Source organism: Musca autumnalis, unplaced genomic scaffold, assembly GCF_047663935.1.
Source record: "Musca autumnalis isolate F117 unplaced genomic scaffold, ASM4766393v1 scaffold_5, whole genome shotgun sequence".
In the NCBI taxonomy this organism is placed as follows: Eukaryota; Metazoa; Arthropoda; class Insecta; order Diptera; family Muscidae; genus Musca; species Musca autumnalis.
The window spans coordinates 81,903,348-82,047,526 of NW_027412088.1; the positions used below are offsets into that span (position 1 = coordinate 81,903,348).

A 144,179-nucleotide genomic window follows, 5' to 3' on the forward strand; every position below is an offset into this window, starting at 1 on the left:
GTAAGATCTGTTCAGCGGTTTTCGAGTCTATAAGGCACAAACAAACAAACAGACAAACAAATTTCAATTTTATATATGAGGAAAAGTCAAAATTTTTTAGTTTCCATGAAGCCAAGGTTTGCACTATTATAATACGCGAACTATTGTAGTTTACCAGTAACTATGACTATTGCTGGATTAATTTAGATGTTTTTGTACAAAGCTCAAAAATTTAGCAAAAAAATTTAATTTACGTGGTAGTTACGACCGCGTAAAGGAAAAAACATAGGTAAAAACACGTTGACGCTAAACAGGTTTTTTACATTGCTATTCGATTTCTGATTAAACCATTCAAATGACGGACATCTGTCCAAAGTAAAAGTAGGAGAATACAAAATGAAGATTACACTTCTAATGTATTACTTTCCAAAATTTCCACTGCATCCACCTTTTATGGATGCTGACATTTTGAAGCCGGATTTCAGGTGTTTTATGTATTTTTTGTGTAACTGGGACGCGCATTCGGATATTTCAAAAAACCAATTATATGATTAAAGAACTCGCGATTTCGCACAATCTGATATGTATATTGAGTATGTAGCCCACACAGCAGCAGAGTAATCTACTGCCAAAGGCCAAAATTTAGTGCGATATTTTTTCAAAAAAACCTATTTTTTGGGTACAGTATTTACAATATCGTTTTGAGTGTGCTGGTACCCCGCGATATTTTAGTTTTTCGACGATCCGGATCATATGAATCACAGATCGTAAAAATCCATCTACTAGAACGGCGGAAATGGCTACTGCAAAAATTGAAAAATTTGCGAAAAATGTTTTTCAAAATATCGCTGACTAATTCGCGCTTTATATGAAGAAAGTGAATCATCACTCGTGTTTGTGCGAAAACAGCGGTTTGAAAAATTTAGTGGCATGGGAGCTGTATCCGATTTATCAAAAAAATACTGTGTGATGCTACATCCACGGTTCTTGATGGATTTTATTGAAATGTGTTTAGATCGATGTATTTGTTCACGGTTGATAGTGAAATCGGATGCGCATAAAAAATATAAGCGTTATACAATTCGTTGCACACTGAACTGCAGACGATGCTACATCTTAGCGGCCAAAGTAAATCCTGGCAAATGTGTACAAATTAAAAGAGAAGAATTCGCTGTATTGGTAAATCGCATGCGCATCAAGTGATTTTGAGGATTTTGCGATTTACACGCATTTCAAAATGAACATTACCCGATACAATTTTATTTCAAGATTATACCCCATTTAAAGGAACCCAACATTTATTTGAAAGATATCCATATCTTCCGCTAGATGTTAGCGTGTTTTCGAGAAGTGATTAGAATAAAAAATGTGATTTATTGCGTGAAATTTAACTAAAATAGAAGAAAAACTCCGAACTATTTTTCTTACATTTTGTTCAAATAACTCACAAAATAAATTTTAATAAATATTTTCTCTTATAAAAATTTTATAAATTTCCTCAATATATTTTTTTGTTTTTTGCTATAATATGCAAACCGCTAAACGGATTTGAATAGTTTTGGTGTTCATTTGAATCTTCGCAATGTTTAGATTACGTACATATTTTTTATATATTTTTCAGATGCATAAACAGCTTGAATTTTATTAGAAAAAGTTGTAAACTACCAATTGTTTTGAATGCTTTCCTAATTTCCGCGAAAATCTACAACTTTTTCACTAAAGTTATGGGACCTCAGTAAACATATAGTATGTAGGGAGCCCCTAATTAAGAGAGTTTCTCAATATAATGATTAGAATCTTTTAAAGATTTTTTCTTTTTATCAGAATTGAAACCGCCATAACTTTTGCGCGCAACAACCAAAATTAGTATCTCGAACAGATTTAAGAATGGGATTTTTTTTCCCAATCTATGTACCAAAAATCTTTCATGTAGCTTAAAAAAATTTTGTTAATTTTTTTTTATGGAAAAATAAAAAATTTTGTCTTTTCTTCATATATAGATAAGGAAACAATTTTAAATACATATTAGCATTTAACTTAAAAACTTACGAAAGCGATCGAGCAAAAGTCAAAAACGGTATATTTTATAAGAAATCACGCGCGCGATTTTTTATAAAATATACCGTTTCCGACTTTTGCTCGATCGCTTTCGTAAGTTGTTAAGTTAAATGCTAATATGTATTTAAAATGCTACCAATTTAAAATTTTTAAATTTTTTTTCTTTTTAAATTTGACAGAAATTTCAAAAATAATAGACTATTGTAGGTTTTGGAACACAGCAATTAAAACCGGCGCTGGATTACAAATATTAATTTTAAATCATTAAAATATGGAAAACAAAACATAAAATAATATTTGGGCGTTATGTCCGCGTTGTAAGTGGAAATTTTTTTGGCATTGTGTCCGATTTTTTTTTCTTGCCATATGTCCGGAGTTATGGCGGACATAACACCCAATTTTTTTTTTGTCGTTAGGTCCGGGTCTGACCGGACATAACGCCCTTGGGCTTAAGTCAGGTCGCCGGTAAGTCCATGCTTCCTGACATAACGGTTCAAAAGCTTTAAATCTTACCATGACCAACTAAAATGACGGCTTGACACCATAACAATCAAAAGGAATGACTTCCAAAATTATGTCCACTTCCAAAATGGACCATTCTTTCAGGTATCTTCTCCACAAAAGTGCAAAACTTTTGCGCTCTTATTGAAGTCAAATTTATGAGCTCAACATAAGCATTTATTCGCTACGCTCACAATCGTGAAATTTTAAACCCAAATGTTTCGATATTTTGTCGGAAAGTTTATACGTCCAAAAAAGGCCATGAAATTCTGAAACTCGCTGACTACACAATTTTTAGGACAAAACTGTTGGTTATAAAGCCTTTATTCGATCTGTCCATACATTAAAGTCTCAACTCACACAGGTTGAGGGTATATCTATGCCGGCAAACCCGACTGATACTTTTAAATTGTTTTCGAGAAAACAAAAGTTATGAATTTTCCTAAGTTTGCCTCCGCTGTGCCGACAGACGTCATGGTCCTTGGAAAGTTTTAAATGTCATCAAGTTCATAAACATCTAATCGAACAATTAACATACACATTTTTACTATTAAAAATGTGTCGATTCTTGCAGTACTGGAACAGACCATAAATGCAATTTTCTGAATTCTTTAGTTGTCATAGATGGACTCATTTGATAACTTAATAAGGCAAATATAAGACAAAACTTTTTTAATGGGACTGAAGTTAATGTCTGATATACTCGTACTTGTACTTTAAAGAAGAAGATCTACTGAAAATCTTTGAAATAGAATCGAAAATGCCAAATAAGAGCTACTGTGGTTAAAAATTCTGGGATACATTAAAACGTAAACCTACATGGGTAATACTCATTTGAAAGATTTTTTAGTTATTGCGTCAAATCTGTTGGAGAATTTGGTTAAAAACTTCAAAATACCAGGCGGAATTTTTGTATAGGGACTATACTGAACGTGTTCTGATATGGTTCATTTGAAGTCTAAACATCCAAAAACTAATTTATTATACTCAGTTCCAAATTTCAAAGTTATATCTAAAATATTGTAAACTCTCTCTATTGAAATTATATACTTTGTGTCAATATTTCATATAAAATCAACTAAAAACCCTTTAAAATAGCTTTATGTAACGCTACGCAATATTTTTTAATTTCATAATTTTTGGTCAAGGTGGTTGAGTTTGAAAAATAAGTTTCCTTTTAGTTTCCGGCCTTCAATCGGCATTTAGGACTTTCACCCCTGAACAGATATACAAAGTTGACAAACGGATTTTCGGCCTTCGGCTGAGATTAATGACTTTCACACCTTTTACAGACTTAAAGCGTGCTACGTAGTCAAACTTCTCCTTAACTTAGTAAAATTTTTGTAAACACGGACATAGCGCCCAATACTTAATTTGACCTTATGGTAAAGATCATTTTGGATTTAATGTCCTTTGGTATAAGTCAGATCTCCCAGACTTATACTCTACTACCTGATAATTTGTAGATTTAAGACCATCTCTCAATCATTCCATCCCAATATACTTTGCTTATTTCCTGTACACATATACATATAATATTTATACCCTATACCACAATGTGGAAAAGGGTATAATAAGTTTGTTTTCCCAAAAATTCATGTAACGCCGCGAAATATTCGTCGTAGACCCCTCATGTGGTATACCAAACTTCATATCTCGACGAGATAAAGCGATTTAGCGATGTGTGTCCGTCCGTCCATTAAAAATTGTAATCAAGCTAGAGGCCGCAATTATGGACCGATTGTCACGAAATTTAGTATGGAGGTCGGGTTTGGACCAGAATAGAACTGATTAGTTTTTGGCGATGATCGTGAAATGTTAAAGGGATGAAATGGACCAAAAACAAAATTTTTGCTCGATTTTGTAGCCGCTCTGTAGGTCGCAATAATAGTCCGATCGGCGCGAAATTTTAAACGTAGTTTTGGTTTGAGATGAAGAAGTAGCGTGCAAGTCAACGGTATGATCGGATAATATTTAGCGGGTTAAATTGATCAAAACTTTTGTGTATACATTTAAATAAAAGTTATCATTTATCAAAAGCTAGCCCGGAAAGCTAGTGCACAGGGATAGTGGTATAGGGTATCACATGGTCGGCCCCGTCCGACTATAGTCTGTTCTTACTTGTTATTATTATGTTTGTGTAAATATGTATGTACTAAATATCACTAAAGTCTCTGGTGTATAATGTGGGTCCCTTAACATATCATGGATTACATTTTAATGCTTTCGTTCCTTTGTTTCTCTATTCAAAATGCAATGCATTCAGCATTTGCATCAGTGATGTCTCTTTGGTAAAACCAGAAAAAGAGGAGGATAGAAAATGCAAACAAAATTCACTATTCATGTAAATGAACAGAAAAAATAGTAAATAAGCTATTCACATAATCATGCAACTAAAATATGTGTAAATTTCTCTTTCATTCCGTTTATTATTTGTTTCCCTCTTCTTTGTCATTTGCATTCACTAAGAATTATGTCATAGAATAGTTGTAATGAAGAAAAAAACACTAAATTTCCATATGGTAATGTTGTAACAATCACTCATTATGAGATTTATTATGTAATAGTTTCAAATGATATAAAAGTGAAATTTTAATAATTGAGGTGTTAAATTCTTAATTAATATTGAGTTACTTTCAATTGAGGATAATTATACTGTGCTACATGAAAATTATGCAAGGGTTTCGGTGTCGTAATTCGGTTTTGTTAATGGTCATAACTTCTTTTTTAAACAGGGAGATTACTTACTTACTTCTTAGCTGGCGCATTACAGAACATTTTTAACATACGCCGAACTAAGAAAAGATCTCCAATTCTCTTTGTTTACTCCTTCGCTTTCTAGAATACCGCGCCTTTTCATCTCTTCACTTGTTTTCTCCATCTAAGTATAGGCCTACTAGTTATGAGTGCACCGCCATGTGGCACGTATTTATACGCCTTTTTAGCGGGTTCATCATCGCTCATTCTTATGATATGGCCTAGCGAACTCAATCGTTGCATCTCGATACGTCGTCGTTGTATGGCAGATACAGCTCGTGGTTCATACGACGTTGATATTCACCGTCAACGCAGATTGGTCCATAGAACTTTCGTAGAATTTTTCCCTCAAACACGCCAAGCACGGCCTTGTCTGCTTGCGCCAGTAAACAGGCTTCGGAACCATACATCAGCACGGATAGTATTAGTGTCCACTTTAGCAGATTCCCTTTCGACTTTTTCAAAGGTATCAGTTACTCCCTTTACCGATGGACCTATGATGTCAATGTTATCGGCATAAGCAAGTAACATATGGCTGTTTGTATATATTGTGCTAATTCTTTCCACCTTCGCATCTCGTATGACCTTTTCCAGCAGAATGTTGAAAAGATCACACGAGAGGCCATCACCTTGTCTGGAACCTCTTTTGGTACCAAACTCTTCGGAGAGGTTCTTTCCTATTTTAACTGTGGATCGAGTATCAGTTAATGTAATTCTACAAAGCCCGATGAGCTTTACAGGGATACCAAATTCAGACATGGCTTTGAATACCTTTGAACTTAGGGGGCTGTCGAAGGCTGCTTTGTAATCAACAAAAAGGTGGTAAGTGTCGATCTGCATCTCTTGGGTCTTCTCCAGCATTTGCCGCAGGGTAATTATCTGGTCAATGGTGTATTTGCCAGGTCTAAAGCAGCATTGGTATGGCCCAATTATTTCATTGACCATAGGCTTTAGTCGTTCGCACATTATCCCGGACACTATCTTGTAGGCAATAGGGAGTAGACTTATGCCCCCTATAGTTAGAGCATACAGTGTTATCTCACTTCTTGTGGACGGGGCACAGGATACTCAGGTTCCAATCGTCGGGTACTCGTTCTTCCTGCCAGATGGTGCTAACTAGCTGATGAGTACACCTTATCAGTGTGTCGCCTCCGGTTTTGAACAGCTCCTGGCTGGGCTGTATACATTCAATACCATCTTCTGGGATTGGATCTGTGGTATCTTAGACGTCGTCCCTACTATCGGATACCAACAGCTTGGAAAAATGTTCTTTCATAACCTGAGCACACTATTTGTATAAGTTACACCAATTACCTAGCTGTTCTCTACAGGAGAATGTGCCTGTACAAAAGCCATCCGTTTGATGTTTTACTCTTTGGTAGAACTTTCGCACTTCATTCTGGCTCCTGTACATCTCTATTTTTTCACACTCCTGCCTTTCCATTTCTTTCTTTTTCCTGCAGAAAAGACGTTTCTCCTCTCTCCTTTTCTCCCGATACCTCTCTTGTGCGCTACGCACAGAGTAGAGTAGCCCTATATGCCTCATTTTTCTCTTCGGTAGCAGCACGACACTCCTCTTCATACCATGGATTCCTTGGTGGAGGTCTCTGGAATCCAAGTATGGATTTTGCGGATGTTTGCATGGAGTTATCGGGCTAGTTGAGTGGAATATGCCTTGGCTATCTGTTGTGATTGCAGCTTACCGATACCCTTATTTGCTACGTTTAATCTGGTAGGCACCTTTGCTGCAAAAAGGTGGTGGTCCGAGTCTACGTTGGCTCCTCGGAACGATCGTACATCCAACACGCTCGATGAATGTCTTCCATCTATCACAACGTGATCAATTTCATTTCTTGTCCTTTGATCTGGAGACAGCCAGGTGCCCTTATGAATATCGATATGCTTAAATCTGGTACTGCTAAATACCATGATTTTGCCGCTGCGAAGTGTATCACCCTCATTCCATTGTTCGATGTTTCACTATGGAGACTGAACAGTCGGGAAGTTCGGCCAAAGATATTCTCCTTTCCAATTGTGGCATTAAAATCGGCTAGAATAATGTCATGGGCAGGACAACGGTCATATGTATCTTCTAAGCGCTCGCAGAATATATCTTTGGTCTGTTCATCCTTGTCTTCGGTTGGAGCATGAGCTCAGATAAAGCTAATGTTGAAGAATTTTGTTTTTATCCGTGTTGTAGCAAGTCTTTCATTCACTGGGGTGAATCTGTAGACCATATGTTTTAAACTCCGACTAACTACAAATCCGCAACCATACTCATGCTTTATGTCATGGCAGGTATAATACAGTGCGTCACCTTTAAATGTTGTTGGGACGCCCTTCCCAATCCATCTTATTTCCTGTATGGCAGTAATGTCGGCCTTGTACTTATCAAGTACATCTGCCAATGCGTAAACTGCACCTTCTCTGTAAAGAGTGGGAACATTCCAGGTGCAGATTCGCAGATCATGGTCCTTAAAACGTTTGCGTTTGTTTTTCTTTTCTTTCTTTTTTTCATAGTCCGCTGCTTTTTGTAGGGGAGGGTTGCCAACCCGACGCCCAAACCCAAGTTGTTAACGTTCTTATGGGTGAACGCGCTGCACATGTTAGCTCACTACCTTTAACGGGTGTTAAAGGCAGCTCTACAGGTGACACCACAGGGAGGTCAGTGTCCACTTGAGATGAAAAAGGGACCACGATAAATCCTGGGCTTTGCCATGTTAAAGCCGGTCAGGACGGTTCCTTGGTGTCTTCCATCCCCTACGTATAAATAAATAACGTTGTTCATGCGAGGACGTTACGTTTACATCATATTAGTAACGTCACACTATCTGTGAACATCTCGCATGAACGTCGGTCTTCCATTCTCCTTTCTAGTAGTTTGTCTACTTTTGTTTACCTTTTGTTCTCTCTTTGTTCCTTTTTTTCTACCGGCTGGTAAAACCAGTATTTTCGACAAACCAAAGTAAAAATTGTCATTGCATTTCTCATTCCAAAAAAAACCTGCCTTGAGAGAAAGACGTCCACATCAAAACATATATAAAATCACTCGCATAAGAAACTTTGTTTTGTGTCAAATTTATTAAAGTCATTTGAATTGAAAGTGAATTGTATTTCTTTTAAAAACCCATTGAATAAGACTTATAATAAAAGAAAAAGCAAAGAAATCTAATTGTGTCTCAATTCGTTTAATGGTGTGTGCTGTTCCATCCCGAAACAGTATTAATATTATCTTTACCCGGAGGGGAAACTATCCAAACTTGCTCACTGTTGAACTACGCAGCGGTACCAGCAACAAAAGGCGGTAGAAAGAAGGTTTTCGTCTTGCCCAAGAACAGCCGAGGAATCATCTGGATATTCAGTGTGCAGGTAATCGACGTTGACCAGGGGCAACTCATTCCTTGGTGGTCAATTAGAATCGTTGGCAGGTGCGTCAACATATGGTCCTTCAAAACCGGCAAAAGGAACCACAGCTCGGAGGCAACTATCCTCTTGGGAGATATTGCTGTTCCGAATAAATTACTTTCTCGTACAAGTTATTGTCAATCGGATAATTTCTCTTGCACATAGTTTTGTGCTTTACTGAATCTTGTTTCTTGCTCTAAACCCTTTCTCTTACTCGTATATTTTCCTCGGGGAAATGGCGAACATAGAGGATTTTTTGATACAATGTGAGGAACTTGCTTCGTTTGAAGAAAATCTTAAGGAAACTGATTCTTCAAGATTCAATGAAGCAACCATCGAAGCGGAGCGTTCAGATATCCAAAGTTTATGGGTCGAATGGAAGGAGGCTTACAAAAAATGTATAGCTGATCCTGAGTGCAATAAGAAAAATAAAGAGCTCCTCAAAACCAAAAAGAAGCTTGCTCATGATAGCTATTTGCAATGTATCACCATACTGGGGGATCTAAAAGATAAATTGAAAGTTGTGACGACAACGTCTACCACAAAATCTTCTTCCTCAATTAATGTCCCTCCGTGTGACATGGAAATTTTTCAAGGGGACTATGTATCATGGCCAAGTTTCCGTGACTTATTCACGGCCATATACATTCAAAATAAGAAGCTTAGTTCAGTTGAAAAACTTTATCATCTTCTCCAAAAGACGAGTGGTGAGGCAAGGGAAATTAATCGTCATATTCCCCTCACAGCTGATGGTTTCACGATTGCTTGGGACAATCTTAGAAACCAATACGAAAATAAGAGAATTTTAATAAACAATCAATTAAGAATATTGTTTAATCTGACTCATTGTGGGCAAGAATCGGCAAGTGGCCTCAAAAAATTACAAAGAGATGTCACTAATTGCATATCGGTTCTTGAGTTGTACAAGATCGATGTCAATTCATGGGATCCGATCTTTGTTTATCAATGTTCGACAAAAATGCCAAAACTCACTCTTTCTCTTTGGGAGCAATCGTTGTCAAACAAAACTGAAATTCCTCGTTGGGAGGATTTGAACAAATTTCTCACTGAGAGATATCAGGCCTTGGAAAGTGTCACGGATATTACTTCCTCGAATGTGTCACAACAAAACCAAGGAACTCGGCAAAAATTCAATAATTTTGATAAATCGAGGCAGTTTAAAGTTCACCACACAAAAGTAAATGAGAATAAATGTAAATTGTGCAAAGGCACTCATGCCTTAAAATCTTGCCCAAAGTTTCTGAGCATGGAGTTCAGAGGTAGGCTAAACGTGGTGAAACGGGAAAACAGGTGTATGAATTGTTTAGCACAGGGTCACAGAGCGGCGGACTGTAGGTCTCAAAATTGTCCGAGATGCAAAGCAAGGCATCATAATCTCCTTCATAAAGAAATAATTGCTCAAAATAGTGGTACTAATGTGAGCGAATCGTCAAATCGTACTCTACTGCCGACGCCAATTGAAAATATGCCCGCTGGCCCAACAACTTCCTCAAATGGCAGAAACTTTCATACATCTGTCTCGAACGGCACGATGCTTGCCACGGCTTGGGTACACGTTTGGAAAAATGGTGTTTCATATGAAACTCGTGCACTAATTGACCCTTGCTCGGATGATACATTCATTTCCTCCAGGATTCAAAGGATGTTGAAGTTGCCCACCAGTTCTGTCTCAGCGGATATTTCGGGCTTAGGAGGTGAACATATAACCAAATGTTCTAAAATAGCGTCCGTCACAATTGGCTCAATAAAAAATCATTCTTTCTCCTTGGACTTAGAGGCCTTTGTTGTACCAGAAATAACTGGCAATATTCCAACGCAACCTCTGGACCGAAGTTGTATTGATAATCTTCCGGATCTTGATTTTGCGGATCCCAATTTTATCAAAGCGGTCCAGTCGATATCTTACTCGGTGGAAACGTTTATCCGATTATCTTACTCAATGGGGTAAGGAAAAACATACTCGGCTCCCTCTTAGCGCAAGAAACCGTGTTTGGTTGGGTATTAACAGGCCCAGCTTCGAACATAGTTAAGTCAAATTCGTTGAGGGTTTCACACTGCACAAGGGTGTCAGTGCAAGACGAATTGGCGAGATTTTGGGAGATTGAGGAGGTTCCCAAAATACCGATTTTTTCAGAAGAGGATAAAATATGTGAAGAAATCTTCCGATCATCGACTACTAGAGGATCTGATGGGAAATATACAGTTGACTTGCCCTTTAGAAAGGACTTATCTTTCTCCTTTGCCTCGAAATCCAGTCGTTTCATAGCTCTTTCTCAATTTCTGCGGAATGAATCGTCACTGTTGCGAAAGCCCGACAGAAAATCGGATTACGACAAAGTAATTCTAGAATATTTGTCCATGGGCCATATGGAAAAATTAGAAGGGTTCACTGAATACCAAAACTGTTTTTACTTGCCCCATCATGGAATCTTTAAACCAGAGAGGGCTACAACAAAATTAAGGGTTGTTTTTAACGCCTCATGTCCCTCAATTGAAGGAAAAAGCTTAAATGACGCGTTATATGTTGGCCCAACTCTTCAAAAAGACATTGTTTCTTTGATTTTGAATTGGCGTCTATATAAATATGTGTTCAATTCTGATATTTGTAAGATGTATCGCCAGATTTGGATAAATCCACAACATGCAAAATATCAGCGCATCTTATTCAGGACTTGCCCAGATGAGGAAGTATCGGATTTCCAGTCAAAAACTGTAACCTTTGGCGTTAATTGCGCGCCATATTTAGCACTGAGGACCCTGTTAAAATTGGCTGAGGATGAGGAACACCGCTTCCCGATTGGCTCAAAAATACTAAGAAATAGTATGTATGTGGATGATGCGTTGGTAGGAGTTCACACTATCGCGGAAGGTTTAAGAGCGAGATGTGAACTAGTCAATATACTCAAATCCGCAGGGTTTGAACTCAGAAAGTGGACATCGAACTCTAAAAACCTTTTGACTGATCTTCCTCGTGAGCATCTGTTGAACGAAGATTTCTTGGACTTCGGCGACAAAAGTTCAGCGAAGACATTAGGTATTCGCTGGAATGCTTGCTCTGACAGCTTCTACTTTGTAATAGAAAAAGTAGAGGGGCGGAATTCTTACACAAAAAGGCAAGTGCTTTCAAGCATTGCGAAAATATTTGACCCCCTAGGATGGCTGTCGCCAGTTGTTGTAACTGCAAAAATCTTAATGCAGCAGTTGTGGCTAGACAATATTGGGTGGGATGATCCCTTAAAACCTCTAACTCTTGCTCTTTGGAAAAATTTTTTATCGAATTCTGAGGATATTGAAAAGATTAGTATTCCCCGTTGGTTAAACTTTTCGCCAAAATGTAAGACAGAAGTCCACGGATTTTGTGACTCTTCAGAGTCAGCATATTCAGCTGCTTTATATATGCGAGTTGAAGCTGATGGCTATATTTTCTCGAATTTGCTTTGTGCCAAGTCGAAAGTTGCTCCTTTAAAGAAAATATCGTTGCCCAGGTTGGAATTAAGTGGTGCTCTTCTTCTAGCAGAGCTAATGGATTCGGTTATACCTCAATTGGACATACCAAAGGCTCATTTGTTCGCTTGGTCGGACTCAACGATCGTCTTGTCTTGGATCAAAAAGCCATCTTACTCATGGACGACCTTTGTTGCTAACAGGGTTGCCATTATTCAAGAAAAAGTTGGGAATAATTGGCGACATGTTCCTACAGACCAAAACCCGGCAGACCTAGCAACCCGGGGGCGAACACCTTTAGAACTAAAGGATTGTGAGCTTTGGTGGCACGGACCAAGCTGGCTCAAACTAACAGAAACTGACTGGCCCTCTGGTGCAGTGATACCGGAGACAACGCTCGAAGCCAAGCCTACTAAAGTTCACCTTGCTCGGTCTACCTTGGACGAAGATGTTCTAAAAAGGTTCTCTCGTCTCTCTACCGCTGTCCGGGCTATTGCCTATGCTTTTCGCTTCTTCAGCATGACGCATCCGGACAAGAAGAAGAGTGTCTGTTTTAAGAGTGCTAGTCTTTCTCCCGAAGAGATAACTTTTGCTCGGTACCGCTTGATGTCTCTATCTCAGAGATTATACTTCCCTGCGGAATATGACTGTCTTACGATGAATCGCAGACTAGAATCTAGTAGTCCATTGTTGTCATTGAATCCTTTTTTGGATAAGGATAATTTAATTCGCGCCAATGGGCGCCTCAGTTCTAACCTTGCTCTACCATACAGTGAAAGGCATCCCATTATTTTGGCTTATCGGAGCCATTTTGCCGCACTATACGTTGATGATGCTCACAAACGGACGAATCACGGAGGTATTCAGCTTACTCTTGCAACCACTCGACTGGAGTGTTGGATTGTGAAGGGCAGGAATCTGGTTAAGGCTCATTATCGACAGTGCACCAAATGGGTTCTTGCCCAAAAGAGGCGACAAACCCAGTTGATGGCTGCTCTTCCTCCAGAGAGGACGACCTTCGGAAGGCCCTTTTCCACATCGGGGGTGGATTTTGCCGGCCCCTTTGATATTAAGAATTTTAATGGTCGTGGCTGCCGTGTCTCAAAAGGGTACATCTGCCTCTTTGTTTGCTTTGTTACCAAAGCTATCCACCTGGAACCTGTGAGTGACCTCTCCACTTCTGCGTTCCTAGCCGCTTTGTCCCGTTTCGTTGCTCGGCGGGGTTGCCCACTCCACCTTTACTCTGACAACGGCAAGAACTTTGTGGGCGCAGACAGGGAGATCAGATCCAATTTTATGAAGACTGTCTCAAATCTGAAGGACGAAGCCGTTACCCGCTACGGATTTCAGAAATTACAATGGCATTTCATACCAGCCTCAGCTCCGCATATGGGTGGGCTTTGGGAGGCTGGTGTGAAGAGCTGCAAAACCCACCTAAAGAAGATGTCTGGACAAATCAGACATACATTCGAGGAGTTCGCTACTATTCTGGCAACCATAGAAGCATGTTTAAACTCTAGACCTCTTACTCCACTGTCCAATAGTATTGATGACTTGGGGGCCTTAACCCCGGGGCACTTCCTGACTGGCGGGGCCATGCTTTCTCCAGCCGAGCCAGAGGACTATAGGACAAAAATATCTCTTCGAAACCGATGGAGTCGATTGAGGGCGATTGCACAAGAATTTTGTCAGCGTTGGAAATCTGAATATGTCAGGGAGTTGCACAAACGCACCAAATGGAAGAGTGCGCAAGATGATGTACAACTGAATGACGTAGTCGTTATCCACAGCGATTCACTTGCTCCAAACGAGTGGCGTCTTGGGCGAATAGTAACCTTGCACAAAGGTCAGGACGGTCGCGTCCGGGTAGTGGAATTGAAAACCAAAGGTGGTATAATTTCGCGCCCTATCCACAAACTGGTTCTTCTTCCCCGTAAGGAATAAAACCCACCATGCACACTAGCCAATGATGTCTTACTCGATATTTTACACATGCGAAATATTGCTCTAATTTCTATTTGTCCTCTCTTACAGATGAACTATAACAGTAATTTTAAATGCCCTATGTGCAATACTCGGCACTCCCTACGTCATTGTCGAGTATTTTTACAAATGTCCCCAGAGAAGAAGCGAACGTTTATTCGGCAATCATTGTTTTGTTTAAATTGCTTGGGGATGGGCCATGTCATCAGATTCTGCCCTGCTCAAGATGGTTGCCACGTTTGTCGTCTTGCTCACCATACATTAATTCACCCTTTGGATTCAACTCGCCACTACTGGCTTAAAATGACGGCCGAAGTCCTTTTGTATAGCCCAGGCGTAATTGATCCCGCTTTGAAGGTTCGCGTACTCATAAATCCTCGAGCTATAGATAGCACTATACACCTTGGAGATCCCTTGCCCGAGAAAAGCCAAAAATTCTTACCCCTAATCAAAGTCGTGATGACGTCCACCACAAATAACGTGCGCACGTTCACGACCGTACTGCGCCTTAGTTCGAGACGGCCTCGCACTGAGCCTACACAGGCTCTAGATCTTCGTTGCATCCGCCGCAACTATCCTAAGAAGGCTGTGGCAGATACCAAGCTGGAAACACCGGGCGTTATTAGTGTAATACTTGGCCAGGACGCATCAGACGGTATCTTTCTCGGGCTGCCAATCTTGGAGCAAAATATGCCATACGCACAAAACACCATTTTTGGGTGGACCTTCTTCGGCGAAGGTCCTTTAAAACGTTAACCTATCTACCAAGTCATTAATCTTACCCAAATACCTCATGAGGGATACTCTGGCGACGAACTGGTTGCTGTTTATCTACATAAAAAAAAAAACCAAAAAATATACTTATATAGTTTGAATTATTCTTATTTATGAACACTGAATTCTTATATTTATTTTATTCATATGGGACATAGTCCCATGGGGGAGAGGATGTTCATGCGAGGACGTTACGTTTACATCATATTAGTAACGTCACACTATCTGTGAACATCTCGCATGAACGTCGGTCTTCCATTCTCCTTTCTAGTAGTTTGTCTACTTTTGTTTACCTTTTGTTCTCTCTTTGTTCCTTTTTTTCTACCGGCTGGTAAAACCAGTATTTTCGACAAACCAAAGTAAAAATTGTCATTGCATTTCTCATTCCAAAAAAAACCTGCCTTGAGAGAAAGACGTCCACATCAAAACATATATAAAATCACTCGCATAAGAAACTTTGTTTTGTGTCAAATTTATTAAAGTCATTTGAATTGAAAGTGAATTGTATTTCTTTTAAAAACCCATTGAATAAGACTTATAATAAAAGAAAAAGCAAAGAAATCTAATTGTGTCTCAATTCGTTTAATGGTGTGTGCTGTTCCATCCCGAAACAGTATTAATATTATCTTTACCCGGAGGGGAAACTATCCAAACTTGCTCACTGTTGAACTACGCAGCGGTACCAGCAACAAAAGGCGGTAGAAAGAAGGTTTTCGTCTTGCCCAAGAACAGCCGAGGAATCATCTGGATATTCAGTGTGCAGGTAATCGACGTTGACCAGGGGCAACTCATTCCTTGGTGGTCAATTAGAATCGTTGGCAGGTGCGTCAACAAACGTATAAAATCATATGTCGCGCATTTGTTTAACTACAGTCCTAACAAATTTATACAGTACCCCTAAATACGACGCTGGGCTTCAGTGAATCTATCGTATGTGTTCCATAACAACAAAATAAATAAATATGTATACATAAAATAAAAACCAAGGCGTGCTCACACGAACTTCACAATAAAGTCAACTTAAAATCTCATATAAAATAATTAAAAATCATCTTAATTGCATTCGCAAAAGAAACAAGCACTTCGTAGATAATTAACAACCACATGGACCGGAAATGACAAACATATAGACTGACGAAGGATACTCAATATATGTATGTATAATTTTTTATAACATGTCTCTCATATCTCTGTTTTTAATGCAAATGAAAAGAAACAACACATGTTGGCACGATGTTAAGCAATATTGTGGAATTGATGTTGATGGTTGTTGCTGATGATGACGCTTGTCATCCTTATTTAATGAAAACATCATTGCTGACAATATCAACAACATACAGTCACTACCATGGGAATAAAAGTGATATCTGCGGTCAAATATGGACAACGACAACAACAAAGAAATTGATATACTCCTATGTACATACATATGTACAATTTGAAATAATTAAAATTCTCTTGTTGTTCTTGCTCGTTAGTTCGTCCTTTGATGATTATCATCAACACGTTTATTATTTCGTGGTTCATCTTATAGTGTTTTTAAAATCGTTGATGTATACTATGGCGGCCCAAAAAATTACAAAATTGTTTTTTTTTTTTTTTTTTTTTTGAAACGCCTACCCGCTAATTTTTTTCAATTGATCCAAAAACCTATATATGAAATTTCATGGCGATCGGTTAACGTTAATCCGTGACACCAGAGGTATCTTTGTTTCCATAGTAATTTGTATGGAACCAAGAGTCAATTTTCACGAAAATGCCCTAAAGGCCGTATTTATGGCTCAGTCCATGAAAAAACTTTACCAATTCATTGTTGTGGTAAGAACTTCGTTAAGTTAGTCCTGGTCGAACTTGTTATACCCTCTACCACGAGTTGTATTGAAGTAAAATGGAACAATAAGTTTACTTTCGTTTATGAAGAAGTATAATAGGGCGGCCCAAAAAATTACGATTTTTTTTTTTTTTTGAAACGCCTACCCGCTAATTTTTTTCAATGGATCCAAAAACCTTATATATGAAATTTTGTGACTATAAGTTAACGTTTCCCGTGCCACCAGAAGAATCTTTGTTTCCATAGTAATTTGTATGGGACCAAGAGTAAATTTTCACGAAAATGCCCTAAAGGCCGTATCCGTGAAAAAACTTTACCAACTCATTGTTGTGGTAAGACTTCGTCAAATTCGGCCGGGTCGAATTTGTTATACCCTCCACCACGAGTTTCAGCAACTTTGGTAAAACAATGTGGGTAACCTTCAAAATACCGAAATTCGGGTGGTAGCGTTCTATGGGGGCTTAATAAAAACGTCGATATAAATATACCTAGAAATTTCTGGCGAAACGTTTTCAGACTCAAAGAAGACTAAATACAAAATTTCCGATATTTTCGCAAGATAATGTGGCTAAAACCTCCAAAATTCCGCAAATAAAGAGGTACGCTTTTATGGGGGATGTAGGTAGACGTTGACCTATACTGATAACACTGTGACACAAAATGGAACTCAAAGTCTGGGGGGTGGAAAATTTCTTTTGTAGATGAAAGCCCTTGATGAGTATGCTAAGAACCCAAAAGGAAATTTTCGCCATACGTCAAGTTTCTGAGATATCGCGCGATGAAATTTTTAACTTTTTCCCTATAATACCTTGGAAAATAGCTCCATATATCTGTTTGGCGTTGTTATAGCTTCGTTTTGGGGTGACATGTTGGCAGTGAAATCGATTGGCGAATCTTTTTGTAGAACATTTCATTCTTCTAACTCAATGCCTTTCATGTCCTTTTCGTCCTTTATTTCTTGAACCGTAGTGAAAGTACCACAAGATGAGATTTTTCAGCATCCAAATATTCTACAAATATGTTGCTCAGAAGATTTTAGGCACGGTTCTCTTTGACAACTAAACGATTTTGTCCCGTTTTCATTGTCATTTTTGACATTTATTCGGACTTGGTTCAGAATTAAACTATGTTTTGTTTTTCTGTATATTCGTTATTTGGTATCTATAGGTATGTAGACATAACAATTGGTTATTGCTTATGTAGACATCTGGGGTGCTTCTGAAATATTTACGACAAATAGCTCCTGTAATGACGAACTTATCTTTTGAAAAAACAACGTAAGAAAAACTCCATCTTGGCCATCAAAATCTATAAAATATAGAAAATTTATCATAAATGCTGAAATTCTGGTCAGTATCGGCTAAACTATTGGAAGTTGAACCAAGTAACCTTTTGCAAAAATCTTCTAAATAAAGTTCTCAACAATTCCTTAGAACATTCTGAAACTCTAAAATGCTTACTTCATGTTGTTTCAGCGGTATTTTGCATCATATCTTTTACAACACGTATTTCAAACACAGTTCACACCAACAGTTTATTCTCGCATCTCGGATTTCACCACATTATTGACATATTTATTAAATCGTCGTTGAAAATTATACTGAAAACAATGGCATTGAGGCATTTTACAACAATGACATGTTCTGAACAAGTTGTGTATTTCATTCCGGGGAATATTTTTCCAAAAGAATATATTCAGAAAAAATTAACGGTTTTGGAGATACAGTGCGAAATGTATAAAAATTGTGGAATTTTTGCATATATTTTGAAATTTGAGTCAATAAATGTAGTTTTTCTAGTTCATTATTTCTCCAAATATTTTATTCTTGTTCTTATCTACAAATTTGCTTCAGAGGTCAGAAGAAGTTTCGCAATGATTTCAGAGATATAGCCCCGAATTTCTTTAAAAACTCAATATTTAACCATGTTTAGATGGGGCCATAAAATCCGAGCTGGATCTGACACAACAAAACCCAAGTAGGGTTTCTTGTCGTTTGGGTCTGTACTTGCAAAAAATCCTCAGTTCGAATTGTTTGCACAACATCACCTTAAAAATGTTGCACAGTGTAATCAACCACAATAATGTTGCAAAGATATCAACAAAGAACTTTCTGGAACAGGCAAAATGTCTACGAACGGTTCTTAAATGCGAAAATAGCCAAACACTTCTGAAAATATTAGATTTTTATACTTTTTTTCCTATTCTGGACCACATAACTATAAAAATGTACCTAAGATTTCAATAAACAACTTTCTAGAACATAAAAAGAAATAAGAAATAACTTTGTGAATTCAAGCGCCGTATCACACCAAGCTTAAATAATAATATAATAGTTGTTTCACAAACATCCCAGAAGGAGCAATGAGTGAGTGTACCCCTATTCATATTCGCCCAATGATATGGGACCCACAGCTTATCTCCAAATCAGAACGGCTTGTCCTAAGTAGGGTTTTTGGTAGGGAAATCCAGCACCGGGAGTTCCCGGGAATTCTCGGTTTTTTGATTACGGGATTTTCCCGGGAAACAAAATCATATTTCCCGGGAAATATCTTTTTACATTTATCACAACTATAGAATATACCATAGAATCAGAATTCTATTAGATTTTAGAGAATCAATAAATTACAAAATATTTGGAAATATCTTTAATCTACAAAAGTGTTTTCAGGGAAAAAGATATAAGAGCCGCATCAAAAACATGGACTATAATGACGGATTTTTATTCTGTTTTATTTAAGTGCGAAAGAATATTTTCTATTTTAAAGTCCCTCAGCCATTGGGCTAAAGAGGGTCCGGCTTGCTGGCTGATGCGCACGATAACTTTCAAACGAAGCCACCGATCAGGTCAAAAATTTGGCAAACGAGATTTTTTTAAACTTAGTTTAAGTTTGAAGATGAACCATATCGGTGGTCCACTACTTTCGGTGCCTTCCCCACAAAAGTTCAACAATTATCGCTAAAATGGTGCGCACAATAACTGTCGAAAGGAATAACGGAATCAATCATAATTTTGCATATGGTAATGTTAGTTCCAGGCATAGAACGGGTTCCACACAAAATTCGGGAATAGTGAAGTTTTAGGCTCCTCTCGGATCGATTTGACAGTACATATTCTGTCGGGGGCAAGTCCATACTTCCTAAGATAATGTCTTAAAAGCTCCAAGGAACCTTGAGGGCAACAACTAAAATGGAAAATTGGCAAGATAACTCTCGCAGGAAGTTTCTGATTGGTCCTAACTTTGCATATCTATTATTTCATCTAGTCATGTATCAGGTTGGAATATGGAATATATCGGTCCAGCCCTTCGGGTACCTCCAAGACAAAAGTTAGGAAAAGTGCAATTTAACAGCTCATCTCGAATAGTTTTGAAATTCTTTCCAACAAGTTTTACTTGAAGGCCCTGTTAATTTTTTTGGGAGGGCATGTCTTTTATATGTTTGGCAACATGTTTTGTGCCCTAGTTAAAACGGTAAATTTTTTTCGGGTCAAATCTACACTTCCTTAGGATGTGGCTCGAAAACTCAAAAAGTCCCTAGAAACGTCAGAAGTATTGTGTTTGCTTCTTTTCTCTAGCTCATTCGGCACAGCTGACTGATACTTTCTTACTTGTTTCAAGCAATCTTAAGCATAAGAATAAAACATACTATTTTCGAGGTCCATAAAATTGGAATTTCTAGGCAATAACTTAATTGTTTGAGCCAAATCACTTTCCATAGAGCGATTTCATTATCTTTGAATAATGGAAATGTTCAATGTAGGCAAAATCGTTTTTAATCGATAGAGCGAAAACGTGTCATCCATTTTTGAGCACGCAACTCTTTGAAACTATTATATTTCATATAAGTTACTATGGGAAGATAAAAAATAACGGAAATATTGATCCACTCTTGTATTTTAAAATTTCCGGGAAATCCCGGATTCCCAGGAATGACGATTTTTTGATTCCCGTTTCCCGGGAATGATAAAAACCGCGAAAACCCAAAACCCTAGCCCTAAGACACCACTTGTAGAGAAGTTTTACATGGCTGAAATACTCAGAAAATGTCGCCGCCATTGAAAATTTGATGTTGCCTGGCTGGAGAATCGTTTTAAAAAAAGGTGGCACAGCCACCCATGCTGCAATGTATATATAAAAATCCAATTGGACAATTAATACACCAGGGCACCATCATTTGCGATAATGCAAAAACTGGGAATGGGAAAATGTGGTTCTCTACACAAACCCCATTGAATATTTGGCAATATGCCCGTTATCTAGCAGATAGGTTATGGCAATTTGCATCAGGGGAAAAGGCTAGTAGTTTTTTTTCATATGTAGGCTACTTTGCAGGCCACCAGGAAATAAAATATAGACAAAAAAAATATTTTTTTATTTTTCATGCAAAAGTAATGGTCCATTTCAAACGCTAAATAACATAAGATCATCATACAAAATTGTAGACATCTTATTCTACCTAAACTCTTACCTCGTGCAAAATTTTGTGATTATTGAGCTCTAATTGCGACCTCTAGCGTGTTTATGATTACACTACAAACAAATAACAGGGTATATTAGGCTGTAGCTCTGTCATCTTATCATGTACACCAACACAATTAACTTCAATAGAAAGGTCAAGCGTTCCTCTACCAAGTAAAACTTACTTGCCCAGAATGTCGCTTCCACGAATAAAGACATAACCTGTATATTAAACTTTTTCACAATTTTCACACAAAAGTTGTGGTCCTTTTAACCCTCTAATTATTATCTGATCGCCATCTCAAATTGCAAGCTTCTTCTTTGTCATATACTCTTACCATATATAAAATTTCGTTGATCGGACTATTTTGCGACCTATAGAGCCGCTACAAACTTGGATAAATATTATGTTTTTGGTCCATTTCACCCGCTAAATATTTCACGATCACCACCAATAAAAATAAGGATCTATTTTGGTCTGAACCCGACCTCCATATAAAATTTCGGGATGATCGGTCCATAATTGCGGCCTGGAGTTTGATTACAATTTATAATGAACAGACGGACGGACGGACACACATCTCAAAATAGTTTTATCTCGTCGAGATATGAAGATTGGTATACCACATTTTGCGGTGTTACATGAATTTTTACCAAAACAAACTTATAATACCCTTTCCACATAGTAGTGTAGGGTATAATAAAACACTGAAACTATTTTTTTTTACTTATTTATTTTTTATTTTATTTGCGTAAAATTCATGTAAAACAGCGAAATATTCGTCGTAAACCCCAATGTTATACACAATTTTTCATATCTCGACGAGGTAAAGCGATATAGCGATGTGTGTCCGTCCGTGTGTCCGTCTGTCCATTATAAGTTGTAATCAAACTCCAGGCCGCAATTATGGACCGATCTTCACGAAATTTGTTATGGTGGTCGGCTTCACATCAGAATATATCGATATTGTTATTGGTGATGATCGTGAAATATGTAGGGGGTGAAATGAACCAAAAACAAAATTTTTATCCGAGTTTGTATCTGTAGGTCGCAAGCCTAGTCTGATCAGCGCGAAATTTTAAATAAGGTGTGAGTTTATGACGGAAAAGAAGCTTGTAATTTTACACGATGATCAGATATCGCGGGTAAAATGGACTGAAACGTTTGTGTGAAAATTGGAAAAATTTTTGATATATATCTTATATCTTTATTCCTGGTAGACACATTCCTCCCACGTGAGTTATTGTTGAAAGACGATCTCTCGACCTTTCCATAGATGACAATTATGTTGATGTACGTACTCAGATAACAGAGTTACAGCCTAGTATATACAGAAATTCCACAGGTTTAATTGTGTTTATAGTAAATATAATCACGCTAGAGTTCGCAGTTACAGTTTAATACTGACAAATTTTTACACGAGGTAAAAATTTTGGTCAAGGAAGAAGGCAACAAATTTTAGATAATGAGCGGATGGGTTTTAGCGGATGAACCTTTGTGGGAAAATATCTAAATTCAATTTTTGGTCTATATTTTATTTTTAGGCAATCTACGAAAATAAACTTGAAACCCAACATGAATATAGCGGTTCGATAACTGAACTACTGCCTAACATATAAGTGGCTTTTTTATTGTTGTGATTTTCTTGCATAGAACTGCATTAAACATTCCTAGTTACAAAATGTCGCAATCATGATAGAAAAGTTTTCAAATCATGAAGGAAGGAGTCCCAGGTTGTTAAATTGTTACAAATTACAATGCCGTACCGGGTCTTGAAGTTTTTGTGATACCTCAAAATATTGGTATTTTTTCATTAATCGATTCCATAAAAATCACCGAAAACTATTTCTAAAATTCTTTTAATATTTGTTTATACCCTCAACCACGAGATTATCGAAATACTGACTTTAGACCCCAAGAATGATTGGACGAAATCCATTATAGACAATTTGGAGCCGATTTACCCATGTCCGTCTGTCTGGCTGGCTGGTGCGCACGATAACTCTGGAAGAATCAACCTAGTTGGTTAAAATTTTAGGTCTCGTAAATTTTGTCCAAACTAAGTTTAAGTTAGAAGATGGACCATATCGGTCTACCCCTTCCGTTAATTACCCCCACAAAAGTTCAAAATATTTCGCTTATTCGCACGATATTTCCAGAAGGGACTAACAGAATTGTTCTAAACAAGGGATGTGGAAATATTACTTCCATGCATATATCAGCTTCGAATATGGACTATATGGGCCCACTCCTTTGGGAAAAGTATAGCTTAACAGCTTTTCTCGAACTGTTTTTAATTTGTTTGAAACATGTTGGCCTTGCGGTCCCATTCACAACGGTTTTTTTGGGGCAAGTCCATACTTGCTGAGACGACGCCAACTAAACTGAATAGTGCCTAAGATAACCCTCTATATCTCTAAGATAACCCTCTATATCAACTTATATATGTATGACTGGACGGCTAAAATATGTCGCAATCATAAAAAAAAATCCTTGGAAAATACCCAGTGGGAAAATGGAAGCAATGGTAAACGAGGAGGTAATGCATAAACACTATGATTTATTGATTCCAGAATACATTATTGTTAACACGGTGCATGTCCTAGGAAAATAATGCATTCCTTTTATTTGCCTCAGTGATTCATAATATAATGCATTCAATATATTACATTTTTGGACACTATTTCAAGAATACATTATATAATTGATTATTTATTTAATTTATTCCCCCATAATAGATTAAAAATATGTATTTTTTAAAAATATATACATATATTAATTCAATTTTTTATTATTTGATATTTTATTATTTTTTATTAGTAATAAACATAGTTTTATAAATATACTAGCAAAGTGCCCGCAACTTCGTATGCGGAAAGGATATAAAAAATATAAACAATATATAATATGGAAATTGCAAACACTGAAAATGTTGGTCCACTAATACCAATTTTAATCAATATTAATTTTAGTACTGTACGTACCCCTTTAGTTCGATTCTCAAAAAGGTCAACCGTATCTCACCCTTACACATTAACAGCGAGATCAACGTTGCACACCAATACTCACTTTTACTCCAAAAAATACAGATTCCAGCACTGTCCCTACACCCAAAAACAAACTAAGTACCATTAAGTACTTTAAGTATAAAATAATTACAGTAATCGTAATTCTAAATATCAAGATTCCAGCTGTATCCGTTAGTCCAATTCCTAATTTTACCAAATATATTATTATTTGGCACTCTTCGTATCCACAAGTAAGATTTTCCAAAACTACCTCAATCCTTCACTTTAACAGTAATCTTAATTCCAAATTTCAGGATTCCAGCTCTATCCGTTAAACCAAATCCAAATTTTACCAAATTTGGAACAATTTAGAACTTTCGTAGCCATAAGTTCAATGGAACAGGGATGCAATAATTATAATTTCAAATTGCAGGATTCCACCGCTATCCGTTCACCTAAATCCAAATAGTACCAAATTTAGTGCTTTTCGTACCCATAAGTACGATTTTTCAAAACTACCTGAATCCTACTCTTCGACTGTAATCGAAATACCAATTTTCAAGATTTCAGCTCTATTAATTCACCCAAATCCAAGTTGTACCAAATTTAGTACCATTTAGTACTTTCATATCCATAAGTACGAATTTCCAAAACTACCTTAATCCTACACTCCAACAGCAATCTCATTCCCAAATTTCGGAATTCCAGATCTATCCGTTCACCCAAATCCCCATTGTACAAAATTTAGTACCATTTATAACATTTCGTTCCCATAAGTACGATATTTCAAAACTACTTCAATCCTACACTCCAACAGAAATCTCAATTCCACATTTCAGGATTCCAGCTTTATCCGTTCACCCAAATCCCCATTGTACCAAATTGAGTATCATTTAGTACCTTTCGTACACTCATAGTTTCCAAAAACCCTTTAGTACATCTCTCTTACTCTATCCATTCACCCAAATCCAAACTGTACTAAATTTAGTACTATTTAGTACTTTTCGTACCAATAAGTACGAATTTCCAAAACTTCCACAATCCTAAACTCCACCACTAATCTCAATTCCAAATTTCGAGATTCCAGCTCTATCCGTTTACCCAAATCCCCATTGCAACAAATTTAGTACCATTTAGTACTTTTTATATACATAAGTAAGAATTTTCCAAACTTCCGCAATCGTACACTCCAACAGTAATCTCAACTCCAAATGTCAGGATTTCAGCTCTATCCGTTCACCCAAATCAATATTGTACCAAATGTAGTACCATTTAGTAAATAAGAGCAAATTTTCAAAACTACCTCAATCCTACACTCCACCAGTTATCCAAATTTCGAGATTCCATCTCTTTCCGTTCACCCAAATCCCCCTTGTACCAAATTTAGTACCATTTAGTACTTTTCGTACACATAAGTATGAGTTTTCCCAACCATCTCCTTTCAGAAGCACCACTTTCCAACCTTGATTTCTATACCAAATTCTATGATTCTAGCTATATCCGTTCAAAATATTCAATTGGTACTAAATTTTGTAAATTTTAGTACTTTTCGTACACTTAGTACACCCTACACCCTTACAGTAATCTTAATTCAAAACTTCATGTTTCAAGCTCTATTCGTTCGCCCAAATCCAAGTTGTACCAAATTTAGTACCAATTAGTCCTTTCCGTACCTATAAGTACGAATTTCTAACACTACCTCGATCATACACTTCAAAAGTAATCTTAATTCCAAATTTCAGTATTCCAGCTCTATCCGTTCACACAAATCCCCATTGTACCAAATTAAGTACCATTTATAACTTTTCGTTCCCATAAGTACGATTTTCCAAAACTACTTCAATCCTACACTCCAACAGAAATCTCAATTCCACATTTCAGGATTCCAGCTTTATCCGTTCACCCAAATCCCCATTATACCAAATTGAGTACCATTTTTTACTTTTCGTACACTAATAATTTCCAAAAACCCTTTAGTATATCTCTCTCTATCCATTCACCCAAATCCAAACTGTTCTAAATTTAGTACCATTTAGTACTTTTCGTACCCATGAGTATGAATTTCCAAAACTTCCACAATCCTAAACTGCACCAGTAATCTCAATTCCAAATTTGGAGATTCCAGCTCTATCCGTTCACCCAAATCCCCATTGTGCCAAATTTAGTACCATTTAGTACTTTTCGTACACTCACAGTTTCCAAAAACCCTTTAGTACATGTCTCTTACTCTTCATCAGTGACCCTCAGTCCAAATTTGAGGAATCGAGCTCTATCCGTTCACCCAAATCCAAACTGTACTAAATTTAGTACCATTTAGTACTTTTCGAACCCATAAGTACGAATTTCCAAAACTTCCACAATCCTAAACTCCACCAGTAATCTCAATTCCAAGTTTCGAGATTCTAGCTCTATCCGTTCACCGAAATCCCCATTGTACAAAATTTAGTACCATTTAGTACTTTTCATACACATAAGTACGAATTTTTAAACTTCCCCAATCATACACTCCAACAGTAATCTCAATTCCAAATTTCAGGATTCCAGCTTTATCCGTTCACCCAAATCCCTATTGTACCAAATTTAGTACCATTTAGTACTTTTCTTACACATAAGTACGAATTTACAAAACTACCCTCATATCTCAATTCTACACTTTAATAGTAATCTCAATTCCAAATTTCAGGTTTCCAGCTCTATCCGTTCACCCAAATCCAAATTGTACCAAATTTAGTACCATTTAGTACTTTTCGTACACATTAGTATGAATTTTCCAAACCATCTCCTTTTTGAAGCACCACTTCTTAACCTTGATTTCCATACCAAATTCCATGGTTCTAGCTATATGCGTTCAAAATATACAATTTGTACTAAATTTTTGTAAATTGTAGTACTTTTCGTACACTCATAGGTCGAATTTCCAAAAACCCTTTGGCACATCTTTCTAACTCTCAATCAATTACCTTCATTCCAAATTACAGAATTCTATCTCTTCCTGTTTGCCTAATTCAAAGGGTACCATATTTAGTACCTTTTAGTACTTTTCGTACCCTTCTAGGTTGAGTTTCCAAAAACCCAGCCTTATCTCACGCCTACACACCAAAAGCAACACACACCCAAAATTTCAAGATTCTAGCTTCAGCGGTTTCGTCTGGGCGATGATATGTCAGTCACTCAGTCACTCACTCACTCACTGACCTCTTTAATTCTTTTATATATATATATAGATTATTTATTATTTATTATTTACTATTTATTATAATTTCCGGATTCCAGCGCTATCTCTCCATACAAATGTAATTTATACCAAATTTAGTATTTTCCGTACTTATAAGTCCGAATTTCAGAATTACCTCAATCCTACACTTCAAAAGTAGTTTTAATTCCAAATTTCAGTATTCCATCTCTATGCGTTCACTCACATCCAAATTGTACCAAATTTAGTACTTTTCGTACCCATAAGTACGAATTTCCAAAACTTCCTCAATCCTACACTCCAACAGTAACCTTAATTCGAAATTTCAGGATTCCAACTCTATCCGTTCACCCAAATATATATTGTACCAAATTTAGTACTATCCGCTCCCATAAGTATGAATTTCCAAAACTACCTCAATCCTACACTCCATCAGTAACCCTAATTCGAAATTATAGGATTCCAACTCTATCCGTTGAACTAAATTTAAATTGTACCAAATTTAGTACTATTTAGTACTTTCCGTACCCATAAGTATAAGTTTCCAAGACTAACTCAATCCTACACTCCAAAAGTAATTTAATTCCAAATTTCTGGATTCCAGCTCTATTCGTTCACCCAAATATAAATTGTACCAAATTTAGTACATTTAGTACTTTCCGTTCCCATAACTATGAATTTCCAAAACTACCTCAATCGTACACTCCATCAGTAACCTTAATTCGAAATTTCAGGTTTCCATGTCTATCTAAATTCAAATTGTACCAAATTTGGTACCATTTAGTAATTTTCGTACACATAAGTATGAATTTTCCAAAACTACCTCAATACTACACTCCATAAGTAATCTTATTTCCAAATTTCAGGCTTCCAACTCTATCCGTCCACCCAAATATAAATTGTACCAAATTTAGTACATTTAGTACTTTCCGTTCCCTTAAGTATGAATTTCCAAAACTACCTCAATCCTACACCCCATCAGTAACCTTAATTCGAAATTTCAGGATTCCAACTCTAGCCGTTCAACTAAATTTAAATTGTACCAAATTTAGTACCATTTAGTATTTTCCGTACCCATAAGTATAAATTTCCAAGACTAACTCAATCATACACTACAAAAGTAATTAAATTCCAAATTTCAGGATTCCAGCTCTATCCGTTCACCCAAATTCAATTTGTACCAAATTTAGTACCGTTTACTACTTTTCGTACCCATAAGTAAGAATTTCCAAAACTACCTCAATCCTTCACTCCATCAGTAATCTTAATTCCAAATTTCAGGTTTCCATGTCTATATAAATCCGAATTGTACCAAATTAGGTACCATTTAGTACTTTTCGTACACATAAGTATGAATTTCCAAAAGTACACCCATATCTCAATCGTACGCTTCAACGGTAATCTAAATTCCAAATTTCAGGTTTTCAGCTCTATCCGTTCAACCAAATTCAAATTGTACCAAATTTAGTACCATTTAGTACTACTCGTACACATAAGTACGAACTTCAAAAATAATTTCCTTATATCAACACCACTTCCCAACCTTGATTTCCATACCAAATATGAACATTGTAGCTATATCCGCTCAAAATATACAATTGGTACCAAATTTAGTAACTTTTCGTACACTTATAGGTCGAATTTCCAAAAACCCCTTGGTACATCTTTCTAAATCTCCATCAGTTAGCCTCATTCCAAATTTCAGAATTCTAGCTCTTCCTGTTTGCGTAATACAAAGGGTACCATATTTAGTACCTTTTAGTACTTTTCGTACCCTTCTAGGTCGAATTTCCAAAAACCCAGCCTTATCTCACCCCTACACACCGACACCAACCCACAGTCAAAATTTCAGCTTTCTAGCTTCAGCGGTTTCGTCTGGGCGATGATCTGTCACTCACTCACTCACTCACTCACTTATCACTAAGCTCTTTTATATAATAAGATGCACGTATTCCCAGAATACAAAAACAAAATCGAGTGTATTTCAACTGTCAATTCCTTTGCGTATACGTCAAATGAAAACTCATCCGAAATCCATTGGCTTTCATTTTACGTTTGAGCAATGGAATTGACAATTGAAATCGAGCGGATTTTTTAAATGTAAACCAACTATTAAACTGTCCTAATTCAGTCAGATGGAATGCCTTTTTAATATCTTTTTATATTCTTTCTCGTCATATCCTTCGCACGTAGACACTTCTGTAATAAATAATTTACATTAATATTTATGTTATAAAAGTATTTAATTTGCAAATGTTGAACAATTTTACTTACTTGTTTTCATTTGATGTATGCACTTGCACAGCGTTTCTTTTTATTTGATATTAAACGCCTCCAATGTCGGTTTGAATACATTTAAAAAATGTACATCTTCACCGTCACACGAATGAAGCAAAACTAAACAAATTTACAAACTCAAACAATGACGCGACATGAAGTCGTCCGAAAATAACGGGACACAGAATCAGGAAATTAACAAACTATGAAACTACACATTCCATCATATACAGATTCTGGAATATAGACGGTAATAAATTTGTAAATTTCGTCAAAAGAAATTACCATTTCGCTTCAATTGGGATGAATAATATAATGCATCCTATAACAACAGTGCTATAATTAATTTTTGCACAAATTGCATTCTTTTATCGATTATTTTTGATAAATTCTATAATGTAAATCATATAATGCTATAAGTTATTTATTCTCAATGTAATATATTCTCCATTTTCGCACTGGGTAGTGCCCAGGTGTAGTGGAGTAGGGTATCATTCTTCTTTGTGTTTCGATAGTTGAGTTACACCCAGCGTGACCGCTGGGAATTTTGAAAAAGTATCACAAAAAGTATCATTTCTTGAAAAAAGTGGCACAAGTTTTTTGAAAAGTAGCACAAAAAGTGGCACAGTTTTTTATATTGTTAAGGCCCAGTTGTTCAACAAATAGCAATTGTCTACTTTGACATAGGCATGTAACTAGTTACTCATTGATCCTAGTTACTTTACCCCCCAAAAATGGCACACAAAATAGCCTGCTTTTGTCACTGGAAATAGGCTCCCCTACCTATCATGCCAATTCACTAGTTACAGGTAGTGCGGCGTGTAATATATTGACTATTTTATAGACTACCGATGGATAGTGTAATCGACAATGTATCTCTCTTGTAATCTCTTTTCAACATTTTTTCAAAGACGTATAGCAATAAAGACCCGAACAAATGCATTTTCCAAAAACATATGCTAATAGTTTCACATTTTGGTTACAGATGGCTACACAACTCACTGGAATTGATAACAGCAATGCCAATCGTTTTTGATTCCCATTTCTCGCGGCAGAAAACATTAACGTCGTGTTTTGTGGCTGAAATTTATTTCTTCGCTATTTCTTATTTTTTATTTAATAAAAAAACAAAAGTCAACGCCGTAAAATTTGAGTTTTAATGTTTTTCTTGTCAATATTCCAATGAGTAACAGTTTTCGTTTAACAGAATGTTGCTATGACATCATAGCAACAGAGGTTAACTCCCTCTACAGTTAATTTTTCACAATTGACTTTTCCTATCTTATAATATTGACATCTTTGATTTTTTTTTTCTTTTTAACAAAATAGAAAAAAAAATATTCTGTCATTTTGTTTGTTTATTCATATTTAAAAAACTTATTGGTGCGTTTGTTGTGAAACAATTGAAGATGCAAAAAGAACGTGGGAATTTAAGAGGAATATTTATAATATACATATATGTGGTCGCGTCATTTCATTAACCTTCTATACATTTTATTTTGAATGTTCTGAAGGACCCACGAGAAAAACATTCCAAGGACCAATAAACATAAGTCGCTGCATCAAGTGGTCATACACTAGTTCCAGTACCAAGGATCAAGATCTATGTGTATACAAGATTATATTGTCCTTTGTAAAATATTTGCACTCCATGTATTAAAATAAAGTGTGGCAAATGCATAAATGTACTGAGGAGACAATTGCCTTTCACACGACTATCGAATTGGGTGGTTACTGGTAATGCAGTGAGGGGACAATAGACCCCTTCTTGTTGTTTTCATACAATATATGTCAAATAAATCGGGATAATGGATAATGTATCGTCGTATATGTGTGTAGCCTAAAAGACGTTGAACAACAACAATTAGAGACCACCTACCTAAGAACCCATCAATGAATGCGATTGTCGAAATCTTATCCAAAATGATCAAGCCCACTGTGCCACTCATATGATTGTGGCACAGTTCTTCCCGTGCATTCATCGATGCTTGCCGGGAAGTTTACATTACAATGTATGTAGTTAAAAAAAGGTGGCACAAGGTACGAAAAAGTGTCACTAAATATAAAAAAGTGGCACATTTGGTATCAATATAAAAAAGTGGCACAGAAGTATCAGTGCCGAAAAAAAGTATCAAAATTGATACTTTAGTGGCACAACGGTCACGCTGGTTACACCACAATCTGAAAAGTGTTTGTGGTTGTAATTTGTGTTTTTTGTTCATATTTATTGTGATTTTATGGTATTCCTTATGTTGGGGTAGGTGCTGGAGGATGAGCGCAATGAAGTAGTTATGTTTCGTCATTCAATTTGTTGACCTGGCAAAACCTGGCCATGTGTAGTGTTTGTCAATGCTCATCTATACTTATAAAAGAGTTGAGTAATGATGACTCACTGACTGACTGATAATTAACGCCCAGACTAAACGGCTGATGCTAGAATCTTTGGGTGAGGGTCACTCTTGGTGCGAAGGTGTCAGATAAGGCTGTGTTTTTGGAAATTCGTCCTAGAAGGTAAGGAAAGTACTAAAAGGTACTAAATAGGGTACCCTTTGTAATAGGTAAACGGGAAGAGCTAGAATTCTGAAATTTGGAACGAGGGTCACTGATGGAGATTTAGAAAGATGTACAAAAGGGTTTTTGGAAATTCGAACTAGAAGTGTACGAAAAGTAGTAAAAGTTACTAAATTTAGTACCAATGGTATTTCTTGAAGGAATATAGCTAGAACTTTGAAATTTGGTAAGGAAATCAAGGTTGGGAAGTGGTGTTGATATGAGGAAATGGCTGTGGAAATTTGTACTAATGCGTACGCAAGGTACTAAATGGTACTAAATTTAGTACAACTTGAATTTGGGTAAACGGATAGAGTTAAAATCCCGAAATTTGGAATTAAGATACTTTTAGAATATAGGAATTACATATGGAGGTAGTTTTGGAAATTCGTACTTATGTGTACGAAAAGTACTAAATGGTACTAAATTTGGTGCAACTTGGATTTGGGTTTATGGATAGAGATGAAATCCTGAAATTTGGATGTTTCGGAAATTAGTACTTATGTATCCGAAAAGTACAAAATGGTACAAAATTTTGTACAATTTGGATTTGGGTGAACGGTTAGAGATGGAAACTTTAAATTTAGAACTAAGATTACCGTTGGAGTGTAGGATTTAGAAATTCATTCTTATGTGTACGAAAAGTACTAAATGGTACGAAATTTGGTACCATTTTGATTTGGGTGAAAGGATAAAGATGGAATCTTGAAATTTGTAATTAAGATTATTGGCGGAGTGTAAGGTTTAGGTAGTTTTGGAAATTACTACTCATGTGTTGAGTTCATTTTTGAAAGTCGTACTTATGTGTACGAAGTTTGGTACAATTTGGATTTGTGTGAACGGATAGATCTGGAATCCTGACACTTGGAATTAGGATTATTGTTGGAATGCAGGATTGAGATACTTTTGGAAGTTCATCTATATATATAAAAGAGCTTAGTGATGACTGAGTGAGTGACATGTATATCATCGCCCAGACGAAACCGCCGAAGCTAGGATGTTGAAATTTTGACTGTGGGTTGCTGTAGGAGTGTAGGGGTGAGATAGGGCTGGGTTTTTGGAACTTCGAACTAGAAGGGTACGAAATGTACTTAAAGGTAGTAAATATGGTACCCTTTGTATTAGGCAAACGGGAAGAGCTAGAAATTTGGAATGAGGCTAAATGATGTAGAGTTAGAAAGATGTACCAAAGGGCTTTTGGAAATTCGACCTCTAAGTGTACGAAAAGTACTAAATTAAGTACTAATTGTACATTTAGTACTAATTGTACATTTTGAACAGATTTATTTTGAAAACTTGGAATTTGGTATGGAAATGAAGATTGGGAAGTGGTGTTTATAAAAGGAAATGGTTTGTGAAATTCTTACTCATGCGTACTAAAAGTACTAAATGGTACTAAATTTAGTAAAATTTGGATTTAGGTAAAAGGATAAAGCTGGAAACCTGAAATTTGGAATTAAGATTACTGACGGAGTATAGGATTGAGATATGGGGGTAGTTTTATAAAAATTGGTACTTATTTGTACGAAAAGTACAAAATCGTACTAAATTTAGTACAACTTGAATTTGGGTGAACGGATAGAGCTAGAAACATGACATTTGGGATTAAGATTACTGTCGAAGTGTAGGATCCAGGTAGTTTAAAAAAAAAACAACTTATGGGTACGGAAAGTACTAAATGGTACTAAATTTGGTACAATTTAAATTTAGGTGGACGGATAGAGCTGGAATCCTGATATTTAAAATTAAGATTGCTGTTGGAGTATAGGTTTGAGATGGTTTTGGAAATTCGTACTTATGTGTACGAAAGTACTAAATGGTACTAAATTTGGTTCAATTTGGTTTTGGGTGAACGGAGAGTGTTGGAATCCTGAATTTTAGATTACTGTTCGAGTGTATGAGTGAGATAGTTTTGGAAGTTCGTACTTATGGTTACAAAAAGTACTAAATTGTTCTAAATGTGGTACAATTTAGATTTCTTTGGACGGAAAGAGTCGTACTTTCATAAGAAAAGTATTAATGGTATTATGAATAGAGGTTGACTTCGGAAATTTTGCTGTTGGTGTGTAGGGTTGAGATATGGATGTGGTAGTGGATATACGTACAATAAGTGTACAAAAATTACTAAATGGCAAGAATTTGGTTCAAATTGTTATTGGGTGAAGGGGTAGAGCTGATATTGCGACATTCGGTATTAGTATAACAGTTGACGTTTAGAGTTGACTTATGTATACGAAAAATACTAAATTGCGGTTGGGATATAGTTTTGGATAAAAGGAAGTAATTTTTGAAACTTATACATATTTTAAGTACTAAATTTGGTACCATGAAGGTTTGTGTTGGTGTTTAGATAAGGACTTTTTTTAAATGCATACAAATTCTGAAATAAGGCTGAGGGGTGGCTGATTTATTGAGAAATACGAGATGTACTAAATGGTATTACATTTGACGTTGTATGAAGCTAGAATTATATAATCAGTGTGTGAAAAGTACAAAATTGCAATAAATTGGGCTAAGGAATAGAAGTGGAGAGGTGGTCGTACAATAAGTGTACTAGAAGTATTAAATAATACTAAATATTGAAGCACTGGTATTGAGTGAATCGATAAATGAAATTTGTTATGAGGATCACTGTTGAAATTGCATCAGAATTTTTATTAAAATCCGCCTTTAAATGTATGAAAGGTTTCTACATGTAATACCATTGGCATTGGCTGAACAAGTATAGCTAAAACTGTAACATTTGAGCTAAAGTCTTGAATTTTAAAAATTGTACTGAATAATGTACTATTGTTTCTATGTTAACACGAATTCGGTTTCTAAATAATGTACTGAAATCAAAAAGTCAAACGTACCTTTTCAACAAAATTGTTTTTATTTTTGTAGTCTATTCTGAACGTTATAGTAAGTTCATTTGAAAAGGTAGATCTAGGTTTTTCAAAAAGGTTTTTACACGCTGAGAATAAAAAGGCCTAATATAAAGTGTCTCAAGAATTAACTGTTATCTTTTGAATAAAGGTTTTCTACACTTTGATATCACAAATTCCAAAAATAGGTTAGAAAATGTGGATAAAATTTTTAAAATACCCATACCGTTCTAATAAAATATGGACTGGAATTTAAAATGTAGGCCGATGTTGAAGTGTAGAGGTCTTTTTTTGAAATTCGAACAAACATGTACGAACAGTACTTGAAAGAAATTAAATATCAATTCAAATAAGTATTAATACATCAACATTTTCAGTGTTCGCCTTATTAAATAATGTTTATTTGTATATTATTCCTTTTCCGCATACGAAGTAGCGGGCATTTTGCTAGTAATATTATACGTGACATTTATAACAAAGTTATGTGGAAAGTCTAGATGAGAATTATATACGATCAAATCAAAAATTTCAGTAACAGGTTTTCTGGGCTGACAATATAATAATATAACTGTTCCACAAATATCCCATAAGGGACAAGGGAGACTTCTCTCATATCAATGAGTGCACCCCGATTCATATTAGCTCAATGATATGGGACCTACAGTTTATCGCCGAGTCCAAACGGCGTGTCTAAGACACCACTTTTGTAGAGAAGTTTTAAATGGCTGAAATACTCAGGAAATGTCGCCAACATTACTGAGGGGTATTTTGCCACCGTTGAAAAGTGTTTTGGTGTTGCCTGGCCGGGAAATCGAACCCACGACCTTATGTGTGCAAGGCGGGTGTGCATACCATTGCACCACGGTGGCACCCAATAGTTTTCTGGGCTGACAATAGTTTTTGTAAAAATTCTAGATTATGATAGTTCCTACCATAGGTATTGTGAATGATATTTACAATATTGAGGAATTTCGCAAGTTGTTTTTGTTTTGTATGTTTGGAGCAATTGCAATTGCAATGCTTCAAAAAAATTTAGAACGCACATACATAGATATTGGTATTCACTTGCTAAAAATTTCGATCATCAAGCTTAACTCTAAACGAGAATTTTAATAAAAAGCGAAATGTATTTTTTCTCTATGTAGGAATACCACTCAATTTAAAAGTACGGTTACACAAGAGAGTTTTTTGCAGGGTTAACCCATTTCGAGATGATTTATTTGACGTTTGCGCTATGGAATTGACATTTAAAATCCAAAGCCACAGGGTTAATCCGGTTAAGTGTAACCGGGGTATACGATTTTTTTGAAAATTTTCCTATCGAATTGGTTGTTAATTGGAATTTTGTGTTCCCAGAAGATAGATAACTTACTCCATAAACTATCCGTACACAAACATGTAGGTCTAATCTAACATTCATGAACCGGTAGTTGGCCCTGCCGAACTTAACGCCGTAAATACTTGTTTTCATAAAATAGTTTTCGTGCGTCAGTGTGCGTGTTCGTGTCTTTTCGAAAAACGCAGTGTTTGTGAGCGAAAGTGCATACAAATTTTTGTTCGTGTCTTATGTTTTAGGGAAGCGACCATCTCTAAATGGTACTGCAGGGGTTTCGCTATTTTAAAAGTTTTAGCCACACTATCCTACCGAAATGACTGAAAGTTTGTATTTTAAAATTCTTCAGTGCTAATTGTAGTCTGCAAAATTAAGGATATTTTACCGTAAACCCACGAAACCACAATGTCGATATTTGGTTTACTGCTTAATTAACCCTTTACTTCCAAGAAAACACAACCTCTAACGTGTTGATATACGGCACGTGCGATACCATTCATACAAAATACAATCCAACATGGCTACATGAGAACCAACTCTTCTCACGCTATTTTTACATTCCACAAAACTGTGGAAATTGTTGAGAGCAAATCACCAATTGGAAAATGTCTTCTCATGGGCAACATAGCTCAATTGCAACATGACTTCGTGCTTATTAAGTTGGGAGTTGTGTCTTTGCTAACCACCCAGTCAGCCTTCCTAGGTACATATGTGTGTTTCGTGTGCGTCAAGTAGAAAAATACTGGTTTTTTACATCGCTGGCTTCCATGTTGGCCAATTGCAAAAATTCAGTTTGTTTATGCTCTTCGTGCGGTTCAGACGTTTAAAGCGGTACTTTGGTATTGAGACGTTGATACCATAACGCGAGACAGGCAACACGTTAGGCCTATTTAAAGTGCTAGAGATATTATTAACACGTTGAGATTTAAGGAAGCTGTGGATTAAGGCAAAAACAAAAAAAGAAAAAACGTTTGTGTTCAAGAAAACACATAAAGTGCGGGTACTGTACGGTTTATTGTATTTCTTGGTTTTCGAATAATGTCGTAAATGAAAAAAATCGCAATAAAAAACCAGTATTTTTTCTAATTGGAGTTTGTTTGGAAAGCTGGATATTAGTTTTTGGCCTTTGTGTGAAGATTGGATTTGTTTGGCCTTTTAAGTGTCAACGTTTGTCTGTGTGTGAGTGTACAAATGTGATACAAATGCACAATGTTTGTGGTTAAAGGAAAATAAAGTAATAACAAAACAAAGAAGCTAGAAAAAATAAACAAAACAAAAAAGAGAAGAAGCAGAAAATCATATAGAAAAGAGAATTGCAAAAATGTGAGTGTTTGTTGTTGGTTAAAGGTGAAGTGTTAAAAGAAGTAATACCGGCTGGCTGGCTGGCTGACTGGCTGTTGCTGTGGTAAGAAAGAGCAGTAAAGTGGTTAAACAACTCAAATGCGGCGTATTCTCACAGCCAAACACAAATATACAACATATATACATACTTTTCAAACAACTCTTGTGAACTTTTGTATGTTGCATATAAGCCAACCATGTAGACGTTTTGCGATATCTTCGTCAATATCTCCATTGAGCCTTATGTTTCTTGAAATTGTTGCTGTTGTTGCTGTCAGTATGGCAAAGGACTACCATAACAAGAAGTTTGCCAAGAAATAAACACCATTCCAATGAATGGCGAAAGAGGAAGTAGAAGGAAGAGAGAGGAAAGCTAAAATAGTGGCAAATTCAGTTACCGGTTTTTGGCCACACTTACTTTGGCTTATGAATATTTTTTTCTTCTTTGTTTGTCTTTCATTGAGTTTTGCCTAATTCAATTTATGGCGGTTGTCTGTGAACTTTGCAAGATTGTGTCTCAAAATGGTAATAAAACAGAAAGCAATTGAAGTATGGAATTGAAGTTTGTTTGTTGATTTTTTTCCAACATTTTGCAATATTTTCTGTTAATAGACGGTGGATAACCTTTGACATTGCAAACCCTGGTATTAATTTCCAGTTTACTTACTTACTTTTTATTTATTTTTTTTTTATTTTACTTCACAGAAACCTTATTAAATTCATAAAGTTAAAAAAAAAAATACATAAACTCTTCCCAAGCAGAATAAAGTGGCAAATACACAGGAATTTTAATAAAAATCATATTTCCCTGTTGATGTATTATAAAGCATTAATAAGTCTTGCCGAGATAGACCTTCTCACAGCCTGTGAAACAAAAAGCGGGGCAAACTATATTTATAATGGTTTTCCTAGCATTCTTACCCCTATCTATAAAAACGTTTATTTATTAATATTTGCCATCATTATATGTCTTTATACCCTCCACCATAGTATGGAGGGTATATTAAAATTGTTTTTCCATTTTTAACGCATTGAAGTAATAACTTGTTTCTTTTTCCATAGACTGGTGAACTTCGAAGATGGTCTACATCGGCCCACGTTTTGGTATAGCCCCCATTTAACGTTACCGGTTTTTCGGTATTTTGAGGATTTTAGCTACAATTTTTAACCAAACATCTAAGGCTGTTAGAGGTGTCGAAACTTCTTTACTAAAACTTGTCAGCATATACCGATGTTTTGGTATAGCCCCCATATGAGGATTTTAGCTAAAATTTTTAATCGAACTATCTGTAATTTGATATTTGAATTTCTGTGGTCACGAAACTTCTCCACTATAAATCGTCAACATAGGTCCATGTTTTAATAGTCACCATATAACAGTACCTTCCGATTTTCGGTATTTTGAGGATTTTAGCTAACATTTTAACAGAACTAGCTGAAATTTTGACACTTGAGGGCATCAGTGGTCACGAAACTTCTTCACTAAAAATCGTCAACATAATTCCATGTCTTGGTATAGCCCCCTCATAACCGTACCTCCCGATTTTCAATATTTTGAGGATTTTAGCTAAAATTTTTAATCGAACTATCTGTAATTTGATATTTGAATTTCTGTGGTCACGAAACTTCTCCACTAAAAATCGTCAACATAGGTCCTTGTTTTGATATAGTCCCCATATAACAGTACCTCCCGATTTTCAATATTTTGAGGATTTTAGCCGACATTTTTAACAGAACTAGCTGTAATTTTATTTTTGAGGTTCTCAGTGGTGGCGAAACTTCTTCATCAAAAATCTTCAACATAGGTCCATGTTTTGGTATAGCGCCCGCATAACTGTACTTCCCGATTTTCGGTATTTCGAGGATTTTAGCTACAATTTTTAACCGAACTATCTTTAATTTCATATATTTTAATTTTTCAGTGGTCACGAAACTTCTTCATCAAAAATAGTCAACATAGGTTCATGTTTTGATATAGCCCCAATATAACGGTACCTCCCGATTTTCGGTATGTTGAGGATTTTAGCTAAAATTTTTAACCGAACTATCTGTGATTTTTTTTGAGGTTCTCAGTGGTGTCGAAACTTCTTCAATAAAAATCTTAAACATAGGTCCATGTTTTGGTGTATCCCCCGCATAATGGAACTTCCCAATTTTCGGATTTTTGAGGGTTTTGGCTACAATTTATAACCGAAGTAGCTTTAATTTGACATTTGAGGTTCCCTGCAGTTACATAACTTTCCACCAAAATTTGTTATATAGCCCCCATATAAATGTACCACCTGTATTGGGATTCTGTAGCTTTTTTGTCGTTATCTACAAAAATCGGTAAAATTAAAACGAACATTTATGAATAATAGCTGAAATAAAAGTAGACAACACTTGCGAAATCGGTAGGGGTTAGCGACTACTTTATGTTGGTCGGTGACTTACCGACAAATTTCGTTAATTATCGAAATTATAAGCAAATAAACATTTCCGGTTATCGATAATTGTCGGTAATTCGGTCGTTAACTAGTTATAGAATGGCACTACTGTTTGAATACATGTCTTAGATTAGATAATTTAGGCGTTCGAAAAATGTTTGCACCTAAAATTGTGTACAGGAATGAAAGCTCATTATTCCATTTTAGTTAAGGATATTTTATTTTGGGATTAATTTTAACCGGAACCCTAAAATCTGTTTGAAAATTCCAATCAATAAAAATTAAGGCTTATAATAATGACGGCAGGGCTTTTTGGGTATTTCGGGATCCGGAAACAATCGAAGAACAGGTTCTTTTGTTTGTGGCAAAGATAAAGTTCGACCGCAAAGAACTTTTTATACTTACACTATGCAACACTAAAAATGCAAACAACTTCTAGTATGCATTTGTTGAAAGTACAGAAACGAATAAGAATTTGGCCTTGCTGTCTTTAGCAATATTGTAGTCCTAAACTAGTAGAACTTATCTTTTGAAAAAAAAAAAACACATAAGAAAAACTCCATCTAGGGCATCAAAATCTATAAAATATAGAAAATTTTACATAATTGCTGAAATTCCGGTCAATATCGACTAAACTACTGGGAGTTGAGCCAAGTAACCTTTTGCACAAATCTTCCAAATAAAGTTCTCAACAATTCTTTAGAAAATTCTGAAACTCTAAAATGCTTACTTTATGTTGTTTCAACGGTATTTTTGAGCATATTAGTCCGGTCAAAATAGACATTGAAATAGCAAAAATTCCCACAAAGCTGAATTTTGGTGGAGAGCTAGGGTTTGCCATTAGAAGCAACGTCCTAAAAGTCCCCATCGATCCCATGTGTGCAAAAAAAAATATTCGGGGTCAAAGGTCAAAATTTAACGGTTTATAGGTTTTCGGATTTATTTTTTGAAAACGGTTGATCTAATCAAAAAGTGACTAAAGTAAATATTGTAGACAGAAAAATTATCTACAAGTTTGCCCCTATAACTTTTTTCTTAGATGGAACCATTCTTGAGATATAGCTGTTCTAAAAAACACATGATTTTTATGCACTTATAAGGGAAATATGCACATATTCAGACGAACCGGCTAAAATAAGCGAAGCAATCGAGCCTGTCCCCCAAAAAAATATATTTTCTTGAAGAGCGAAATTATAGCTATCTTCTTAAAAAATGCCAACAAAATCGGAGTGTGTTTAGTAGAGTTATTCAATGTTAGAGTCATTTTATGCAAAAATATCCCATTTAACCCACATGTATAATCGAAAGCCCAACGGGAACGACCACAACGAAAACTCTCCGATTTTTTTCAAGTTTTGTCCGAAGGTAGAGTTTGTTGCGCTGATTACGGAAATGTATAATTTTCAACGGTTGCGGATCCGGTTCGCCGGTTATTAGACCCGAAAGGCCAAATTTAAAAACAGGGTTAGACCCGGTTCTACTGAACCGATTACTGTAAAGGATATCATTTGAAAGCTTACGGAAGTATCTAACACATAGTGTCGTTACTTTAACCGGTTCGCCTCATAATGTACCTACGCGGCTAATTTTTTATTTGACCTTTAGATCGAGATATCTCGAAAATGGTACGTCTTTTTTAAGAATCATAAAGCCCAATCTTGTAGACAATTATTGAATCTACAACTTTTACTTTAGCGGGCTTTTGCTGTTTTTGAGAAAAATTAAAAAACTGAATAATGCCTCCAAAAATGACCTTTGACCCCGAATAACTTGTTTTGCACACATGGGATCGATGGGGACTTTTAGGACGTTGCTTCTAATGGCCAACCCTAGCTCTCCACCAAAATTCAGCTTTGTGGGAATTTTTGCTATTTCACCCTTATACGCATGTCTATTTTGACCGGACTATATCTTTTACAACACGTATTTCAAACACAGTTCACATCAACAGTTTATTCTCGCATTTCGTATTTCACTACATTATTGTGAAAACAACGACATAGAGGCATTTCACAACAATGACATGTTCTAAAGAGTTGTGTATTACATTCCAGGGAATATTTTTCCAAAGGAAAATATTTAGAAAAATTAACGGTTTTGGAGATACGGTGCGAAATGTATAAAAATTGTGGAATTTTTGCATATATTTTGAAATTTGAATCAATAAATGTAGTTTTTCGAGTTCAGCATTTCTCCAGATATTTCATTCTTGTCCTTGTCTACAAATTTGCTTCAGAGGTCAGAATAAGATTCGCATTGGTTTCAGAGATATAGCCCCGAATTTCTTTAAAAAGTCAATATTTAACCATGTTTAGATGGCGCCATAAAATCCGAGCTGGATCTGACACAACAAAACCCAATTAGGGTTTCTTGTCACTTGGATCTGTACTTTCAAAAAATCCTCAGTTCGAATTGTTTGCACAAGACCACCTTAAAAATGTTGCACAGTGTTTTTTATTGACCATAGGTTTTAGAAGTTCACCCAATAGACTCCAATGTACTTACTTATGCCTCTGTAATTGGCCCAATCCGCCTAGTCTCATTTCTTTTGTAGGAGACATAGTAAGCTGAGGTTCCAATCGTTGGGTATGCTTTCTTCCTGTCAAATTTGGCTAGTTAACTTATGTATACTCATATCAAAATTTTGCCACCGGTCTTGGACAGTTCGGCGGCTGTTTTATTGCTTTTCAATCGCTTAATTGCTGTCATGATCTCGCTTTGGCTAGTTTCTGTACGCTATCTGGATATGTTACCTGATTCCCTTCATCATGTAGGGGAACGTTCCGGCACCGTAACTTTCAGTCTGGTGTTTTACACTCTGGTAAGATTTTCGGACTTTATTCTGACTACCGAACATCTCGAGTTTTTCACGCTCATGTTTTTCTTGCTCTTTATTTCTTCTCCTAAAATTTGGTTGAAACCGTTCTATAGGTTCTATACCAAAACGTGGACCTATGCCTGCAATTCTGTGCAGAATTATTTTACAACTCCAAAGGAGACTAAATATCTATAGGAATGTTCTAATCTACAAACGTAGATTTAATATCAGACTTCGGTTGGATAATGTGGTTAAAAGCTTAAAATTACCAAAATCGGGAGGTACCGTTCTATGGGGGCTATATCAAAACATTAATCTAAACCTTCAATTCTCTGCAGAATTTTTTTAACAAAAACTTGGACCACATACCACATTTCAGTTATATGTATATTTCGCTTGGACAACGCAGCTAAATCTTTGAAAAATACCGGGCAGTACCGTAATCCTATGGTGGACATATCAAAACTTTGACCTAAATCGACCATTCTCCGTTGGAATATTTAAATCACAAACGACAAATTTTCAGCTATCTCTGTTGAATACTTTAGCTAAAACTTTAAAAAATGTCCAAAAAAGGATAAGCGCCGTTCTCTGGGGGCTAAATCAAAACGTTGATCTGCACCGACAAATTTCTAGAGAAAAGTGGTGTAGCACAACGAAGTCTAAATACCAAATGTCACTTACATCGGGACGTATCGTTATAACAGGGCTAGAACACAACGTGGACATACGGTCAAATATCATTTGACTAAAATTGTATCCACCTACTTCATTCCCTTGGATGATAGAATAATTTCCAAAGACGGACGAAGATTATTATATCGATGTAGAATTGCACTCTAATAAAGAATATGTACCTTGATGGTTTGATAGTTTGTTGGTCGCTAGGAACCCTAAATGTCAAATTATAGCTAACTCGGTTTGAAATTTGACTAAAACGTCAAAATATCTGAAATCGGGAGGTACCATTATATGGGGGCTGTACCAACTCGTTGACCGAAGTAACCCGCCTTCGAACTTGATCTATGTTCAGACAAAAAACACATGTGTGTAGCCGTGTAGCTTGACTCATTCGGAAGATTGCGTGATTACAACAGACGGACAGACTTACTGACGGACATGGTTGTATCGATATAGAATTACACGCTGCTCGAGGAGTTACAAACGGAATGAAAAACTTAATATACCCTCAATTGTATCTTGGAGGGTATACAATCTCACTTGTGATATCTTATCAAAATAATTATGCCTACTTAGATCTCTCTGTAATTTACGCCAAATATACATTTTCGGCGATGGTACGCTGCAAAATTTTCCCTCGATGAAAAGGGTAGGAAAAGGTTGGATCGGACTGACAAAATACCTTTTAAATATTTTCTATTTAGGTATTATACTTCTCACTTTAAATATAAGAAACTAACATTATTAATTATAATATCCTGAACTACATTGTGACATAGGAAAAAACTTGTTTAACACTTGCCACAGGCTCACAGAATGTTGCAATACCGCTTAAAAGAAACAAACACAAAATGCCATTGGGTTTTTTTCTTAGTTTCAAAGAAATACTTGTGGCCAACAGCACAGAGATCTCTTTATCTGCAACCATCGTTGTTGCAGTTCTCACATCTCTGAAATTTTTGTGAAAAAACATAGCAGCCACCAACAACTCAACAACCAGCCACATTATGCGACTAGATTCGAAAGATAATCCGCATTTTGTGGCATTTTTAACACAGCTCAGCAGTTTAGTTTAGCAGTCAGTCAGCCAGTCTTTTTTCTCTTCATGTCTTCTCATTTTTGGTCAAAAAGTTAGATTTCCACATAAATGTGACAGTAAAGGAAAAATAAACGAAAATGAAAAACCTTCAACGAGTTTTTTACAAAAAATATATTTTATTATTTCTTCTTGGTTTATTTTACAGTTCAATTTTCGGTGAAAGGAAATTGTGCAGAAAAATTGCATTTTCAAAGGAACAAATACAACAAGCAGCTATGGTTACAACGAATATAATAGAAAAAGTTCACAAGTCTTGCAGCAAAGATTGACCCAAACGAGGAATAAAATAAAAATAAAGAAAAGAATAATGATATCTGATGTTTCCCTTTCAACAAGATATACAGCTTCAAAAGAATAAATCAATGGAAAATATGAAATCATGTTAAAGTGTTTACATTGAAAATGACAAAAAAATAAATTCAAATTCGCAAGAATAATAAATAAAATAAAAAAAATATTTTCAGTTGTAATAGCAAAACAAAAAAGGAAAATATTTTAAATTCCATGTAAAAATACATTAAAAAAGAAATAACATAATATTTAAATAAAGTTTAGAGTAAAAAAATAATTGAAAATAAAACAAACATAAAATCCATTCAACAATCTATTTGTTCAACGTAAAGTTATTTGCGGTTGTAATTTATGGAAATAAATTTAAATGAAATTAAAGAAATATAGAAAGCAACTAATTTGAAAAAGTAACAACAACTAAGTGAAAAGTAAAGAAGCAAAATAATATCATGTTAAAAATAAGAATGAAAAAGATTATGTGAAAATATACATATTGATTTAAATGTGTTAAACAAGTATTTTTTAAAAGAAACTGTGAATAATTTTCAATAATAATAGTAAAAGGAAATAAAAAGTGGAAATTTTAAACTACACTAAACCTTATTGACTTTTTATGGATTAGCAGATACTTTGACTTTGCAGGTAAGTCAAAATAAAGAATGAAGTATGTTAGAAATATGTTAATTTTCTGTAACCCATTTTCCCAAAAACCCTTAACATTTCTTTAGACTAACGGGGGAATATACGCTTTCATACGTTTTCATAATATTTTTGTCCAAATTTAGTTTATGATCGAAGATGGGCCATATCGATCCAATCCTTTTGGGACCTCTAGCACTAAAGTTCAATACTTTTCGTTAAAACTGTGCGTACGATAACTCTCGAAGGCGGTAACCCATTTGGTCCATGCTGTGCACTACGTAATATTTCTACAAGACATAGATCAGGTTCGCATATGGATTATATCGGTAGACTTCTTAGGGTCCTTAGTTTAAAGTATGTTCTCAAACATCTATGATGTTTTTGCAACAACTTGTTTTCGCTGCCCCCAATACGATGGTACAAATGTTTTCAGTGACAAGTCCATACTTCGCGAAATAATTGAGCAAAAGCTGTAAAATCCCCGGCCAACACCAAAAAGAACAAGTAAGAAAAGCGTTAAGTTCGGCCGGGCCGAACTTTTTATACCCTCCACCACGAACTGTATTGAAGTGAATAGGAGCAATTAGTTTTATTTCGTTTATGAAAGTACTAAACTCTTCCTTTTATTGCAGGAGTAGTACATATATCTGAACTGATAATACTCCCTTCAAAACAGCTAATATGGCCGACATTTTTGTTGTTTCCAAAACATGGGCCAACATTTACAATTTTCGGAATTGAGCGAAATACATAAAATTGGGCAAAACCCACTAGACCTAAACCTGGATATTCTGGATTTGGATAGTTAACAACATTGGGAGCGCCGTTCTATGGAGGCTGTATAAAACGTTAACCTGTACCGATAAATTTCTGGAGGAAAATTTCGTAACTCCAACGAAGACTAGATACCAAATTTCAGTTATTCCCATTGAATATTGTGGCTAAAACTTTCATAATACCGAAAATTGGGAGGGATCTTTCTATGGGGGCTATATAAACACGGAACAATACCGGAAATTTTCAGGTGGGAAGTTTTATACCTCTAATGGAGATTAAATATTATATTTCATCCGTTTCGATGGGATATTAATGACACAACCTTAAAATACCGAAAATCGGAAAGTACGCTTCTATGGGGTTATTTGAAGAAAAGGCCTTATACTGATACTTCTCTTCTGCAATATTTTATACATCCATGGTAATTTAAATACTAAATTTCAGTCATATCGGTGGTATATTGAGGCCACAACAATGAGGGTATTTGAGGACGTCGACCTATACCGGCATATTTCGGCTGGAATGTTTCATACCTCTAGTTTTATACCCTCAACGTAGACTAAGTACCATCTTGCAGCCATTTCCGTGTTATAATGAGGCTAAAACCGATTAATTTCATATGGAATGTTTTATACCCCCAGTGAAGACTAACCACCAAATATCAGCCATTTCGGTGGAATATTAAGGCCACAACCTTCAAAATGCCGAAAATCCGGAGATACCGTTCTATGGGTGCTATATGAAGGCGTGGACCTATACCTACAAATTTCCGGGGGAAGGTTGTACATACCCAACGAAGACTAAATACCAAATTTCAGTCATTTCGCTGCGATAATGAGGCTAACAACTTAAAAATACCGAAAATCGGGAGAAATATTTCTAAGCCTGTGGAAACACAAAATACAAACTTACAATCGATTCTGTGGTCAAATGGGACTAATACATTAATGGGGCGTTATATGGGGGCTCTAGCAAAACGTGGACCTATATAAACAACTTTGGTAGAAATGTTTTTTAGCCTCTGGAGACACAAAATACCGATTTACAGCCAATTCGGTGCTCAAATGGGGGACTAATACATTCAAAATATCTTAAAATGACGCGTACTATATATAGGGCCTTATATGGGGGCTATACAAAAACGTGGACCTATATAAACAAAATTTGGTAGAAATATTTTTTAGCCTCTGAAGACACAAAATGCCAAATTGCAACCAATTCGGTGGTCAAATGGGACAAATATCCTAAAATTTCCTTAAAACGACGACGCGTCACGCGTCACGCGTCACTTTGTATGGGGGCTATACGAAAACGTGGACCTACATAGCACGCTTTCAATACCAAAAGTCCTTCATACATATTATAGATTTTACCAAATTTTCATCCACCTACTTCAACCCGTTCGGAAGCCAGAGTGATTTCCACAGACGGACGGGCATGGCTATATCGATGTAGAATTGCACGCTGATCAAGAATATATATAGTTTGTGGGGTCTACAATGATTTTTTCGAGTAGTTACAAACGGAGTGACAAACTTAATATACCCCCCATCCTATGGTGGAGGGTATAAAAATTACTGATGAGCAAGATCATTTACGAAAAAAGTATCCAATTTGACCGAAACTTTGTACATAATAAAATTTCTTCTAAATCTACGTCAAACTCCCAGAAAGTCTACATCGGACAACATCTTCGGATGCTTTCGTCACAAACTTATACCGAAGTTATTGTAATATTGTTACTGAGAATATTGTAATTAAGAAACCAAGATTACCATCGGACTTTGATTATATCCTTCACCATAATATGGAGGGTATAATCAAATTTGTCGACATATTGATCGGAGACGCTATAAAGTATATACATTCTTGATCAGGGTAAAATTCTAAGTCGATATAACCATGTCCGTCCGTCTGTCCGTCCGTCTGTTGAAATCAAGATACAGCTCACATTTTTTAAGATAGAGCTTTGTAATTTGGTATAGAAGTTTCTATTACTCCTAGGATGTTTGGTATTTTGAATGTTTACGAGGGCGGTTCGGAAACTTCTTAGTCTATCAATGAAAGAGAATAGTTAGTTTTTCAAAAAAAATTACTTTTCAATATAATCTCCTGAAACTTCAATACACTTAGTTCAACGCTTTTCTAGCAATTCTATCCCTTGATTAAAATAGTTTTCCTCAAGGTCTTCAAAATAGTGGTTTACAACTGTAATTGCATCTTCATTTGAGGTAAAACGCTTGCCAGCAAGGAATTTTTTTAGATTTGGGAACAAGTAAAAGTCACTGGGAGCTAAATCAGGAGAATAAGGTGGGTGGTCAAGCAACTCGTACTTTAATTCGTTGATTTTAACCATTGTTCAAACACTCTTGTGCGCTGGTGCGTTGTCATGATGAAAAATTATTTTTTTGTGTTGTAAGCCAGGACGTTTTTCTCGAATTTGTACATTTAATTGATCCAAAAGGTTGCAATAGTACTCTGAATTTATTGTTTTACCCTTTTGCAGATAGTCAATCAATAAAATACCTTTGAAGTCCCAAAAAACCGTTGTCATAACCTTATTAGCCGATTGAATTGTTTTTGCCTTCTTTGGGGCACTTCGCACTTCCTCCAGCTTTAGTCCATTGTTTGGATTGTTCTTTTGTCTCTGGAGTATAGTGGTGGATCCATGTCTCATCAACAGTTATGAAACGGCGCTTAAAATCCATTTTATTTCGCTTAAAACGATCCAAACAAGCTTGATCGACTGTTAACAAATGCGGCACTCATCTTGCAGAAAGCTTTTTCATCTGTAGTTCTTCATGCAAAATTAAATGGACTCGATCATTTGAGATGCCCATGATATTAGCAATTTCACGCACTTTTATTCGTCGATCATTTAATACCATATCATGCACTTTGGCAACAATTTCTGTTGTTGTTGCTGTTTTTGGACGTCCACTACGTGGTTCATCTTCAATGCTTGTACGACAACGCTTAAATTCAGCAACCCAATTTTTTACTGTTGCATATGAAGGAGCACTTTCACCTAACACATTCACCATATCATTATGAATTTCTTGTCCCGACAAACCTTTTTTATGTAAATATTTAATGACAGCACGCATTTCTAATTTTTCCATTGTAAAAAAATTGCGGATGCGTCTTTTTTGAACACCTGTTTCTATATGAAGGAGTTGCCAGATCGAAACAAAATTTAACATGTGTTCATAACAGAGATGGAAGTTTCCAAAACACTTAACTTTATCAATATCCCACCGAATGGCTGAAATTTGTTATAAAATATTCCAGCAGAGAATTATTAAAATAAGTCCGCGAAAGGAAACTAATTTTTCCATTTTACTTCAATACAACTCGTGGTGGAGGGTATAACAATTCCGGCTTGGCCGTTCCAACTTGTTTAGTTCAAATCTGCTAACTCATTTTTAACGCAGTTGCAGTTGACCAATCGAACCGAAACTTTACACACTTTTCAGATTTGGATGACAATACATGAATATAAAACCAATACCAATATGGGTCCTTTTTCCTATAGCCCCCATATAGCGGTACCGCTCGATTAAGTTCAAATCTAGTAACTCATTTTTAACGCAGTTGCAGTTGACCAATCGAACTGAAACTTTGTACACTTTTCAGATTTGGATGACAATACATGTATATGGGCCCATTTTTTCTACAGCGGTACCACCCGATTTCAGGTATTTTGAGGATTTTATCTTCATTTTTGCCCGAATTAGCTGTCATTTGGCATTTGGGTTTTCCAGTGATACATACATTTCCCCACCAAAAATTGTGAACATATATCCAGGTTTTTGTATAGCCCCTTATAGCGGTACCACCCGATTTCAAGTATTATGAGGATTTTATCTTCATTTTAGGCCGAATTGGCTGTAACTTGGCAATGGGCCCCCAATGGTGCAGAAACTTCCTCACTAAAAATGATGGACATAGGTCCAGGTTTTGGTATAGCTCCCATATAGTGATACCACCCGATTTCAAGTGTTTTAAGGATTTTAACTTAATTTTTATCCAGAATTGACTGTAACTTAGCATTTGGAGTCCCCAATGGTACAGAAACTTCCCCTCCAAAAATTATGGACATAAGTCCAGGTTTTGGTATAGCCTTTATATAACGGTACTACACGATTTCAGGCATTTTAAAGTTTTTATCTAAATTGACTATAATTTTGACTAAATTGACTATAATTTTGTTCTCAGTGGTCAAAAAAATGCAATTACTAAAAAATTAAAAAAGAAATAATAATTTGCCGCTTAGCCTCAATAAATATATTCTTTCTCACGATAGAATCCCTCAAATAAAACGCTTAGATTTAAATTATAAATGGTGGCAAAATTAAACGGCAAGCGGTTTATATGAGAGATTCCATCATGAGAAAGAATATATTTATTGAGGCTAAGCGACAAATTATTAAGTGCATTTCTAAATGAAACACTGAAACTTATTTTTTTTAAATTATTTTTTATTAAGATATTTTGATTAATTCTTAAATAAATTAATAAATTAAATAAAACAACAATACAAATTTTGAAAAATGTAATTTTTTAATTATTTATTTATTTTATTTTTTTTTTTTTTTTTGTAAAATGTGTCCATATTTACATTCGGCGAATTTCCTTGCGGCAATTGTCAGTTTGTCGGTGAGAGAGGGTGTTGAGAGGCAAAGGCTTACCCCTCTCTTCAGCAAACTGACAATTGCGGCAAGGAAAATAGCCTAATATAAATATGGACTGACAAATGTTGCATACTGGTATAAAGGAAAAATTGTGTTGACAAATTTTAAAAAATCAAGAAAAAACAGTAGTCATTCCAATCCCAATACCAAATAGAACTTGAAATTTTTGTAATTAATCGTAGTTAAATAACAAAAAAAAAAAAAAAAAAAAATCAAGATCGAAGAGTACAATCATTGTTAAAAATTGAGTTAAAATATTTAATCGCGAAAATTGCACCCAAGCCCACTGTGCAAATTTTGTCTATTTTTTATTAGATAGCTGCTCAAAAATCGGTAAAATCAAAACGCAAAATTATGAATGAAAATTTCAAATAAAAGTTGACAACACTCTTGCTATCGGTAGAACTTTACGACTGCTTTTTATTTGTCGCTAACTTACCGAAAAACATCTGTAATTACAGAAATTAAAAGCATTTCAATTTTACCGAAAATTGTCGGTAACTCAAAAAATAAGTTAGAGAATCCCACGGAAATTCGGGAGGTCCATGGGGGCTATATCAAAAAGTCGACCTATACCTACGAATTCCCTGCGAAAGTTTTTAGACTAAAACCTTCATATTTACGAAAATAGGGAGGTACCGTTCTATGAGGGCTATATCCGAACGTGGACCTATTCCGTTGAATTTCAGTCAGAAAGGTTTTTAACTCCAACAAAGACTAAAAGCCATATTCCAGCCATTTCGGTGTGTTGCTGTGGCCACAACCTTCAAAATACCGAAAATCGGGAGGTAACGTTCTATGGGGGCTATATAAATGCGTGGACCTATACCGACAAATTTCTGGGAGAAAGTTGTATAACTCCAACGAAGACTAAGTACCAATTCAGCCATTTCGGTGTGATAACGAGGCCAAAACCTTTAAAATACCGGAAATCGGGAGGTACCGTTCTATGGGGGCTATGTGAAGGCCCTATGCCGACAACTTTAAGGGGGAACATTTTGTACCCACAACGAAGACTAACTACGAAATTTCAGCCATTTCGGTGTGATGATGAGGCTAAAACCTTCAAAAACCGGATTTGCCGATTCGGTCAAAAATTTGGCCTTCGTAATATTTTGTTCAAATTTAGCTTAAATTCGAAGATAAGCCATATAGGTCCACACCTTCAAGTACCTCCCCCACAAAAATTCAAACATTTTCGGAAAAAAATGTGACCACGATAACTCTTGAAGGGAGAGACCGATTTAGTTCATACTTTATACATCCTAATATATTTACCAGATATAGATCAGGTTTGAATATGGACCATATTTGTCCACTCCTTCGGGTACTTCACACAGAAAATTTCGGATAAGTTCACTTTAACACCTGCTCTCGAATCATTTCGGTTTTTGATGAAGCTACTTGAATTCGCTGCCTCAATTATGACGGTACAAGTTTTTTCAGAGGCAAGTCCATACTTCTTAAGAAAACAGCCCAAAAGTTGTAAAAACCCCCTATGGCATCATATGTAGTGGCTGTAGAACACGATAACTCCCGAATTGATCAACCAATTTGATCCTAACTTTGAATCTCCTTATTTTTGTCAAAATTTAGTTTAACTGCTAAAATGACCCATATAGGTCCTCTTCTTGGGGTACAGCTCCTATAATAGTTCAACATTTGTGCCCAAGTGCAGTTGAGGCTCTGTTCGAAGATCGTTTGTAAATGTATACCGATGGAGTTTGTTGTGGTCATGTCTATAACGATATTATGTTTTCCGTGGACAAGTCCATGCTTCCTGGCATACTGTTCCAACATTTCTACGATGACCCACTGAAATAACTAGTGAGCGCGATGTCTGTCGAAAAGATATGACTTCCTAAATAAGATCCACTTCCATAATGGTCCTTTCCTTCAAGTACCTCCTCCGCAACACTTTTTGACTTTAATCCTAATCATCATTTTTGTCGGCAAGTTTAAATGTCCAAAAACGGCCACAAAATTCTGAAAAGACCCCAGACATAGGCTGAGGGTATATCTCTGTCGGCAAAGTCGACTGATACGTTTTTACTTGTTGAGATATAGAAGTTCAAATTAGGACAATGCGCCTCCTTATAATTATAGTTATAGTTTCTGAATCCTCAAAAACTTCCCAGGTGTAAGCTTCTTTCATTTAAAATTGTTTCAAGAGCACCGTCAAAACTTTCACATTTTTCAAACGTTAAAAGACCGGCATAAAATCTTTAATACGACTTCTCCAGTAGTCAAATACCCTTTTGATTTCGCATTTTTGATTGACAATTTTGTCTATTGTCTGTATTCAAATCAAGAGGCGAAAAAGAAGTAAAGTCAACGATGGTGTAATTAAGACGAATTGATATTCGTCATCTATTGTTGGACCCAACAAAACTCAATACGAAACTATGAAGAAAGAGAGATGAAAAAAGTCAATATATGTATTTGTTTTGAATATTTCTCATGAGTTGCGTAGGTTTATTATTTACATTATTAAACAACAACAACAAAACATAAACTTAAGTACTGTAAAGAAATTAGATACAGTCATTGAAGGCCGGTCTTTTGTACGTAATTTTATATAGACGGACAAAGAGGCAGATTTTAATGTGATACAAAGCATTCACCTTTTGAGCTGTTCACTATGTGGTTTGTTTGTGGGCTTTGAAAAATGCTACCGCAATCTTGTGTTTAAAGTACTAAGAAATGGGAAATATTTGAAAGAAAAGCAATCGGATGTTTTTGTTGCAATTAAGAAAGAAAATGTAAAAAATTTAAACAATTATTTAATTTAAATTAAAATAATTATTTGTTTTTCCAAGTTTAGATATACTCGTACTCTGTCTTCCACAGCGTTCGTCCTTGGATTGATATTTGGTCAAGCTACAGTGGGAGGCCTAGCCTCGAGTACATAGATTAACCAAATATCTATCCAAGGACGAACGCTTTTCTTCTCGACTATTGCTTTCTTGGTTCTCAAGAAATATATTCAGAATTGTCAAATCACCCAACCAACTGGATCTCTGTTAATTAGTTGTATTGAACTAAAATTAAAAAAAAAAACTGTTTCCTATCATTTATAAAAGTACTAAGCTCTTCTGCTGCGCCAAGGATTATTCCTAAGGGAAGTGGAATATGTTAACTGAAGAATATCAATTCCGTTTGAACATTGAGAATCCGAAATACCAATTTTATAGCTACTACAGTAGCAAAGTCCTTTAAAAGTCTTTAGATTGGGCAGAACCGTTTTCCTTCCAATCTGAGAAGTCGGTATCAAAAACTAAACTGTAGGATAATGCGGCTAAAACCCTGAAAATACCGAAAATCGGGAGTTATAGGGGGTTATATATATTGACAAAATTCTGGGGGTATAAAGAAGTGGATCTATACCGACAAATTTTTGGTGGAAATTTTTGTATCCCCAACGATGTCTAAATACCAAATTTCAGATATTTCGGTGTGATATTGAGGCTTAAACCTGCAAAATACAAAAAATCTGGAGGTACCGTTCTATGGGAGCTATGTCGAAACCTGGAACGATATAACCCATTTTCAATATCAAACGTCCTAGGAGTAATAGATATTTCTATACAAATTGCAAAGCTCTTAAAAACTGCGAGCTGTATCTTGATTTCAACAGCCGGACGGACGGACAGACGGATATGTTGATATCGACTTAGAATTTTATACTGATTAAGAATATATATATATATATATATATATATATATATATATATATATATATATATATATATATGAGAACTGATTAAAAAAAATGTGATTTTTTGTGTGAAATTCAACTGAAATAGAAGAATAACTATGACCTAATTTCTTCAACTAACTCATAAAATAAATTTGAAAAAAATATTTTCTCTTATAAAAATTTTATAAATTCCTTCAATATATTTTTTTATTTTGGCTATAGTATGGAAACCGCTAAACAGATTTGTATATATTTGGTTTCATTTGAATCTTCGCGATGTTTAGATTACGTAAGTATTTTTAAATATTTTTCCGATGCATAAACAGCTTAAATTTAATTAAAAAAAGTTGCAAGCCAGCAATTTTTTTGATTTTTTTTTTAATTTCCGCGAAAATTTACAACTTTGTCTCTAAAGTAATGGGACCTCAGTAAACATATAGTATGTAGGAAGCCATAAATTAACACTGTTTCTCAATATAATCAAGGGCGTTTTTATAAGATTTTTTCTTATAATCAGAATTGAAACCGCCATAACTTTTGCGCGCAATAATCAAATTAGTATCTCGAACAGATTTGAGAATGGGATTTTTTGCTAAATCCATGTACCAAAAACCTTTCATGTAGCTTAAAAAAAATTGTAATTTTTTTCAAATGGAATTTTTGACTTTTCCTCATATATATATATATATATATATATATATGAGGAAAAGTCAAAAATTCCATTTGAAAAAAATTACAATTTTTTTTAAGCTACATGAAAGGTTTTTCGTACATGGATTTAGCAAAAAATCCCATTCTCAAATCTGTTCGAGATACTAATTTGATTATTGCGCGCAAAAGTTATGGCGGTTTCAATTCTGATTATAAGAAAAAATCTTATAAAAACGCCCTTGATTATATTGAGAAACAGTGTTAATTTATGGCTTCCTACATACTATATGTTTACTGAGGTCCCATTACTTTAGAGACAAAGTTGTAAATTTTCGCGGAAATTAAAAAAAAAATCAAAAAAATTGCTGGCTTGCAACTTTTTTTAATTAAATTTAAGCTGTTTATGCATCGGAAAAATATTTAAAAATACTTACGTAATCTAAACATCGCGAAGATTCAAATGAAACCAAATATATACAAATCTGTTTAGCGGTTTCCATACTATAGCCAAAATAAAAAAATATATTGAAGGAATTTATAAAATTTTTATAAGAGAAAATATTTTTTTCAAATTTATTTTATGAGTTAGTTGAAGAAATTAGGTCATAGTTATTCTTCTATTTCAGTTGAATTTCACACAAAAAATCACATTTTTTTTAATCAGTTCTCACATTATAACGCTTAGAATTTGCACAAAGTGCATACACTTTTTATGCACATTCGATTTCACTATCATCCATGAAAAAATACATCGGTCTAAACATATTTCGATAACATCCATCAAGAACCGTGGATGTAGCATCACACACTATTTTTGGCTCCCTTGCCACTAAATTTTTTAAACCGCTGTGTTCTCAAAAACGCGAGTGATGTATCAGTTTCTTCATTGACAAGGAAACGATCCACAGAAAACGCGAATAAATCCTCGATAATTTCACACATTTTTCGGTTTTTGCAGTTGCTGTTTTCGCCGTTCTAGTAGATGGATTTTCACGGTCTGTAATTTAAATGATCCGAACCATCATAACACTAAAATATCTTTGGATCCCAACAATCAAAAGGATATTGTAAATACTGTACTCAAAAAATATGGGGTTTCGAAAAAATATCTCACTGTGATGCTGTGGGGGCTACGTTGTCAATATCCATATCAAATTATGCGAGTACGTTAATCCTATTAATGGTTCTTACAAAAAGCCGAATGCGCGTCCCTGTTAAATAAAAAATACAAAAAAAACACCTAAAATCTGGCTTCAAAATGTCAGTATCCATAAAAGGTGGATGCAGTGGAAATTTTGAAAAGTGATACATTAGAAAAACGACGTAAAATCTCGTTTGCTTCAACGTGTCTCTACCTATTTTTATTCATTTACGCGGTCATAGGTTCCGCGCAAATTCACTTTTTAAGCCACATTTTTAAGCTTCGACCAAAAACACTCAATTTGGCCCAACTATGGTCATATTTTGTGGTACACTTGAATGGTTCGAGTATTATAATAGTGCAAACCTTGGCTTCATCAATGTTAAATTTTTTTGACTTTCCCTCATGTATATGTACTTAATAAGGTCTCTGAAAATTTCGATGTGTTACAAACGGAATGACTAATTTAACAAGTAAGCAAAGGCTATAGTCTGACAGGGCCGACCATGTGATACCCTACAGCATTACCCCTGGGAATTAGTTTTCAACAAATCAAAATTCCTTTATGGAACAAACTCTCTTCTCTCATATCAATGAGTGCATTCCGATTCATATTGATTGAATGATATGGGACCTACAGTTTATCGCCGAGCACGAACGGCGTGTCGTAAGATACCACTTGTGGAGAAGTTTACATGGCTGAAATACTCAGAAAAGGTCGCCAATATTACTGAGGTGTTGAAAAATTAATGTTGCCTGGCCACGAAATGTTTGTGCAACAATTATATCATACATTTCTAATAAATATTCGAACATTGGAAAATTGACATTAGTTGCTAGATCATTAAATTTTCTTTGAATATCAGGTTCCTTTCCAGTTACAATGACGCTCATTCAATTTATTGAACACTACAAATGCTATATACTGCCACCGTGGTGCAATGGTATGCACACCCGCCTTGCACACATAAGGTAGTGGGTTAGATTCCCGGCCGGGCAACATCAAAACACTTTTCAACGGTGGCAAAATACCCCTCAGTAATGTTCGTGACATTTCCTGAGTATTTCAGCCATGTTAAACTTCTCTACAAAAGTGGGGTCTTAGACACGCCGTTCGGACTCGGCGATAAACTGTAGGTCACATATCATTGAGCTAATATGAATCGGGGTGCAGTAATTGAACAATTATTATTAAATGCTATATAAAAATTGTCAAAGCGAAAATTGTGAAATTATTGAAGGGTGATATCATTGTGATATAAATTTACACATGGGTGAACGACAAAAAAAAAATAGTTTCCATGAAACCAAGGTTTGCACTATTATAATACGCGAACTATTGTAATTTACCAGTAGCTGTGACTATTGCTTGATCAAATTAAGTGTTTTTGAATAAAGCTCAAAAATTTGACAAAAAAAATTAATTTGCGTGGAAGTTATGACCGCGTAAATGAATAAAAATAGTTAAAACATGTTCAAGCTAACGAGGTTTTTTACGTTGCTATTCGATTATTGGTTAAAACAGAATAAAAGTAGAAGAATACAAAGTGAAGGTCACACTTCTAATGTATCACATTTCAAAATTTTCACTGCATCCACCTTTTAATGATACTGACATTTTGATTTTAGGTGTTTTTTTTTTTTCTATTGGGTCGCGCATTTTGGTATTTCAAAAAGCCTATAATAGGATTAAAGTACTCGTTTACGCATAATTTGATATGTATATTGACTATGTAGTCCACACAGCATCACAGTAATTTACTGCCAAAACTAACATTTAGTGCATTATTTTTTCTAATTGTGCTGGTACCCAGCGATATTTTACTTCCGGATCATATAAATCATAGATCGTGAAAATCCATCTACTAGAACGGCGGAAACGGCTACTGCAAAAATTAAAAAAAAAATGCGAAAAACGTTTTTGAAAATATCGCGGATTAATTTGCGTTTTCTGTGGATCGTATCTTTTTCAGTTAAAAACCGACATACCACTGGCGTTTTTGCGGAAAAGAGTTTTAAAAAATTTTGCGGTATGGAAGCTGTATCCGATGTATCCCAGAAATTGGTTGTGAGTGTACATCCACGGTTATAGATATTATAGAATACTTCAAAAAAACTTTAACAGTGGCGACATGGAGAACAAAAAAAGATGGCGAAGCGACCCCATGCTGCAATATATGTATAAAAATCCAATTGGACAATTAAAACGCTATGACTCTACGTAATTTGCAATGATGAAAAAACTGGACTTTCTCTGTCATGATAGGGATAACTTGTAGCATGGGAGGCAAATGTGGTTCTCTACACAAAACCCATTATACATTAGTCAGCAGGCCCGTTATCTAGCAGACATATTATTTTCAATTTTCATCAGGGGAAAAGTCAGTACTTCATTCTCCATATGGACGAAAAATAAAATTTTGTATTTTGTATTGAAAAGTAATGGTCCATTTCACCCGCTAAATACTCGTAATATCATATCATCCAAAATGCATCTTCTTCTACCTAAACTCTTACCTCGTGCAAAATTTCGTGACTATTGAGCTACAATTGCGACCTGTAGCGTGTTTAGTAAGTCTGTTATATGACCATGTACACCAACACAATTGACATCAATAGAAAGGTCAAGCGTTCCTCTTCCAAGTATAGCTTTCTTGCTCGGAATGTCTATTCCAGGAAAAAAGATATAAACTGTATATTAAAAATTTTCACAATTTTCACACAAAAGTTGTGGTCCATTTAACCCTCTAAATATTATCTGATCGCCATCTCAAAGTGCAAGCTTCTTATTTGTCGTATACTCTTACCTTATCTAAAATTTTGAGGCGATCGGACTATTATTGCGACCTACAGAGCAGCTACAAAATCGGATAAAAATTATGTTTTTGGTCCATTTCACACGCTAAATATTTCACGATCATCACCAATTAAAATAGCGATCTATTCTGATGTGAAACCGACCTCTATACCAAATTTCGTGACGATCGCTCCATAATTGCGGCCTGAAGTTTGATTACAATTTAAAATGGATGGACGGATGGACGGACGGACACACATCTCAAAATCGCTTTATCTCGCTGAGATATGAAGATTGGTATACCACATTGGGTGTCTCCGACGAATATTTCGCGGTGTTATAGAATTTTAACCAAAACAAACTAATAATACCCTTTCCACATAGTGGTGTAGGGTATAATTAAAAGCAACATTTTTTACCCTCCACCATAAAATATTCTGAGCTAAAATGGAATAATTAGTTTCCTATTAGGTGCAATAATTGTTTGACCACGGGGTATCCTAAATATGGTGAAAAAATGTATCAGGTATGTGATGGAAATCGATTTCGAGCTCAAAACGAGTCAAAAACGACTGTAGGTGTGATGCATGTACATTTTCCGACATCGAATTGTTTTCGATATCGGTTTCATATTCCATTTTGTTCTATGGAAAAATTGATCAAAAAGACGTGTGACGCAATTCGATAATCGTTTATTTTTCTCGTTTTGAAAACGGTCATATTTTTGTGGTCGATTTATAAACGATGTAATGAATTTTGATATTTTTTTAGTAAAAAAAAAGCTTGAAATTTAAACACGGATATAGAATAGATAAATTTACATTTATTTGCCTTATATTTAGTATATTTTGTTAAGAAAATATTTGATATTTCGATAAAAAAAAACACAGATCAAAAAATCTACTTTGAACATGTTTCTATCCTCTAGATTAGTGAAGACATCCGCTTAATATGTTGTTTGCACTGTTTGTAAAGTTCTCCACACTAAACTTCCATATAGGCCAATTTAAACAAGAACACAAATTTATTTTGTTTGTTTTTACATTTTTGGGGCTTTTGGCATCGCCAAGACTAAAAAAAGTGTTTTTATTTCTATTTTTCTTCTTTCAACTGCTTAGGGATTACCAGTCCGTTTTTTGTTTGTGGGAATTTAATGAAATTGAAACAACGTGGAATTGAAATTCGATGCGGATTCCATCACATCTTAAAACAATTCACTCGTTTTGGGCAAATCGTTTTCAATGCAAATCGATTCGAAATTCATCACATACCAGTATATAAAAAGATCTTCAATCTTTTGGTACCTTTGTATGGGGGATATACCAAATTAATCTATATATACGATTCTTGGTGGAGAGTTGCGTGACCGCTGAAAAGCTCAAGTGTCAACTTACAGCTAGTTTAGTTAAAAATTGTAGCTAAAATCCTCAAAATACCGAAATCGGGGGTACCGTTATATGGGGGGCTATTCGAAAACATGGACCTTAATTGACGAATATGGATATTTGGTGGAAAAGTTTCGGGACCAATTAGAACCTCAAATGACAAATAACAGCTAGTTCGGTCAAACAACACTATGCAACACTGAAAATGCAAACAACTTCTAGTATGCATTTTTTGAAAGTGCATATTGAGACTATAAAAACCCTAGTAGGGTTTTGTCGTGTCAGATCCAGTTCGTATTTTATGGCCTCATATAAACCGGGCTAAAACTACAGCCTTTTGAATTTATCGGACCCTTATCTTAGAAACGAATAGGAATTTGGCCTTGCTGTCTTTGACACTATTGTAGCCCTAAACTAGTAGAACTTATCTTTTGAAGATACCGCATAAGAAAAACTCCATCTAGGGCATCAAACTCGATAAAATATAAAAAAGTTTACATAACTGCTGAAATTTTAATCAGTATCAGCGAAACTGTTGGTAGTTGAACCTGGTTCAATTTTTAATTTAAAACTTCTCACTAAAACTCTAAAACACGCCGTTCGGACTAGGAGATAAACAGTAGGTCCCATATCATTGAGCTAATATGAATCGGGGTGCACTCATTGATATGAGAGAAGTCTCACTTGTCCCTTCTGGGATGTTTTTGGAACAATTATTATTATTATGCAATTTTTACACCCTCCACCATAGAATTGAGGGTATATTTTTCCGTTTGTAACGCATTAAAATACTTATTTACAACCCTATAAAGTATACATATTTGTTATCAGGTTAAAATTCTGAGTCGATATAGTATAGATTGACTGGTATAGCCTATCAAAATTAAAAATTTGTTAAAGAAGTTTTTATTATATCGGTCCAAAGTTAGTTTATGTTCGAAGAGGGACATATCGCACTGTGGTTCCGCCCGTGGACAAAAATTGAAAATTTATGGCAACAAATTTGATTCCGATTGAAATAAATATTACCTAAACACATCAAATTGTTAATATCCAGTACAATTTTTGCCAATTTACAGCGGTAATATGTGAAGTAAAGTCGAAAAATTTAAAAAGCATACGCAGCTTATGAGTTAAATTATAAAAAAATAAAGAGGTAAAGGTACAATTTCCAGATTTAAACTTATAGTTGATAGAATTGACAATGTTTTTACGTAAAAAGGTATTCATAAAAAGTTTTCTAACTTCCTTACAAATAAATTCTTTGTAAATAAATTTTCTGGTACTTTTATCATCAGTACTATAAATTTAAGTTGAGTTTTACTAATGTTGGGATTATTTGGGAGACTCCGTGTTTTTTAGAAATACACCTTTATATGGGGGCTATACCTAAACGTGGACCTATATTGAACATTTTTTGCGTGGATGTATTTTGTTCGCTGAGAACTCAAAATGCGAAATTTCAACCAAATCAATTGGAAACTGTGTCTAAATTCATCAAAATACCAAAACTCAGGCATTACCTTTATAAGGGGGCTATACCTAAATGTGGACCTACATCCACTCAAATTTTTTTTCTATCATCTTGCCTCGTTGTAAAACTATGTTTAAAATTTCGAGGCGGTAGCTCGATTAGAACTATTTTTGGCACTCCTTTCAATACAAGTGAGACCGCCTCTTAATTGTTTGTGATGTAGAGTATGTTTGGTCGATCTATGTCGCGTAGAAATATTTCGATGTGCAAAGTATGGACCAGAGTGAACGAAAAAATTATTAAAGAGTAGTATAGAGTCTTCTTTGGGCCTACAAAACTTTCCCCCGGAAATGTGTCAGTGCTGGTTCACGTTTTGGATTACCCATCATAGAACGGTACCGCCCGATTTTTCAGGGGGTTTAGCTGCATTATCATAAAGAAACGGAAGTAATTTAATACATATTTATTCTTCTTTGGGCCTACTAAACTTCTATCCAGAAATTTGTGAGCACTGGTTCATGTTTTATGTATCCAAACTAGGGTTTTCAGGATATTGTAGGACAGTACGGGTATCCTACAGAAATGGCTGAAATTTAATATTAAGTATTCTATGGGGCTGTAATAACTCTTCTCCCTAATTTGTCCATACATTTCCACGTTCTGATATAGCCACTGACATTTATGACAATTTCGAACAGTCAACTTTGCACATATGTAAAGTCCTGCCTGTGCATCTAAATCATCTTCTTTATGTTTTGTGAAACGGTTTTATGTATTGGCAATAATTCACCATGATTACTTTTTAAATTTCATGTTTTTTTAATTTTTTAAAATTAATTTAAAAAGTATCCAAAAATATAGGCTTCGAAAATGCACCCCTACCATCGAGGAGGAGGGGAAGTTTTCAGGGGAAAATTTTTTTTATTTGCTGACAGAGAAGACCTTTTCCTTCCATAAAAGTTTTTTACTGTTCGAAAAATCGAACACCCATTACGACGAAATAGGTTAAACAGTTAAACAGAGACATCACGCATTCTTAGAGTGTTTCGATTCAAATCTTTTTTGGAATAACGACATTACGTTATAAACAATGTCGGTTTAAGCGATTTCGTGTGTACGTTAAATTACATATTATGAACATATTCTTGGTATGCTATATGTATCTGTTAAGAAATTACTATGCTCGAGGATGTGCGTCCAATGCAAAGTGAACGAAAACTCTCGAAGGGAGCAATGGATTTGGTTCAAAATTTGCAAATCGTATTACAATATTTCATCAAGTCGGATATAGTCCTTCGGGTACCTCCAATTCAAAATTTTTATTTTTATTTATATTTTCTCTCTAAATTGGGTGCAATTTAGCATTAAGTGCTCGTAGTGATCAAACCACTTCTCCGCCAATAGTTGTGGACATAGGTCCACGTTTTGGTATAACCCTAAACAACGATACCGCCAAATTTCAAGTAATTGGTTTACGCAATTCACATAAAATCGTGGCCAACAAAACTTTCATAACGGAAAGAAAACTAAATATTCCACATAAATTCAGAATATTTTATGGTGGAAGCTTTTTACTTGTTTTTCATTAGGTATGTACCTAAATAAAGGGGTTAAGATTTTGTATGTAAAAACTATACACATCACCAAAAAAAAAATAAGTTGCCCCCACACCCCCCCTTGTTTTGATCCTGGCTACGCCCTTGTTGAACCAAGTAACCTTTCGCAAAAATATTCCAAATAAAGTTCTTCATGTTGTTTCAGCGGTATTTTGCATCATATTTTTTATAACACATATTTCAAACACAGTTCACACCAACAGTTTATTCTCGCATTTCGGATTTCACCTCATTATTGACGTATTTATTAAATGGTCGTTGAAAATGTACTGAAAACAACGTGATAGAGGCATTTTACAACAAAGACATGTTCCGAAGAGTTGTGTATTACATTCCAGCTAATAATTTTCGAAAAGAAAACATTAAGAAAAAAATTAACGGTTTTAGAAATATGGTGAGAAATGCATATGGGTGGTACATCCAAACGTGGACCTGTCTGGGTTATTTTTAGTGGAGAAGCTTTTTGGTCATTAGGAAACTCAAATGTCAAAATTTGAGTTAATATGAACCTAAAGTAGGTAAAATACTTTAAATCGTGCGTATACCAAAAACAAAATATTAGCATCTTTTATTGGTTCACCAGAATAGAACCAGCTTAAGAATTTACACAAATCCTTTGTCAGATTTGGTAAACTTTCACGAAAAAGTACTTATAATTAAAAACAAGTAAGAAACTATCAGTCGGCTCAGCCTCTGTGAATTGAAACTTTCATCTACGTACAGATCACATGTATTTAGGGTCTTTCAGAATTGTATGGCCCTTTTTGGACATTTGAACTTGCCGACACAAAAGTGGATTACGATTAAAGTTCAAAAGTGTTGTGGAGGAGGTACTTTTGGACCGGTATGCCAGGAAGCATGGACTTGTCCACGGAAAACATAATATCGCTGTAAACAGCATCGGTATACATTTCCAAAAGATCTTCGAACAGACCGTAAACTGCACTTAGACACTAATGTTGAACTTTTGTGGGGGAGGTACACTCAGGAGAGGACTGATATGGGTAATTTTAGAAGTTAAACTAAATTTGGACAAACTATTAGGAGATCCAAAGTTTGGACCAAATTGGTTGCCCCGTTTTAGAGATATCGTGCATTCCATTTTAGTGACATTTTTTTAAATATTGGGGGAAGTACCGGAAGTTGTGGACCGGTATTATCAATCTTCGTACTGACTCTAAGTTTAGTCAAAATTCACGAAAGCAAAATTTTGGACCAAATCGGTTAATAAGTTCTCCAGATATTACATATGGTTCCATAGGGTTTTTACGCCCCTCGGGCTGTTTTCTCACGAAGTATGGACTTGCCCCTGAAAAACCTCTTACCAGCGCAATGGACCAACAAAAACCAAAGTGATTGGAGAGCAGGCCTTAAAGTGAACTTATCCGAAATTTTGTGTGGGTGGTACCCGAAGGAGTGGACAAATATAGTCCATATTCGAACCTGGTCCATATCTGGTACATATATTAGGATGTGTAAAGTATGGACAAAATCGGTCACTCCCTTCAACATTTATGAATTTTTGTGGGGTAGGTACCTGAAGGTGTGGACTGATATGGCTTATCGTCGAACTTAAACTATGTTTGGACAAAATATTACGAAGGCCAAATTTTGGGCCGAATCGCAGATCCGTTCGAGAGTTATCTTGCGATCCAACCACTACATCCGGTGTCATAGGGGGTTTTCGTTTTTGTTTTTTTTTTTTCTCAAGAAGTATGGACTTGCACCGTCACATGTGGGGCAGTGAACACAAGTTGTTACAACAAAAATCAAAGCGATTCGAGAACATGCCCTAAACTGAATTTTTCCGAAATGTTGTGTGGGAGGTACCCGTAGGAGTGGACCGATTGAATCCATATTGAAATCTGATCTAAGTCTGGTAGAAGTTTCACGATGTGCAAAGTATGGACCAAATCATGCGCGCAAATGTTCCGAAAACCTTCAAACTTAAATTAAGTTTGGACACAATATTTCGCAAGCCGAATTTTGGACCGAATCGGCTGATCAGTTCGAGAGTTATCGTGCGCTCCAGCCAGACAGACAGACGGACATGGGTAAATCAACTTCAAATTGTCTGAAACGGATTTCGTCCAAGCTTACTTGGGGTCTAAAACCATTATTTCGATGAGGCACATTTTGCCCGTATGAAAAGGTTTTTTCAAAAAATATTGAGCAAAAAATATGTATTATGGTCTTGGAATATCTATACTTACAGCTACAAAAAATATTTTTATGAAGAAATCGGTAGGAACAATTTATAAAGTAAAAAATTTGGAGGGTTGGCGTTTTTTATTTGGGATGACGACTTCTATTTTGTTTTTCAAAATAGTCAGGCTTAATCCCATAGCCTTTGTTGAAAAACAAAATAGAAGTCATCATCCCAAATAAAAAACGCCAACCCTCCTAATTGTGAGACCAGGCACCGTCAGAGTTTGGTTTATTGCTGTTGTTAGCAATACCAACAAACTAGTTATGTGTTTTTTTCGTTGAGACTCAACGAACGCATAGCAATGGGAAAGATTTGGTTTTGTTTGCAAGTGCAGTTGTTCGAGTTTAGGTTGTGCAAAAAAAAATCTCGATCAGAGTGTTTCTTTGGATACGTATCTATTTGAGCGAGCAATTGACACTTGGGTATAAAAAGTTTCTTATTGAAAAACAAGAAATAAGGGAACTGATGAAGATCTGTCGCGAGATCTGAAGCTATAGTCTTCCCTGCCTTATTACCCCTTGGTAAATTTTTCCAATTTTTCCCACTAATAAATTAAAGTTGTTTTAATAAATATTGAAACAACGACTATGGGATTAAGCCTGACTATTTTAAAAATTTTTTACTGACTTGTGTTCAGCATTTTCAAAGACTACAACAAAATTACAAAGAAGTCACATTTAATAGGTTTTGAAGTCCGTAACAGAGGAAATATGGTAAAGAAATGTGAAATTTCTGCCCTTCCAAATCAAAGATTGATATTTTATCTCATTTGAAATCGAATACTTATTCCGTATTTCGATTTTACTATGCATAGCATCGTACAAAAAATTGTTGACAAAAAGTACCTATCGATTTGTGGTATTTCGAAGGTTTTAGTCATATTTTGAATTTCACTATGGATAGAAAATCTACGTAAAAAAATAGCTGACCTATGACCATGAAAAGAAATAATCAAATAATAGTCAAATTTAAACCCAATGTAATTTTTCACCTCAATAAATTAACAGCTCTGTGTGGCAATTAAAGATTATATCTCATCTTTGTTTGTGGTCCGCTGTGAGATAATATCATTACAAATTTATTAAAACCAACCTTACTTAAAGCAGGAGATAAAAGAAACAAATATATTGTTTTTTGTTTAAAAATATCTCACACTCATAAAAAACTGGTGAGACAATAAACATCTTTATAACCTCTGTCATAGAGCAGAAAACTCATAAATTGCGCTTAACTAGAAAATGAAATGAAACTAAAACCGAGACCCCCCTCTTTGTTGTTGAACGAAAGAACCAACGAAGACCACCTTCCTATGAAGGTATAGGCATTTGTTAGATTATTTCTACCTGGTTGATTGTCAATGAATTTTTGTGGACATTGCCTCTTTTTTCCTATTAAGAACAAAAATGAACATGGCTAGCCTTATCTTCTGTGTAGTATTTTCCTCTCTCTCCTTTCCTAACTAGTTTCCCTCAGTTCCCTCTTTCATTGAATACGAAAGACTGCATCAAATGACACAACAACGTTTAAATGCCCATAAAAATGTCGAAAAGGAAAAAAATCGGGCAACACAATGAGATGAGGCAGGCTATGAAAAGAACAATGCAAAATAAAAGCGTATAATACAGCAAAGGCAACAATAGACCGAAATGAAGTTACAACAGTGAAAAGATATCTCTCTATTCTGTTTTGTTTGACTTTATAGGGTTAATCCCCCGGTAATATCTTCAACTCTATACATTTTTATTGTTTCGAGGCTGTGGATCTTTCTGTTCTTCTTTTTTTAAACCACGATGATGGAAGAATGGTAGTATTAAAGGTAACGGACAAAAAACTGAAGTCAAGGGATATGTGTAAATGAATTAAGCAGAAATGTATGTGTGTGCACTTTTCTGGGTATGTAAATGTGGTATAAAGTAAGTCAAGTACCAGAGTATAAATGAAGGCTTAGTTAGCTGTCAGTAAAATACATGGACTTTTTATCTTTAATTTTAATTTCGTAGATTGTTGAACATATGTTGCAATGAACTTTGTAATCACGCTACGGGCCGCAATTTCGATCAGATCGTCAAAAGATGGGGCTCCCACCCAGCAAAACCTCGGATCCGTTAGTCATTATCCAACACATTACACAGTAATGTGAATATGCTACTTTCTGCATTATCAGTGCTCACCGTCGGCATGCTAGTTTTTGTCAATAAAATTAGGATCAGTTGGTGGTGCACATGTAAGCATTTAAACAGCCCTTAATATCCAACAGTGCAAGGTGTGTTCGGCTAAATTATCAGCAGTTCGTATGATTAAATACAGAAAGAGAGTAAAAGGAAATAAAAATATGAAGTGTGTTGAAACTGAAAAAAATTCCACCTCAACTGTTCTACAAATAGAACATATCGCTCATTTACTCAAAGGGAGTCACAACTCAAAAACTGCGTATTCTGAGTTATCTTGTGTCAAATTTTCAGGTGGATAATTCTAAAACTCCAAAAGTTACTGTTCATTTTCTGCAAATTTGGCATTATTCAAACTTTAAATCATGTTCGATCTTGCTGGGGGGTGAAAAATTCTTTTTGGAGATGAATGTCTATGAAGATAGTGTGATGAACCCGGAAGGACAGTTCTGCCATAGGTCAAACTTCTGAGTTATGGCGTGATCAAATTTCGTTAGGTTTTCTGTCACATAGGTATACAGAAAGAATGCAATTCGCTATAACTCAGAAGTTTGACCTATGGCAGAACTGTCCTTCCGGGTTCATCACACTATCTTCATCGACATTCATCGCCAAAAAGAATTTTTCACCCCCCAGCCTTTGATCTCCATATATGCGCGTACTGATATTTTTTCTTAAAATCGGTTTAAGAAAACGGGTTTTTTTTCTAGAACTGCATTTAACAAAGTTTTCATAAGCGAATTAATTTAATTTGATTGAGAACTCTATAAGCTTTTTAATGGTATACATATAAGTTTAATCGGTTACTTAAAACCGGTTCAAAAATCGGTTTTAATGTCAGAATATCCGGTTCAAAAATTGAGATAACCGGATCTATCCTCCAAGAAAATTTGTTATTAACGTGTTCGTCATTACAAGAGCTATTTGTCGTAAATATTTCAGAAGCACCCCAGATGTTTAGATAAGCAATAACCAATTGTTATGTCTACATACCTATACACAACAAATAACGAATATACAGAAAAACAGAACATAGTTTAATTCTGAACCAAGTCCGAATAAATGTCAAAAATGACGATGAAAACGGGACAAAATCGATTAGTTGTCAAGGAGAACCGTACCTAAAATCTACTGAGCAACATTTTTGTAGAATATTTGGATGCTGAAAAATCTCATCTTGTGGTACTTTCTCTACGGTTCAAGAAATAAAGGACGAAAAGGACATGGAAGGCATTGAGTTAGAAGAATGAAATGTTCTACAAAAAGATTCGCCAATCGATTTCACTGAAGACATGTCACTTCAAAACGAAGGTACAGCAACGCCAACCAGAGATATGGAACTATTTTCCCAAGTACTATAGGGAAAAAATCAAAAACTTCATCGCGCGATATCTCAGAAACTTGACCTATGGCGGAAATTTCCTTTTGGGTTCTTAGTATGCTCATCAAGGGCTTTCATCTCCAATAGAAATTTTCCACCCCCCAGTCTTTGAGTTCTATTTTGTGTCACAGTGTTATTTGTAAGTAATTTGAATTCTGTTGAAAAATATATGAGATATGCAATTTTTAATTGAAAACTTCTCTACAAGTGTTGTCTTAGACACGCCGTTCGGACTCGTCGATAAACAGTAGGTCCCATATCAGTGAGCTAATATGAATCGGTATGAGACAAGTCTCCCTTGTCCTGGGATGTTTTTGGAACAATTATTATTATTATGCAATTTTTATACCCTCCACCATAGAATAGAGGGTATATTTTTCCGTTTGTAACGCATTGAAATACTTATTTGCAACCCTATTAAGCATACATATTTGTTATCAAGATAAAATTCTGAGTCGATATAGTATAGATTGACTGAATAATGTATCAAAATAAAAAAAATTGTTAAACAATATTATATCGGTCCAAAATTCCGGTTCCGGTTCCACCCGTGGACAAAAATCGAAAATTTATGGCAATAAATTTGATTCCGATTGAAGTAAATATTATTATTAAACACATCAAATTGTTAATATCCAGTAATATGTCAAGTAAATTCGAAAAAGTAGAAAAGCATAAGCAGCTTATGATTGAAATTATAAAAAAATAAAGAGGTAAATGTACAATTTCCAGATTTAAATTTATAGTTGATAGCATTAACAATGTTTCTACGTAAAAATATATTCGTACATAGTTTTTTAACCTTTTTATACCCTATACCACAATGTGGAAAAGGGTATAATAAGTTTGTTTTCCCAAAAATTCATGTAACGCCGCGAAATATTCGTCGTAGACCCCTTATGTGGTATACCAAACTTCATATCTCGACGAGATAAAGCGATTTAGCGATGTGTGTCCGTCCGTCCGTCCGTCTGTCCGTCCATTAAAAATTGTAATCAAGCTAGAGGCCGCAATTATGGACCGATTGTCACGAAATTTAGTATGGAGGTCGGGTTTGGACCAGAATAGAACTGATTAGTTTTTGGCGATGATCGTGAAATGTTAAAGGGATGAAATGGACCAAAAACAGAATTTTTGCTCGATTTTGTAGCCGCTCTGTAGGTCGCAATAATAGTCCGATCGGCGCGAAATTTTAAACGTAGTTTTGGTTTGAGATGAAGAAGTAGCGTGCAAGTCAACGGTATGATCGGATAATATTTAGCGGGTTAAATTGATCAAAACTTTTGTGTATACATTTAAATAAAAGTTATCATTTATCAAAAGCTAGCCCGGAAAGCTAGTGCACAGGGATAGTGGTATAGGGTATCACATGGTCGGCCCCGTCCGACTATAGTCTGTTCTTACTTGTTAAAAATAAATTCTTTGTAAATAAATTTTCTCGTACTTTTAAAATCAGTACTATAAATTTATGTTGAGTTTTACTAATGTTGGGAGTGTTTGGGAGACTCCGTATTTTTTAAAAAAAAATACACCTTTTTATGGGTGCTATACCTAAATGTGGACCTATATTGAACATTTTTTGCGAGGTTTTTTTCACTAAGAACTCAAAATGCGAAATTTCAACCAAATCAATTGGAAACTGTGTCTAAATTCATCAAAATACCAATAATCAGGCATTACCTATATAAGAGGGCTATACGTAAATGTGGACTTACATCCACTCAAATTTTTTTCTATCATCTTGCCTCGTTGTAGAACTATGTTTAAAATTTCGAGGATATTTTTGGCGCTCCTTTCAATACAAATGAGACCGCCTCTTAATTGTTTGTGATGTCAAAATGTAAAGTATGTTTGGACGATCTATATCGCGTAGAAGAACGAAAAAATGATTAAAGTGCGGAAATGTGTCAGTGTTGGTACACGTTTTGGATTACCCCTCATAGAACGGTAGCGCCCGATTTTCCAGGGGCTTAGCTCCATTATCATATAGAAACGGAAGTAATTTAATACATATTTAGTCTTCTTTGGGCCTACTAAACTTCTATCCAGAAATTTGTGAGCACTGGTTCATATTTTATGTAGCCAAACTAGAACGGTACCTCCCGATTTTAGGTGTTTTCAGGATATTGTAGGAGAGTAATTTAATATTTAGTCTTCTATGGGGCTATAATAACTCTTCTCCCTAATTTGTCCATACCTTTCCACGATTTGATATAGCCACTGACATTTATGACAATCTCGGATAGTCAACTTTGCATATACCCAGCAAAATTTGACGGAAGGGGTTCTTTGCGATGACGTGATTTCATGTCATCTTTTGCATTGGTTCAAAGGAAGTCGTGGAAGATCCAATCTTTTCATTAGGATTTGAACCAATGCAAAGGAAGTCGTGAAAGATCCGATCTTTTCATCAGCATTTGTACCCATTCCATCGATCCAATAGAGATGATGTTTGTGTTTTTATTTACACACCTGTTTATTTTCATTTTGGTATGTTCCAGTACTGCAAAAATCTACTAATTTTTACTATTTTTTCCGATAACATAAAGGAAAAATTGTTATCGTAGTAAAAATAAGTAGATTCTTGCAGTTTCTGGAACAGACCAAAGTTGTTAGAACTGTCGTCGTGATGTTGTCTTACATTTCCTGCATATCAAACAACTAAAACTTCTAAACAATTGGTATTATATGAAGTCCCAACCATCGAGCTAAAAATAGAATCGGACTGCACACATTGCTATTTTAAAAGTTCCCTTGTCTGTTCTAAATCTGACATAGAATGAAAGCAATCAAATCTCGCTTCTTGGAATTTGAAAAAAGTCCGAAACGAAAAGGAACAAGAATCTGAAAATAAAGAAGAAACTACTTTTGGAAAGAAACAATTAAAAATAAATTAATTAAGCATAAATGGTATTTTCCATAAAAAGTCTCTCAACCTCGTTCGTTACATTTTGTTCTTAGAGATCCCTAAAGCAAGCCGGGTTGTAGATCCCTACATATTTCCGTCACTAAACAAAAGAGTATAAATTACCAAAATGTTGTTATAAAATAACAAAATTATAAAATGATTGTCTAAGTCTGGAGTTTCCCCCATTGGCTTAACTTCATCACTTTCCTCTTTGCAGAGAAAAATGTTTACAAAACGCACTGTCAGCTTGCAAAATTTACTGATCGCTACCAATATCATGATTTCATCCCGGCGAAGGGAATTATCAATTGGCTTTTCAGTTTTTGAAATGATGATTTTTTTTTAGTGAAAACCTGAACTCTTTAAGCATCGAGTATTCTCATGTTAATGAGAATGATGCTCACTTTTCGGCTTTCCCAAAAAACACCAGAACAAAATATTTGCAAGCTGACAGCACGATTCACCTAAGAAATCATCGATTTCTGTTAAGTTGAAATAACATCAACACAGTTACCTGTGAGTATGTCGTTGGAATTTTATTTACAAAATTCCGTTTTGCGCGAGCCTTCGCTGTTTTTTGTTTGTTTTGTTTTAGTTGAAGATTCAATCATATGATTGTCTAAGTCTGGAGTTTCCCCCATTGGCTTAACTTCATCACTTTCCTCTTTGCAGAGAAAAATGTTTACAAAACGCACTGTCAGCTTGCAAAATTTACTGATCGCTACCAATATCATGATTTCATCATATTTTGTTCTGGTGTTTTTTGGGAAAGCCGAAAAGTGAGCATCATTCTCATTAACATGAGAATACTCGATGCTTAAAGAGTTCAGGTTTTCACTAAAAAAATCATCATTTCAAAAACTGAAAAGCCAATTGATAATTCCCTTCGCCGGGATGAAATCATGATATTGGTAGCGATCAGTAAATTTTGCAAGCTGACAGTGCGTTTTGTAAACATTTTTCTCTGCAAAGAGGAAAGTGATGAAGTTAAGCCAATGGGGGAAACTCCAGACTTAGACAATCATATGATTGAATCTTCAACTAAAACAAAACAAACAAAATTATAAAATAATAGTAATTTACGAAATAAAAATACTTAAAGGAGTGCATTTGGAGTCCATGTCGAAATCTGAACTGGTGATGGGAAGATAGTTGAAAAAACCTTTTGTAAGATGAAAGAATATCAGTTGCGGAGAACGGAGGAAGTAATCTTTTGCGTTGCAGCGGTGGTGATTACATTGCAATTTTGGATGTAAACTTTTGAAAAACTAAACTGATAAATTAATTGTAGTTATTTTATGAATTCGTTTGAATTAATAAAGAGTTTTGTTTTTCATGAAAACCATATTTCAATACAGCATTTCCATTTTCCAAACAAGACATGAAAATGTCATGCCAAGGGGTTGGTGAAAATGACATGCCAAAGCATTGGTTAAAATGACATGTCAAAGCATGGGTGAAAATGACGTGTCAAATCATTGGTGAAAATGACATGTCAAATCATTGGTGGAAATGACATGCCAAAGCATTGGTGGAAATGACATGTCAACGCATTGGTTAAAATGACATGCTTAGGATCCAGAAAAGAACGTCATCTTTTGGGGTCCACGCTCATATAAAATTCATCGATGAAGATGCTAAAAAGATGACATGCTAGATCACTTGCACCCATGATTGAATGTCATCTTTGGCATCGAACATTTTGCTGGGTATGTAAACTCCTGCTTGTGCATCTAAATCATCCTTTTTATGTTTTGTGAATTGGTTTTATGTATTGGCAATAATTCACAATGATTATTTTTTAAATTTCAAGTTTTTTTTTAATTTTTTTAAAATTAATTTAAAAAAGTATCCAAAAATATAGGCTTTGAAAATGCACCCCTACCATCGAGGAGGAGGGGAAGTTTTCAAGGGAAGAATTTTTTTATTTGCTGACAGAGAAGACAGAGAAGTCGGATATAGTCCACATAAATCCAGTCCTTCGGGTACCTCCCATTCAAAAATTTTATTTTTATTTAAATTTTCTCTCTAAATTGGGTGCAATTTAGCATTAAGTGTTCGTAGTGATCGAAACACTTCTCCGCCAATAGTTGCGGACATAGGTCCACGTTTTGGTATACCCCTAAACAACGATACCGCCAAATTTCCAGTAATTGAGTTACACAATTCACTTAAAATCGTGGCCAACAGAACTTTCATAACAGAAAAAAAAACTAAATATTCCACATAAATTCAGAATATTTTATGGTGGAAGCTTTTTACTTGTTTTTCATTAGGTATGTACCTAAATAAAGGGTTTAAGATTTTGTATGTAGAAACTATACACATCATCAAAAAAAAAAAAAAAAAAAGTTGCCCCCCCTAGATTTGATCCTGGCTACGCCCTTGATGGAGGGTATAATTAAATTTGTCATTCAGTTTGTAACACATCGAAATATTTATCGGAGACCATTTAAAGTATATATTCTTGATCAGGGTAAAATTCTAAGTCGATATAACCATGTCGTTCTATCCGTCCGTCCGCCCGTCTCTGTTGAAATCAAGATTCAGCTCGCAACTTTTAAGATAGAGCTTTGTAACTTGGTATAGAAGATTATATTACTCCCGGGATGTTTGGTACTGCAAATTGGCTATATCGGTTCACGTTTTTATATAGACCCCGTAGAACGGTACCACCCAATTTTCGGTATTTTGAAGGTTTTAGCCTCATGATCCCACCGAAATGGCTGAAATTTGGTACTTACTCTTCGTTAGGGATATACAATATTCCGCCAGAATTTCGTCGGTATAGGTCCACGATTTCATATAGCCCCCATAGAACGGTACCTCCCGATTTTCGGTATTTTGAAGGTTGCGGGCACAATGTCTGACATTTTGTATTTAGTCTTCGTTTGGGGTATACAACACTCCCCCAGAAATTTGTCGGTAAAGGACCACTCCTTAATGTAGCCCTTATAAAACGGTATCTCACAATTTTCGGTATTTTGAAGGTTTTGGGCACAATAAACCATCAAAATTGCTGAAATGTGCTATTTAGTCTTCGTTGGGGGTACTCAACTTTCCCGTATAAAATTTGTCGGTACAGTTCCACGCCTTCATATAGCTCTGATAGAACGGTACTTCCCGATTTTCGGTATTTTTATGGTTGTGGCCACAAGAATCCACCGAAATGGTTAAAATTTGGTATTTAGTTTTCGATGGAGGTAAAGAGTCCACGTTGAAGGGTAAAGACTTTTTCAACTAAAATTCATCGGTATAGGTCACGTTTCGATATAGCCCCATAGATCGACCTTTTTGATATAGCCATAAACCGTTACCTCCCGAATTTCGGTATTTTGAACTATTGTTTTACCGAAATTGCTGAAAATACCAAATTTAGTCTTCTTCATAAACGACAGGAAACTAATTGTTCCATTTTACTTCAATACAACTCGTGGTGGAGGGTATAACATGTTCGGCCCGGCCGAACTTAACGCCATTCTTAATTGTTGCCTAATAATATATTTAAATTGGGAAGTCAAATCGCCAACTTAAAACCCGTTTTTCTCGAAACTGTGTTTTATGAGTTGTGTCACTCTTTGAGTAATTAAGCGAAATTTTTTGCTTATATTTCTACTTCTAGTGGCCATAGAAAACCTAGTTACTCAGGACGACATGTTTTGTAAGTAGTTACGACTACCAAATTTTAATTTCTGGGACCATATTCCGACAAATTATGAATTCGAAACTTGAAAACCAACCCTTGACCTCCCTTTTGATACAAATTATATCAATAATAAATGATTCAGAATATCAATTAATTATATCAATAACATAAAGTCGCGCAATCATAAAAAATAATTTCCGTGGAAAACAGTGCCCAGAGGAAAAGGTGTAGGGTGTCACATGGTCAGCCCTATCCGAATATAGTCCTCTCTTATTTGTTCAATACTTACAAAATGTTGCACGAGGTAGGAGTTTTGTTCATGGAAGATGCCAATAATTTCAAGCAGTGATGATGTCCGGGAAATTCTCCCAGCTACCCGAGAACTTGAGGGTGTTTGGTAAATTCTTTGAATTCTTGCCAATCAGCTTTGCCACTGGGAACGTACCGTTCTGTGGCTACTATATCAAAACGTGAACCTTTAGTGACAAGTTTATGGGGAGAACGTATTGTAGCTCCAAGGCGTTTTAATGAGTCTAAAGTCTTAAATATGCCAAAAATCGGAAAGTACTTTTCTATGGGGGCTACATCAAAGGAGACCTATAGTAGAATTCTCATTTTTTCAGTTACCGACAAAAATCGGAAAAATTAAAACGCAAAATTATGAATGAAAACTATCAACAAAAGTTGACAGCACTGTTGCTATAGGTAGGACTTAGCGACAGCTTTATTTTGGTTATTAATTTACCAAAAAATTTCGGTAAGCATTTTAATTTTACTGATTTTTGTTGGTAAATTAAAAAAATGGGTAACAGAATTCCACTTCTGCACTGAAACATTTCTGGGGAAAATTTTGTAGCCCCAAAACCTGGGCCTGTACTGACAAATTTCTGGTGGAAAGGTTTGTAACCCCAAAGAAGACTGAATTTCTACTAAATTTCAGTCATCTCGGTTTGATTATTAGAATAGGAACCTTCAAAAACGTTCTATGAGGGCTACAAAATTTCAGCGGAAAATTTGGTTAGCCCGAGAGAGACTATAGTGAGGTTAAAACCTGCAAAATACCGAAAATCGGGAGGAACCGTTATATTGAAACATGGACCTGTGCAAAAATTTCTTGGGAAAATATGTGTGCCCCAAGAGAAGGTCAAATCTCCCGAAAGTCGGGAGGTGTGCTTCTATGAAGGCTATATCCCAACGTGGATCTGTACCGATCATTCCCAGCGGGAATATTTTGTACCCCCAACGAAGACTTAATACGAAATTTCAGGAATGTCGATTATAAAATGTGCCTGAAACCTTCTAAATACCGAAAATCGGAAGGCAGGTTGTCAAGGGGATGTAACAAAACGTGGACCTATACCGACAATTCTCAGCAGACATGTTGAATATTTCCAACGGAGACTTTTTTATCATTTTCGGTATCATAATGCATCTAAAACCCTGAAAAGTCTGAAGAACAAATTTCTCGGGAAAAATGTTCAACCATTTCGTTATGATAATACTGAAGATTGGGAGGTACCGTTCTAAGGGGGCTATGTCAGAACGTGGATCTATACCGATCATTCTCAGCGGGAATATTTTGTACCCCAACGAAGACTAAATACCAATTTTAACAATTTCGATTATATAATGTGGGTTGTACCTTAAAAATATCGAAAATCGGGAGGCAGGTTTTTTGGGGTCTATGTCAAAACGTTGAGCTTTACCGACAATTCTTGAGTTGTATCTTGATTGCAACTTAGAATTTTATGCTGATCAAGAAAATACTCCTATATTCCTTATAGGGTCTCGGACGAATATTTCGATGTGTTGCACACGGAATGACAAAGTTATTTACACCCAACATATTACGGTGGAGCGTATAATAATAATGTGATAGAATGGTTTCAGCTATCCTGGCCATCATCATTACTCTCTACACCAGATACAAAAAAATAATAACTTCAAATTTCCATGTTGGAATAACGCTTGACCCCATCTCCCCCTTTATCATATTCTGGAATGAAAATAAACATACAATTTTACTCAAACTTGACTGAAAACTGAACTATGAAAACAATTTTCTTATTTGAATTGTAAAAGTTGTTGTTGTTACTGTTGTAATATTATATGAGATCAGGTTTTCCCTTCTTCTTTGTCGTCCTCTTCTCATTTGTACGTTCATTATGTTTCATATCCATTACACTTCATATTATTCATGAACGAGCGTACGAACCAATTTCTTAAAAAAAGAAAAAAAATTCTTTTATGGGAAATTCTTGAAAAACTTGTTTTCAACTTATGTGTTGGTTCGTACATGATGATGTATGTATGTATGTAAGTAGTTTGTTCTTTGTGTAGAGATGCAAATGCAATATTACTTTTTGGTTTGAGATTCTTAAGTATGTTGCCAATGTTTTAATATCTGGCATCTCTATTATTTTAGCCATTACTTCTTGATACAATGCTTTCTGGTCATTTGTTTGGCCTGGCGAAAACAAGTAAAAACAAGTTGGTATGTATGTACGCATATATGTGTCAGTTTATAAGTTTCTATGTGTTTGGCTAGTATGCAAGTGTATTTTGTATTCATGTTGCCATGAATGCTCCTTTATTTGCAAATACTTTTCAATGATAGCAGCTGCAAAAGTCATTTGGTTGTTGTTGCTGTTGTTGTTTTTAACGTCTTCTCTTTTTTCCTGTTTTGCCTGCCAGTTTTTTGTTATTATCAACCATTGATAGTATGGCATGTGAGCTCCATGATTGCTTGCTGCATTAGGACTACGTCTGCGCCTAGTTGTTGCTGCACTTGCGCAAGTCATGTTCGATGTTGTTACTTTTAGCCTCTCGTTCGTTCGCTCGTTTTTTTTCGTACAGTATTCGTTACCTGTCACAGGTGTTATTTGGTCCGAGATTGATGGTAATTCTTCGCATGTACGAGTACATACCTGCGGTGGCATGCGTAGCTAAGCAAGTCTAGCCAGCCTGCCATCCAATGAAATGTGTAATTTATGTATTTAATTTTTTTATTTATTGCGAAACATTTTGCTTGTCTCTAAAATTTCCATATCATGGTGGATGCTAATGAAAAGTGCGTTAAGTAATTGCAATTTATTTTTGATTAAGGCTTTCGGTTTAGCATTGCTTTGCGACTTTTTAAGTGATATTTGGATTAACGGTTTTGTTCAAACCAGAAATAGTTTATCTTGGAAAATTTAAAGACATTTAATCGACTAGAAAACTTGTCCCCCAGTTGCAACATTGTTTAATATTTGAAAATATAGAAAAAAGTCAGAAATACCGTAAACTAATTACCGATTTTTATACCAAAAGGTGGATAGAATAGTTAGTCATTTAGTGTCACATCTAGACGGTATAGAGATTTATACCGATGGCTGTAAGATGGTAACTGGGACAGGAGGGGACATATTTTACGATACCATCAATTTACAACTTTAATATAAGTTGAATTGTGGTGTCTTCCAAGACAAAATCTGGGCAATCAAAAAAGCTGCAGAACTGGTAAGCAATGTGAAGAGGAACAAGTAAAAAATTATCAGTCGGCTTTGCCCACGGGAATATACCCTCAGCCCGTTCAAGACATATCGTGCATAGCATTTTAGTGAAATTTTTTAAATATTGGGGGGGGAGGGGGGGGGGGGGAAGTACTGAAACTAAATTTGGACAATGAGGAAGGCCAAAATTTGGAACAAATCGGTTGATCAGTTCGTGCTCTCCAGCCACTACATATGGTGCCATAGGGGTTTTTACACATTTCGGGCTGTTTTATCAAGAAGTATGGATTTGCCTCTGAAAAAACTACGTTGTAATGGAGGCAGCGAATGCAAGTTGCTTCAACAAAAATCGAAGTAATTCGTGAGCAGGTCTTAAAGTGAACTTATCCGAAATTGTGTGTGGTAGGTACCCGATGGAGTGCATAAATATAGTCCATATTCGAACCTGATCTATATTTGGTAGATATATTAGGATGTGTAAAGTATGGATCAAATCGGTCACTCCCTTCAAGAGTTATCGTGCGCACAATGTTTCCGAACATTTTTGAACTTTTTTGGGGGAGGTACGTGAAGGAGTGGACCGATATGGCTTATGTTCGAACTTAAACTATGCTTGGACAAAATATTACAAAGTCAAAATTTTGGACCGAATCGGCAGATCCGTTCGAGCATTATACTGCGCTCCAACCACTACACACGGTGTTATAGGTTTTTTTGCAAATTGCAGGCTAATTTCTCAGGAAGTATGGACTTGCCCCTGATGAAACTTGTACCGTTGTATGGAGGGCAGTGATTACAAGTTGTTACAACAAAAAGCGCTTCGAGAGCAGGTCCTAAACTGAACTTTTCCGAAATTTTGTGTGGAAGGTACCCGAAGGAGTGGTCCGATTGAGTCCATATTGGAACCTAATATAAGTCTGGTAGAAATGTCACGATGTGCAAATTGTGCGATTTGGTCCATCGGTTACTGCCTTCAAGAGTTATCGTGCGAACAAATTTTCCGAACATTTTCGAACTTTTGTGGGGGAGGTACCGGAAGGAGTGGACCGATATAACCCATCTTCGAACTTAGACTAAGTTTGGACAAATTATTACGAAAGCAAAATTTTGGACCGAATCTGTTGATCCGTTCGAGAGTTATAGTGAGCTCCAGCCAGACAGACAGACAGACGGACGGACTAAATAAACTCCCAATTGTCTGAAGCGGATTTCGTACAAACATACTTGGGGTCTAAAACCATTATTTCGATGAGGCACATTTTGCCCGTATGAAAGTGTATATACCCTCGTTAGCATAAATGCTGAGCATATAAAAAAACAAGTAAGAAAAGTCTATAGTCGGACGGAGCCGACCATGGGATACCCTATACCACTATCCCTGGACAATCGCTCTCCACGGAACTTCTTTTCAATGATTGTGAAAATTTAATTATCAAATATCCGAGATGTAATGAATAATACTTATGACCAAAACCAAAAAGTTATCTAGCATGACAAAGACATTTTACCATTTTACCACTTAACCCCCTAAGTATTATCTGATCTTCACGTTGGTTTGTACGCTTCTTCTTCATCATAAACTCAAACTTTGTTTAAAATTTGGCGGGTTATTATTTTGACCTACAGAGCCGCTACAAAATTGGTTAAAATTTTGTTTTTGGTCCATTTCATCCCCAGAACATTTCACGATCATCACCAAAAACTAATAATTTTTATACTACCCCGAACCCAACCTCCTTAAAAAATTCGTTACAATCGGTCCATAATTGCGGCCTTAATCTTGTTTACAATTTTTAATGGACGGACACACATCGTCGAGATATGAATTTTTGCACACCAAATAATGGGTCTAGGACGAATATTTCGTGGTGTTACATAAACTTTTGGAGAGACAATATGTAGCATGGGATAAAAATGTGGTTCTCTACACAGAACCCATTATATATTAGGCAGTAGGCCTGTTATCTCAGTGTTTTTTCCATATGAAGGCTACTTTGCGAAATATATATGTCCTCAAGCAATTAAAATATCGACCAAAAATAAAATTTTTATATTTTTCATACAATAGTAATGGTCCATTTCACCAGCTAAAGAATATCAGATCATCATTCAAAATTGTGGGCATCTTTTTCGACCTATACTCTTACCCGGTGCAAAATTTCGTGATGTATAATTGCCACTTCTAGCGAGTTTATTATCACACTACAAACAAATGACGGAATATTTTAGCCTGTAACTCTGTTATCTGATCATGCACACCAACATAATTGGCATCAATTGAAAGGTCAAGCGTTCCACTTTCAAGTATATCTCACTTGTCCAGAATGTCGCTTCCAGGAATTAAGATATAAGCTGTATATTAAAAATTTTCACAATTTTCACAAAAAAGTTTTGGTCCATTTAACCCTCTAAATATTATCCGATCGCCATCTCAAATTGCAAGCTTCTCCTTTGTAATATACTCTTACCTTATTTAAAATTACGCGTTGATCGGACTATTATTGGGACCTACAGGGCCGCTAGAAAATTGGTTAATATTATGTTTTTGGTCCATTTCAACCGCTAAATATTTCACGATCATCGCCAATAAGAAAAGGGATCTATTCTGATCTGAACCCGACCTCCACACAAAATTTCGTGACGATCGGTCCATAATTGCGGCCTGGAGCGTGTTTACAATTTATAATTGACAGACGGACGGACGGACACACATCTCAAAATCGCTTTATCTCGTCGAGATATGAAGATTGGTATACCACATTGGGGGTCTCCGACGAATATTTCGCGGTGTTACTTGAATTTTTACCAAAACAAACTTATAACACCCTTTTCCACATTGTGGTATAGGGTATAATTAGGTCGAAAGTCAGGTGGTCCTTAAATCACTAAAGTCCTAATTTATCAAGTCGTAACATTGTGTTGGGTCCCACGTCATTGCAAAAGCGAAGGAAATGACGTAGCGGAAAAACTAAAGCGTAGCAGATCTGTGTCACCCTATCTTGCAATTAACAACTCGATCAAGGGTAGACCTGTATTTTCTAGCTCACTTAGCAGCTCGTTCTTTTTTGTTCAGCTCTTTTAAGTGAACTTAGGGTGACTTAGCATATGAAGGATACCAAGGAACGGCCCTGACCTTGACATGGACTTATCTTGGTCCCTCTTTCATCTAAAGTGGACACTGACCTCCCCGTGGTGTTACCTGGGGAGTTGCCTTCAACACGCGTTAAAGAAACTGAGATAACATGTGCCGCTCGTTCAGACATAAGAACGTTAGAAATTTGGGTTGGGCGTTGGGCTAGTAACCCATTCCTCAAAAAAGCAACACACTATGAAACAACAAAGAAACAGCAACCCCCTTTAAAACTGACGACCCCCGCAAACGTGTAAGGTCCATGATCTGTTAATCTGCACGTGGAATGTTCGTACTCGTTATAGAGAAGGCGCAGTTTAAGCATTGACATATCGCTCATTTACTCAAAGAGTGACATATCTAAAAAACAACAAGTTTCGAGAAAAACGCGTTTAAGTTGGAGATGGAAATTTGACTTTTAAACTTAAAAAGGTAATTACAGAAAAAATATAATAACTACTTGGGCCATATTTTGCAAAGGGCTAGCCAGATATCAGTGCTAAATTTTTTTTGCAAGATTATGCATGATTGTGTTTTAGTGCCCCATCAACTCAAAAAACTTTTTTGTTGATGGCACACTCGTCGTAAATAATTTGTAACTCGTTTCGAGTTTTAGAGATATCAGCATGAAAATTTGCCACAAGATAAATTAAAGGTCGTAGAAAAAATAGAAGTTGCTAACCCCGAGAACTCAGTTTTTGATTTATGCCACTCTTTGAGTGAATGAGCGATATAAGAACAACAAGTAAAAGAGTATCAGTCGAACTTTGTCGACAGAGATATACGCTTAGCCTGTGTGAATGGGAACACTTCTTTTTTCAAAAACTTATGTATAATAGGGTTTTCAGAATTCTGAGTATAAGAACTTGCCGATAAAAATATAGATTTGAATTAAAGCTTAAAAGTTTTGCAGGGGAGGTACCTAAAGGAGTCATTTTGGGAGTCATTCCTCTTGATGTATATCGCGCCCACTAGTAATTTCTCTTGGTCACCATATAATTTAGAGATTTTGGAGCATTATAACAGGAAACATGGACTTGTTCACGAAAAACATAATAATGCTGTAAAGTGGGCCACTACGAGTACCTTCGGTGAAAATTTACAAAGGATCCTCGAACAGCCCCTTAACCACACAAAAATGTTGAACATTGGTATGGACTTTACCCCAAGGAGTGGACCGATAGGGCATATTTTTGCACAAAATATTTCTATATCCAAAGTTTGGATCAAATTGGTTGCTCCGTTTATTTGATATTGTGCGTACCATATTAGCTAATATTTTCGAACTTTTGTGGGGGAGGTACCGGAAAAAGTGGACATATAAGCACCACCTTCGAACTGTATTTAATATTCAAAGAAATATTACTTTATGCAAATTGTGGACCAAAACAGTATTCGGTTCGAGAGCTGTCGCGCGCACCAGCCACTACACTTGCTGGTGGTAGGGGTTTTTTTAGCTTTTGGATCATTTTCTCAAGAAGTATGGGCCCGCCACTCAAAAAATTTTACCATCGTAATAGGGGTCTTGAGTGCAACCTGTTGCAAGAAAAATCAAAACAATTTAAGAGGAGGTCCTAAACTGCACTCTTCCGACATTTTATGTGGGAGGTATCCGAAGGAGTTGACATATATTGTCCATCACGATGTGCACAGTATGGACCAGATCGGTTACTGTCTTCGAGAATTGCCGTTTTTTCTATGTGCCAGCTGATACATAGACTGTTCTAGTCCCTTGATCTGGGAGGTTCTACAATGTTCAGGCGAAATTCCAACCAATTGGCAAATACACAAATACATGAACGCACATACAAACAGACCGGTGAGTGTTAACAACTAATAGGGCTGTGGTAGTAAATAAAGGAGATGAGAAGGGGTTACAATGTCACAACGCAGAAGCATAATCGAATAGTCAAATTAAATAGAAAAAAAAGAGTAAAAAAAATGGAAAAGTGGAATGTGGGCCAACCTAGTTTGCATCATAACAAGTAGGAACGGTGTCAAGTTCGGTCGGGCCGACATTTCTATAACCTCCACCATGAGTTGTATTGAAGTAAAATGGAACACATAGTATCTTTTCGTTTAAGAAAGTACTAAATTCTGCGCCACGTCAATGCTTTTTTCTAGGAGAAGCGTAATATGATAACTGGAGGTACCTGCGTACATACCAAAGTATTAACCTTGGTTGATAAGTTTCTGCATGGAGGTTTTCTACCCATTACTGTAAACCCGCAATACCTCTTCAATGGCAACTATACTAAAACGTGCATCTATACTCACAATTCTCTATAGGCATGCTTTATATCCATATCGAATACCATCAAAATAACGAAAATCGGGTGATGCGTTTTATGGGGGATATATCAAAAAGTCGATCTTTACCGAAAAATCTCAGTGGGAATATTTTGTGCTCCCAACGAAGACTAAACATCAAATTAGCAATTTCGGCTAGACAATGTGGCCAAAACCTTCAAAATCCCGAAAATCGGGAGTTACCTAGCATGAGGTTGCATCAAATCGTATACCGATAATTCCTGACAGGAATCCTGTATCTCCCTGAATTTTAGCCATTTCTGTAGGATAATTCATAGCCGTAAATTGGCTATTTCAAAACGTGTACCTTTAACGTAAATTCCTTGCAGGAATGCCGTATATCTCCAGCGAAGACAACATACACAATTTTATATATTCCTGTAGGATAATGCGGCTAATACCTTCAAAATACCAACAATCGGGAGCTACGGTTATATGCGGGCTGTATGACCAATTTTCTGGACGGATGTTTTTTTTTTGTTCCAACGAGGACAAAGTACAACATTTCAGCCATTTCAGTGTGATATTGGAGCCAAAACCTTCAGAACACCGAAAGTTGGGTGGAACCATTCAATCGGGGCTATATGAAAACGTGGAGCAATGCCGACAAATTTCAGATGAAATGGTTAATAACACCAACGAAGAATAAATACCAAATTTGTACCGTTTCACTGGGATATTGAGGGCATAAGCTTCTAAATACCGAAAATCGAGAGGTATCGCTCTATGAGGGCTTTATGGAGACGTGGATATGAACCGACAAATTTCGGGTGGAAAGTTAAGTTCCCCCAAAAAAGACTAAATAGCAAATTTCAGCCATTTCGGTGGGCTATTGTGGCCACAAGCTTCAAAATTCTGAAAAACGGGAGGTACCGTCCTATGGGGGCTATATGAAGGCGTGAACCTATACCGACAAATTTTAGGTGGCAAGTTTAATACCCTCATCGAAGACTAAATACCAAATTTTAGCCATTGCGGCCATAACTTTCAAAATAGCGAAAAGCGGGAGGTACCGTCCTATGGGGCCTATATGAAGGCGTGGACCTATACTGACAAAGTTTTATACCCTCAACGAAGACTAAATACTAAATTTCAGATATTTCGGTGTGTTAATGAGGTGGTATATTGGGCATCAACCTTCAAAATACCGAAAATCAGGAAGTACCGTCGTATGTGGGCTATATGAAGACGTGGACCTATACTGACAAATTTCAGGTGAAAAGTTTACTGCCCCTAACGAAGACTAAATATAAAATTTCAGCCATTTCGGTGCGATATTGTGGCCACAACCTTCAAAATACCGAATATCAGGAAGTACCGTCGTATGGGGGCTATATAAACGTGGACCTATACTGACTAATTTAAGGTGGAAAGTTTAATACCCCTAACGAAGACTAAATATAAAATGTCAGCCATTTCGGAGCGACATTGTGGCCACAACCTTCAAAATACCGAAAATCAGGAAGTACCGTCGTATGGGGGCTATATGAAGGCGTGGACCTATACTGACAAATTTCAAGTGGAAAGTTTAGTACTCCAAGCGAAGACTAAATACCAAATTTCAGCCATTTCGGTGCGATATTGTGGCCACAACCTTCAAAATACCGAAAATCAGGAAGTACCGTCGTATGGGGGATATAAGAATACGTGGACCTATACTGAAAAAATTCAGGTGAAAAGTTTAATGCCCCTAACGAAGACTAAATATAAAATTTCAGCCATTTCGGTGCGATATTGTGGCCACAACCTTCAAAATACCGAAAATCAGGAAGTACCGTCGTATGGGGGCTATATGAAGGCGTGGACCTATACTGACAAATTTCAGGTTGAAAGTTTAATACCCCTAACGAAGACTAAATATAAAATTTCAGCGATTTCGATGGGATATTGTGACGACAACCTTGATAATACCGAAAATCGGGAGGTACCGTCCTATGGGGGGCTATATGAAGACGTGGACCTATACTGACAAATTTAAGGTGGAAAGTTTAATACCCCTAACGAAGACTAAATATAAAATTTCAGCCATTTCGGAGCGACATTGTGGCCACAACCTTGATGATACCGAAAATCGGGAGGTACCGTCCTATGGGGGGCTATATGAAGACGTGGACCTATACTGACAAATTTAAGGTGGAAAGTTTAATGCCCCTAACGAAGACTAAATATAAAATTTCAGCCATTTCGGTGCGATATTGTGGCCACAACCTTCAAAATACCGAAAATCAGGAAGTACCGTCGTATGGGGGCTATATGAAAACGTGGACCTATACTGACAAATTTAAGGTGGAAAGTTTAATACCCCTAACGAAGACTTAATATAAAATTTCAGCCATTTCGGAGCGACATTGTGGCCACAACCTTCAAAATACCGAAAATCAGGAAGTACCGTCGTATGGGGACTATATGAAGGCGTGGACCTATACTGACAAATTTCATGTTGAAAGTTTAATACCCCCCACGAAGACTTAATATAAAATTTCAGCCATTTCGATGGGATATTGTGGCCACAACCTTCAAAATACCGAAAATCAGGAAGTACCGTCGTATGGGGGCTATATGAAAACGTGGACCTATACTGACAAATTTAAGGTGGAAAGTTTAATACCCCTAACGAAGACTAAATATAAAATTTCAGCCATTTCGGAGCGACATTGTGGCCACATCCTTCAAAATACCGAAAATCAGGAAGTACCGTCGTATGGGGGCTATATGAAGGCGTGGACCTATACTGACAAATTTCAGGTTGAAAGTTTAATACCCCTAACGAAGACTAAATATAAAATTTCAGCCATTTCGGAGCGACATTGTGGCCACATCCTTCAAAATACCGAAAATCAGGAAGTACCGTCGTATGGGGGCTATATGAAGGCGTGGACCTATACTGACAAATTTCAAGTGGAAAGTTTGGTACTCCAAGCGAAGACTAAATATCAAATTTCAGCCATTTCGGTGCTATATTGTGGCCACAACCTTCAAAATACCGAAAATCAGGAAGTACCGTTGTATGGGGGATATAAGAATACGTGGACCTATACTGAAAAAATTCAGGTGAAAAGTTTAATGCCCCTAGCGAAGACTAAATATAAAATTTCAGCCATTTCGGTGCGATATTGTGGCCACAACCTTCAAAATACCGAAAATCAGGAAGTACCGTCGTATGGGGGCAATATGAAGGCGTGGACCTATACTGACAAATTTCATGTTGAAAGTTTAATACCCCCCACGAAGACTTAATATAAAATTTCAGCCATTTCGATGGGATATTGTGGAGACAACCTTCAAAGAACCGAAAATCGGGAGGTACTCCAAGCGAAGACTAAATACCAAATTTCAGCCATTTCTGTGGCCACAACGTTCAAAATATCAAAAACGTGGACCGATACAGCACATTTGCAATACCAAACATACTTGGAGTAATAAAAACTTCTACACCAAATTACAAAGCTCTATCTTAAAAATTGCAATCTGTATCTTGATTTCAATAGACGGGCGGACATAGTTATATCATCTTAGAATTTTACCCTTATCAAGAATATATCGCTCATTTACTCAAAGAGTGACACATTTCAAAAAATCAAGTTTCGAGAAAAACGCGTTTTAAGTTGCGGAATGAAATTTGACTTCCCAACTTAAAAAGGTTATTACACAAAAAATAAAACAACTATTGGGATAATCTTTTGTAAAGATCTTGCCAGATATCCGTGCTAAATTTCTGTGCAAGATCAAGCATGATTCGAAATATTTTAGTGCTTCATAACCTCAACAAACTTTTTTGTTGATTTATGCCAAACTCCTAGAAAACAAGCTGTAACTCGTTGAGTTTTAGAGATATCAACACGAAAATTTGACACAAGATAAAATAGAAGTCGTAGAAAAAATAGAAATTGCTAACTCAATGAACCCGTTTTTTTATTTATGCCACTCTTTGAGTAAATGAGCGATATATACATTATATGGACTCCAATGAATATTTCGATGTCTTACAAACGGAATGACAAATTTAATTATACCCTCCCTATTATGGCGGAGGGTATAATAAAGGTAATATTTTCCTCATCAATTGAGAGGGTTTCCTTTTGGTATACGCCTACTAGAAGCGGAGATATTCGCATATGAGTTTTCTCCACATACGTTTTTTGCCCATTTCGACCCCTGAATATTATCCGACCATCACCAAAATAAATAGGCTTCTTCCTCTATGGGACCCCCATTAACCCTCAAACCTGACGATCCGATCAAAATTGCGACCTGTAGCGTGATTACAAGGGACCGACGCACATAGCCAGATCGACCCAGCTCGTCGAGAGGAGGACTTCTTTCCGCGCTTTGCACAACCTGTTGCAAACAATTTCCAAACAATGCGAGCTTAAGCTACATTTTAGCGAAAAAATTTTCATATTTTGTGTGAGAGGTTCCTGAAAGAGTGGATCAATATATTAAAACGTATTCCAAATATTGCGATGTGCAAACTTTGGAGCAAATCAGTTACTCCCTTCGATAGTCGATAGAAGTACCCTAAGGAGTAGATAGATATGTCCCATCTTATGACTTAAACTAAATTTGAAAACAAATACAGTATAGCCGTGGTAATCCGGACACATGTTAATCCGGACAACGCGGAAATACGGACACTAAAATTGTCCGGATTAACGATAATTTTCTACTCCAGCAAATTCTTTAAAATATAGTTAGAAAAAAGTCGAAAATAAAAATCTGTTCGATTTTCATTACAACCAAAATCATACTTCGATTAATTGAAACTCTAATTGTGTAACATATTTTATTTTCTTTCTACATATGTATGTGCATTTTAAGTTTAGAAAACTCTTCTCACTCACATACCTCACTCTTCATCCACTCAATTGTGAATACCATTAAAAACAATATTTTTATTGTTTACACTTCGTTATAACTTCACATTCATATTCAAATTTCTATGCGAACTGTGATGAATGGGGTAGGCTGGTACAATAAAAAAATATGATTTTTTTTGTTGATAAATTATAAACGCTTCATAGAAATAACTGAAACTCGTTTACGTGGGCTGCTGCTAGTGGTTGACTGTCCGACTGGCTGGTTGGCTCCGATGTCTGACTGACTGCCTGCCTGACTAAAACCATCAATTTCAAATCAAATGTAACAATCATAACTACTTGTCTGCCGGATAGGTTAGGCAGAAGCGAGTCGTCGTTCACATAAATTGTCGGTAGGATGACTGGATGGATAGATGGCTGGTTGACGGTTTAGAATTGTTGGATAGCTGGATGATGATTATATAAAATGCTTGCCGTCGAAATACGTGCTCAAGTGTTGATTGATGTCTATGTAACGATCATTGACTTAGGTTAGTTAAGTCGAGACATACAAGCTATGTATTGATGTATGTACGTGTTTTCATATCTAGAGGTTGTAGGCACTTTAACACCAGCCATCATCATTATCATCATCTTGAAGTAGTTTTTTCAGTATTCCGAGGGTAGAAGAGGTATTATATCAATTGAAAAAATCCGGTTGTGGCTTTTTCTGTTTTGGTTTGCGGACAGCAATACTCCATCTGCATATTCAGAAGAGTCTAGGGTATTGCTTGTGATAATAATTTGAAATACATATAAACCAATTTTATAGACCAGCTGAAATCAAATATTAAATAGAAAACAATAATTTTAATTTGACAGTTTTATAACTTAATATAAGCCGCCCGAAAAAATACAATAATTTGATTACTCATCAGTTCTATTGTTTGTATACAACTCCGAGGTATTTGTATAGCGGACAAATACATAGCCGAATTGATTGAAATCCCTCAATTTAGGTCATTAGGTATACTACGGCTTGTTTGTTTTATATTATGCTAATTTTACAACACATAATTTGTGATATGATGACAATTGAATTTATTTTCTGTTATAATTTTGAATATCGTAGAATGTCCAGTAGGCAATTGTATGCGTACCCTTTACTCTCTTTAATGTCAAACTGCCAATTATCGCAAGAAAAGTGACCTAATCAGCCTTATTACGGTTGGCGTAGTCGTATCCAAAATTGCAAGTTGACGTGACGAAACGACTGATTGGTATTATGAATATATTCGCCCTTAAAAGCTAAAATATCAAATTTTAAAGAATTCTTTTGGAAAAAAATTATTAGAATTGTTAGTAGATCATGTTTAAACTTTTAATCAAGTAGAAAAGCCAACCCTACAGTTTTTACAATGAAAATAATTGTTTGGAGTAGACGTTTTTGTAGTCATTGGCGTAGTCGTTGTCGTAGGGTTATTTTATGGTATCACGAAAAATTTACGACAACGACCATTTTTTTCTCATACAAAATTAAAAAAATATATATGGTAATATTTAACAAGTAAAAAAAGTATCAATCGGCTTGGCCGACAGAGATATACCCTCAGCCTGTGTATATTGAAACAATTTTTCCCATAAAACGTAGGTATTTAGAGGGTTTTAAAAATTTTGAACGCATGAACCGACAAATATGTTGATTAGATTAAAGAGCAGAAGTTTTGCAGGGGAATTACTCAAAAGAATGGATCGACATTGACCATTATGGAAGTCGATCTCCAGCCACTACATACGTTGCCATAGGGGGGTTTTACTCCCTTTGGGCTGTCTGCTTAAGAAGTGTGGTTTTGCCCCTAAAAATTTTTACCATCATAATTGAGGCAGCGAATGCAAGTTGCTTCAACAAAAATAAAAGTGATTCGATAGCTGGTCTTAAAGTGAACTTATCCGAAATTTTGTTTGGGAGGTACTGGATGAAGTGGACAAATATAGTCCATATTTGGTCCTGATCTATATCTCGTAGATATATTAAGATGTGTTAAGTATGGACCAATTCGGCCACTCCCTTCAAAAGTTACCGTACGAATAATTTTTCCGAACATTTTTGAAATTTTGTGGGGGAGGTACCGGAAGGAGTGGACCGATATAGCCCATCTTCGAACTTAAACTAAGTTTGGGCAAAATATTACGAAAGCCAAAATTTGAACCGAATCGGTTCATCGGTTCGAGAGTTATCGTGCGCTCCAGCTAGCAGGACAGACAGCCTAAAGGCTGAGGGTATAAAAAAGTTTTTCAATCGTTGAAGTTGAGGTTCACCATTTAATAAGTCGCGAACTGTTAATATATTTTATAAAATATGAATATATTTATATTAATTGAAGTGTTTTAGCCACGATCTCATAATATGGACCATAACAAATAATTTTCGTGGAAGCTGCGTTGGTGGTAATATTTAAAAATGGGTAAAAATGTGTTGAAGTTTACAAGTTTTTTTGTGTTCTTTCTTGATTTCTGGTCAAACCACGGAAAATTCAGACATAAGCTCAAAAAAAGAATTGAAGAAAACCCCTTGGGCAACATGGTTCTAATGTATGACTTTTCGATATATACACCGCATCCCCCTACAATCGATCCTGAAATTTTGAAGTTTTGAAAACTGGGTTTTTCGAATTTTTCTTATAAATAGTGGGTGCAACTAGATAATAATCCAAACTAGTTTATAGGATTGTAGAACTCGCGATTCCACGTCGTTCGATGTATATCTCATGAGTGTGCTCCGTACAGCTTCCTAGTAATGGGAGTCCAAAGCGACAATTTGGTGCGTAAATTTTCAGAAAAAAAACCTATTTTTTGGCTTTAAAATTTACAACTGTCGTACAGGTACCCCTGAACCCCACGTGATTTTAGTTTTTTTACGTGCCGGATCTAATGAGCTCTTCCGCCGTCGAATCCATCCACTAAAACGCCGGATATAGATACCTTGAAAGTAGGAAAATCTGCAAAAATATATTTTGGCAATTCCGCGAATTGAACCGTGATTTTCTTTGATTATTTTTGCATAAATGTAATCCTTTATACGCGATTATAATATTTGCCAAAAAGGTGTGTCACAAATTACAAAGATTCAGGAGTAATATCCCTATTTATCCCAAAATAGAATGCGGTGGCACATCCGCAGTTCTTGACGAATCTGTCTAAAATAATTTATATTGACGTATTTTTAATAGGGGACCATTGAAATCGGATGCACCTTATAATCATATGCACATCGCGTAATTTTTGCCCACTTGAAGGTTTTTTGAATAGTAAGATGCAACTGATGGCACACTTTGACCGCTGAATGAAACATGGGAAAATCCATGCATATTGATAGACATGGACTCCCTGTATCCGAAAAGCACATGCACCTCAACCGATTTAAACCCATTCGCGAATTATTCGGTTTTTAACTTCTATGTTTTTTCTTTGATTGTAATTTCAATATTACTCTCTACTTCTTATTTCTATTGCTTATCACAGAAAACAAATATACTTTCACGATGACTAATTACTTTTCTCGTAGAAGAATACTTCAGGATTTGAATCGAAATTTAGCGAAATAATAGAATAACTCCCAACATTTATTTTTCAAATTTTTCGTATTTAACCAAAAATATATTTTTGAAATAATTTCCAACAATAAGTTTCCGTTCTTTGTAGTTGCTGTAATATGCAAGTTATAAACGCGATCTTTATAATTTTGGTCTCACATTTTTCTACGCGTTGTCTAGATTCTGTACGTATTTTTAAATTATTTTTTTAGAGATTTTTTGGACTCTGATTTAGAATAAATAAAATTTATTCCAAGATTTCTTCAATATTTTTTGATTTTCGCGAAAATAAAAATAAATTTAGCAACTATTTTAGCATCTACGGATAGATATCAAATGCTGCTAACGATTCATATATACATGTTCATATTACAACACAATATGAATTTTTAAATATTTTTTCTTTACAAGAGAGTAAAACCGCATATAACTATTGAGTGCAGCATCCAATTTTGTGAACGCGAACAGATTTGAAACCACGATTTTTTTCGTAACCCATGTACCAAAAATGGCGGATGTGCTCGCCAAAAAAGTTTTTAATTTTTTTTTCTATGTAATTGTAAAGGAAATTTGAAATTTACCATATTTTTTAATTGTAAAATAATTCGTTCGAAATCATCTTTTGAACAGGAACTAAGAAATTTGCATTGCAGATTTTCAATAGAAAATTTGTCATCTGATAAAAACACGAAATTTGTCATACGAAAATGAATAAAAGAAGTAAATTTTTTATTTATTTTAGTTATTTTCCAATATATTTCATTAATCATTGCCAAAAAATGTTTATACCCTATACCACAATGTGGAAAAGGGTATTATAATATCTCGACGAGATAAAGCGATTTTGAGATGTGCGTCCGTCCTTCTGTCCATTATAAATTGTAAACACGCTCCAGGCCGCAATTATGGACCGATCGTCAAAATTTTGTATGGAGGTCGGGTTCAGATAAGAATAGATCCCTATTCTTATTGGTGATGATCGTGAAATATTTAGCGGGTGAAATGGACCAAAAACACAATATTTATCCAATTTTCTAGAGGATCTGTAGGTCTCAATAATAGTCCGATCAACGCGTAATTTTAAATAAGGTAAGAGTATATCACAAAAGAGAAGCTTGCAATTTGAGATGGCGATCGGATAATATTTAGAGGGTTAAATGGACCAAAACTTTTGTGTGAAAATTGTGAAAGTTTTTAATATACAGTTTTTATCTTAATTCCTGGAAGTGACATTCCGAACAAGTGAGATATACTTGAAAGTGGAACGCTTAGCCTTTCAATTGATGCCAATTATGTTGGTGTGCATGATCAGTTAACAGAGTTACAGCCTAATATATTCCGTTATTTGTTTGTAATGTAATAATAAACTCGCTAGAAGTCGCAATTATACATCAATAGTCACGAAATTTTGGACCGGGTAAGAGTATAGGTCGAAAAAGATGCCTACAATTTTGAATGATGATCTGATATTCTTTAGAGGGTAAAATGGACCATTACTTTTGTATGAAAAACATAAAAATTTTATTTTTGGTCGATATTTTAATTCCTTGAGGATATATGAAGAAAAGACAAAATTTTTTAGTTTTCCATAAAAAAAAAATTAAAAAAATTTTTTTAAGCTACATGAAAGATTTTTGGTACATAGATTGGGAAAAAAATGCCATTCTTAAATCTGTTCGTGATACTAATTTTGGTTGTTGCGCGCAAAAGTTATGGCGGTTTCAATTCTGATAAAAAGAAAAAAATATTTAAAAGACTCTAATCATTATATTGAGAAACTCTCTTAATTAGGGGCTCCCTACATACTACATGTTTACTGATGTCCCATAACTTTAGTGAAAAAGTTGTGCATTTTCGCGGAAATTAGGAAAGAATTCCAAACAATTGGTAGTTTGCAACTTGTTTTAATAAAATTCAACCTGCTTATGCCTCTGAAAAATATATAAAAAATATGTACGTAATCTATACATCGCGAAGATTCAAATGAAACCAAAACTATACAAATCCGTTTAGTGGTTTTCATATTATAGCGAAAACAAAAAAATATATTGAGGAAATTTATAAAATTTTTGTAAGAGAAAATATTTATTAAAATTTATTTTGTGAGTTAGTTGAACAAAATGTAAGAAAAATAGGTCAGAGTTTTTCTTCTATTTTAGTTAAATTTCACGCAATAAATCACATTTTTTATTCTAATCACTTCTCGAAAACACGCTAACATCTAGCAGAAGATATGGATATCTTTCAAATAAATGTTGGGTTCCTTTAAATGGGGTATAATCTTGAAATAAAATTGTATCGGGTAATGTTCATTTTGAAATGCGTGTAAATCGCGAAATCCTCAAAATCACTTGATGCGCATGCGGTTTACCAATACAGCGAATTCTTCTCTTTTAATTTGTACACATTTGCCAGGATTTACTTTGGCCGCTAAGATGTAGCATCGTCTGCAGTTTAGTGTGCAACAAACTGTATAACGCTTATATTTTGTACAAAGTGCATACACTTTTTATGCGCATCCGATTTCACTATCAACCGTGAAAAAATACATCGATCTAAACATATTTCAATAAAATCCATCAAGAACCGTGGATGTAGCATCACACAGTATTTTTTGGATAAATCGGATACAGCTCCCACGCCACTAAATTTTTCAAAATGCTGTTTTCGCACAAACGCGAGTGATGATTCACTTTCTTCATTGAAATGGAAACGATCCACATAAAACGCGAATTAGTCAGCGATATTTTGAAAAACATTTTTCGCAAATTTTTCAATTTTTGCAGTAGCCATTTCCGCCGTTCTAGTAGATGGATTTTAATGATCTGTGATTCATATGATCCGGATCGTCGAAAAACTAAAATATCGCGGGGTACCAGCACACTCAAAACGATATTGTAAATACTGTACCCAAAAAATAGGATTTTAGAAAAAATATCACACTAAATTTTGGCCTTTGGTAGTAGATTACTCTGCTGCTGTGTGGGCTACATACTCAATATACATATCAGATTATGCGAAATCGCGAGTTCTTTAATCCTATAATTGGTTTTTCGAAATATCCGAATGCGCGTCCCAGTTACATAAAAAATACAAAAAACACCTGAAATCCGGCTTCAAAATGTCAGCATCCATAAAAGGTGGATGCAGTGGAAATTTTGGAAAGTGATACATTAGAAGTTTAATCTTCATTTTGTATTCTCCTACTTTTACTTTGGACAGATGTTCGTCATTTGAATGGTTTAATCAGAAATCGAATAGCAATGTAAAAAACCTGTTTAGCTTCAACGGGTTTTTACCTATGTTTTTTCCTTTACGCGGTCGTAACTACCACGTAAATGAATTTTTTTTGCTAAATTTTTGAGCTTTGTACAAAAACATCTAAATTAATCCAGCAATAGTCATAGTTACTGGTAAACTACAATAGCTCGCGTATTATAATAGTGCAAACCTTGGCTTCATGGAAACTAAAAAATTTTGACTTTTCCTCATATATATTTCGCAAAGTAGCCTACATATGGAAAAAAAACTACTGACCTTTCCTCTGATGTAAATTGCAATAAAGTGTTTGCTAGATAACGGGCCTACTGCCTAATATATAATGGGTTCTGTGTAGAGAACCACATTTTTATCCCATGCTACTTATTGTCTCTCCAAAAGTTTATGTAACACCACGAGATATTCGTCCTAGACCCCTTATTTGGTATGCCGAAATTCATAACTCGACGAGATAAAGCGATTTAGCGATGTGTGTCCATCTACAGGAAACCCGATCACGGAAGATGAAGTCAAATCGGCAATTCAGTCAATGAAAGTTAAGAAGACCGTCGGCCCTGATGAAATACCCGCAGAGATTTTGAAATTAATAGAGGGAAACAATATACAACTACTGCTGAAACTCTTCAATCACGTTTACGATACAGGACAGTACCCCGACGACTGGTTAAAATCTACATTTATAGCTATACCAAAAAAAGCACATGCACGAAAATGCGGTGATTATAGGCTAATTAGTCTAATGAGTCATGCCCTAAAAATATTTATTAAAATACTACATAAAAGAATCTACCCTAAGTGTGAGCCAAATATGGGGAGAACACAATTCGGTTTCAAAGAAGGCTTGGGAACGCGAGAGGCACTACTAAGTATCCAAGTCCTTATTCAAAAATGTAGAGATGTTCAAAAAGATATATTCTTATGTTTCGTCGACTACGAAAAAGCTTTCGATACGGTCAGACATGAAAAAATGATGGATATCTTGATGGATACCGGAATAACAGAAAAGGAAATAAGATGCATAAAAAACCTTTATTGGCAACAAACTGCAAACATTCAAGTTGATGGAGAACTCACTGACAATATCCCAATATCAAAAGGCGTTAGACAAGGGTGTATCCTATCACCTCTATTATTTAATTTATACTCCAACAAAATATTTCAAGAAGCAGTTGAAAACGAGCAAATTGGCGTAAGGGTGAATTACTCTGAATTAATAAACAATATACGATACGCCGACGACACAACATTAATTGCCACTAGCCTATATGGTCTACAGAAACTGGTTAACTCGCTTACTCAAAAAAGCGAATTGTACGGTCTTAAGATTAACATTAAGAAAACGAAATATATGGTAATAAGTAGAAAAACTTACCAAAACAACACATCATTGAAAATAAAAAGTGACGAAATAGAACGGGTAAGGAGTTTTAAATATCTTGGGGTCCTTATAAATGACCAATGGGATGCCTCGAGAGAGATAAAATGCCGAATAGAAATAGCTAGGCAATCCTTTTTTAACCATCGCAAAATATTAACAAGTCATGACGTGAACATCACAACAAAAATGCGCTTCATAAAATGCTATGTATGGTCCACTCTACTATATGCTGCCGAGACATGGACAATAAAGTCAATAGACGAACAAAAATTGAACGCATTTGAAATGTGGATTTATCGCAGAACACTGAAAATTCCTTGGACTGACCGAGTATCAAATGAAGAAATCTTGAGAAGAATGAACACTAAACGACAACTTCTTGATATCATAAAAAGTAGGAAGATATCCTATATGGGACACATAATGAGAAACGAAAAGTATTCTGTCATCCAGAGCATAATTAAATGTCAAATTGAGGGAAAAAGGCCAAGAGGAAGAAGAGAAATATCCTGGATAAAAAACATTTTAGAGTGGACAAATCAACCAAATGAAAGAAGCCTTATCAACGCTGCGAGGAATAGAGAGATCACCATTGCTGAATAATTTACCACAACATATTCATAAACATATATCTATATATACAGCTAAAAATACTTAATTTGTTATTGTATGATCGCCAAAATCCGAATGCGGATCGGCAAATAAAGAAGAAAGAAGAAGTCCATCTATTAAAAATTGTAAACAAGCTTAAGGCCGCAATTATGGACCGATTGTAACGAATTTTTTAAGGAGGTTGGGTTCGGGCCAGGATAGAAATGATTAGTTTTTGGTGATGATCGTGAAATGTTCAGGGGATGAAATGGACCAAAAACAAAATTTTAACCAATTTATACAAAGTTTGAGTTCATGATGAAGAAGAAGCGTACAAACCAACGTGAAGATCAGATAATACTTAGCGGGTTAAATGGACTGAAACTTTAGTGTGAAATTGGTAAAAATTTCAATAACGTAGCGGTTAAACAACGGAAGTAGTAGTACTTCATAAGTGGAATTCATTACATTTTACGTGAACTAAATTTTCCTTTCCTGCTACAAAAATGTCTTTGTCATGCTGGTTAACTTTTTGGTTTTGGTCATAAGTATTATACATTACATCTCTGATATTTGATAATTAAATTTTCACAATCATTGAAAAGAACTTCCGTGGAGAGCGATTGTCCAGGGATAGTGGTATAGGGTATCCCATGGTCGGCTCCGTCCGACTATAGACTTTTCTTACTTGTTTTGAAATTGATTTGTTTTTATTTTTATATGCAGTCGTTAACAATATGGGTCACGACTCTTTCCTCGTATTTCAACGCCATACGTGATACCGATTTGTCGTATCAAAAAACTAAAAGTTATTTATAACCGAAGAAATCCGTCCAGGGAATGATGCATGTGTTCCTTTCGACATTTTATGGATCTATGATGCTATAAAATAAAAAAATGTTGGTAGTATATAATTTTTCATCATATAAAAATGTAAACTACGCCTACGCCTACGACATTTGAACGCATACGACTACGCCAACTGTAATAACCCCCAATGTAAATCTGGACAATAAAGGCCTGGGTACATAAGCTGCCTTGCCTGATTACCTTGCTTTCCTGCTTCATTTCTGACATAATAAAAATAAAAAATAAAGGAGGCCGAGCAAATTTCGAACTGGGTTGCCCTTTTCTTTTTTATACCCTCCACCATAGGATGGGGGTATATTAAGTTTGTCACTACGTTTGTAACTGCTCGAAATAATCATTGTAGACCCCACAAAGTATATATATTCTTGATCAGCGTGCAATTCTACATCGATATAGCCATGTCCGTCCGTCTGTCCGTCTGTGGAAATCACTCTAGCGTCCGAACGGATTGACGTAGGTTGATGAAATTTTGGGAAAATATGTTATATTTACGTAGGACTTTTGGTATTGAAAGCGGGCTATGTAGGTCCACGCTTTCGTATAGCCCCCATACAAAATGAAGCGTGATGCGTCGTCGTTTTAAGGAATTTTTAAGATATTTGGCCCATTTTACAACCGAATTGGTTGTAATTTGGTACTTTGTGTCTCCAGAGGCCAAAAAATATTCCTACCAAAGTTGGGTTATATAGGTCCACGTTTTGGTATAGCCCCCATGTAAGGCCCCATATAAAGTACGCGTCATTTTAATATATTTTGAATGTATTAGACCCATTTGACCACAGAATTGGTTGTAATTTGGTATTTTGTGTCTTCAGAAGCCAGAAAACATGCGTACCAAAGTTGGGTTATATAGGTCCACGTTTTGGTATAGCCCCCACATAAGGCCCCTTATAAAGTACGCGTCATTTTAATATATTTTGAATGTATTAGACCCATTTGACCAAAGAATCGGTTGTAACTTTGTATTTTGTGTTTCCAGAGGCTAAGAAATATTTCTACCATAAAATGTTTATATAGGTCCACGTGTTGATATAGCCCCCATAATACAATATCTCCCGATTTTCGATATTTTGAACGTTTTAGCCTCATTATCACACCGAGATGGTATTTAGTCCTCTTTAGGCGTATAAAATTTTCCCCCAGAAATTTGTAGGTATAGGTCCACGCCATCATATAGCCCCCATATAGCCCCCCGAATTTCGGTATTTTGAAGGTTGTGGCCACATTAATCCACAGAAATGGCTGCAATTTGTGGTGGAGGGTATAAAAAGTTCGGCCTGACCGAACTTAACGCTTTTCTTACTTGTTATTCTTTAATCAGAAGCAAGCAAGGTAAGCAGGCGAGGCAGGTTATGTACTCAGGGCTTTATACCCCGTTTATATATAACCTGATTTAACAAACTGACTGGGTTTTAAATGTCAATTCCATTGCTTATATTTCAAACAAATCCTTATAAAGAAGGTTAACCCTGCAAAAAGCTCTAATATAAACAGCATATAATACCCCGTTTATATATAACCGGATTTAACAAACCGACTGGGTTTTAAATGTCAATTCCATTGATTATATTTCAAACAAATCCTCATAAAGAAGGTTAACCCTACAAAAAGCTCTAATATAAACAGCATATAAGACTGTATAAATTTTTTTTTTTTGAAAAGAAAAAAATTCAACAAAAATTCAATCCTAGAAGTCTATGATAAATTTTATTCAACCTTTTTTTTAAATCAAAACCAAAAACTTCATTAATCTATCAATTTCTTTACAGCATTTAACGCATTCTCAACGCAACACAAAACAAGGATCTCAGCTAAGCAGCAGTACAAAAATGGGTAACATTTTTTGGATTTTAATTTCCTCCTAATTCATTAACAACACCATTAAATGAACTAACGAACGTATCAACGAACATCCAAAGGATATCTCATTATCCGAGGTAAGTTGTACAAAAATTTGTAATTGACACTTTCATTTCAATGCAATTTGCCGTGTAAAATCGACATCAATGTCAAATTAAAGGTCCAAAAAAGAAAGTGCTAAAACATGTTGTGAGTACGCACGTTTTCAGAATAGTTGCCTTGTCCTCTCACCCACCAACTGAATGGAAAATTTAACCCATAGCTCAATGCCATTGGTGGTCAGTTCAAAATTGAAAACAGGCAACTGGTGTGTCTATGTTAATTTCAAAATTTGTTCTTAACCCAAAATTCTGTTTGCATGTCTATCCTACTGTTTGTGTAATTGTTTCTGTTTTTGTACAATGACCCAAAAATCGTATAGCCAATGGTTCTTGAATGTTTCTTAATGGCAAAATGAATTATTGTAATTACAAACAAATGTTTTTACACTTTAAGAACTGTTTCCTCTTCCTAAGGGATGGTAAGCATACTTTATGGCTTACATGAAGAAGGTTTTGTTTTAATCTTTGAGGAGACCTAAAAGTCTTCGAAGGCATTTTCACACCTCACAGAGACCTTAATATATTTTATCGCTTGAGAGAAGATCTTCTCTAGTAGACGCGAAGATCTATCCGAAGACTCAGAAGAAGAAGTTCTCAGGAAGACACGAAGGTCTTCTTACATAACACGAGAAGGTCTTCTCAGAGTAGACAAAGAGGACTTGGTTTTCTTATAGAAGGCTCGAAGGTCTTTTCACAAAAGACGGTCTTCTCATTGAAAACTCACAGGTCTTCTTTTAGAAGACGCCAAAGTCTTATCATAGAAGAGGCAAAAGTCATATCGTAGAATACGACGTTCTTCTTGCAGAGGACTTGATTTTCTCATCGCAGACCCGAATCTCTACTCATAAAAAGCTCGAAGGTCTATCTCTTGTAGAGGACTTGATTTTCTAGATGTACCAAATGTCTCCTCACAGAAGACTCGGATGTCTTAGAATAGACGCGAAGGTCTTCTCATAGAGAACTAGAAGGTCTTCTCATAGAAGATTCGGTCTCCTCATGGAGGAGCCGAAGTTTTTCTAAGAGCGAAACCGATATTCTTTTCATAGAGTGCTCTCACAGAAGACGTGAAGATTTTATTATAGAAGACTCAAAAACTCGATGACGCGAATATCTTAGAATAGACGGCAAGGTCTTTTCATAGAAAACTTTTAAGTCTTCTCATATAAGACTAGAAGGTTTTCCCGTAAAAGATCCGGTCTTCTCATGGAGGAGCCGAATGTTTTCTAGGAGGGAAATCGATATTCTTATTAAAGAGTGCTCTCATAGAAAATGCGAAGGCCATTTCATAGAAAACCCGGAGGTAGTCTTTTAGGAGACACGAAGATCTTATAGAAGGTGCGAAGTTCTTCTCAAAGAAGACGACGGTCTTCTCAAAAAAAAAAAAACGGATTGTCTTCTCACAGAAGACCCGAAGGTCTTCTCATAGGAAAGACTAAGGTATTCTCACAGAAGAGTCGAAAATCTTCCCATAGAAGTCCCGAAGGTCTTCTTATAGAAGACATAAAGGTCTTATTACAGAACACCCGAAGGTCGTCTCATTGAATTCGACTCGATGGTTTTCTTATAAAAGACCGGAAGGTCATAGAAGACCCAAAGACCTCATAGAAGTCGAGAAGGTCTTCTCAGAGAAGAATTTAAGGTCTTCTTCCGAAAGTCTAATCACTGAAGACCCTAAAGTCTTTTCATTGAATACCTTAAAGACTTCTCATAGGAGACCCGAAGGACCTCTCATAGCAGAAAAGAAGCTCTTTCATAAAAATCACAAAGATCTTCTCATAGAAGACACACAAGATTTCTCATAGAAGACACGCAGGATTTCCCATAGAAGACCCCAATGTCTTTTTATAGGTGATCCGAAGGCCTTCTTATAGAAGAATAGAAGGCCTTCTATTGAAAACGTGAAGCCATTCTCATATAAGACGCGAAGGTCTTCTTAGAATAGATGCGAATGTCTTATCATTGAAGATTTAAGTCTTCTCATAGAAGACTAGAAGGTCTTCCAATAGAAGATTCGAACGAGGGTCTTCTCATGGAGAACCCGAAGGTCTTCTAAGAGGGAAACCGATAGTCTACTTATAGAGTGCTCTCATAGAAGACGAGAAGGTCATCTCATAGAAAACCCGAAGGTCTTCTCATAGAACAACCGAAAGTCTTCTCATAAAAGACCCAAAGTTCTTCTCCTGGAAGACACGATGATCTTCTTTAAGAAGACATGAATGTCTTTTGGAAGGAGACGCGAATGCCTTCCCATAGAAGACCCGAAGGTTTTCTCATATGTGACACAAAGGTCTTCTCTTCTCAAGAAGAAGGTCTTCTTATGGAAGACTAGAAGGCCTTCTTCGAAGGTCTTCCCATAGAAGAAGCTAATGTCTTCTCATGGAAGACCCGAAGTTCTTTTCATAGAATACCCGAAGGTTTCCTCATAGAATACCCGAAGGTCTTTTCATAGCAGATCCGAAGGTATTCTTGTAGAAGACCCGCAGGCCACAGAACGGGCAAGGGCTTTCTCATAGAAGGTCTTCTTTTGGATGATCCGAATGACTTTTAATAGAATATCAGAATGTCTTCTTATAGAAGACCTTTTTATAGCAGACCAAAAGGTCTTATAGAAGACACTAAGAAGAAGATATTATTGTAGAAGACTCGAAGGCCTTCCCATAGAAGACGCGAATGTCTTCCCTTAAAAGACCCGAAGTTATTTTCATAAGCAAAGTTGTTTTCATAGAAGATACGAAGATCTTCTTATAGAAGACGCACAGGTCTTCTCATAGATGACGAGAATGTTGTCTCTTAGATGTCCCGAAGGTCTTCTTACGAAAGTCTTCTCTCTTCTCTTCCCTTGTGGAAGACTCGAAAGTATTATCATAGTATACCCTAAGGTGTTGTCATAGAAGGCTCGAAAATCTTCTTATAGTAAACCCTAGGGTTTTCTTATAGGAAAAAGTCTTCTAACAGAAGACGCCAAGGTCTCTCATGGAGGAAGCGAAGGTCGTCTCATAGAAGACTCAAAATATTTTCAGATAGAAGACCCTAAACTGTTCTCATAGAAGACCCAGAAGACTTCTTATAGTAGACCCAAAGGCCTTATCAAAGAGGGTTCAAAGTTTTTCTCATAGAGGAGCGAAAGGTCTCTCATATGAAACCCGAACTTCTTCACATAGTACACGCCAACGTCATCTCTAAGAAGACCCAAAGTTCTTCACACAGAAGACTCGAAAGTCTTTTCATAAAAGATCCGAAGGTCTTCTCATCGAAGGTTGGTTTGCTCATTGAAGACTGGAAGGTCTTCTCATAAAATACTCGAATGCCTATTGACAGTAGAGCCTGTGGTCCTCTTATAGAGATTACATGGCGTTCTTATTGAATATCTTTAATATAGAAGGCCCGAAGTCGTTACCATAGAAGATATGGTTTTCTTCTAAATAGAAGACCGACGACTAGTAGGGTTTCTATAAGAATGTTTAGTGTTACATATTCTACAAAAACCTAAACGGTCCTCTTTGATATACACCAACAGGACTTGGCCTCCACCTGAATGTAAATTGCCTTCTTTTGAGTCTAAATTGAAAATCTACATCTCGTCTCAATAGGCATACCTGATATTAAAATTGTTCCCCTAAAAACTTTATGTCAACATTTTCAACTGACCAAACACTAAACATTCGGTAATTTGTTTGCTGTAGACCACCTTTCAGGAAAAGCAAACCCCTATGAAACTGACAAATTAAGGCTAAAACAAACCACACTTTATGCCGACCCATGGAGCCGGGAAATGGGAATTCCACATTAAAGTAGTATTTTTAATGTAAAACGTTAGTTAACTGAAGTGTTTGGTAAAGTTGGCTGCAGCCCACTTGGCCTTTTCCAATTTGGATGTTTTAAAAGTGGCCAAAATGTGAAAACCCCCTTGAGTTGTTCACATGAATATTGATTTGGGCAGGATATTTTATCACACCAAAACCTTGTTGCAATTAACACACGCGCACACATTTACATTCTACTACAATGAACGTGTAAAATTGTATATGAATGCCTTTAGAGGTACATTTGTGTTTAAGGACAAGTGTGGGAACGATTTCAAGTACTACTCTGTGGATTTGCAAGTAAGGCGTGCCATGCAAACTCTGCATACACACTTCATATACACACTTGCATATTCACAAACATGCCGAGCCATTGCCATGGTGTTAAAATTTAATTAAACTCACATTCGAAATTTTCAGTTCAGTGGTTTTTCGAGATTTCTTTGTAGTTTCGATGTAAAGCCTCGTTTGAAAGTCCCATCCTTTCTCTTTGCGGCAATTCCATTAGCGGCCGTCAATACTTTTTCTTTTGGCATAGACAAATTGGTATAGATTTCAATGCCGAAAAAAGACAAATTATAAATCAATTTTGAAATGTGACGCTGTAACTATTTTCTCGTTGACAAAGAGACCTCAGCTGAGTGATGGTGGTGGCAGTGGTGCTTTACGCTCAAATGAATTTAAATAATTGCAACGACTTTTGTGACAAGTTTTCACACACAACGGATGGAAGTAACATAGTTTTGTTCAGTGATTAATATGTTAGCCCATATGTATCGCGCACATACTCCAGCTAGAGAATGCTTTGCATACAAAAATGTAAAAATACATACATAGTTGTGAAGAGTTTAAAATCATTAAAAATAAAAACCTTAATTTTTAGTATATTGTTTGTTGAAGAGTGGCAACTCCAACGTCTGAAATCCAATAAAGAAGAAAGTTTGCTTTGGAAGTTTTAAACGGCGTTCGAATTAGAGCTTTTTGCAGGGTTAACCTTCTTTATGAGGATTTATTTGACATTTACGCTATCGAATTGACATTTGAAACCCAAACCCACTGGGTTAATCCGGTTTAGTGCAAACGGGGTATTTTTCTGTAGTACAAAAAGATGAACTTTCATTCCAAAAATTCTTCGATCATTTAGCTTAATTCAAAAGGAAAATAGTCAAGGCAGTAAAATAAAACTAAAATGAACTAATTTTTCTCATATTTACATAAATTAATGACAGCGTTGCTCTCCGATTTTTTTTTACACTCTCTATTAATTACATAAACATAATGGTTAATTCATTCGTTTAATTGCTAAGTGGTGGCCATTGCTGGAGGAAACTAAATTAAAAAAGAACATCGTTAATAAATGTGTGGCTAATTGATAGAATAAAACTTTATAATTATATGCTTAAAATGCATTTTTTCTGAATTATTTAATCAACATTATTACCGATAGTTGAAACGAATTGAAACATTTTTTTTTCTCATACAGCATCTGTGGTCTGCAAACTCATACATCCATCCAACCACCAATAAATGCTGGAATATAATGTTTTAATCACACTTAAATTTATACTTTCACAATGTTGCTACCGCTTTTACTATTCACAAAGTCAATTCATGTTTAATTTTGAACAAAATTGATACATGCAAACATATGTATATACATTAGAGTGACCCAAAAAAAATTTTTTTTTTGATTTCCTACCCCCAAAATTTTTTCCATTTGATCCAAAAACTTTATATATGCCGATCGATTAAAGTTTACACATGGCAACCCAGCGATTTTTGTTTTCATAGTAATTTTTATGGCCAAAGGCGCATTTTCACGAAAGTTCTCTAAAGGCCGCAATTATGGTCCAAACGATAAAAAGCATTATCAGTTCATTGTTGTGGCTAAAAAACCAGAGACTTCCACCATGGAGCCCATATTGCCAGGAGTGTCGTGCTGTTACCGAAGATTGTTTACAACTACTACTACTATTTTACAATCAGTAGCAACGCGTAACACAAAATTGGATTATCGGAGAGAGGAGAAATAACTTTTTGTAGGAAAAGGGAAAATCTGATACAGATAGTGTGCTCCGGTTTTGAAAAGGGCATTTTTCCAAAGATGTTGGTATCCAATACTAGAAATTTTTCTATAGGAAAAATTTCACTACTGACCATTTTCTATAAGAAAAGTTTCACTAGCGACACTTTTCTATAAGAAAAGTTTCACTACTGACACTTTTCTACAGAAAAAGTTTCACTACTGACACTTTTCTTTAGGAAAAGTTTCACTAGTGACACATTTCTATAGGAAAAGTTTCACTAGTGACACTTTTCTATAGGAAAAGTTTCACTAGTGACACTTTTCTATAGGAAAAGTTTCACTAGTGACACTTTTCTATAGGAAAAGTTTCACTAGTGACACATTTCTATAGGAAAAGTTTCACTAGTGACACATTTCTATAGGAAAACTAGGACACTTTACTATAGGAAAAGTTTCACTAGTGACACTTTACTATAGGAAAAGTTCACAAGTGACACTTTTCTATAGGAAAAGTTTTACTAGTGACACTTTTCTATAGGAAAAGTTTCCCTAGTGACAATTTTCTATAGGAAAAGTTTCACTAGTGACACTTTTCTATAGGAAAAGTTTCACTAGTGACACTTTTCTATAGGAAAAGTTTCACTAGTGACACTTTTCTATAGGAAAAGTTTCACTAGTGACACTTTCCTATCGAAAAGTGTCACTAGTGAAACTTTTCCTATCGAAAAGTGTCACTAGTGAAACTTTTCCTATCGAAAAGTGTCACTAGTGAAACTTTTCCTATAGAAATGTGTCACTAGTGAAACTTTTCCTATAGAAAAGTGTCACTAGTGAAACTTTTCCTATAGAGTGTCACTTTTCCTAGTGAAACTTTTCCTATAGAAAAGTGTCACTAGTGAAACTTTTCCTATAGAAAAGTGTCACTAGTGAAACTTTTCCTATAGAAAAGTGTCACTAGTGAAACTTTTCCTATAGAAAAGTGTCACTAGTGAAACTTTTCCTATAGAAAAGTGTCACTAGTGAAACTTTTCCTATAGAAAAGTGTCACTAGTGAAACTTTTCCTATAGAAAAGTGTCACTAGTGAAACTTTTCCTATAGAAAAGTGTCAGTAGTGAAACTTTTCCTATAGAAAAATACCACTAGTGAAACTTTTCCTATAGAAAAGTGTCAGTAGTGAAACTTTTCCTATAGAAAAATACCACTAGTGAAACTTTTCCTATAGAAAAGTGCCACTAGTGAAACTTTTCCTATTGAAAGGTGCCACTAGTGAAACTTTTCCTATAGGAAGTGTCACTAGCGAAACTTTTCCTATAGAAAAATGTCAGTAGTGAAACTTTCCCTATAGAAAATGAAACTTTTCCTATAGGAAAGAGTCACTAGTAAAACTTTTCCTATAGAAAAAGTGAAACTTGCACTATACAAAACTGCCACTGTAGAAAAGTGTCACTAGTGAAACTTTTCCTACACAAAAGTGTCACTATTGAAACTTTTCGTAGAGAACAGTATCACTAGTGAAAGATTCCCTATAGAAAAGTATCACTAGTGGAACTTTTCATATAGAAGATTGTCAGTAGTAAAACTTTTCCTACAGAAAATTGTCAGTAGTAAAACTTTTCCTATAGAAAATTGTCACTAGTGAAACTAGTGTCACTAGTAAAACTTTTCCTATAGAAAAAGTGAAACTTGCACTATACAAAACTGCCACTGTAGAAAAGTGTCACTAGTGAAACTTTTCCTACACAAAAGTGTCACTATTGAAACTTTTCGTAGAGAACAGTGTGACTAGTGAAAGATTCCCTATAGAAAAGTATCACTAGTGGAACTTTTCATATAGAAGATTGTCAGTAGTAAAACTTTTCCTACAGAAGATAGAAAATTGTCACTTGTTAAACTTTTCGTATAGAAAATTTTCCTGAGGAATATTTCATTCATTGACTCTTTTCTGTGGGAAGAGCGTCATTAGTATTTTCATTGTAGTTTCACTATCAAAAGTAGCCTTCAATCATTTCTGTTATAAAAGTATTGCCTATAGTTAGATATATCACTATTGCCTCCTTTGTATGAAAAAGTGTAACCAGTGACATTTTGCTATAGGAAAATCATCACCAGCAGCATCCATAACTGTAAATATAATCCTGTTATCTCTCCTTACATTGATAACTACAACCCACATAAAATTCCACGGATCTGCTTACCCAGGAAAATCCCTTTTTAATTTACTAATGTTATTTTCATTTATTTCAATGGTTTGTTTGTGTGTTGGTTGGTTAGTGGCGTAAATTCCACATTTGTACTTATCATTTATATTCTTGCAAATCACTTTTATTCTATAGCTTATATTAAAGTAGATTTGTATAGAAATGTGGTCTGTTCACCTCTTAAATCTATACAAGAGCACTAATTTAATTAATGAATTTTTTCACATTTACAATAACAACAAGTTGGAATATAATTGTAAATATTTAAATACTTTCAACCTCATCATCAGCAGCGGTGGCTGTGGCATTATAGTAATGCTTATGTTCACGCATAGTGAATGAGTGCTCAGGCATCAATCATTCAGACATAGCATAATTCAAAGTGCCTTACATAGTACAACAACAATGTTGCTGGTTGGCCTTTATTCATAAAAGTGCGAATAAAAAATACTCAGAGGATGCCAGTAACCGTATGAATTTATAATGAATGTATAGTTGAAGCATTCGTCTCTCATGTGTACATATGGCTTATGTGCATATGAGTATCGCACACATTTACATAGATAGTGATAAGCTATACTTTCAAATATATATGTTAATTACACTGTACTACAGAATTGCCAATGTAAATAATAGAGTTGGGCAATCTAGTTCCCGGAGCGGATCGATCCTTCTAGTTCCTTTTCCCAAAAGGAACTGGTTCCTTAATATAGTTCCATAATTTCAAATAGTTCCGAGACCGAGACCTTTGTTCCAAATAGTTCCGAGACCGAAATGTTTTCATGGTTTGGTGGATGATTGACATAAAAATAAATAAATTGCAGCGAAAAAACAGCAAAGACGAATAAATGATCGATGTAGGCTTTAAATTGAAGGAACGAGAAGAACGAAAGGTACTATATAAATGCAAGAGCCGGATATAGTTCCAATAGTTCCTTGTCCGGAATAGTTCCTTGGAACTAGTTCGCTCCGGCAAAAGGCAGGAGTAATATTTGTAAAACAATATAAAAATATATAATATGGTGCTTTAGAATTCTGGGAATTCCTTTATTAATGTATAATAAAATGGAAAATATTGCCCACATACCTAAACTCGGTACCGAAATATGGACCAAAGTTAATTATTTCTGTTTAGGACGGTTCCATGACAGATCAATACTGTAACGAAATTAGGACTAACTTAACTCTGTGTAGACGTTTTATTATACGATGTGTGCTAAATAAAACGTAGGTTCGTTTAGATTTGTACCAAATAAAACGAGGCTTCGTTTAGATTACGATGCTTTATTGGCTTTAGTTTATTCAGCACACAAGACGTTAGTAAGCCCACAACTTTACTAAGGTTAATTTCACAATTTACTTTTTAATAGCTGTTTTGGTTCGCGGTCTGATTTACTACTCAACTCACTCACCTGCTACTCTCCCATATATATATATATATATATATATATATATATATATATATATATTCACTCTCTGAAGTATAGACTGTTCTAGCATCCACAATCTAGAATGTTCTACAATAGTCAAGCGACATGCTAGTCGTTTCGCAAAACACACATACTCGTAGACACATACAAAACAGACGGATGAATGTAAACAAAAAATAAGGCAGAGGTAATAAATACGATAGAGTTGAAGGGGTAAATATGAATGATGTCACAATGCACTTAAATCTGAATGATCACAACAAATATGAAAGAAAGAGAGAGAATACAATAAAAATATTAGCAAAATTAATATGGAAGTTAAAGGATCTCCACTTGATAGGGTTAAAAAAATTAATTTGAGGCGCTTCCAACTGCGCCTATTATTAAATAAAACACAAGTTATTCACTTTTAAAGGATCACTTTTAATTATCTTCAAATTTACAACTAATTATTTTAATTCTCACTTCAAATTAACAAACGAGATTATTTAATTGATTCAAAACTATACTCCAATACGTCGTAACCAAGACTGGCTGCTTCTCTTCATTCATGTTGGCTTGTCACCTGTCCACTCGAGTTGCAATCAACATACGTTAATGTGCAGGCGCTGATCCAGCAAAATCGTTTTCCCAGGAATTAAGTGCAAGCAGGCAAATTGAAATCAGACCGGATACGCGTGTAGAAATTATTAAATTACTGGTGAATAATTAATTTGCTGATTAGGACAAATTAATTTGGCTGGCATTGCCAGCGGTGTTAACTCCTCCCTCTTTAAACATCTGCGTCCCGCAGATCACATTTTTTGGTTGAAGAGTAGGATCGGCTGTCTGTGGAAATGTAATCGTTGGCAGGTTAATTCTTCTAGTTATTTTATGCCACAGGATTCCAACGCAAATGCCCATTGCAATAGCGATACCCATATGTGTTCCAAGTGACAAGTTTAATTTCGAACCAAGATATTCAAGTTCATCCACGTTGTGCAAACTTATATTGTGAACTTGATCGATGTCCACTAGTAGTTTTTCTTCAGCCACGTTGGTTAGGACAGGGGGAAGTGGTTGAAGCCTCGAAACAGATGTACTGGAGAATGTTTCATTGTTGATCAGTAAGGTTTCATTATATAGTTGTATCAGGTAACTCCCATTGAGCGTTTTTGTATGTTCCCTGGTTTTAAGGACACCATCGAAGTTTGTTAGGAATATTATATCAGTTGTTAACATTTCTATTACATGAGTCCTGATCATCTTGTAACGGCAGTTTGCAATTCCTCCTTTGAGCAGGCGTGGTATACAGGTTTCTTCAGCCAGTTTGATAAGAGATGTTTGTTGGCAGACTGTCACTTTGTTGATGTTTAGACAGGGATTTTTCACACCAAACGTTTCATTTTGACTTATAAGTATTTCATTAAATGGTAGTTCAATTTGTCTACCGATTGTTATTGTTGCCCTCACTATGAGTCGGTGATAAAAGTCTTTCTTCAGCTTTGGGATGGAAAGGACATATAGCAACAGTGACCCATTTGTGAATATGGACGGATTTCCGTATTCGATAGCTTCAATGGCGTTAGCGTATGGAAGCGTTTCCATTTCGGAAATGGTATCCTCGACTTCGGCTCTATTCAATAAGTTTGTGTTGATAATTCCTCTTTTAGCCAATTGACAAGCCCTTACTATTTCATTAATAGTATCCTTCAGAATAAGAACTTGGTTCATCGTGTTCTGTCCAATTCTCTCGGCCTCCTTCCCATTGCTAATTTCATTCATCTTGATAATAAGTTCATTAGTTTTATGAACGATTTCATTTGTGGTATTCATAAGTTGTGCGTTGATCTTGTACTGTTCATTGTTGTTGCTAACTATTGCATTTTGACTTTTCAAAATGGAATTCCAGTCTGCTGCATCGGGACTGCCAGCAACCCACTTCCATGCGGAGCCTATCCAGTCGATTGATCTTCGGGTTCTGCCCCGTGTGGTTCCCAATTCGGTGAGTCTTTCTTGCACTTGCGTCAGATGGTAAACAATTATTTCTTTAGTCTTCCCGGGCGGCATGTGTTTGTGGATCAGCGCTGTTACATTATCCGCAATTGTTGCGTAGTCATCCAGGTTGATAACGTGAACCAATTTTAGATTGCCATTAATAGTCCAAGCGTTGCCGGCTCTCACAGTAACTATAGGGGCATCATAACGAAATATTTTTTCAGCGTGAAGGGTAAAAATATATGCCATAAAAATAATGCTTGGCTTGGGAATCATTTTTCCTGAAAATATACTTATGTTAAATTACATTAGTGGTTAGTACAATTCTGGCAAAGCCGTTTTTTTTTTTTTTTTTTTTTTTTCGTTTCTTCTTATTCATTTTGATTAATTTTATTTGTGGGAATGAGCGCTGGCAGGGAGTCGAACCCCAGTGCCTGAGGCACTCACCAATTTTGCAGAGCGCTTTATTTAGTTTTCATTGTTAGTTGCAGTATTATTTAAAAAAAAAAAAATCTTGTGAAAAAATAGAAGTTTTCGATTATTTATGGAATTATTTCAAATTTTTTATGTGAGCTTTGTGAATCCTTCTACCGCTTACCGTGCGTACTGTAACTCTGTTGTCTTTCTCTACAATTTCTTTTCTAAAAACTGGCTTATTCTTGGCCTTAACATTCTTAATCTTAACAAAGATCGTATCGCCTTTCCTGTATTTCTTTGGAGACGTGCGCTTTCTGTTCATACGCTTGTTTCTTTCTTTGGCATTTTTCCTAATTAGTTCTCTAAGATCCTTGTTAGTTTTAGAGCGGGCTTCGAGCAGTTTGTTAATATCAGATGTTTTTACCCTGTTAAAGAAAATATCACTAGGTCTTCTTCCCGTGACGGAGTGAATAGTGTTATTATATCTATCTACGGCTACATACATTAGCTCCTGCACACTGAGTTCTTCTTTTTCTGCCCTTAGGCATCTGTAAATTTCTATAAGGGTTGAATGGACACGTTCTACTTGCCCATTTACTTCGCTTCGTTGCGATGGTGTCAAATAAATTTTTATACCTAGTCTTTCGATAAAATCTTTTACTAAGGGGCTAAGGAAACTACTCTCGTTGTCGGTTACTAAAATTTTTGGAGCTGTGAAATAATGGAGTATTTTAACTAATTTTTCTCGAACATTTAATACAGACCTATCACTTATGTGAAACAGTTTAACGAACTTAGAGAATTTATCCAGTACGGACAGGAATTTTTGATTTTGTATCTCTAATATATCCATATGCAATATTTCGCACGGCATGGTTGGTGTAGGAGTGTCTTGCAGTAAAGGTTTAGCTGGATTTCTGTCGTACTTATTGCTTTTACATATATCGCAACGCTCAACGAATTTTCTAATGTGGGCGTACATACGTGGAAAATAGTATTCATCCAAAATTTGTTTTTTATTTTCTCTAGCGTTCCTGTGCGCTCTATGGTGTTCCTTCTGGATAATTTCGAATTGAATATTATCTGAACTTACGTCCTTGACTTCCTTTTGAGCAATTCTAATTTTATATCTTGAAAAATGTTGTAAATACAGATCTTGTAAAATCGCTAAGTAATTCTCTGGCACTTTAATGCCATTTATTACGTTGGGATTCAGTGTCTTCTTTAGCACATCCGAAAGCTTCTCAGTATCCCAGTCAGGTGATGAGACATACCCCCAGTTTATGTATTTCGAAACGAAAATGTGTGCGCATGAAAGACACCCAAACTTTAGTTTTTGAAATAGTATTTCATTTGCTTTTGCTTCAAAACAAAAAACAAATTCGAAATACACACTCAAATTTGGTAGTTTTTCTTCCGCATTCGTTTTCTTATCGACATACATAAACAGGCCCATAGTGACGCATGAAGTGCTCATATGGTATTTCACTGGACTGCAATTCAGGACCTATTTTGATAATTATTTGGTTTTTGAAAACGTTAATGGGCACGTCCACGTGAGGAATTAAGTCAGATGCATCTTGGAGAGCACTGTGAATGGTTGAACCTGTTGATTCCATGTCATCGTCCCTAACTTCTGATGCTGTCCTTGTTGCTTGTGAATCTCCTTCACTGGCCGTATCTGTGGAAACGTCACGTATGTGGTTAACGCTAGTTTTCAATCTTGAGAGTGCATCTGCCACGACGTTAGATCTACCGGGTTTGTAGATCAACTCGTGATTGTACTCCTCTATACGAGCCTTCCATCGCTTTAATTTTGCATTGAAGTTCCGGTTACCTAACGCGTAGGTAAGCGGTTGATGGTCGGTGTATATTCTGATCTTTTTTGCTCCATACAGGTAATTCCGTAAGTTGTCTAGCGCCCACACAATCGCCAACATCTCTTTTTCGTTAGTTGCGTAGCTCTCTTCAGTTTTGTTCAGCGATCGGGATATATACGCAATCGGTTTATCCTTACCAAACTCACCTTGGGAGAGGACAGCTCCAATGGCGTAGTTGGATGCATCAGTCGTAAGGTTAAACGGCTTGTCAAAGTCTGGGAATGCAAGAACCTCTGCTGTAGTCAGAAGGATCTTCAAATTTTTAAAGGCCATTAGTGCGTCGTCTTGTAAATCTATTGGGACCTTTTTGGAATGATTAGCTTTTACCTGGGCATTCTCACCTCTTGTCAAATTAGTAAGTGGTTTTGCTACTTTCGCGTAGTCCCTTATAAAGCGCCTATAATATGAAGTCATTCCCAAAAAGCCTTTAAGTTCCTTAAGATTATTAGGGGGAACCAGGTTTTCGATTGCAGTTACTTTTTTTGGATCTGGTTTAATTCCGTCTGCACTAACAATGTATCCCAAAAACTCTACTTCCGTTTGCATAAAATGGGTTTTTTCAATGTTGACCTTTAAATTTGCGTTCTCCAATTTTTCAAAAACTGCCTCTACATTAGAAAGGAGTTCCTCTTCGCTTTGTCCGAACACTATAATATCGTCAATGTAGACGTAACATTTTTTTCCTATGTATTCCTTTAAGACATCATCAATCATTCGTTGGAAAATCGCTGGTGCGTTTCTCAGTCCGAATGGTAGACGAAGGAATTCGAACTTCCCGTTCATAGTTGAGAACGCCGTCTTTGGAATGTCTGAAGCCTTCATAGGAATTTGATGGAACCCTGAGGTCAAGTCGATTGTTGTGAAGTATTTGGCATTACCCAAGCTTGCAAGAGTAGCGTTTATATCCGGGATAGGATACGTATCGGGAATTGTAACGGCATTTAACCGTTTGTAATCGACCACTAACCTGTACTGTTTCTCGCCATTTGGTTTTGGCTTTTTTGAAACAATCCAAATTGGGGAATTATAAGGGCTTTTTGAAGGACGTATTATTCCTTCGGATAACAAATCCGCGATTTGTCTTTCGACTTCCTCTCGCATTGCAGCTGGATATGGATAGCTTTTCGAATAAATGGGGTCTGAGGTTGATGTCCTTATTTCTGCCCGAACATTCGTGGAGATTGCTTGGTTGCTGTCCAGTGGCCCAAATAATGACTTAAATCTGCTTATTATTTTGTTAATCTTTACCCTAGTTTCGCCTGGAATGGATTCACTTAAAACATAATTTATACTATTTGATTTTTTTGCCGCAAGAGGTATTTTGATAATGTCCCTAATCACAAGCAAATTTTCTTTCCTATCGACAATAGCCCCAAGCTCCTTGAGGGTATCATCTCCTATAATGCCATCAAAAGTATTAAGACCAGGTGACAAATAAAATGTTATTAAATCAAATACTCCATACTTTGCAAAAAATTGTCCCTCTATTTTCCTAGTTATTTTAATTTCTCCGCCCGCTGTTTTAACAACGACTGAGTTTGATAATGGTACACTTCCGGCGGAAAGGTTTAGACTGCAGAAATTTTTGTTCGAGCCGGTATCGATCAAAAATTCAAGTCGGGTGTTGTTACCTGTAATGAATTCTATGTAAGGTAGGCTGGATGCCCCTCCTCCATAAAATTTCGCTCCTCGGCTGCAGAATCAAAATCACCTACTACTAATTCTTCCTGTGGGACGAATTCTTCATTTTGAACCTCTGTGTTTAGGTGAAAAACGCGCGGCTGTTTATCCGCCCTAAAAATTTCGCTCCCTCTTCTTTTTTCCACGTTATTGGACCGGTTTATATAGTTTGTTTTTCGCGTTTGGGTCGAATGGTCCGTTTCCATAGGCTCTGGCTTAACATATTGAAACCTTGGATGGGGGGTCTGTCTGTTATTGCTATTGGAGTATCTATGAGGATGGTGATTATACCTAGCATTATTAGAAAAATTAAATTGAGGTCTTGGAAGTGTTTTTTCGACAGGAACAACAGCTGAGGGGTTGCTCATTCGTGGTTGCGACTTCGAGTGTAGTATATTGTTCCTCATCGTAAGGTTCTGGAGTTCCAGGCAAGCCGAATAGGCTTCTGGCAAGGTTCTTGGTCGTTGTATAATGACCATTCTTGACAAATCTGGGTTTAGCCCCCGGATGAATATGTCCAATGCCCTATTCCTATGTGTAGTAACCAATGCATCTATAGTTTCCTCACTATAAGTCTCCGTTTTTAGCTTATTTATGATGAGCGACAGTTGGTGATTCACTGTTGAATAAAATTCGTCCACCTTTGATGACCCCTGCGACAGTTGATTCAGTTGGTGTTCGAGGGTTTGCACATCCCTCTTATCAGCATAGTGGAGTGACAAAACCTTTTTTACTTCTTTCCAGTCGTTGTCAAAAATATTGTATGACACTAGAGCTGCATCAGCTTCCCCAACTATTTTCTGGCGTATACTTTGTAAAATAGACCTATAAATAGGCTTATGCCTCACTATTTCAAAGTCCTTCAAGACCATCTCTACTGCATGAACCCAGGACACGTAATTTAGTGGGTTTCCGTCAAATGTTCTAAGCTCTTTAACGCTATCTGGAAGCCTACATATCGAATTAAGCTCTTCTTCTGTTCTCGGAGCCTGTAAAATTGCAACAGTTTCTCCCTGATCACCTACCGTCGGTACTATTGAATCTAGCCTTCTTTTCAATTCTTCTACATCCCTATTACTCTCAATTGCCCTAAGTCTAGCTTCTATTGCTTTCATCTCTTGCAAGAGACGATTTACTGCACCCGTTAGGGTGGTTAGGTTCCCTTGGATATCTTCCATAATTACAACAAGAAAAAGGTATAAGCGGTAAAAGGAAACTTGAACTCACCTGAGGATTAAGATGACTCGTATAAGTTTTCTTTGCTGCACTGCACTTCTATTTTATTCACTTTATTATATTTATATCTTTTGTATTGGGCTGTATTCTTCAAATTTTATTTTTTCTTTAAACTTTTTTTTATTTTTAACAACTTTTTTTATATCCTTTTTTCTCTTTTTTTACTTTTGTTTAATATATATATATATATTTTATATATTTTTTTATAAATTTTTTGCAGCCCTAAATTTTTCTTTCCTTCTTTGTAGGAATAATTGTATTCTTTATACTTTATTTTTTGTAATATATATATTTTTTGAATTTTTTTTTGCAACTTTAAATTTTTCTTTCCTTCTTTATAGGAATATATTTTATATATTTTTGAATTTTTTTTTTGCAACTTTAAATTTTCCTTTATTTTTCTCTTAATTCGCTTTTTTGTATTTGATTTTTCTTATATTTTCTTGTAAAATTTCTTCTTGTTATTTTTTATTTCTTTTCTTTTATATTTTTTATTTGGTTATGCATAAATTTTTTGCAATTTAGAAATTTTCTTTTTTTCTCTTAATTCACCTTTTTGGTATTCGATTTTTCTTATATTTTCTTGTAAAATTAAATAAAATTTTTCTTTATTTCTTCTTCAACAAATTTCTTTTCTTTTATATTTTTTATATGAATATCTTTTCACTAAGCGAGTCTTGGTTACGTGCCGCGACGCGCTCAAGTGGAGAACCCTTTTATTTCCTCGCGGAAGCTTCGTAAGATTCCTTTTTGGAAATCCACTTTTATAATCGTGGATACCTACTAAGGTACGAGTAACTTCACTTTCGCTCGAATAACCTTTTGTGATTAGAATAGTTTGGAATCACCGGGTTTATTCGTTTGGCGAAGGAGGGACGAGTTTTTTATTTTTATTAAGTTTTAATTTTTATACGTCCTGGAGTGCTCCGTAGAGATCGCAGAAATTTTAATTTGTTTTTAAGAGACCTTTACTCAGGGTCCCTGCTCTCGGGCGCCAGTTAAAGGATCTCCACTTGATAGGGTTAAAAAAATTAATTTGAGGCGCTTCCAACTGCGCCTATTATTAAATAAAACACAAGTTATTCACTTTTAAAGGATCACTTTTAATTATCTTCAAATTTACAAATAATTATTTTAATTCTCACTTCAAATTAACAAACGAGATTATTTAATTGATTCAAAACTATACTCCAATACGTCGTAACCAAGACTGGCTGCTTCTCTTCATTCATGTTGGCTTGTCACCTGTCCACTCGAGTTGCAATCAACATACGTTAATGTGCAGGCGCTGATCCAGCAAAATCGTTTTCCCAGGAATTAAGTGCAAGCAGGCAAATTGAAATCAGACCGGATACGCGTGTAGAAATTATTAAATTACTGGTGAATAATTAATTTGCTGATTAGGACAAATTAATTTGGCTGGCATTGCCAGCGGTGTTAACTTGGAAAACAGCAAGTGAAATTGTATACAGTAGTTGTTGTTGTAAATATATGAATCTACTACAGAGACTTTTTGTATACTGTCACAGTATTACTGTGACATCCATAAATAGGAGGAATTTCTACTTACTTATGTGGCCCTATACAGAGCATTCATCTCCTCTTTTTTTATGTCATCAGTACTTAGACTAACGGGCAATATGTGCCTCATCGAAATCATGGTTTTTAGACCCAATTACGTTCGGACGAAATCCGTTTCATAAAAATTGGAGTCGATTTTGTAATGTGCGTCCGTCTGTTTATCTCATGGTGGTGCTACCTAGCTGATGCATACACCTTATAAGCGTGTCGTCTCCTACCTTGAACACTTCCATTGGCAAGCCATTGGCGTATGTGACCATATTGTTTTTTCGACCGGTACATTGTTGCCTTAACCTTATCTTGGGTGGCGTCAATTCCATCTTCTGTGTTATCTCCATCGTCATCACTAGTATTGGATACGAACAGTTTGGAATATGCTCTTTCCATGCCCTGAGCACACCATCTGTACAGGAGGATGTGCCTGTACCAAAGCCAATAGTTTAACGCTTCACTCTTCTATAGCATTTTCAGACTACTTTTTGACTACTGTACATCTGGATTTTTTTCTTACTGTTGCTATGTCATTTTTATATTTTTCCTATTGACCTCGACATTTCTCGCCTCTAAGTTTCTCCCGATACCACTTTAGAGGCGCGTTGCTACGGATTTGAGAGTACCCCTATATATCGAATTCCTCTCTTCGGGTTGGGGTTCTTTGGATTGTGACTGATTTCATGGAGTGGACACTGTGCTGATTTGTTATTGGGACGAGGGGTACTTTCACTAAGCATTGGGCCAGTTGAGTGGAACATGATGTGTCTAACTGTTGTGAGTACAGCTTAGTTGTCAAATGATAGTGCAGTGTCGTTTTATATGCCACGTTCAATCGGATGCATACTTCTTCTGCTTCAAGGAAGTGATCCGAGTCGTTGTTTGCTCCTCAAAACGATCGTACATCCCGCCGCTTGATGAATGGATTCCATCAATAACAACATGATCAACTTAGTTTCTTGTTTATACGAGGGCAGTTCGGAAACTTCTTAGCCTAGCACAAAAAGCGCGGTATAAACAGAAAAAAAAGTTAAGTGTTTCTCTGTTATGAACACATGTTAAATTTGGCAACTCCTTCATATAGAAACAGGTGTTCAAAAAAGATTTGGATCGTTTTAAGCGAAATAAAATGGATTTTAAGCGTCGTTTCATAACTGTTGATGACACATGGATCCACCACTATACTCCAGATACAAAAGAACAATCCAAACAATGGACTGAAGCTGGAGGAAGTGCCCCAAAGAAGGCAAAAACAATTCAATCTGCTGGTAAGGTTATGGCAACGGTTTTTTGGGACTTTAAAGGTATTTTATTGATTGACTATCTGCGAAAGGGTAAAACAATAAATTCAGAGTACTATTGCAACCTTTTGGATCAATTAAATGTACAAATTCGAGAAACACTTCCTGGCTTACAACACAAAAAAATAATTTTTCATCAACACAACGCACCATCGCACAAGAGTGTTTTAACAATGGCTAAAATCAACGAATTAAAGTACGAGTTGCTTGACCACCCACCTTATTCTCCTGATTTAGCTCGCAGTGACTTTTACTTGTTCCCAAATCTAAAAAAATTCCTTGCTGGCAAGCGTTTTACCTCAAATGAAGATGCAATTACAGTTGTAAACCACTATTTTGAAGACCTTGAGGAAAACTATTTTAATCAAGGAACAGAATTGCTAGAAAAGCTTTGGACTAAGTGTATTGAAGTTTCAGTAGATTATATTGATTCATATTAGCTCAATGATATGGGACCTACACTTTATCGCCGAGTCCGAACGGCGTGTCTAAGACACCACTTTTGTAGAGAAGTTCTGCAAGGCTGAAATACTCAGGAAATGTCGCAAACATTACTGAGGGGTATTTTGCCACTGTTGAAAAGTGTTTTGATGTTGTCTGGCCGGGGAATCGAACCCACGACCTTATGTGTGCAAGGCGGGTATGCATACCATTGCACCACGGTGGCACCCCAAGTGTCTATCCCATAGGCTGGTCAAGTTCGGACCGTGTTTTTTAATTCGAATTTTAACCTGCACGATGAAAGTCGTGGGTGCGATTTCCCGACCAGGCAACCTAAAAATTTTTCAACGGTGGCAAAATACCCCTCAGTAATGTTTGCGATATTTCCTGTGTATTTTCGCCATGTAAAACTTCTATACAAGTGGTGTCTTAAAACACGCCGTTCGGACTCGGCGATAAACAGTACAAAACTTATCCTTATAAAAATATAGTATTTGGAGGATTTTAGCTACATTTTAAATACCTGTATTTTTACATTTGAAATTCAGTCACGAAACTTCTCCACCGAAAATTGTAAACATTGGTCCATGTTTTGATATAGCCCTCATATAATGGTAACACCATATTTTCGGTATTTTGAGAGTTATCGCTCAAAGCTTCTTCACCAAAAATTTCCAACATACATGGGTCCATGATGTGGTATAACTCTCATAATATGGTACCTCCCGGTTAAAGGTATTTTGAGAGTTTTTAGCTAGTTTTTACCGAACTACTTGTTATTTGACATTCAACGTGTCACAAAACATCTCCACCAAAAATTGTCAACATAGGTCCATGCTTTGGTATAATCCCCATATCGGTTCCTTCCGATTTTTCGGTGTTTTGCAGAATTTGGCTACAATTGTTGACCGATCGATCTGTAATTTTAGGTTCCCAGTGGTCTTCTCCAACAAAAATTGCCAACATAAATCACACTTTGATAAAGCCTTCATATAAAGGTACCGACCGAATGAAGACATTTTTAGATACATTTTCTGAGTTTTGCGATATCCGTTGTCGAAAAACTTCTCCACCCAAAGCTGTAGACAGGGAAGGAAACTAATTATTTCATTTTCCACTATTCGGAACGGTATTTTACTTGTTTTTTTTTTTCTTTTTAATCTGTAATACCATTTTTTATTTCGGAACAGTATTTTACTTGTTTTTTTTTTTCTTTTTAATCTGTAATACCATTTTTTATTTCACGCGACATAGATCAGATCGATCCGCTCTTTAGGGTAAAAATTCAGAAAAGTGTAGTTTAAAACCTGCTCCCAAATCATATAGATTTTTTGTAGCAACTTGTATTCGCTGCCAACATTACGATCATCAGGACAGCACTTTTTTTTCTGATACAGTTGATCGAAAGCTGTAAAAAACCAAATCTGCACCAATTAAAAGGACTGATGAAAATGATAACTTATGAAATAAGTCGATTTGACCAAAACTTTGCACATCGTAAAATTTCTTCCAAATGTATGTATGTTCAATAGGCTGGGGCGATTTGAAAACCTTAATGAGCCCTTCGCGTTTCTGATTTCTGGGATTGAACTGAGCAAAAAAGTCCTCTGGACCATATATCTACCGTGAAAATCGAGCCTCCCGATTTTAACTCTAAGTTTTTGATTGACGTTTTTTGGATATTTTGGCATATAACAGCCACACCATTGAGATTTTCGATCCAACACAAAGACAAAAATTGTAGCCAAGACAGTAGTTGAAAACTCTCTAATACATCGCAAAAGCATAGGAACGCTCTTTCAGACAGTTTTGGCCTTAAGAATGTGCAAACTTTTCGGAAAATGTCGATAAATGACATTGTGCTACAAAATTTGACCAGAAAATTATTCAAGCGTTCTGATGCAAAATTCCATGGTGTTGGGATCCATGGAGAAAGAAAATGCCTTTAGTTCGTTTGGGTCACTTCGTTTTATTTTTTTATAACAGTAAAAGTATTGAAAATCTGAGTTTTTTATATTTTCAAATTTAAACGGGCATATCTTATTTTTTCCATAACGGATTTCGATTTTTACTTACTTACTTACTTAGCTGGCCCATTACAGAACATTTGTTCTATAGGCCGAACTAAGAAGAGATCTCCATTCCTCTCTATTTGTTGCTTTGCACTCTGGAATACCGCGCCATTTCATCTCATCATCCACTTGTTTGCGCCATCTATTCCTTGGCCTGCCAATTCTGCGTGCACCGCCATGTGGCATGTATTCATACGCCTTTTTAGCGGGTTCATCATCGCTCATTCTTATGATATGGCCTAGCCAACGCAATCGCTGCATCTCGATACGTTTAACAATATTGATGTCGTTGTATAGCAGATACAGCTCGTGGTTCATGCGACGTCGATATTCACCGTCAACGCAGATTGGTCCGTAGATCTTTCGAAGAATTTTTCTCTCAAACACACCAAGCACTGCCATGTCTGCTTGCGCAAGTACCCAGGCTTCGGAGCCATACATCAGCACGGGTAGTATCAGTGTTTTGTAGAGCGTTATTTTTGTTTGACGAGATGTGGCTTTGTTTTTAAACTGCTTACTTAATCCAAAGTAGCATCTGTTGGCCAATACAATTCTTCTTTTTATTTCACAACTGATGTCGTTTGTTGTGTTGACGGAGGTGCCGAGGTAGACGAAGTCTTTTACTACCTCAATATTATAGGAACCAACTTCCACAGTCGGTCCGAGCTCAATGGACACATTGCGCGTCGACACCATCAACTTGGTCTTCTCACCGTTTACCGCCAGACCCACTTTAGCAGATTCTCCTTCGACCTTTATAAAGGTATCAGTTACTTCTTTTACTGATCGACCCATGATGTCTATATCATCAGCATAAGCAAGTAACATGTGACTATTGGTGTAGATTGTGCCACTTCTTTTGACGTTTGCCTCTCGTATAACCTTTTCTAGCAGGATGTTGAAGAGGTCACACGAAAGGCTGTCTCCTTGTCTGAAACCTCTTTTGGTACCAAACTCTTCGGAGAGGTTCTTTCCTATTTTAACTGAGGACCTCGTGTCAGTTAAAGTCATTTTACAAAGCCGGATGAGCTTTGCGGGAATACCAAATTCAGACATGGCTTGGAATACCTTTGAGCGCAGCGGACTGTCGAAGGCTGCTTTATAATCGACAAAAAGGTGGTAAGTGTCGATCTGCATCTCTTGGGTCTTCTCCAGGATTTGCCGCAGGGTGAATATCTGGTCAATGGTGGACTTGCCAGGTCTAAAGCCGCATTGGTATGGTCCAATAATCTCGTTGACCATTGGCTTTAGTCGTTCGCACAATATCCCTGACACGATCTTGTAGGCAATAGGGACCCTGCAAGCAAAAGCTATCGCGGAAGTGACTTAGGCGTGTCGCCCAGGGCGATGGAAACAGTCGCGGCGATAGTCGCGGAAGGCACCCTGGAGTGCCCTCCGTTGTGAAGAAATGAACCACGCCGGCGTGTCGTCTTGGAAGTCACTCCAGGGACACTTCTGGAATATCGTTTCCGCGATAGTTCTTGAAATTACAAAAAAAATATTTTTTTTATTTTTTTCAATTTATTTATCTTTTATTTTTGTTTTTTATTAGGAGGATTGGCGGTTTTTATTTTTTTTTTTCATTTTACTTATTTTTTATTTTTAAGTACGCTCTTTTAGAGAAATTATTCATTGGAATTTCCACCTACATTAATTTTGTTATTTTAAAAATGTGATGTTATGCTGCCTGACTTGGGAAGCGAACCCGGACCTTCAGAGTGCAAAGCGAGTATGCTTACCACTGCACCACCGTCTCATTTAATACTCACATAGAAAATGTTCTATATTTGTTCAATGTGCTGGATCGTGAAATAAATGTAAACAATCGCCTTAGAAGGCGCTCAGAAGTCACTCCGAAGTGTCGCCATACGCGATAAAAGGTAATCACAAGAAGGCAATAGAAATTGTTTGTGTAATTCAACAACGATCTTCCTTGGCGTGTCTCCGGAGTGACTTCCTAGGCGAGGGAGTGAGTGAGTCACTTCCAAATGCTGGCAAGGGAGTAGACTTATGCCCCTATAGTTAGAGCATACAGTCTTATCTCCCTTCTTGTGGACGGGGCACAGGATACTCAGGTTCCAATCGTCGGGTACTCGTTCTTCCTGCCAGATGGTGCTAACTAGCTGATGAATACACCTTATCAGCGTGTCGCCTCCGGTTTTGAACAGCTCGGCTGGTAAGCCATCGGCCCCTGCTGCCTTATTATTCTTCAGCCGATTTATTGCTGTCTTTACCTCAGGTAAGGATTTCGATTTTTACGGTAGATATATGGTCCAGAGGACTTTTTTGCTCAGTTCAATCCCAGGAATCAGAAACGCGAAGGGCTCATTAAGGTTTTTTCCTTCCACACAAATCGCCCCACCCTAATGTTCAACCTTTCGTTTAATGGCTGTTTAAAGATAGCTTTTTTTTATCGTTTTTTACAGATTCGTGATTCCATACTTCCTTAATCCGAAAGGAATGATTCCCAAAACAAGGTCCACTTTCAAACTAGACTATAGGCCCACTAGTCTATAGGCGCACTAGACCAAATATGACTTAATGGAAGCAAAATGTTCAAAAAATGTATGAAAAGTTATCATTTCGGGTGTGGCCAGTCCCTTAGGGTCCTCCGCCTTAGTCCCTGGTGGTGGGACCTGGGCACAGAGAAGAATGATGCTTAAGAAATTAGCTTTTATCCGAATTGTAACAAGTATCTGGTGTCTAGAGGTGTTAAACTCTGACTAACTACAGTTCTATAACTATATAACTCATGCCTTATATCATGACATTTATAATGGTTTTAACTCAATGGGAAAATGGATGTCGGATTTTTTATGCGGCACTCCCCAAAAGTGTTTAGTTTTGTTAGACTTTAAGATTGTCAACGTTTGAGCACAATCGGAAAATGTTAACACGTGTTACTGGGGCCTCAAAGTTTCCAAAGTAATTTGTATGGGGCCAAAGGTTTATTTATGAAAGAAATCGAAATCATTCTAGCTATTGCACCTAGGATTAAGTTTTATTCATATTTTACGTTTCGAACTCTTATTTAAATAACTTCAAAGATTTTTCGATGTTATGTAGCATCGTGTTATTAAGGACAAAGTGTTGAGCGTGTTTATTATTAATTTATAAATTAAACACATATACATATGTATGTACATACGCATTTATGTACATATTCATCCATGCATTGCAAAGAAGAACTCTATTTCATTAATATGCAGTGGTGTTTGTGGATTGTTTGTTTTTTTATTTATTTTTCAAGCTATTGTTAATTAGATTAGGAATTTAAGAATTCATCATTGGTTGTTTTTTTTCTTGTCAACGCTGTTATTTAAAACTTAAATTAATGTATAAAATTAAAACAAGTAAAAAAGTATTAAGTTCGGCCGGGCCGAACTTTTCATACCCTCCACCATAAAATATTCATTCCTGTCCCCAACTTTAAGTGAGTACGTTAAAATGTCAGATAATGTACATAAAATGCTTCATTCGGGAGGCCCTTTTTTATGGTGCCTATATCTAACTGTTGACAATTTTTGGTGGGCTAGAAATTGGGAGGTACTGTTATATAGGGGTTATAATAAAACATGGGCCTATGTTGACAGTTTTTGATGGGAGCCTTTAATGTCAAACAACTCCTAATTCGGTTAAAAAATTTAGCTAGAATCCTCAAAATATCGAAAATCGGTACATAACGTGGAAACTTCAAATGTCATTAACAGCTAGTTCGGAGGTATCTGGGCTATACGAAAATATGAACTTAAATGAACAATTTTTGTTGACTTTTAAATTTCAAATTACAGAAAGTTCGTCCAAAAAATAAAGCTAAGGTACGGAAAATCGGGAGGTTTATTTTGGGGATATACAAAAACATGGACCTACGTTCGGTTAAACATTTTAAGTAAAATCCTCAAAGTACCGAAAATCGGGAAGTATCGTTATATTGGGGCTATGTTGAAAATTGTTGATGCAGATGTGTGGTGACCACTACAACCTTCAAATGTCAAATTACAGTTAGTTCTGTTAAAAATTGTAGCTAAAATTGCCAAATGGGCTACCGTTATAGGGGGGCTATACCAAAACGTGGACCTATGTCCACAAGTTTTGTTAAATAAGTTTAATGACACTTAAGAACCCTAAATGTCAAAATATAGCTAAGTCGGTCTGAAAATGTAGCTAAAAACGTCAAAATACAGCAAATCGGGGGGTACCGTTATATGGGGGCTATACCAAAACGTGGACCTATGTCCACAACTTCTAATATATAAGTTTTTTAACACTGAAGAACCCTAAATGTCAGATTATAGCTACATCGGTCTGATAATGTAGCTAAAAACGTCAAAATACCATATTTTTTGGGTACCGTTATATGGGGGCTATACCAAAACGTGGACCTATGTCCACAACTTTTGTTATATATGTTTCTTGATACTTAAGAACCCTAAATGTCAAATTATAGCTAAATCGGTCTAAAAATGTAGCTAAAAACGTCAAAATACCGCAAATCGGGGGGTACCGTTATATGGGGGCTATACCAAAACGTGGACCTATGTCCACAAGTTTTGTTATATTTGTTTATTGACACTTAAGAACCCTAAATGTCAAATTATAGCCAAATCGGTCTGAAAAATTAGCTAAAACCGTCAAAATACCGTAAATCGGGGGGTACCGTTATATGGGGGCTATAACAAAACGTGGACCTATGTCCACAACTTTTGTTATATAAGTTTATTGACATTTAAGAACCCTAAATGTCAAATTATAGCTACATCGGTCTGAAAATGTAGCTAAAAACGTCAAAATACCGCAAATCGGGGGGTACCGTTATATGGGGGCTATACCAAAACGTGGACCTATGTCCACAACTTCTAATATATAAGTTTATTAACCCTTAAGGACCCTAAATATCAAATTATAGCTACATCGGTCTGATAATGTAGCTAAAAACGTCAAAATACCGTATATCGGGGGGTACCGTTATATAGGGGCTATACCAAAACGTGGACCTATGTCCACAACTTTTGTTATGTAAGTTTATTGATACTTAAGAACCCTAAATGTCAAATTATAGCTAAATCGGTCTAAAAATGTAGCTAAAAACGTCAAAATACCGCAAATCGGGGGGTACCGTTATATGGGGGCTATACCAAAACGTGGACCTATGTCAACAAGTTTTGTTATATATGTTTATTGACGCTTAAGAACCCTAAATGTCAAATTATAGCCAAATCGGTCTGAAAATGTAGCTAAAAACGTCAAAATACCGTAAATCGGGGGGTACCGTTATATGGGGGCTATACCAAAACGTGGACCGATATAGCCCATCATCGAACTTGACCTGCCTGCAAACAAAAGACGCATTTTCCCAAAATTTCAGCGTCCTATCTACATTTTTGTGGATGCTAGAGTGATTACCACAGACGGACGGACGGACGGACGGACGGACGTGCTCAGATCGACTTAGAATTTTACCCTGATCAAGAATATATATACTTTATAGGGTCGCAAATGAGTATTTCAATGCGTTACAAACGGAAAAACAAACTTAATATACCCTCCATACTATGGTGGAGGGTATAAAAATACCAATACTTTAAAATTTCTATAGAAAATAAACAGCTAATTTAGTCATTCAGAGCTTTAGGAACAAGAAAGTTTCCAGGTGACCTAGGAAGTGAAGGTCATGATTCCCTTTAATTTAGCAAAGACCAGTAAAAAATTGTGTGGATGCGTTGGAGTTTGTAACTCTTCCTTGTGAACCATATTTTTGGTCAGCTTGTCCTTGTGTTCAGTCAAGGTTGGAGATTATTTTTCTTTAACCCTCTAAGATGAATCTAAAAACGAGTTGTTTCAACTTCTGACTGGAAACCTGCAGTATTGTTCCTACGGCCAAGGTAACATTTACTCTGAGACTCCCCATCCCACTTTCTCCAATATACCTACTGGGCATGTTATTATACTGTGTATGCGTCAGATAGTACTCGCCTATATTTGTTCGAAGGGCAGACGTAGCTCCAGACAGCCAAAGATTTGTTAAGTGAAATTGCCAATTACTATCCTTTGATCATTTAAAATGTTCTTTTAAACAATAGGCAATTCGTAATAATCGTTAATGGACTGAAAGCAAAAACAAAAAACCAAACGAAAAGAAACTCTTGGCTACGTTTACACCCACGAAAAAGTACATTTGAATGCGTTTTTAAATTGACGGTAATTGGATGGATGGCTGTGTGCCTCAGAATTGGGGGGGAAACAACAAACAGACACCAATCAATTAACAAGCACGCTGTTTGAGGCTCTCATGCCTTACTCGTAAATATTGCATTCAAGTTAACATACATACTCACGGGAGTACAACTGACATATCTTCTGAACATCTTGCCTGAGCAATTTCAATTAATTATCCTAGTCACAATAACTACCCTGTAATATTTTATCATTTACCACACCATTAATCATTGTTTTCGCGTTTGTTTGTTAAAAAGGCAGCCAGCCAGCCAGCCATCCAGCTACATTGTATGAGATGTGGCAGAGATGAGCAGTGAGTGGTTGATGCAACCAACCCACGGTAGTCAGCAACTGCCGCAAACCCAGCCGTGGCAGCATGCACATTAGGGTTATGACTTTTTGACATTTTTCCTCAAAAATGATTTCCTGTAGCAGGGATGAAAGAACTTTTGCCTATTAATCACTATGCTATCGTTTATTCCATTGAAATATAAAAAAAGTTCACGCACAAATCGATTTTAAAAAAATTAATTTTTGAAAAAATATATGAAATGAAAAAAAAAAATTTTTTCAAAAAATAATTTTTTGTTGCACGAATGTATAAATATAAGCCTACTAATAACTATAATAACGTTTATTTCATTCAAATATTAAAAAAGTCGCGAAAAAAGTCACTTTGAAAAAATTTTAAATTTTTTGTTTTTTGTTAAAAAATTATATTTTTGAATAAAAGCGTTTACGACATTTTTACGATTCTCAGAATTGATGAAAAATAGTGAGAAATAAATTTTATGTCATTTTAGTTATCTCATGTGGCTCTAAAGTTTATTTTCAATTATATATCTGTTTTCAGTGACTTCAAAAAATTGTCCATAATTTTGATAAATTCAAATTTTAAAATCATTTTGTGCGTGAGGTTTTTTCATCGAATCACCTTATAATTAAGATTTTATGTAATCTTATGGCAAAACTCATCACGCTATGATACAGGGATATGAGGTTGTAAAAAAGTCATAACCCTAATGCACATCACTTTCAAACAACGTGCCACAAAATCACATCTCAATGCAATTAGAGGGGAAGGAACAAAACCAAAAACAACAACATTAATTGTTTTAAGCTACAGAGAGTACTGTTTTTGGGAACGTTTCGAAACACACGAGAATTGGAATAAACCACCCTTGGATATTAGCACGACCAGCAACCCTTGTAGATTACGTGTTTTGTTTAGTAAGAGTTAAATCAAAGTGGTGGTTTCGAGCTTTTTCGACCAAAAAGTTCATTGTTTTTCTTAAGAACTTTTTAGGCCATGGACCATGGCTAAATGTATAAATTTCTAATTATTTCGACTTTTAACAGAGCTTTAACGTAAAAGGTTGTTGTATTAAAAGAATAAAAGGCGAAATAGAACACATTTCAAAAGATAATGCTATGTTAGGCTAGTTAAAGTACCCTATAAGGTCTAGAGACTGGTAATTTATTGTTTTCGTGGATTAGAGACTACTATTTACAACGCTGCTCACACCTGATATAAAGAGCTTGTTCGGAATAGGAGCATCTCCAAAGACAACTTCAACAGCATTTTATTTGCTGTGCAAACCCCTGACATGCTTACATTTTGCTTTATTTATAGATTGAAGAAAATAAAACCAGTAAGAAATCGTAAAGTTCCGTACTATTTTACCCTCCTGCACAAAATATTCCCAACTAAAATGGAATAATTAGTTTCCTTTCCTGTCCACAATTTAAGTGGGGCTATGCCAAAACATGGACATCTTTTTAAATGGAAAAGTTTTAAGGCTACTGCGAACCTCAAGGACAAAATTGAAGTTCGGTCAACAAATGTAGCTAAAATCCCCAAATTGCCTAAAATCGGGAGGTACCGTTATATGGGGGGCTATACCAAAACATGGACCTATGTTGACAATCTTTAATTGAGTTATTTTTTCAAAATACCTGAAATCCGGTGATAATGATTTATGGGGGCTATACCAAAAGTAGACCCATGTTAACAATTTTTGGTAGAAAAATTTTCTGACCACTTAAAACCTCAGCTGTCAAATTACAGCTATTTTGGCTGAAAAATTTGCCGTTATATGGTGGCTATACTAGGGATTAGTAATAAAAAGCAATAATCGATTTTTCGAGTTTGGTCTAAAACTAAAAATGCGATTTTCCGGTATATAGTCCTAAAATTCGACTTTCAGCTTTTTCGTAACCACAGAAAAACGATTATACGTAAATTTTTGAGGTTTCTTTTGCACCTTTGCACAGGTCAGCTAAAGTGGAGTACACACTATCAATTAAAACAGACTGTCAGCGTACTTTTAGCACAATTTTCTGGCAAATAAAAACTTTTGTTTTACAGATTAAAAATTAATTATTCAGTTAGTCTTTGCTATTACCGAAATAGACCGCGATGACTGCCAGTTTTGTTGGTCACTGCGATTTTAGATTTTGATGCGATTTTCCCTCCAGTCAAAACTCGACTTCGACTTTTAGACTTTTGACTGCAAAAAGTCGATTACTCGAAAGTCGGCTTACCTATCCTTTTTTAGACGTAACTCGAAACATTACAGTTGAAATTCGTAACATTTCATTTGAAATTCGATTCTTCCATTTGTAATTCGAAACATTTCAATTGTTATTCGAGAATTTAATTTGTAATTCGAATTATTCCATTTTTGTAATACGAATTATTCCATTTGAAATTCTAATTATTTTATTTTCGATTCGAATTATATAATTTGTAATTCGACTTATTTAATTTTTAATTCGAATTATTCCATTTGTAGTTTGAATTTGAAATTCCAAACAAAAACAAAACAAAAATTGGTTGCATTGGTTTTGTATTTAGTTTTTCGAATAACGAATGAAATGTTTCGAATTACAAATAAAATGTTTCGAATTACAATTCGAATTACAAACAAAATAATTCGAATTACAAATGGAATAAATTTAATTACAAATACAATAATTGCGATAACATATCAGCGCAATGGCAAATCATTGCCCACTCCATGCAAACAGCCGCAAAATCCATACTTGGATAACAGAGACCTCTACCAAGGAATCCATGGTATGATCAGGAGTGTCGTGCTGCCACCGAAGAGAAAAATGCGGCATATAGGGCTACTTTACAATGCGTAGCGCACGAGAGAGATACAGGGAGAAAAGGAGAGAGGAGAAACGTCTTTTCCGCAGGAAAAAGAGAGAGATGGAAAAGCGGGAATTTAAAAAAATCGAGATGTACAGGAGCCAGAATGAAGACCGAAAGTTCTCCCAAAGAGGCAAACATCAAACTGATGGCTTTGGTACAGGCACATCCTCCTGTAGAGACCAGAAAGGTAATTTGGTAACTGATACAGATAGTGTATTCAGGATATGGAAAGAACATTTTTCAAATCTGTTCGCTCGAGAGAGATACAGGGAGAAAAGGAGAGAGGAGAAACGCCTTTTCCGCAGGAAAAAGAGAGAGATGGAAAAGCGGGAATTTAAAAAAATCGAGATGTACAGGAGCCAGAATGAAGTCCGAAAATTCTCCCAAAGAGGCATACATCAAACTGATGGCTTTGGTACAGGCACATCCTCCTGTAGAGACCAGCAAGGTAATTTGGTAACTGATACAGATAGTGTACTCAGGATATGGAAAGAACATTTTTCAAAACTGTTGGTATCCAATAGCAGCGAAGACGACGAAGATACCACAGTCCCAATCCCAGAAGATGGTATTGAATGTATACCTCCCAGCCAAGATGAGGTAAAGACAGAATAAATCGGCTGAAGAATAATAAGGCAGCAGGAGCCGATGGCTTACCAGCCGAGCTGTTCAAAATCGGAGGCGACACGCTGATAAGGTGTATTCATCAGCTAGTTAGCACCACCTGGCAGGAAGAACGAGTACCCGACGATTGGAACCTGAGTATCCTGTGCCCCGTCCACAAGAAGGGAGATAAGACTGTATGCTCTAACTATAGGGGCATAAGTCTACTCCCTACTGCCTACAAGATCGTGTCAGGGATATTGTCCGAACGACTAAAGCCTATGGCCAACGAAATAATTGGACCATACCAATGTGGCTTTAGACCTGGGAAGTCCACCATTGACCAGACATTTTCTCTGCGGCAAATCCTGGAGAAGACCCAAGAGATCCAGATCAACACCTACTACCTTTTTGTCGATTATAAAGCAGCCTTCGACAGCCCGCTGCGTTCAAAGGTATTCCAAGCCATGTCTGAATTTGGTATCCCCGCAAAGCTCATCCGGCTTTGTAAAATGACTTTAACTGACACGAGGTCCTCAGTTAAAATAGGAAAGAACCTCTGCGAAGAGTTTGATACCAAAAGAGGTTTCAGACAAGGAGACTGCCTTTCGTGTGATCTCTTCAAATAAAAGACTTCGTCTACCTCGGCACCTCCGTAAACACAACAAACGACACCAGTTGTGAAATAAAAAGAAGAATTGTATTGGCCAACAGATGCTACTTTGGTTTAAGTAAGCAGTTTAAAAACAAAGCCACATCAACAAAAATAATGCTCTACAAAACACTAATACTACCCGTGCTGATGTATAGCTCTGAAGCCTGGGTACTTGCGCAAGCAGACATGGCAGTGCTTGGTGTGTTTGAGAAAAAAATTCTTCGAAAGATCTACGGACCAATCTGCGTTGACGGCGAATATCGACGTCGCATGAACCACGAGCTGTATCTGCTACACAACGACATCAATATTGTTAAACGTATCGAGATGCAGCGATTGCGTTGGCTAGGCCATATCATAAGAATGAGCGATCATGAACCCGCTAAAAAGGCGTATAAATACGGAACGCTTGGCGGTGCACGCAGAATTGGCAGGCCAAGGAATAGATGGCGCAAACATGTGGATGATAAGATGAAAAGGCGCGGTATTCCAGAGTGCGAAGCAACAAATAGAGAGGAATGGAGATCTTTTCTTAGTTCGGCCTATGGAACAAATGTTCTGTAACGGGCCAGCTAAAGTAAAAAGTAAGTAATACAATAATTGCAATTACAAATGAAATAATTGGATTTACAAATTTAAAAAATCGAATTACAAATGTAATAATTCGAATTACAAATGGAAAATTCGAATTACAATTGAAATATTTCCAATTGAATGGAATTCTCGAATTACAAATAAAATGTTATGAATTACAAATGGAATTCTCGAAATACAATTAAAATGATTTGCATCTGAAAACGGTGTAGAACTTATGTAGCCGCTGGGAACCTGAAATGCTAAATTGCAGATAGTTCGATCAACAATTATACATAAACTCCTTCAAAACATCTAGAATCGAGAGGTAGCATAATATGCCGGCGATACCAAAACATGGACCGGCTATTAGGGTTTTGGGTAGGGAAATCCCGCACCGGGAATTCCCGGGAATTCTCGGTTTTTTGACCACGGGATTTTCCCGGGAAACAAAATCATATTTCCCGGGAAATCGGGAAATATATTTTTACATTTATCAGAATTAACATTGAATGAATGAATAAACTATGCCCGTCTCTTTTAACCATAGAATTAATATTCGATTTGATTTTACAGAATCAGGAAATTACAAAACATTTGGAAATAACTTCAATCTACAAAAGTGTTTTCAAGGAAAAAGTTGTAAGAGCCGCGCCAACAACATGGACTATAACGACGGATTTTTATCCTATTCTATTTAAGTGCGAAAGAATATTTTCTATTTTAAAGTCCCATTTTTATACCCTCAGTCTCTGTTCCGTCCAACAGGGTGGCTGGCTGGTGGCTTTCGAGATTTTTTTCAAACTTAGTTTAAGTTCGAAGATGGACCATATCGGTGGTCCACTATTTCCGGTACCTCCCTCACAAAAGTTCAACAATTATCACTAAAATGGTACGCATGACAAATCTCAAAGGGAGTAACAGAATCGGTCATAATTTTGCATATGGTAATAGTAGTTTCAAGCATAGAACGGGTTCCAATAAGGGCTATATGGAGTCCACTACTGCGTGTACCGTCCACACAAATTTCGGAAAAAGCGAAGTTTAATAGATCCTCTCGGATCGATCTGTAATTTGTTTCACCAGTTTGTCTTTACGGCCCCCTTTACGACGATACAAATTTTGTCGGAGGCAAGTCCATACTTCCTGAGATAATGTCTTAAGAGCTCCAAGAAACCTTGGCGGCAACAATTAAAATGGAAAATTAGAAAGATAACTAACGCAGGAAGTTTCTGATTGGTCCAAACTTTGCAAATCTTATTATTTCATCCAGTCATGTGTCAGGTAGGAATATGGACTATATCGGACCAGCCCTTCGGGTACCCCCAACGCAAAATTTAGGAAAAGTGAAGTTTATTTCGGATAGTTTTGATTTTTTTTTTCCAAAAAATTCTACTTGAAGGCCTTGTTACGACGGCGGAACTTTTTTTGTGAGTGCAAGTCTAGTCTTCCTGAGGCAAATGCCCAAAATCTCAAAAAAGCCTGCCGGTACCAACCACATTGGGTAGTACGTAGGATAACCGTCGAAGGGAGAAATCTCCCACAATATCCCTTTTAAATGTTTGGCAACATATTTTGTATGCAGCCCTCGTTAAAACGGTACACATTTGTTCGTTTTTTCGGGCAAATCCATACTTCTTAAGAAATTTGCTCAAAAATTCAAAAAGCCCGTAGTAACGTCAGAAGTATTGTGTTTGCTTCTTTTCTTTAGGTCCGAGGCTGAGGGTATAAGAATAGAATAAATAAAACATTCGGTTTTCAAGATCCAAAAAATTAATCAATAACTTGATTGTTTGATCCAAATCACTTTCTATCGAGCGATTTCCTTAGCTTTGAATAATGGAAATGGTCAGTGTGGGCAAAATCCGGGCAACATGGTGGCTTAGGCGCAAGTTCGAAATCCAATCCAATCTATGAATTTTTCCATATTTTTCGTTTTTAATCGATAGAGCGAAAACGTGTCATCCATTTTTATGCCCGGAACTCTTTGAAAATATTATATTTAAAATAAATTACTTTGGGAAGATGAAAAAAAAACACGGAAATATTGATCCACTCTCGTATTTTAAAATTTCCCGGGAAATCCCGGATTCCCGGGAATGGCGATTTTGTAATTCCCGTTTCCCGGGAATAATAAAAACCGGGAAAACCCAAAACCCTACCGGCTATACCAAAACATTGTGAATTTCTGATGTAGAGGTATTGCGACCACTGGGAACCTCAAATGCAAACAAAAGACGTATCTTTCCAAAATTGCACCGTCCTATCTCATTTCTTGTGAATGCTAGAGTGATTACCACTGACGAATGGGCGGACGGACATGCATAGATTGACTTAGTAGTTTACACTGATCCAAAATATATATATTATATAGGGTCGCTAATGAAATGAAATAATACAATTTAAGGACATTCCATTGGATGAAGAACCTCTAAAGATATGGATCTTTTATAGTTATTCCATGGAAAGAGTACTGTTATTTATGTTCGCTGTGAAAGGAAGGACAAAAAAATTCAAATGTCTTCTTCTATCAGAAAACGTACTATTGAAGGTCTTACATGTTATGTCCATAGAGAGTCTCATAGATGATATTTTCTTCTAGTGGAACATCCTTTAAAAGTATTTCTGTCAAAGCCTTATTTTTGTAGAAGACATATTTTCCCATAGAAGACATTTCAAAGATATTTTTGACATAGTAGACCTATTTAAGGTCCTCTTTCCATTGTCTACCCATTAAAAGTCTTCTTTCAGTAGAATAATCTTTGGATGTCTTCTTTCCATAGTTCCGCGGCACGTTATTTCCATAAAAGTCTTCTACAAGGTCATCTTTCGTAGAAAAACTTTTCCTCTATTTAAATTCCTTTTAAATATCTTCTTTGCATGGAAGGCCTTTTAAAGTCATTTCAAGAAAGACCTTATAAAGGTCTTGCTTCCATAGAAGACCTTATAAATGTATTATTTCCAGGGAAATATTTCGAAGATCTTCTTTCCATAGCTTCAGGGCATTTTCTTTCCATAGCAGAATGCTTAAAGTCATCATTCCTGGAGAGTTTTTTGGCAGCCACAGTTGTGCAGGGGTAAGCAGGTAAGGACGTCCGCCTTGCACTCAGAAGGTCTGCGTTTCAATCCCTGACCAGAACTTCAAAATTTTTGGCGATGGCTAATCCCTCAGTGTAATGTTGTCTTACATTTCCTGAGTATTTCAGCCATGCAAAAGTTTTCTACAAGTGGTGTCGTAAGACACGCCGTTCGGCGATATCATGTAGATACAACATTATTGAGTTAATGTGAATAGGCGTTTACTCATTGATATGGGGATGTTGTGGCAGCATACGTATGTATGTAGCCTAGTTTTTGCGTATACCTGAAACTTGAAAGTGTACCATTCTGTGCTAAGTGGCCATGCAGGACAGGATGTTAAGTACGGTGCTATCAATTTGAGCACAAGTACCAATTGAAGCGTTTACGCCATCCTGATCTTTTGATTTAAACCACACACGTTAGACATGGCACTGCCGATTTTCACATTTAATATATAACGGATTGTCACCGAGTACGAGCATTCACACAGTGTCCTTCTACTGTCTAGGCGACTAAGCCCATGTGAATGTCGTTTAAGACTGTCAGCATGGCGTATTGATCTAGGTGTTTACGCTTGTATCTTTAAACATCTCTATCTAAATCATGCAGATTTTTCCTGAGGTGCCTGCTTGGGAAAAAATGTCCAAAAAATTTTTTCAGGAATGCTAGTGGCAACAACATCCAGGCAGGTAGTGCATCGCCAACATCTTGTGGGTTACTTCTGCCTGATTTACAATCCAAACCCCGCTTACCGCTAACATGTGTATACCACACAGAAACCGCATAAAAAGTCGTAAGCATAAGAAGACGTAAAGGTTTCTTCGGCGGTATCTCTTCGGATGTCGGCAATGGACTGGAGGAGTTTGTTCCTGTTTCTGATCTTATCACTGAATGCCTTGGCAGAGGAGTTAAATAAGCTGTCGAAAGTTACAATCAATGTATTTTGGTAGTTGGTAATCGGATCGGACCAGAACATAGTTGTCAATGATTGACCAATACGTAAAGGAGAATCTGTATTCCAGTAGTCTAAATGGTATACACTGTGGCGGTAGATTTAGCTGTGTCCTCAAAGAATCGGGGACACATACCTGTAGAGTATGGTCATAACAATTCGAGCCCAAATATGAATTGAGGTGGCTGCATCGTCCTGATTTTAGCTGTGCTAAAAACACTCGCTTTTGCCTTGTCAGCTGGCCTTCTTCTGCAATGGATAGGACGTAGTCTTCGATTATGGGCATTCACACTGAGTCCTTGCACTCCCTAGGCGACTGAGACGGTGTGCAGGAAATTTAGCGGCACATTTTTTATACCCCTCAGACGAAAAACTGCATTAATTCAACTGCAATAATTAACGATAGTTCCCAACGAAACAAACATATATTTATCCACAAGCTCCGGAATTTTAAAAAGGTGGAGGTCAAACGGTTTACGTTTCTTTCTACAGGACTTCGATTTCTTAATGACTGATTTCTTTACACGACTTGCGTCCGCACATATAGTAGATCATCCAACGTTTCGAATGGGAAGTTTTTTTTTCGCAATTTTGGAAAGTACGTCACTTCTGTCTGATTTACAATCCACACCCCGCTTACCGCCAACATTTGTATACCATACAGAAACCGCATAAAAAGTCATAAGCATAAGAAGACGTATAGGTTTCTTCGGCGGTATTTCTTCGGATGTCGGCAACGGACTGGAGGAGTTTGTTCCTGTTTCTGATCTTATCACTGAATGCCTTGACAGAAGAGTTAAATATTCTGTCGAACGTTACAATCAATGTATTTTGGTAGTTGGTAATCGGATCGGACCAGAACATATTGGTCGACGGTTGACCAGTACTGTTGCGGTAGATTTAGTTGTGTCCTCCAAGAATCGGGGACACATACTTATAGAGTATGGTCATAACAATTCGAGCCCAAATATGAATTGAGACGGCTGCATCGTCCTGATTTTAGCTGTGCTAAAACATTCGCTTTTGCCTTGTCAGCTGGCCTTCTTCTGCAATGGATAGGACATAGTCTTCGATTACGGGCATTCACACTGAGTCCTTGTACTCCCTAGGCGACTGAGACGGTGTGGCAGTAAATTTAGCGGCACATTTTGTATACCCCTCAGACGAAAAACTGCATTAATTCAACTGCAATAATTAACGATAGTTCCCGACGAAACAAACATACTCGTATATTTATCCACAAGCTCCGGAATTTTAAAAAGGTGGAGGTCAAACGGTCTGTTTTTCTTTCTACAGGACTTCGATTTCTTAATGATTGATTTCTTTACACGACTTGCGTCCACACATATACACTCGAAGTCGCTTATAACGTCGTCGTTTATAACGTCATATCGGTTATAACGACGATATCCAAAAGTCCCAAATCTCTGTGGCGCTTTATAGCCCTATCGCTTATAACGACATATCGGTTATAGCGACAAATTCCGCCGGTCCCTTGAGCGTCGTTATAAGCGATTTCGACTGTAGTTGATCATCCAACGTTTCGAATGGGAAGTTTTCTTTTAAAAGGCATCGAAATCTTTTAACAGGTCAAGAGTCTCCAAGTCATATCGCTACTGCGTCAGTCCACGATTGATATTTGTGGATATGGCGTGTGTGATGTTGGATTACTGCGCCTTCACAGAAATATGCGTCGCACAGTGGTTCAGAAAAATGTTTTCCTGGCCAAACTCTCAATTTTTGTCATCACCGATTGTCAATTTCCATATGGGATTAGATAGTAAACGTATTAAAACCAAGAAAACCAAAAACGTAGGTCAAAATATTGGAAGGTGTGGGCGTGGTGGGCTCCTAAAGACGTAAATTTTTTCGCAACTTTGGAAAGTACGTAATTTTTGCGAATTTCTGGGGAAAGAAATAGCTATTTCTCGGAAACTTTAACAGCTATTGTGTTCATTGTTGTTTGTTACGTAGGTATAATTGTTGTTGTTGAAAATAACTCTATCCGTTCAAAAGTTACCGAGTTTTGACAAGGAAAAAAACGATTCTGAACCACTATGCGTCGATACTCTTGACTCGGTATCACTGTCATTCCGCAGCCTTCTGAAAGTGTTTCTACATTGTTTTTTTTTTTTACAACTTAAAAATGATTCTCTGTTTGACTGTCATCCACTTCGTCACAGGTTGTGATTTCCTCAGTCGCTGTCAAACTGCACATAAACCAGACACACACATGACCTTTTGATTGGGGTTGCTACGGGTAGGTCGGCTTTGGGACCTACTATGCCGCAATGGTCCGCATCGATTCGTCAGATTAGACAATTCGTTAAACAACTTCGTCTGTGTCGATTAAAAAATATAAACTTCTCACAGCCTCATCAAAAGCGACCACGATCGTAGTACGTGTTTGCGGTTTGCTTATAGCTTCCAAGAAGGAAAGCATGAGCTAGTTGTTGAAATGGTGGATATTACGATGCTAAATTAGGAGATAAAAACTTGAAGATTTCAATGAATAATAGGCGGAGGGAATATCTCTGGTAACATGGTCGGCAGATTTTGTCCCAATGCTCTCCCTTTTGGTACTCTGTAGATGTTTCCCCTATATTCTAACAGCGGCAACACTGCTTGGACGCGATTTTGCAAAAATAATCCACAGAAAAAGAAAAAACAAATACATTCAAATCACTCGATGGATTGTGGAATTGTTTAAAACAATATAAAAATGCTAAGCCACGAGAGTTGTTCATATTTTCCAACGAACTGCATATTTATTCTAGCAGTCAATCTCACAGTGGGAAGTCTAACAACTCACACACTATGCGGTGTGCTTCTTCTGCTTCTCTTTCTCACTTTCGACGAATTTATGTTAGAAGTGTATTTATTTACTCTTTTTGTTTTTGTTCGCTTTTTATTTTGTTCAGTGAATAAGGATTTCCATTACGAAATAAACACATTATTTATCATTAGAAGCTGATGCGAACGTTCTTTACAAAGCATCATAGAAATTGTCGTAGAACTATTTCTGTTGAGTAGAGGAAGAGTACAATGGGGGTCGCTTTAATGGCTGCCACTTTGCAACAATGCTCACAGTTGGATATACGTACTGCTGTGGAGCGTATTACGCTGTTGCGTATTTTCCCTCCTAGCACTGACTTATTTAACTAAAAACGACCATTATTTAGGATTTCATATTAAATTCCACTGAAATAAGTTATCGCTGAGTTTTGCTTTTTTTCATTTTCTCCGATTGAAGTGTTAAAGTGGGTTCAGTGGAAAGAAAGATTTATGTTGGGATTTTTGTTTTTGTAGAAAATGAAAGTGAAGGTTCTTTGTAGCTGGGATAAAAAGTATTGTTTTTTTATAAAAATATAAAAAATTTAAATTGAAATATTTTTATCATAATTAAAGGAAAGCGTGTAACAAAAAGTCTTTTTAGAGGACATCTTAAGCAAGTAAGATCTCCTTTTGTTGGCTTTTGATTGGTTTGTAACACACCGAAAATTTGAAACCCACCCTATAAAGAACATATACATATGTATATTCTTGATAAGCATAGGGCCATTATTATATGTGTTCTTTTACTACCTGATGTATTTGAAAACGCAAAATGAACCAATTTGGAGGCATTAAAAGTATATTTTTTACATTGTTAATGCGAAGAAGCTCCTCCTTGAAATTCAATCATCACTTTAAACTTTAAGTTAACCGGAACGCTATAAATCTGTTCGGTAAATCCAAACTATTATAAAAAAAGACTTATAATAATGGGGGTTAATGTTTTAAGGGTGACGTAGGGGATGGAAGATACCAAGGAACGGTCCTGACCGGTTTTAACATGGCAAAGCCCAGGATTTATCTTGGTCCCTCTTTCATCTCAAGTGGACACTGACCTCCCCGTGGTGTCACCTGGGGAACTGCCTTTAACACCCGTTAAAGGTAGTGAGCTAACATGTGCCGCGCGTTCACCCATAAGAACGTTAAAAACTTGGGTTTGGGCGTCGGGTTAGTAACCCTCCCCTAGAAAAAACAGCCTACTATGAAAAAACGAAAGAAAAGAAAAACAAACCCCTCTAAAGTTGACGAACCCCGCAAACGTTTTAAGGACCATGATCTGCGAATCTGCACCTGGAATGTTCGCACTCTTTATAGAGAAGGTGCAGTCTTCGCATTGGCAGACGTACTTGGAAAGTACAAAGCCGATATTACTGCCATACAGGAAATACGATGGACTGGGAAAGATGTCACAACAACACCTAAAGGTGACGCACTGTATTATAGCTGCCATGACACAAAGCATGAGTTTGGTTGCGGTTTTGTAGTTGGTCGGAGGTTAAAACATCTGGTCTCCAGCTTCACCCCAGTAAATGAAAGACTTGCTACAATTCGATTTAAAGCAAAATTCTTCAACATCAGCTTTATCTGCGCTCATGCCCCAACCGAAGACAAGGACGAACAGACCAAAGATATATTCTACGAGAGCTTAGAAGAAACATATGACCGTTGTCCTGCCCATGACATTAAAATTGTTCTAGGCGATTTTAATGCCAAAATTGGAAAGGAGAATATCTTTGGACAAACAGTTGGGAAATTCAGTCTACATAGTGAAACATCAGACAATGGAATGAGGCTGATAGACTTCGCAGCGGCAAAAAACATGGTAGTTAGCAGTACCAGATTTAAGCATCTCGATATTCATAAGGGTACTTGGCTGTCTCCAGACCAAAGAACAATAAATCAAATTGATCATGTTGTGATAGATGGAAGACATTCATCGAGCGTGTTGGATGTACGATCGTTCCGAGGAGCAAACATAGATTCGGACCATTACCTCGTTGCAGCAAAGGTACGTACCCGTCTAAACGTTGCAAATAAAGCACGGACAGACACAACACGAAAGTTGGACATCGCCAAGCTGCAAACACAACAGATAGCCACAGCATATTCCACTCAACTGACCCAATTGCTTAATGATAGCGCTTCTCGTCCCGATAACATATCAGCACAATGGCAAAATATTGCCCACTCCATGCAAACAGCCGCAAAATCAGTACTTGGATACCAGAGACCTCCACCAAAGAATCCGTGGTATGACCAGGAGTGCCGTGCTGCTACCGAAGAAAAAAATGCGGCATATAGGGCTACTTTACAATCAGTAGCAACGCGTAGCGCACGAGAGAGGTATCGGGAGAAAAGGAGAGAGGAGAAACGTCTTTTCCGC

At 36.2% G+C, this 144,179-nt stretch overlaps 1 long non-coding RNA gene across 1 annotated transcript; it reads left to right on the forward strand.

Annotated features, from left to right (window-relative positions):
• The first annotated feature begins 37,230 nt into the window (after positions 1 to 37,230).
• On the forward strand, positions 37,231 to 101,663 carry LOC141405169 (uncharacterized). The gene is made up of 3 exons (XR_012413149.1): positions 37,231 to 37,619; positions 44,951 to 45,738; positions 101,496 to 101,663. It is a non-coding gene; the product is annotated as an uncharacterized lncRNA (long non-coding RNA).
• The last annotated feature ends 42,516 nt before the right edge of the window (positions 101,664 to 144,179 follow it).